Source organism: Molossus molossus, unplaced genomic scaffold (genome assembly GCF_014108415.1).
Source record: "Molossus molossus isolate mMolMol1 unplaced genomic scaffold, mMolMol1.p scaffold_m16_p_20, whole genome shotgun sequence".
In the NCBI taxonomy this organism is placed as follows: Eukaryota; Metazoa; Chordata; class Mammalia; order Chiroptera; family Molossidae; genus Molossus; species Molossus molossus.
In genome coordinates, this window is record NW_023425356.1 from 20,915,729 (window position 1) to 21,050,637 (window position 134,909).

Consider the following 134,909-nt stretch of genomic DNA (forward strand, 5'->3'; position numbering starts at 1 on the left):
AGAAAATGGAATCCTATAGAAAGTATGTAAACACTTCATAGACTTGCTTTTCCTTGACTCTACCCTATAAAAATGCTTGAACAAGTGGCCAGATATGTGTGCAAGAATGATGAGTACAGCATAACTGTAACCCCACAATGACAGAAGCAATTTAACTTGAAAAGTATATGGAACCCTAGCTGGCGTGTCTCAGTGATTAGAACATCTGCCTGCAAGGGCATGTACCTGGGTTGCAGGATCAGTCCCATTCTGGAGGGGGCGCGAGTGGGAGGCAACCAATACACCTCTCTAAAAATCAGTGGAAAAAACATCCTCGGGTGAGGATTAACAATAAAAGGTATATAGAAAGTGTTCCAAAATTACTAGAACAAAGAGTGATTTCTGAATTTCTCTTGACCTGTTTCCCACCCTTAATCTTAAAACCTTGGCCAAGATCCTCCTGTTATTCAGGAGAAACGGAAGACGGGGGTAGTCTCTGCAGTAAACATTGAGAGAGAATGTGCAAAAGCCCCAAACGTTTGGCTTTCCAAGAATAACGAGGGCCGTCCCTGGGTGGGCTCGAACCACCAACCTTTCGGTTAACAGCCGAACGCGCTAACCGATTGCGCCACAGAGACCCGTGGTGACACCTTCCCTCAGTGCAGTAGAGAGCATTCTTAGTCACCACTAGGTAGAGCCACCTTCCAGTTGTCCGATAGACTGTCGAGCGGCTCCCAAACCCAGAGAAACGGAGAGCTGGAGTCCACACCAGTGTAGGTTGTGTCTGAAAGCCGTGCATCGGGCGATTCTGAAGGCAAAGGGGCAGTTTGCTCCACTCCCGCCTCAGACACCAGCTCCCCAGAGACGCCGGGGGCCGCGACCCCTGGGCCTGAGCCACGTGGAAGGACCCAGGGGAAGCCGAATGGCCCGTGGGCTCTCGTGGTGGCTCTTCCGTTTGCTCCGACACCCGACCATGGGTGCCGCTGGCGCTTCCCCGGCTCCACTTAGCAGAGGTGGGTGGCACGGGAGCCGGGAGCCGGAAAGAGCCGGCTGGAGGCAAAAGAGGCAAATAAGAAAAGGTGGGAAAGTTATTCCTGTTATTAGACATTTTAAATGTGTCTGATCACTCACTGATTAAAAGGTCGGGTGTGGGGGCGGGGGACTGTAGACTGTGTTTCGTTTTGCATATTTTCCAATGTTTATGGCTTTTATGTTCTGTAATCTTTTTCCTGCAATGTCTAATCTCCTATTAATTCCTTCCAGTGAATATATGATCATATGACCTTAGACGTTATTGCTTCCATCTCTAAACCTTGACTCTGGACATTCGAATATACGTTCCAAGTTTCTAATCTACTCTTTGGACATATGTAACAGTCATAATAGCTATTAAAATCCTCTCTGCTAATTTTAACACTGTGTCAGTTATGTTTGGGTTTCAAAGCACTAATTATTCTCTTCACTGTGGGTCATGTTGTCCTGCCTCTGCATGCCTGGCATTCTTGGATTGGGTGCCAGACATTGTCATAGTTAACCCTGGGAACTGGCTGTTTTGGTAGTCCTATAAATCTTAGGGAGTTTTGTTCTGGGATCCAATTAGGAGACTTGTCAACACTTGGATCCCTTTGGAGCTTGCTTTTATGAGTTTTTAAGTGGGTCAATCTCAGGCTGTTTCTTCCCACACCTAAGGCTAGACCTTCCTGAGTGTTCTTCACAGTGGCCCATGAATTATGAGTAGTCCTGTCTGGCTGGTGGGAGTATGATTTCCTACCCTGTGTGAGCACCAGGCACTGAGCCTTCTGATCTTTACAGAGGTTTCTCCCCTTGGCTTCAGGCAGTTTCTTCACAAGTATGTCCTGATCAGTACTCTGCTGGATACTTTTTATATGCCTGAATTCTCTCTCTGTCCATTACTCTCATCACTCGGAGGCAGGATAGTAAGAAATTAGGAAAATTCCTTGGCATGTGGAATTGGGAAACTGAGACAGATAACTGATGCAAACTGGCCTCATCCAGCTCCCTGGCTCACCTGCCTCCTTCTCCCTTGCAGAACAGTAAGCCCTCAGGACAATGAGGTTCTGATCAGTATCAGATAATCCTAGGAACAAAGCCTCCAATCTATTGACCACAGAGATAGAATTTTGGTCAAACTAGAGATAACATCTAGGCCTCAGCTGTATTTCAGCTCCAGGCCCAGAAAAGCAGCAAAACCAGACAAAAGTGACACCATGACTGGCCACAGGACCAGATGCAATGACCAATGACCCCCAACCCTAGCACCAACCAATCAGTAGAGACCACAACCCTGATCCTATATACTCATTTTGATTAATCAGCATATTAAAGGCACACCTGGAAAGCTGAGCCTTTAAGAGAAAGGACCCAGCGAGTATGTGTGTGCTCTCTCTTCTCTCTCTAGAGCAGGGGTGAGGAACATCTGGCTGGCAGGCCACATAAGGCCCTCAAAATCACTTGGTCTTGCCCTGCCAAGGCAACCACAGACAGGACTTGAAATTCAATAAATCTAGGAGCTTTTATCATAGGAACATAAATTTATATTAAGTGAATCACAATAATAATGTAAATTTTGAGGGACAAGGAAGGAACATCCATTACGGGATAGTCAGGACACTTATAAGAGTACATGATGGGACGGACACGGATGCTTTTCATCTGTTGTCCTCAGTCCATCTGCCTGTATTGCGGTGACTCAGAGGACAGTCAGTGCCAGGCAGGCTGGGAGTGTACACGATGCAAAAGTGTTAACACACTGGCAAAACTACAGTGATCTAATAATGATGAGATGACCTCCTGACATTAATGATCTTGCCTCCGATGATTGATGACAATTTTGTTGACTTCTTTGTTGACACAGACAATAACTCCGATCCAACCTTTATCCACATATCCACAATCAACATTTCTCCCCAAAACTGAATCTCAGATAAAGATTAAGGAAATTACAGTACACAGAAAAGACCTCAAGAGTCGATGATACAAATGTTGGATATGTTCCAAATCCAAGATGCAGGATTAGAACAGTGATCAAAGCAAAATAATCATGTTGCTGGTGACACACATACTGGATAGTTATTAAAACTTGAGTGGTGTGCCCTGGCCGGTTTTGCTCAGCGGTTAGAGCGTCGGCCTGCGGTCCAGAAAGACCGGGGTTCAGTTTTTGCTAAGGGCACGTACCTCGGTTGCAGTTTGTCCCTGGTTGGGTCGTGTGGGTGGCAGCCACTCGATGTGTCCCTTTTGCATCGATGTTTCTCTCTCTTTCTCTCTTCCTCTCTCTCCCGCCCACTCTATCTGAATAAAAAATGGAAAAAATGTCCTCAGGTGAGGATAAAAAAAAACAGCTTGAGTGGTGTGACATCCTACAAATGGCGACTACAAAGAAAAGAAAGATTGATACAGAGTGTCAATCTTTCCAAGAGAAATGGACAAATGATTATTTTTTGTTGAAGTCAAAGGCAAATCTGAGTGCATAGTTTGTGGCGATGCATTAGCACTAATAAAAAAAAGCCAATCCAGCCGGTGTGGCTCAGTGGTTGAGTGATGATCCATGCACCAAGTGATCACCAGTTTGATTCCCAGTCAGGGCACATGCCCAAGTTGTGCGCCCGACCCCAGTGGGGGACATGCAGGAAGCAGCCAATCAATGTTCTCTCTCACTGATGTCTCTATCTCTCTCCCTCTCTCTTCCTCTCTCTCTAAAATCAATAAAGAAAAAAGATTTTTATCCTCACCCGAGGACATTTTTTCTATTTTTTGTTCAGATAGAGTGTGGGAGGGAGAGAGAAACATCGACGTGAAAGGGACACGTCGAGCGGTTGCCACCCACACGACCCAACCAGGGCTGGGGACAAACTGCAACCAAGGTACAAACTGCAACCAAACTGCAACCAAACTGCAACCAAGGTACGTGCCCTTAGCGGGAACCGAACCCCGGTCTCTCAGGACCGCAGGCCGACGCTCTAACCGCTGAGCCAAACCGGCCAGGGCAGAAAAAAGATTTTTAAAAAGCCAATCTGGAGCGTCATTACATGCTAAACTCAATGAATTGGGAGGCCAAATACATCTGGATAAAATTAATGCTCTTCAGTAGAGTTTGGAATCACAACAAACCGCTTTCACTAGGCCTCGTTGTGACAGAGACGTTATTCAGAAGAGTTATATAGTGAGCAAGCTAATTGCAAAGAAACGGAGGCCTCATGTAGAGGAAAAGTTTGTGAAACACGGTGGCTGCAACGGAGTTGTTAGCACCAAAGTAAAGTTGTTTCAAAGTGTTAGTTTGTTTCAGAACTTTCTCAGACTAGATTACTGATTTAGCACAAGATATTTAAAAAACACTGAAGGATTCTGCAGGAGATTTTGTTTCTCTCTCTCGCTTGTGACAACAGATATAACAAATACTGTCCAACTTGCCATTTTCATTTGTGGAGTAACTGCAGAGTTTGACACGTGAGAGGAACTGCTGTCACTGGAAGCCATGTATGGCACTACAAGAGGTGAGGACTTGGAGAGACTTGTTTTATCAATGAAAAAACTTGAGCTAACATTTGAAAAGCTAAGGGTTAATTGCATTTGTCAACAAAGAACTGAATCGTCTCAGTCTTGATCCAAATGATTTAATTATATGCCACTGCATCATACACCAAGAAGGTCTCTGTGCACAGTCGTCGTAACTCAACAATGTGATGTCAACAGTAGTGTCATGCATACATTTTGTCAAATCAGAGGGTTTAACAACCACCAGTTTAAGGAGTTACTGAGTGATCTTGACTCTGAGTACAGTGATCTTATTTATCACTGTAAGTGCAGTGGCTGAGTCATGGGAACAAGATCAAGAGCTTTTATCAACTGCGGGATGAAGTCAAGCAGTTCATGGAGATGAAGGAAAAACCTGTCAGGGAACTCAGTGACAGCAAGTGGCTGTGTGATTTACCATTCATGGTGGGCATTACCAAGTGCCTCTCAGAGCTGAACATCAAGCTGCAGAACCCCAACCAGCTTTAACTCCCTGAAGCTAAATTAAGGTTGTGGAAAGTGTGACTGGAAAGGAATGACAGTGCATTTCCCCACTCTAGAAGGACAAAAGCCTTCTAGACACTTGAATGTGCTCTGAATGTGTAAAACTAATTGACACATTTAATGAAAGATTCGAGGATGTGAAAAGTAAACAAATGGAATTGAACATCTTTGCTACATCCTTTCAATGTAGAACCAGCTGATGTGTCTGATAACCTACAACATGAAATCATTCAGCTGCAAAGCGATGATGATCTGAAAGGTAGGTGCAACAACCTCCCACTGCTTGAGTTCTATAAATGTTACATAAGCAACGATGAAATTCTCACTTTGTGAAGATGTGCATTGAAATATGCATCTGTGTTTGGAACAACTTACTACTGTGAGCAGTTCTTTTCAAAACTTACCATGGCAAAGAGTTGACTGCTCCAGACTGACCAATGCAAACCTGCAAAAGCAGTTGTGAGTAGCATCATCAATACCAGCTAACATCACTCGTCTCACCAAAGACAAGCAGTTCCTGCCATCACATTAAGGGTGAATTAGTGAAATGTTTGACCAAATATAGCAGGCTAATTTTTAAGTTGATGACTTTGTAAGGCCCCAAAGTGATTGTTATAAATATCAAAACAGCACTTGGCACAAAAAAAAAAGGTTCCCCACCCCTGCTCTAAGGTCTACTTTGTCTAAATGTTGTTGAACAATTGAATTTTCTGCAGCAGAGTAAGTAGTTCATAAAACAGGTAAGTTTGAACATATAGACTAGATGAGCATTATGTTAAAGTTTTATTAGGCTCTGTGGTTGTGGTTCAGTGGGTTGAGCATTAAATTAGTCGCCCGGAATGAGAGATCCCAGTTGGATTATGAGGTCAGGGCTCATGCCCCTGTTGTGAGCTTGATCCCCAGTAGGGGATGTGCAGGAGGCAGGGCAGTTGATGTTTCTCTCTCTCTCTCTCTCTAAAAAAAATAATAAAAACATTTTTTAAAATGTTTTATAAGACAGTGTTTTTCTTCTGTAAAGGGTGTTGGTGTTTAACATGTATAGGTTCATTTTATGGAGCTAACATGGAAGTGACAGGATTTGAATTAGTTTTGAAAAATAATCTCAGAAAAAGGAAACAAGGCTGCTGGCAAGGCACAAAGATATGGATGCAAAAACAAAACAAAACAAACCTTAGAACCTGCCACAGCTATTCTGGCCACCACTTTTTTGAAGTAAAAAGGGGGGGGGGGGGGGGATTGCTGGAAGCACCGGCGATCCCTCAGACAAGGAGACTGCAGCCCCAGAGACGCCCTGGCTTGCGGTTCCGCGTCTGTCCCCGAAGAGAGGACCCTGGGGACCCCTGGGCTTCGGAATCCCGCACCAAACGCGGGTGTCTGTTCCTGAACTCAGCGCCGGGTGCAGGAGTCGCTCCCGCTTACGGCTCGGCTCGGGGCAGCTGCAGGAGCCGGCGCTTAGGTGCGTCTGAGCCCGGTGCCTCCGCCGTCCAGCCGCGTGGACGCCGCCCCTCCCCGGCTGCGGACCCGCGTCGCGGGGCCCTTTTAGCGGCGATGGCAGCCGGTGCTCTGGGATCCTAACGACCGGTGCCTCGAATGGACCCAGGAACCGTAGGAACCGCCCTCCCTTCTGCTCGGACGCGCCGGACCTGCGAGCTCTTTCCACGCGGGCCCTTCGGTCTCCGCGCTTCTCCGGTGTCTTTCCGCCGAAAGGGGTCTCCCCGCTGCTGCTGCGGTCGCTCATTCTGTTCGGTTCCATTTAAGTTCAACACTTCGATCACACTTTCACGTTTTATCAGGTACCTTAGCAAAGGCTCACGTCTTCAGGCATTTGTCTCTTTGAAAATTTGGAACATTCAGCACAGGCCCAAACCATGCTTTCTGAATTGAATTACTGAGTTCATCTGAAGATCAGGCCGCCAGGCCCAACATAAACCACAAGGATTTCAGGACCACCACCTGCTGGAGGACCTGCTGGCAGCCCACGCAGATTTCATGATGGGGGATTCCTCCCTCATGGTATTGAGATTCTGTTTTTAGGGCAGTTTTATTTCACCTGTTACAATACCAGAAATTTCTTTATTTGCCTTTATGATTTTTCTGCTCAACATATTTCTTCAAGTGGGAATTTTAATAAGTAGGTAAGAATGGTCTTCAGAGAAAGGTAGTGTCAGAAAAGTTTTCCTGTTTGCCTCAGCAGAAGACCAACAAGCAGAAAGAGTCTTCTCTCACTGACACACCGACTAGAAATAGGAGTGGATTATGTCACCCTCACCATGGACTGGAGGACCAAGTTCCAGGTGAGGCTGACTTCCTGGTAGCTTTTCAGATCAGGAAATTTCATAACATTTTTAAAAATCCTTACCAGCCCTTGTCGGTTTGGTTCAGTGGTAGGAGCATCGGCCTGTGGACCAGAGAGTCCTGGATTCGGTTCCCACTAGGGGCACGTACCAAAGGAAAAAAGAAAATCCTCACCAGAGGACATGTTTATTGATTTTGAGAGAGAGAGAAACAACTATGTGAGAGAGAAACATCAATCAGTTGGTTGCCTGGCCTATACCCCCCCACTGGGAATCAAATCTTTTGTTGTACTGGAAGATGCTCCAACCAACTGAGCCACCTGGCCAGGGCCCTTCACCTTTTTCACCTAGTCCCCTAATCCCCCTCTTCTCTGGCAACCATCAGTCTGTTCTCTGTATCTAAGAGTTGTTTTGTTTGTTTGTTCATTTATTTTGTTCTTTAGATTCCACAAATAAGTGAAACCATGTAGTATTTGTTTTTCTCTGACTTACTTATTTAACTTAGCATAATACCTTCTAGGTCTATCCATGATGTCACAAATGGTAAGATTTCATTCTTTTTTTTTAATCCTCATCCAAGGACATTTTTTGCATTTATCTTCAGACAGAGGGAGAAGGAGAGTGGGGGGAAGAGAGATAGAAAAACATCAATGTGAGAGAGACACACTGAGTGGTTGCCACCCACACCACCCCAACCTGGGCCGGGAACAAACTGCAACCAAGATATGTGCCCCTAGCAGGAACCGAATCCAGGACTCTCCGGTCCACAGGCCGACACTCTAGCGGCTGAGCCAAACTGGCCAGGGCAAGATTTCATTCTTTTTAATGGCTGAGTAATATTCCATTGTATATATGTACCAATGCTTTTTTATTCACTGGTATAATGATGGGCACTTGGGTTGCTTCCATATCTTGGCTATTCTAAATAACACTGCAATGGCCCTGGCCGGTTTGGCTCAGCGGTTAGAGCGTCGGCCTGCGGTACAGAGAGACCCGGGTTCGGTTCCTGCTAAATAACACTGCAATGAACATAGGGATGCCTATATTCTATCAAATTAGTGTCTTGGGTTCCTTCAGATATATACCCAGAAGTAAAATTCACTCGGTTATAAGGCAGTTCCAATTTTAATTTTTTAGGACCCTCCATACTGTTTTCCACAATGGCTACACCAATCTGCATTCCCACCAACAATCCTTGCCAGCACTTGTTGTTTGTTGATTTGTTGATTATAGCCATTCTGGCAGGAGTGAGGTGATATCTCAATGTGGTCTTACTTTGCATTTTTCTGATGATTAGTGATGTTGAGCATCTTTTCATATGTTTATTGGCCATCTGTATGCTCTCTTAGGAGAAGTGTCTATTTAGGTCTTTTGCCCATTTTAATAATTGGATTTTTGTTTTCTTTTGTTGTGTGTGTGTATTTGGTTGGTTATGTTTTTGTGTTTTTCTGTTTTGGTGTTGGATTGTATGAGTTCTCTATAAATTTTGGGTATTAACCCCTTATTACTTGTATGATTGGTGAATATGTTCGTTCTTTCATTCAGTGGGTTGTCTTTTCTTTTGAGGATGGTTTCCTTTGCTGTGCAAAAACTTTTTACTTTTGCCCTGGTTGGGTAGTTCAGTTGGTCAGAGTATCTCCCAATACACCAAGTTTATGGGTTCCATCTCCCATCAGGGCACATACAAGAATCAACCAATGAATGCATAAATAGGTGGAACAACAAATCTCTCTCTCTCTCTCTCTCTCTCTCTCTCTCTCTCAATTCACCTAGTCATGAAAATCTTTTCAGAGGAAAAGACTTCTGAACTGAGACCTGAAGGATGAGAATGAATTTGAGAACAAGAGGGACTTGTGAGAGACCATCCCCTGTGGAAAGAAGCAAGTGCCTGAAAGTGAGGTTGTTCCTGACATGTCAAGTACTAACTGTTGCTGGACTTGAGAACTGGCCAAAGATATTCAGATGATGGGGAGAAAGCAGGGGAGGAAGCAGAGTACATTTCATAAATATATATATAAATAAATGTATTAAGACATTTTAATGCAGTAATATGGGAACACTGGGTGATTGTAGGCTACAGGTATGTCCAGATTTAGGCTGTGGAAGGGTCATTCAGGTGCATTGTGGCAAATGGATTAGGGTAGACTAGATTGGCTGTAGGGAGGCTGGCTTTTTTTTTTTTTTTTTTCTCACCCGAGGACATTTTTTTCCATTTTTTGTTTAGATAGAGTGGGAGGAAGAAAGAGAGAGAGAGAGAGAGAAACATCGACGTGAAAGGGACACATCGAGTGGCTGCCACCCGCACAACCAACCAGGGCCAGGGACAAACTGCAACCGAGGTACATGCCCTTAGTGGGAACCAAATCCAGGTCTCTCTGGACTGCAGGCCGATGCTCTAACCGCTGAACCAAACCGGCCAGGGCGAGGCTGGCTTTTTATCTGGTTGTATTAATGGAGGTAAGTGATGGATGGAAGAGTGTGGTCATAAAGTGGCAGTAAGCCAGTGGTGCACCCTATAAAGTTAAGTGCTATCTACTGATTATAGTGGACATAAATTTCTGTGCGGGGAGAATGAGAGGGCATATCCAAAGATAAGTTTTGGGCAGGAGGATGGCTGATGGTGAGACTAACATACTAGGCAGGGGTAGGAATAGATTTGGGTGTTGTTTGGTGACTGGTTGAAACACTGGACACAGTGCACTACTCTTCATGGGATGCTGTGTCTGGGTCTGATCATAGAGTGTCACAGTACAGGAGTGTGTGATGCTGACAGGGAACTCACTGTGCATTGAGTTTTAGCATTTGTGACTCTGAGAATCATATGAGGCTTCAACTTGTGAATCAGGAATTGTGGGTTAGAAGTACAGTTTTGTAGTTTAGAAAAAGCTGTGGAGATAATTATAGATCTGGTTGATGTAGGTGGTAATTGAAAGTGTGTTGGCCGTAGCTGATGTGTCTCTTAGGTACTGGGCAGAGGGTAGATCGAGCCAAAGCTCTTCAAGGTCAAGGTAATGGTCTTTTCTTTACTGAGCTGAAGTTTATGGCTCAGACTCAACCTACCTTGGCTTCTCAGCAAGAAAAGCATGATCGCAGGTCTGCAGTTCCTGTTTTCCAAAAAGTCATATTGATTCCTAATCTCATCATGTGGGAAAACTTCCAGGTTCCTTTCTTCAGTTTAATTTCCAGAAAATTTGAAGAAAGAAATCTCTCTATATTTCGATATCATCGAAGAACCAACATGTTAACATTTCAGTCATCAATATTTTTCTAAAATTAGTCTAATCCTTATGTCATAGATATTTGAAGCCACTTTAAAATGGTGCCAGAGCTGCCATGCCAAGGGAAATACCTTGGACGTCCAATGCCTTACACCTTTGGAATGTTAAAATGGCAAAACAACCTTTGGACAGAGCCTAAAGCAACCTAGTGTCCCAAAGAACTGTTTGTAAGGATAACAAGAAAGCAGATATGACTACAAGACTGATGACTAACTACCAGGTTAAAAGTTAAAAACATCATTATGTTATGTTATCTGCAGCAATAGAAATAAATGCCTTTCTTCTATTTTTTAAAATATGTTTTTATTTATCTTTTTTAGAGAGAGAGGAAGGGAAAGAGAGAGAGAAAGGCATTTATTTCTATTGGGGCACGAGCCCAAAACAGGCATGAGCCCTGACCAGGAATCAAACCAGGACCTCTCAGTCCATGGGACTGATGCTCAGTTCACTGAGCCACACCTGCCAGGCAATGCCTTTCTTCTGTTGATGTAACTGTTCTCCTCTCCTCTCTCATAAATACCCCTTACCTTTGTCTTCTAATCAGAACATTATTTTGGCTTCTGCCTGAATCAACAGTTCCCTAATAGCTTTTCCTTTCTTTGATCTTAAATAAGTACTGTTGCCTCTAACTTTGAAAGGCTTATTGTTTTTAGGTTAACACTTACATAACCAATACACCAAAAGCTATGCCTCATATGCACCTCAGAGTCACAAAGGCTAAAACTCACCACAACAGGGAGTCCAGTTTAGGAGAGTAGATTCTTCCAAACAATCAAACATTGATTGCAAAGATAATATGAATGAATCTTTTAATATTTATGATATAACACGCATCCATTCAAATGCTGTGAGCGCCTTAAAAATAGACATGTACAATTGTTATAATGATTATAAGCCTCATTATTCCCATATTTTAAAAAATGGTTACAAAGAACTCCATTTACCAAAATGTACTTCTTTATTTCTATTTTGATTCTGGCCCTTTTCTTCTACTTGCAATCTAGTTCTGCTTTTGCTTCTTATTTCTTCCTTGGATTAGAATTTTACTTACCTAATTTAGCAGGTTAGATTACTTTCTCACACTCTCTAAGGTAAATAAGTTTGAGGTTAACAGTTGAAGATTCAGGGTCATAAACAAGGGATCTGGATGAATTTCCGATGTTTTTCTGCAGAGGTCTGTTATTCAGTAGGAAAGGGCCTTTATCCGAGCTGTGGTGTGAGCTGACAAAACAGATATTTTGGTATTTGAATTTGAATGTCCCTAATTTGTGCTGTTTTCTGATGTCTCAGTCGCAAGTCTTTGACCAGAATGTCTGTCCATTTGTGATCTCCATCTTCCAAAGACAACTGAGTAATCTTATTTGGAGAGTTTTTCTCGGTTGCTATAGAGATGTTTCCTAAAGAGTCACTATGATGCAATAACACACAAAGAAGCATTGGTGGTTCAGTGGCAGAATTCTCGCTTCCCATGTGAGAGACCTGGGTTCGATTCCCAGCCAGTGCATCCTATGTGGCTTAGTTTTGCTACCTGATAAATGGCTTAGGTCCGCATAGACCTGGTGAAAGCCCCTGGGTCTTTACACCAGACACCCTGAGCCAAATGTTAATCTCCTCAGCCACTGTGGCCTCCCCGTCTGGTGGGTCTGTCTGGGTTCCAGAAAGAATCCTGTGTACCTGGCCATGTGTGCCAACAGGTGTTGGTCTGAAATTTATATTTTTAAAACGGTGAAAACCAGCTACAAATTCTGGGAAACGTTAGTGGTTTTGTTTCATTCCTCTTGGATACTCCTTCGCAGATCCCCATCTGAGAACGCCAACAGTGTGAGTGCGTTCCAGAGACTGCAAGTGATTGATTCATTGACATCCAAAACTCCTTGGAGAAGTCCCCTAACCAACAGTAGTTGTATTACAAGATAGTGACATTTGGGAGTTTTTTCCCCTTCCTGTTTTAAAGATTACCTTGATTGATTTAATTTCAAGAGTTATTTTGAGTCTGAGATTGTCTCTCTGCAGTTTCAGTATAAAACAATGGAGATACTGTTGTTAATATCGAAGTTGTTTCATTCATGTATTTATTTTTTAATTCTCTTGGAAATATAAAATTTAATAAATTCTGAACTGTGGTACAATTTCTTGTTTTTGTCTCTGTGGACAGGAATCAGGATTTAGATGGTGGGGGTTGGGGAGAGCAAGAATTCTGATTTATGTAAAGGAATGAGATGAATTTCTTACAAGGTCAAGTTTTTAAAGACTGCAATGTCCCCAGATTTCCCCTTAATGTTTGCTGAAAAAAAATTCTGTTTTTGAGCCCCTTCCTTAGGGAATGTGGTAGCCTGTGAGAGGCTTCCTCCATATCCAGGTCTCCTCTTCCTCCTTTTCTTCCTTCTCTTCTTCCTCCTCCTTCTCCTTCTCTTGTCCCTTCTCAGCTTTTTTCTCCTTTAATGCAGAAGCTAGAGGAACATGGGAGGAGAGGACCCACAAGGCAAGGCCTGCAGGAGAACTTTGTTGCAGAGCTTGAAAGAGAGGAAGGACAGAGAGGCTGTGGGCTGTGAAATAAGCAATGGGAAGCAAAGCAGAGCTGTGAATACTTACAGCCCACAGCCTTTTCAGAGTATCCAACTGATACAAATAAAGGAATTTAGCTTTTATTTTCAATTACAGGCTGGTTCCTAGAGAGCTTTTTTTTTTTTGGTGCCCCTAGCGGGAACCTAACCAAGACTCTCTGGTCTGCGGGCCAATGCTCAATCGCTGAGCCAAACTGGCCAGAGCCTAGAGAGTATTCTTTAAGCTCACATCATGCTAAAAGCTCAGTTTCATGGGCCTTGTCTCCATAAAGTTGACTTTGGTTGTAGTAAAGAGTACTGTCCACACCTTTCTCTTGAAACAAAATCTTGGAATCTCAACAACATTCTCTCTGCCATGAAATTCATTGTAGGGTAGAAGGAGAGTTTGAAAAAAATGTTTAATATACATGAAGTAAAATGCATCGAACCTATATGTACAATATACCAGATGATTATAATGCACACCCCTGTGTAACCTACACACAGATGAAGAAGTAAAATAGTATTAATCCTTCAATCAATTTCTCCTATAGTTTACTAGGTCATAATCTTCTACCTTATCCCCCATTCCCACTTAATTCACCCCCCATCTACAATTCTCTCACTGGGGTTTCAGTTTTAATATCCCTTATTGTTAATGGATTTGAGCACTGTTATATGTTGTTAGCCATTTGGATTTTTTCTTAAAAGATTTTTGTCCCCAAGACTATGATTCTTTTCCTATAGATCTGTTTGTCTTTTTCTTCTTGTTTTGTAATAATTCACTGAATATCTTCAGTACCAGTTGGTTATACCAACTGCTAGCAGCCTCTTGACACCACACTGCTCACAAGCCATAAGATTGAGTAAACACACACACACACGGAAAGTAACAGAATTTGACAATGCAAGGAAGAAAGATCCACAAACTCTGCATGTGAGCTAAAAGACACCTGGGTAAGGCATTCTGGGATTCCTTGTATATCAGACAGACCTATGGGGGAGGAAGAATGTGGGCTCCATGTGGGACTATCCTCTTGGCTCTACATAATCCTTGCCCAAAGAAAGAAGGCACGGCCAGAAGAGGGCCAGAGTGGGGCACGTGGCAGATCTGTCTTTCCCTGGCTACAAGCACAGTGAATATTGGATAGGCCAGCATGTGAACAATGGATATTCCCAAGCAATGGTGATGTACTTACATTGTTGTTACCAACCATTCTATTGGGAAGTTATGACCTAAGAACAGAAGAAAACAGAAGAGAGCAGAGAAAATACCTCAGTTCCAGGCAATCCAGGATATTGTGCCAACTGCCAGAATCCTTGAACTGAGATGGTTACAAGCTAGGGAATGTTGCCCTCAAGGGTTTGATTGCTGGCAACATTTCGTTAAGGTATTTAACATTGGTAGGTTGGCTCCAGGGTGCATAAAAGAACAGGCTCTAGCCTACAGAATTGCCAAGAGTATATGTATGAGAATATTCTCTGTAGCACTGTTTTTACAGGAAAATAAAATAGCAGTACCAATTCATTATTCGACAATGATTTGACTTCCTTTCAAGCTTGGCATTTGGGTGGTAGGTCTCCATGAAGGTTCAACATTCATGTGGAGAATTGTTATTTCTGTTCCATACCTGGGCCACTGCATGATGTTTCTCCTAAACAATTGCAAGGTGTTCAGATTCGGTAAATCCAAGAGTCATAAAAACTTTTAAAAGGGCAATCATCACAAGGTCAGGTGGACTAAAGCATTCAGTAAACCAGCTAGTAAAGAGTTTACACTGGCGTAGTTGGTTGGGCATCATCTGTGCATTGAAAGCTTATTGGTTTGCCCTGGCTGGTTTGGCTCAGTGGCTGGAACATTGGCCTGCTGTCTGGAGAGACCTGGGTTTGGTTCCCGCTAAGGGCACGTACCTCAGTTGCAGTTTGTCCCCGGCCCTGGTTGGGTCGTGTGGGTGGCAACCACTCAATGTGTCTCTTTTATGTCAATGTTTCTCTCTCTCTCTCTCTCCCTCCCACTCTAGCTGAACAAAATATATCAAAAAATGTACTCGAGAGAGGATTAAAAAAAAAAATTTTTTTTTTTTAAAAGAAAGCTTACTGGTTCGATTCACAGTCAGGGTACATGCTTGGGTTGTGGGCCCTTAGTGGAAGGTGTTTGGAAAGCAACCAATGTTCTGCTGTCACATCAATGTTTCTCTCTCCCTCTCCCTTCCTCTCTCTCTAAAAATCAATAAAAATATTCTTTTTAAAAATAGCTTACAGTGGCTAATTCATTTGAATTTTTAAAAGGCAGAAATGAATATGTCAAATACCAGTGAGATCTGTGGAATAAAACTACTGGTGCAATGAAGATAGTCTAAGAGATCAAACAGAAATACCAAGCTAAATTTATAATGAGCAGGTTGAAGAAAAATAAAGCACTACAGAAAGTTCAAGATGTCAGGGAAGTCAGACAAAACATTGATCTCATCTGGGCCCCTTTTGCATGCAAAGGAAGCAGCTGGAAGACAAAATGGTACAGAAATCACAGCAGGATGTGAACATGGAAGTTGTTCCTGACCATCTTACTGTCTGGAATATCTCCTTTAGAGACTCAGAACATCTAAATTATTAACCTAGTTTTTACACAAGGTGACTCAAATGAAAAGGTGATTTAAAATACATTTCTTTTACATTGCTATCTGTAAAACATTAGATATTGTGGATGCTGGTTTGCATCTCAATGTTAAACCCTCACAGATAAATGTACTTACATAAATTATGACGACTCTGTAAATACAGAAGTGAATAGTGAACATAAAATGGTCACACCACTTGGCAGCATTTATGTAATAACTAATGACAAAAAATGTATGGTTAATGACATATAAAATAAAATTTTCTAAAACGTTTTTTTCCTTCATTGATTTTTTTTAGAGAGAGAGGAAGTGAGAGGGAGAGAGAGAGAAATATGGATGGGAGAGAACATCGATTGGCCGCCTCCTGCATGCCCTCCACTGGGGATGGGCACACAACCTGGGCATGTGCCCTGACGGGGAATCCAACCCGGGACCTCTTAGTGCATGGGTCCACGCTCAACCCTGAGCCACACCTGCCGGACAAAATAAAATTTTCTTTGCAGTAAAAATGCTATAATTTAAATGTATATCAATATATTCACACAATGAAAATGCAATTGTTAAAAAAAGAGTTAGACAATCCTGATAATTCATTACCGATAAAAAATACTAAGAGCACAATTATTGAGCATTTGTGGCACTCTTACATACATTTCCTTATTTGAAGCTCAGAACAACCCAAGGAACTGTGTAATCTGTGGTGGACGGTGAGAGGTTCCTTGACACAAAAGGAAGATGGACTCAAGGAACCTCAGGACAGAAAACGAGGAAGGGGTGGGGGGTGGGGAGCGGAAGGAGGGAGAGGGAGAGGAGGAGGAGAAGACAACTGCAGCCAGGTAAGACGCAGGAAGGAGGTAGGGCGCTCTTGCTCCTCAAATCTCTGCGACCACCGGCGTCCCTCTTTCCCTCTGTCTCAGACGGGTAGGTCTAGATGAGCGCATCATCCTAGATCACTTCTCTCTCGAAGGACCCTCGAGGGGAGAATGGGCCAACGGCAGTGTCGCCCCTCAGCGGTCCAGCGCGCAGAGTCCGGGCTTGTGGGGGAGCGTGTGCCCGATGTCTCTCTGGGTAAGAGCGGACTCCAGGATAGGCCTGCTGTTCCCCGAGCTACAGGACAGACGGCAACTCGGCCAGCTCCGTGAGCCGCGCGCGACCCCGGCCCCTGAAGGAGGAGCGACGATTCGGGCGCGGCCCCTCGGTGGGCTGAGCTAAGAGAGGCAGCAGGGGAACGGGCTGCCCTCCTGCTGCCGAAGGCTCTCTCCTCCCGCCCTTACAAAAGTTTGATCCAACTCCCTTCTCGAGCAACGGAGAGGCGGCCGGGCCGTATCCGATGGCGGGGGGGTGGGGGGGGGTTCTGTCCCCAAGAGCACGGCTGCGCTGGAAGAGGAGGAGGGACGGGGCAGCCGGTGGAGAGAAGTGGCTGGCTGTCCCGGGCAGGGAAAGGACGCGCTGGAAAGGGAGCCCGGCGCCGGGAGTCTCCAGGGGAGGCAGGGCTCGAGCCTCGTGGCCCTGGAAGGGGCGCCTCCTTCGGCCCTGGCCGGAGGTCTGCGGAGCACTAGGCCATGGGGCGACGTCTGCCACGCGTTCCAGCGCCACGCACCGCGCGGCCTTTGTGGTGCTGGCGGAGTCCCCGCGGGGCCCCGCGTTCTGGGAGAGGCGAGCTTGGCACCTTCTGGACAGAAAGGAGGCGTGGCGCGAGGTGGCGCGAACCCGCACGGCGTGGGGCGGGAGGGGCGCAGGGCGGTACCACGGAACAGACATGGTGCTCACGAACCCGGGGGTTCAGGGGAGAGCGCGAAGGGCTCCCCACCCACACACACACTGGCAGAGACTGCGTGGTCCAGTTTCCCACACGGGGAAATCGCGGGGGTCAGCACTGTGCAGCCTTCGGCTCCCTTCTCCGTGCACTCGGAGTCACCATCCCCATCCCGCAAACGCACACGGGAGACCGCCCCTCAGACACCCCATCCGAAGGCCGAGTGAACATTCTCTGTGCAGACCGACCCAGGGAGGCCCCGCCGCCCGGCGCGTTTCCGGGGCGCGCACCCACCCGCACACCTCCTCTCGGTGACGAGGGGCTCGCGTGCAGCCCACCGGGATGTGACGTCGCGCGGCCGTGCAGACCTGAGCGCGACGCCGAGGAGCCCTCAGCAGCCGCTTGTGCGGGAGGGCGGCCGCCGTGGAGAAAAGCAAGACTGCTGCGCCCGGACAGGCGCCCGCGCGTGTCCCTTCTGCGGGACTGAAGACTCACTCGGGGCCGGGAGCACACGACACCACACTTGTGGTGGACAGACGTCAGCTGTCGCAAAAGCACGTTTCCCTGACCGGGAATCGAACCCGGGCCGCGGCGGTGAAAGCGCCGAATCCTAGCCACTAGACCACCAGGGACTCTATTGCTTCAGGTCTCCCTCTGTGACCCAGAAGAGAGTGACGCTTCTCCCGTGTTCTGAGGGGCTTCGCGGAGGGCGGGAGGTGGAGAGGGGCACGTCCCCTGTCCCCCCAGGAATGCTTTCGTAAGGCCGAGTTCTCGCCCCGCCGTCTCCACCGAAGGAGCCCGCAGACAGCCGCCGAGCGCCCGCGCAGCCGCCACGACCACACGTCCCGGAGGGAGTTGTGCCCCCGCCGCCCTCCGAACGGCCGCAGAGATGCGCCTTTGCCAGGCGGCCCCGAGTGGAGAGGTCGCCGCCCCGGCTGTTGACCAAGGGAACCGGAGGAAGAGAGGGGAGACACCCAGGGTGAGACCCCGGGATCCCCAACCTCAGAAGGGACTCTACGGGGTGCGGGATCCGAGACAAGCCCTGCCCCGCAACCTGCCGCACCCGCATTTCCCCCGCCGTAGTGGATGGAAATGCCATCCTTTCGGACGCTCTGGCCAAAAAACACTTGTTCTCTCCTCGCCGGAGTTTTCCCACGTCCGATGAGGCAAGAATTCGTGTTCTCTCGTCCGTCAGGTGTGCGGACCTGGGTCTGCACGGGGGATGCTCCTGCTCGGCGGAGTGCTTGCTTGGGATCTGATCAGTTCTGTGGGGAGGGCCCCGCCCGTGGGTTGCAGGGTGTGGAGTTACACCCCTGGCCTCTGCGGACTAGATGCCCCGGCGGGGTGGGGGGGGGCTCTCCGGCCTCCCTCCGGCCTCCCGCCCCCCAGTCGCGACCATCAGAAATATCTACAGACAAGGCCTGGAGTCACAGCGAGGGCCGGGTGTGGGCGTGGGGAGGTGACCAAATCGCCCCCGATTGAGAACCGGCCGGGTGCACAGTCCCTGTTGTTTCTGGTCTCGCAACTTGCGCAGACGACTTTCCTGATCAGGGCGCGGGGGACGATTCAGCTCTCGGCACCCGGATCAGTTGGGCGTGGGATTTGAGACTTTCATCTCCAGATCAACCTCTTTTGAGCCTGTCCACGAGGGCCGGCCCGGCAGAGGGCTGGGTCCACTCGTTGAGGTTCCTCTCGCTCCTTCTAGGACTTCACACGTGTTTGCGTCGAGCCTGCTAAGACGTCTTAGGGGCCACTTTCTTCGGCTTCCCCAGGCATCCCAGAGGAGCGGGTGCGCAGTGCACCGGGCAGAATGGGGTTTGATAGTGATGTCCTAATCCCGGCACCCGACCTCCGCCCCCTCCCTCGCGCTGCCTTCCCAGCTGCCCCCACCCTCCCGGTCCCACCCGCCCGGATTGTTACGCCCTGGCTCAGCTTGAGCTCTGGAGCCCCCCAGGCCGGCAGTGACACCTAAAGGAAACCAGCTGCCCACTTCAGTCCTGTCCTCGAGGGACCCCGAAGCGTCCTGACAGGAGAAAAAGGCGCTGAATCTTCTTATTAGGTAGGCAGAAGAGAAGAGAACATCTTGTGAGGTTTCAAGACCACGAAATCGACCTCCTGTGGACCCGCATCCGACAGTGGCTGGTGACGGTGAGTGGAGTCCGGATCTCCAGTTTGCCCAAACAGACAAAGCAGAAAATGATGACCTGGCTACCAGTGAATAGGCGATCCCTAGTCTTCCCAGTGGATAGTACTTGAACTTCCCTGGCCAAGATCCTCGTGGATTCCAAGGATGCCACTGAATACTTTTTATTTTCCCAACTGCTCTTATAGGAAGAAAGATCAATCTGGTGTGAAGCATTTACAAAAACCACTACATTTTTTAAAAAAAGGAATTATTGTCGAGACTGGCACATTATACAAACATGTTTCTACCGAAGTTTCTTTTCCCTGGAAACGCTCATCAGTGTTTCCTCTTTCTCCAGTCGCTGACATCCAGTGCCAGACCCCTGAAATCCGTTCTGGTTACAGCCTGTTCTTCCTCTTATCTGCCCTCTTCCTCATCTTTCAGAGGCAGGAAAAATATCCTCTCCCTCAACCTCCCATTTGCAAGATTGCACTCAGTGATCAGTTCAGCAAACTGGAAGCCTAGCATGGGACTCTGTCTCGTTAGAAAAAGAGGAAATTGTAAATAGCACAAAGCTTTGTACATGTCACAGTCAGAAATAATTAAAGAAAACTTTTTCTGAGATCAAAGACCAGAAGAGTGAGCTAACTCTACCCATCACCAGATCCATTGGAAAATCTAGACTTTGTATCATTTTGAATATTCAGCTGTCCAGCAGACAGCCAGAGATTTATTCTCCCCAGAAGCTACAATGGAAGATCTTTGGCCACAGTGAGGCAAACATGTAGGAAATGGTTAAAAAGCAGGCATATCATGAGCTATATGACGGTGACATGAGTTATTATATGCTTCAAAACATATTGTGCTGAGTGAAAGAGAAGAGAACCATGGGACTTGCACTTTCTGACTTTAACAGGTACCATGAGCCCTTACGGACCAGGCAGTGTGCAAATGACATCATGATACACAAATTGATAAGGGGACTGAGTTGAAAAACTTGAAGCTGACCCACAGCTCAAATGGTGAATTAGTTTTCAATGAAAGCAGTTCAGTGGGGAGAGAAAATATGTTCACTATTAGAATACGGGGGGGGGGGGGGAGCTTTATTTCTACTTCACACTGGACACAAAAGTTCATTTGAAGTATATCATAGACCAAAACATAAAAGGTAAAGGTATAAAGCATTTTGAAGATGCTCTGTGACTTGGTATTAGGCAAAGATTTTTAAACAAGGCCCAGGAAAAATATGTACAAAAGACAGACATGATAAGTTAGACTTCATCAACATTAACCATACCACCTCATCCAGAGACACCACTAAAAAAGTTAAAAAGCAAGCCACAGAGATAAAATATTTACAAAACATATCTGACTACAGACCCTTTAATTATAATGTATAATGAGCTCCTCTAACCTGATAAAAAAAATATCGAACAACCCAAGGTTTTTAGATGGGTACAAAGACATGAAAAGATACTTCAAAAAAGAAGATACTGTACACATAGCCAAAAAATATATATAGTAGAATGTTCAGTATTTTTAGCTGTCAGAGAAATGAGTATCAAAACCACATTGAGCCCTGGCCTGTTTGGCTCAGCAGTTGGAGCGTAGGCCTGTGGACCAGAGTGTCCCGAGTTCGGTTCCCGCTAGGGGAACGTACCAGAAAAAAGCACATGGAGCCCTGGTCGGGTTGCTCAGTGTTAAAACATTGGCCTGAGCACCAGGGGGTCTTGAGTTCAATTCCTGGTCAAGAGCATGTACCTGGGTTGCACATTCCACCCCCAGCCCCTGTTGGGACTCGTTGGGGAGGCAACCAGTCAATGTCTCTCTCATTGTTGTTTCTCCCTCCCCCACCCTCACTTTCACTCTCTGTAAAAATCAATAGAAAAAATATCCTCAGTGAGGATTAACAAACAAACAAACAAATAAACCCACATGGAGATACCACTACTCCCAATAGCACAGCTAAAATTTAAGGAGAGGAAACACCGAATCATGGCAAAGATGTTGAACAACCACAACTCTCACACATTGTTGGTGTGAATATAAAATGGTACAATTACTTTGGAAAAATCTTAGTGATTTTTATGAACTTATGCATATAACACTCTTGGGTACCAGACATTCTTCACCTAGGTTTTCTCCAAGAGAAAAAAAAACATATGTCCACAAAATCACTTGTGAAAAAAAAGTTTAGTCCAGCTGGTGTGGCTCAGTGGTTGAGCATTGACCCATGCACCAGGAGGTCATGGGTTCCATTCCTAGTCAGGACACTTGCCCCAGTTGTGGGCCAATCCCCAGTGGGGGGGTGTGCCAGAGGCAGCTGATCAATGTACTCTCTCATCGATTTCTCTCTCTCTCTCTCTCTCTCTCTCTCTCTCTCTCTCAAATCAATAAAGAAAAACAATTTTTTAAAAGTTCAGTATTTGGTATATTATTCAGAATAATCAAAACTGGAAACAGCCTAAATGCTCATTATCAGATGAATGGTAAACAAACCATGTTATATTCCAGCTATGGAATACTACTCAGCAATGAAAGAGCAATGGCATATGCTTTACTCAACAATGAATAAAATCAGAGATGTAATGCAGAGAAAGAAGTATGCAGAAGAGTGTATTTGCACTGTGATTCTAACTGCATGAATTTCTAGAAAAGGCAAATATGAAAGGAGTCAGGACAGTGATTGCTAACAAACAAAGCAGAGGACAATGATGATGATTTGGGTGAGTCTACATTATTAACAGAGTAGTCACTACACCCAGGCACACATGACAACAAAGTATGAAGTGGAGTTCTCCTGCTGGCCTGATCTAGCAGATGTACATGTTGAGGCACCATCAAAAGTTCCAAAAGAGAAGAAGTAAAACTACTGGATCACTGAAATAGTAATCAATAAGGGTGTACTGTGCACCACAAGACAGTTCGGGAAATCAGAAACACTCAAACTGAATACGGAATGAGGCTCAGAGGTAAATTGTTATAAACCAGCTTATGTAGTGAGGGGGCAGTGACTGTTTATTCATTACAGTGATTAGTTATAACAGAGTTTTCCTAGTGAAAGAGAATTGTTTAAACATGGTTTTTTTTTGTTTATGATTTTCTGAGGCACTAACCAGAAGTGCCCAAGTTAAGTTTCACTTGTTTTGCAAAATAAATTAAATTAACTTTTGCTTGTCTGATTAAACTGCTTTGTCTGCTCAGGGAATTTTCAAATCTGATCTCCATTTGTGTTTGGTTTAAAATATTTTTAATTTGCCCTGGCCGGTTTGGCTCAGCGGTTAGAGCGTCGGCCTGCGGTCCCGAGAGACCCGGGTTCGATTCCCGCTAAGGGCACGTACCTCGGTTGCAGTTTGTCCCCGGCCCTGGTCGGTTGTGCGGGTGGCAGCCACTCGATGTGTTCCTTTCACATCGATGTTTCTCTCTCTCTCTCTCTTCCTCTCTCTCCCTCCCACTCTACCTGAACAAAAAATGGAAAAAATGTCCTCTGGTGAGGATAAAATATTTTTAATTTATTTTTATTTTTTAAATTTATTTTTCAATTACAGTTGACACAATATTATATTAGTTTCAGGTGTACAACACAGTGATTAGACATTTGTATAACTTGTACAGTGATCACCCCAATAAGTCTAGTACCCATCTGACACCATACATAGTTATTGCAGTGTTATTGACTGTATTTCCTATGCTGTACTTTACGTCCTTGTGACTATTTTTATAACTGGCAATTTGTACTTCTTAACCCTTTTCACACACACACACACCAACCCCTCTTATCTGTCCATTTGTGTGTGATTTTAACAATTTACCCCTGTTGGTGATGCTCTCAGCAGTATCACAAACCAGTATAGCATTACTCTCCTTACTCTCCATTACCACCATTGACGTAGTCAGGCCAAAGAATCACATATTTGCTGTTTCCACTAGTTGAGTCATCAGGACACAGGGTCATGTGGTCACTATCATCATCATTTAAGTGTCTACTGTTGTTGAATTCTTCCAGTTGTCTGATCCTAACGTATACCATTTGGCATGTGAGTGGCTGCTCACAGGCATTTAAAAATCTTGAGAGCAGACTTCCGGTCAAGATGGTGGCGTAGGTAAACGCGGTATCGCGTCCTCCCACAACCACATCAAAGTTACATCTAAACTACAGAACAACCATCATTCAAAACCGCCTGAAATCAAGCTGAATGGAAGTCCCACAACTACGGAATTAAAGCAGCAGCCACATCCAGACTGGTAGGATGGGCGGAGGGGCGGCGCCGCAAAGGGCTGGTCCCACACTTAGGATACCTCGGCTGGGAAGGTCCTTCCTGAGGACTGAGGGTCCCCGTCCCACACCAGGTGCCCCGCTCAGGGTTCCAGTGCCAGGAAGAGAAGTCCCCATCACTTCTGGCTGGAAAAACCAGCGGGAACTGAGGCTCAGGGAGGCTGAGGTGGCTGGAGCCCCAGGCAGCTCCTTAAAGGGCCCGCGCACGGACTTATCGGACTCTCTCCCTCTAAGCTTGGAGGGGAGGCAGCTCGAGGGGCACCAGAGACATACAGGGAAGAACTGAGCTGTTTGGCACTGGAGCGAGGGCTGGAGAGGGGGCTTTCTCCGGGACAAACGTGCTGTCAGAGGCCTTTGTTCCTTTGGTGAGTCCTTCCCTGGGGTGGCAGACACCCGCCATATCTGGGACTCCAGCAACCTGGCTCACACTGGTAGCCCCACTCTAGTGACTCCCTGAGGCCCCGCCCTGCCCCACCCAGCTTTCAGGCCCACCCAGCTTTCAGGCCCACCCAGCTTTCAGGCCCACCCAGCTTTCAGGCCCACCCAAGCTGTTGCCACTTGCTTAACCATAGGATTGGCCTGTCTTGGATCCTGCTTCAGGTTTTTCCTAAATTCTTTCAAACGAGAAGCATCTGGTCTCAGATAGCCCCATACCTCTCGTTAAGTAATACACGGAAACAAACACAGGGAGGCAGCCAAAATGAGGAGACAAAGAAACAGGTCCCAAATGAAAGAACAGAACAAAACCCCAAGAAAAGAACTAAGCGAAATGGAGATAAGCAACCTAACAGATGCTGAGTTCAAAATACTGCTTATAAGGATGCTCAATGAACTTAGTGAGAACCTCAGTGAACTTAGTGAGGGCCTCAAGAGCATAAAAAAGGACCAGTCAGAAATCATGGATGCACAGTTAGAATCGAAGGAGGCATTAACTGAAATAAAGAATAATTTACACAGCTTCAATAATAGAGTACGTAAATCCAAGGAGCAAACCATCGAATTGGAATATAAGGAAGCAAAAAATGCCCAATCAGAATAGCAAAAAGAAAAAAGAATCCAAAAAAATGAGGATAGTGTAAGGAGCCTCTGGGACAACTTCAGGCATGCCAACATTCGCATCTTGGGGGTGCCAGAAGGAGAAGAGAGAGAACAAGAAATCGAAAACCTGTTTGAAACAATAATGGCAGAAAACTTTCCTAACTTGGTGAAGGAAACAGACATACAAGTCCAGGAAGCACAGAGAGTCCCAAACAAGATGAACCCCAAGAGGCCCCACCAAGACACATCATCATCAAAATGCAAAAGGTTCAAGACAAAGAGAATCTTAAAAGCAGCAAGAGAAAGCCAGCTAGTTACCTACAAGGGAGTTCCCATAAGGCTGTCAGCTGATTTCTCAAAAGAAACTTTGCAGGCCAGAAGGAAGTGGCAAGAAATATTCAGAGTGGTGAAAAGCAAAACCTACAACCAAGATTACTTTATCCTGCAAAGCTGTCATTTAGAATCGATGGACAGATAAAGAGTTTCCCAGACAAGAAAAAGTTAAAAAAGTTCATCACCACCAAACCGTTATTATATGAAATGATGAAGGGTCTTTTTGAAGAAAAAGATAAAATATATGAACAAACAAAATGGCAATGAATACATATCTATCAACAATGGAATCTACAAACAAAATGAACAGGTAGAACAGAACATTTTCATAGATACAGAGAACATTTTGTTGGTTGCCAGTTGGGAGGGGTGTTGGGGGAATGGGTGAAAAAGGTGAAGGGATTAAGAAGTACAAATTCATTGCTAGACTGACAAACCTCAAAGGGAAAGGCTTTGGGGGGGGTGGGAAGAAATAAACCAAAGAACTTATATGCATAACCAATGGACACAGACAATAGTCTGGGAAAAAGCGGGAGGGGGGCGGGAGTGGGGAAGAGGGGGTCAATGGGGGAAAATGTGGAACATCTGTAATACATTTTACATTCAACAATAAAGATTTTTTAAAATAAATAAATAAAATAAAAATCTTGAGAGCATACTAGAGAGGTGGATACGGTGAATATAAGGAGACCAATGGCCAAGGACTGCCAAAGTCCCAAGAGCAGAGTTTCCCAAGAGCCAAGGTTTAAGCAGCTAAACAGGTTTACCCAGGAGGTGTCACTTATCTGATGCAAAATTTTTTTTCTTAATCTGGTCTTTAAGCTCCTTTAGAATTTGAATAAGACAGAAGCAACATTTTCCAGCAATGACAGCACATGAGAGTCCTTGCTGGGCAGTTGGGTATGAAGGACTCTGGTATTTGGGGCTGCACTGAAGAGAACGCATTTCCTTGGGTTTGTGCTGAGAGTCTGAGCACAGAGGGTGGCCGGGTTAGTGCAGTATAGGGTTTCCTTCCCTTTCCCTGAAATGGTGGCGGCAGAGGAAAGCGCTGGTCTGTGCCCCCACATAAGAAAGGGCCGCGGCCTGCGCGGGTTTGAACACATGTGCAAGTTAAGCTCTAACACCAGGGATCTTGCCGTGACTCGGATTCGAACCGAGGTTGCTGCGGCCACAACGCAGAGTACTAACCACTATACAATCACGGTGCACCAACACCCAGGTGCCAGCCTCCCTTCTTGCCCTGGGCTTTGGCATAAACCATTCCATTTACTGCGCTTTGTTCTTGAACAACTTCTCGTTCCTGCTCGCTCCGTTTTTCCTTCCCTTTCTCCCAATTCTGATGATAAAACAGAAACCCCCAGCAATTATCAACTCCCCAAATATGGCGGAGCCTCTGCCCTCCTGGTAAGGACCCTTGTCCTGGTCCACGTCTTTCTCGAACTTTCCCGCCTCTTTACATTGGCCCCTTTTGACCCCACCCCACCCCACCCACTCTTCCCGGTTCCCGGCGCCCCGACCGCTGCGGAGTGGAGCCCCGGGAGCACCAGCGGCGCAGACGGTCGGGTGCGGACGGAGCAAACGGGAAGTGTCATCACTGGAGCTCAGGGCCGTTCAGCTTCCCCTGGGCCCGGGGAGTCACGGTCCCGGGCGTCTCCGGGGCGCTGGCATCTGCGGCGGGAGCTCGGCAAGGCCAGGGAGACCGTGCGGCTGCCCCACTGCCTTCAGAAGCGCCCAATGCACGGGTTTCAAACGCGACCAACACGCGTGAATTCCATCACTCCGGTTTTCCGAGGTTTTTAAGTCAGCATTGCCCTCTGTGCAGCAGCTGAGGAATGGCTCTACCTAGAGGTGACTAAGCACTTGCTCTTTGCTGCCTTGAAAGTGTGATCCCCGTCGGTTCCTGAGGTGCGATTGGTTAGTGCCCTCAGCTGTTCCTTGGGAGGTTGGTGGTCCGAGCCCACGCAGGAACACTCCCCTTATTCTTAAAGCCAAACCTTTGCGGCTCTTTCTTTGCACATTTTCTCTCAACCATTACTGGGAAGAGGCCTCCTCCACTACTACCCTCTTGTTTTCTACGTCTACACAGCAGGAGGACCTTGGCCAAGGTCTTAAGATCAAGGGTGGAAAACAGGTCAAGGGAAATCCAGAAGTCATTGTTTGTACCAGTATTTTTTTTTAACACTTTCCATATACTTTTCAAATTACATTGTTTGTCCCTGTGGGATTAATATTATGCATCATTCTTGTGTGTGTATATATATATATGGTCACTTGTTCAAGTATTTCTATTGGGTAGAGTCCTGGAAGAGCAATTGCGCTAACACGATGTTTACATGCTTTCTGTAGGATTCCATTTTCTCTCCTTTTGTTGATTTATTACATATCACCCTTTCCTTTGTTATTCGGCGACTGCTTTAGGCTCTATAGTACACATCTGGAACTTACCACAGTCTGCCTTTAAGTGGTAGTGTACCTCTTCCCATTTCCCCCCTGCCTGCCCTTATGCTGTGGTTGTCACGCATTGCACTAGACATATGCCATAAACCCCACAATCCACTGTTATTACTGTTATTTCATCTGTCCCACATTTGAAAAGATATGTAAATAATAAGAAAGATATCTTATATCATATACATCTTACATCTTATATATTTTCCTGTGCAGGGACCATTTCTGTCATCCTTCATCCAAGGGTGGGGAATATCTGGCCTGCGAGCTGTATAAAGCCTGTGAAATCAGTACCAGCTAACATCACACACCTCATCAAATTAGCCTGAACAAATATAGCAGGCTAATTTATAAGTTGATAATTTTTTATGGCCCACAAATGATGTTATAAATATCCAAATGACCCTTGGCAGAAAAAGGTTCCCCACCCCCGGAACACCCAGATTTCCGTCTGGTATCAGTGTCTTTCATGGAGGACTCCTTTCACATTGCTTGTAGTGTGTGTCTGCTGGTGATGAAGTCTTTCAGCATTTACACATCTATAAATGTCATCATTAATATTTATTTATTTGTTGTTAATCCTCACCCCAGGATATTTTTCCATTGGTTTTTAGATAGAGTGAAAGGGAGGGAGGAAAGGAGAGAGAGAGAAACATCGATGTCTGAGAGAGACACATCAATTGGCTGCCTCCTGCGCTTGATCAGACTGTTGGGTTCAGCAATCCCAGGCATGACTCTGGGGATCAAACCTGCAACCCAGGCACCTGCTATTGACAAGGAATCTAACCTTAGGCCCTTTGGTCTGCAGACTACACTCTAACCCCCGAGGCAAACCGACCAGGGTTCACCTTCATTTATGAAAGACTTCTGGGAGGGGGCATTGAATTCCACTTTTACTTCCCCACCATCAAAACTATAAAGCTGCTGTTCCATCATCTTAATTGCACTGTTTCTGATGAAAAATCTTACATAATCTTTTTGTATTCTGTAGTACCATGAAGAGGAGAATGGGAAAAATGCAGAGGTGACCCAGTGGGGAAAGAGGATGAAGAGAAAGAGAACAAGGAAGGTGGAGAGGAGGTGGGAGAGAAGGGGTGGGGAGCAATAGAAGGAATGGGAGGAAGAGGGAGAGGGGAGAGGTGGAGGAGGAGTTACATTCCCTGGGTAGTTCTGTTCACCTGCCCCATCCCCACAGCTCCCACCACTGCGGCATCCCCACCTCTCACCTTGGGCTCCCAGACCCAACAGGCTGCTCCAGGAGGGACAGTCTCCCCACACATCGCAGTTCTCACCTCATGGGCTTCTCTCCTCAACCCTGTCAGGGCCGGTTCTCCAGGTGTCCTGGCCATTCTGTGATCCCTCAATGCCCTTTCGACAGTTCTCTTCTTTAATGGGCCGGAGTCCATTTCTGTTCTGGAAGCCACAGACCTCGACTGACCTGGAGGTTCTCCGGGAGGGGTGCTTTCTGTTGTTTGTTAGCGCTCTTGGTTTTCCAGGAGGAAGTTTCGTCTCCTCAGACTTTGAGAACATCTTCCTCTCCATAACAGAGAGGCCTCTGTGCCTCCTTCCTCCTTGACTCACCTCCATCCAGCCTGGAGGAGCAAAATACCTCTTCCAGCAACGTGGGAGCCGTTCAGGCTGTTTTTCACCAGCAGCTTTTCTCTATCAATGCTTATCTTTCTGTTCTGTGTATTGGGTAAGGAAAGAAATGGCTTTGGGATGAAATAAAGAAGTAAAGGGGCAATGAAAAGCAGATTATGATTTTGAGGTATATGGATTTATATCTATTACACATGTAAATATTTAGTGTGGTAGGATTTTGTGTATATAAGTATTATATATGCAATAAGAAAACTTGGGTACACATACCCTCTGGCCCAGCAATGAGTGCTCTTGAGTACCTGATTATATGTTCATTTTTTTTAAACCATGCAATCTCCAGGTTATGATGTAGTGAGAACCTGGAATGGAATTGTCTTGGCCAAGCTCTGGGAAAACAGTCTGTGATGGTAAACATGTCAGAGCCCTGCCTTGTGACCTCCATGTTATGAGGTTGATTTTCAGTCACGGCAGGTGAGTGTTTTATGTACACGTGAAAATGGTTGATTAAATTGTGTTGCAAGTCATACAAATGTACATTTGTTGTAAGAAAAACTTACTACAACAACAACAAAAAACCCAGAAGTGTGTGACAAGGAGAAAGGAAGTCTCCTGCCCCCAGTCCCACTCCACTGCTGACACACCTTTACACTTGCATGTGGGAGGGTGTGGTGGCTTTGGAGTCTAATGGGTGCGGTGTGGCCAAGGGACCCAGGAAGTGCCAAGGCCTGTCCTGACAACCACCTGCCCTCTCTGGGCAAGGGCGAGCGTGTGAAGGCAATGAAAAGGAAAACAGACTATTTGCAGAAATTTCGCCTCAGGGCAGGAAACTCTGGTAAACTGAGGCAGAACAGGTGGTTTATGACGGAGGCTTGAGGGGCTCTTCTGGCCCTAAGGCGAGCGTGAATTCCACCTCATTTCCTGAGGTGCAGGGGGGATGATAGAGGATCAAGGGCGAGAGGCAGGGAGGAACGAGCCGCTGGCCGCCCACGCAGGCCGACGGGCCCTCAGTCCTGCCGAGCAGGGCGGGACGCCCGGGCCCCGCGGGCCTGCGGACGCTCGGGCGCCGCGCTCGCCTCTGGGGCGCGAAGGGCGGCTCCGCGTGAGCACACAGGACGCAATCCAGCCGCCGGGTCCAGATCTCCGTGGGGCCCCCTGTTACTTAGAATAGGGGCCGTTTTTCTCTTCACAAAGGGGTGCTTCCCCCCTCTTGACCCCTCGGGACCCGTTTGAATCCGGGGAAGGACGCCCCTTGGGCGGCGCTCCTGCTGCCGCCCTGCTCCCTTGTTCCCGTGTCCTGCTCTGTCGCTTCCTGCTCTGGAGTCGGGTCGGACACTGGTCCGCTGAGTGGCGCGGTCCACACCACAGGGCAGCGAGAGCAGGTGACCGAGGCTGGGGCCCTTCGGTGCCGCTGGGTGTCGGAGGCCCCAGGCAGGCCACCAAGGGGCCAGCAACCAGGCCGTGCCACCCTGGGGCTCGGGGGTAAAAGGCAGGGGCAGCGTCCACCGAGTCCTGGCCCACGGGGTCTGCACACGACGTGGCGTCACTACCCGATCGCCCCTTTATGAGTAAATGGGAGGCGTGGGACACTGGGACGTGACAGCGCTGTCGCTGGTGATTGGGTCTTAGTTTGTCCGTTGGGGGTTGAAGACCTAAGTTGGCAGTGCTGTGTTTTATTTCTTTCTTTATTTGTTTTATCTTTTTGGTTATCATCACCAGAGGATATTTTTCATTGATTTTTTTGATATGGTGGAAGGGAGGGAGAGAAGAGATCTACGTGAGAGAGAGAAACATCCAGCTGAGACACACTGGTCGGTTGCCTCCCACAAGACCCCGAGAAGGGCAGGGGATCACACGGAATCCGAGGTGAGTGCCCTTACCAGGAATTGAAAGTACTACTCTTCCGTTCTCTGGGCAACGCTCTGACCACTGAGCCGAACTGGAGAGGGCTAGTTCTTTTTTTTTAATGCTCACCTGAGGATATTTTTCCATTTATCTTCAGATAGAGTGGGAAGGGGGAGGAGGAGAGAGGAAAGGGGAGAGGGGGGAGAGGGGGGAGAGGGGGTGGGGGGAGAGGGGGAGAGGGGGAGAGGGGGAGAGGGGAGAGGGGAGAGGGGAGAGGAGAGAGGAGAGAGGATCACTGATGTTAGAAAGACACATCAACTAGTTGCCTCCCACAGGACCCTGACCAGGGCCTGGACCAATTGCAACCACCTTACATGCCCTTGACTGGAATTGAACCAGCTACTCTTCAGTCCTCAGGCCCACGCTCTAACCACTGAGCCAAACCAGCCAGGGCAGTTTTTCTTTCTTTTTAATTTTAACATTTTTATTGTGGTAAATAATGTAACTAGACCACCAACTTACACCATACACAAGAATAAACTCAAAATGGGTAAAAGATTTAAATGTAAGTTGTGAAACCATAAAAATCCTAGAAGAAAGTGTAGGCAGCAAAACCTCAGACATCACACATAGCAGAATTTTCACTGATACATCATCTACAGCAAGAGAAACAAAGGAAAAAAATAATAAATGGGACTGTATCAAACTAAAAAGCTTCTACATGACAAAAGAAACCAGCATTAAAATGAAAAGGGAACCCACTCTTTGAGAGGGCATATTTGTCAATGATGCATCATATAAGAGGCTAATATGCAAAATATATAAAATACTCATACAGCTCAACAAAAGGAAAATAAACAATCCAGTTTAAAAATGTGCAGAGGGCCCTGGCTGGTTTGGCTCAGCAGTTAGAGCGTCGGCCCACGGACCAGAGAGTCCCGGGTTCATTTCCCACTAAGAGCATGTACCTCGGTTGCGGTTTGTCCCTGGCCCCCAGGTCATGTGGGTGGCAACCACTCGATGTGTCTCTCTCACATTGATGTTTCTTTCTCTCTCCTCCTCCCTCTCTCCCTACTGGTCTATCTGAAGATAAATACAAAAAGAATAACAACAACAAAACATTACTAACCCTTTCAATATACTCTCACATCACAAAGAAAAGGCTGGGGTTGGAGCTGATGTGGGTCAGAAGGAAAGATTTTTATTATTGCTGTTACTGTGTTTGTTTTTGTTTTCTGGTTTTATTTTTCATGAGATATGCTGGCATATCCATTGATCTTTATGCATATTACCCAGTAAGTGTTGGGAGCAAAAAGAGTGAGAGCATTTGAGACAACTCGCCCTCCTCACACCGCTCCAGATCTTTACTTAGTGCTTTTAAATGGTTTACACAGACCACAGTTTGCCTTCATTCACCTCTCCAGCCTGCATCCTCTCTAGGTACCATTCTATTACTATCTCCTTGCTGCACACACCTGAGGACAGCCATTCCCTGTCACTCCTATCTTCTTTAAGTGTTTCTATTTTAGGCACAGGTAACTCAACATATAAATTCAGTCTATCGCCTTAGAGATTTGGGACTTAGTTCACTTTTATTTCCTCTTTGAGTTAATGGAGAAAAATCTACATAAAGTTTTGATAAAAGTCTCTGAGGTTATTACTTGTCAAGGGGGATTCAAAGAACTGAGGGTACTAAATATGAATTCCCATCCCCCCTTCTTTGACTCAGGAAATTCCATAAGGAGAGTATGCTTCAATGCACATTTTGGAAGGGGTAAGTTGAGTCCTTGCTTTTCAAATACCTTGTTGCAATTGATAATTGGTTATTGATAGAATCTTCATTCATATAGCAAGTAATTATGTTGGTTAAATTCGAATGGTGTACTTGGCTCTAACTCTGAATAATATAATTCAGGGGATGTCTGATTTTTGTTTTCTATGGACAGAACTTTTAGTCAACAAATATGCATTTTTGCCCAGCAATGTTCATCTCAGTTTGATATGATAGGTTGTAACCATCCAATTCCTTCAATAAAAGTAGCATGAATGTATCAAGTTAAAATGACCACAGTTTAGACCTGGCTTCTTTATTTCCCTCAGCTTCCCTAAACTTTAGACAGGGTTTTTCCTTAAAGTAGGCCCTGACCTCTCTTCAGTTACAGTATTTACTTCAGAACACTTGTAAATTTGTGATGTCAAACTTTTCAAGCTCCCTGCCAGTTTTACAACAGAGGACTGTCTTTTTCAAGGACCTGGGGCATCTCTTTGAAATGTAATCATCAAGGAAAAGAGGCCCCAATCTCCCGGTATCTGTGAGAGGACGCAGACCTGATTTCATTGGGCATGTTGCCTCAATTCTAAAAACCTCCCTTCAGGAAGGAAAGAGAATGTTTACTTTCCTTTAAGTAAAGCCAATGAAGAAGCACAGATGACTGTGATTCCCTCACTTCCCCTCTTAAAAACTCTCCTTACCCTTTGTTTCATAGAATTGGGTATCCTGACCTGATCTGTGTTTTCTCCCCTATTGCTGGAGATAGTATCAGAATAAAATCCACTCCTGTTTGTTCATCTTGAGTAAATTTTTCTTTAAGAGCTCTAATATGTACTAGCTCTCTGATACTAAGTACAGTGATACCTCGGTTCTCGAACATAATTCGTTCCAGGAGGACGGTCAAGAACCGAATTGTTTGAGAACCGAAGCAATGAAACCAATAGGAAAGCGTGACTCCACAAAGCGTGACTCTCTCTCTGCACTCACACTGATGACGCAAGCAAGGCGCGCTGGGCCGAATGAACGCCATTCGGCTCAACTCGGCTCATCTCGGAAGTTCGAGTTCCAAATATTTGTTCGGATTCCGAGACAAAAGTTTCTCGAATCTCCATTTGGTCGAAAACCGAGGCGTTCGAGAACTGAGGTATCATTGTAATTTGTTAACCTTTTCAATGTCTTAATTCCCTTATTTACAAAATAAAAGGAATCTATCTGACAGAACTGTTGAGAAAAATAAATGAAATAATGCATGTCAAACCTTGTGACACTAACATATATTATATGTTGAACAAATATTTCCTTAGTGCTTTTTTCTTTACCAAGAGAATACACTCCAAGAGCCCACTTACTGATTTTTCTGGCATAGATCTCGGGTGTCAACACATATGAGCCTATCAAATGTATGGAGGAATGTGTATCTCTGCTTCCCTAATCATTAATCTGAGAATATCCTGTTGTTGTCTCTCTCTACCAAGATAATAATATGAATGTTGAACTCAAATCTCTAGAGTTCACTAAGCAAAAGAAGTGTCCGAGAGAGACAGGACATCAGCCTTCATAAGTTTTCATATAATGGTGGTTGATGCCAAGTATGGAAACAAATAAAAATCATATAATGCAGAATTACATGAGAACCCAAATAGAAGTATAAATACAAAATGATAAACTGAAAATTGTCCCCTTACTACCTTTGAAAGGCAAAAAAAAAAAAAAAAAACCTTTGAGAAAGATTTCTGATTCATTATTTTAACTTAAAAATAACTATGAACTAAATTATACCCCGGCCAGTTTGGCTCAGCAGTTAGAGCATTGGGCCGCAGACCAAAGACTCGTGGGTTCGATTCTGGTCCAGGGCACCTACCTTAATTATGGTTCGTCCCTGACCCTGGTCAGGGTTATGCGGGAGGCAACCAATTGATCTCTCTCTCTCTCTCTCTCTCTCTCTCTCTCTCTCTTCCCCCCCCTCCCTCCCTCCCTCCCTCCTCCTCCATCTAAAGATAAATGGAAAAAATCCTCCGGTGAGGATTAAAATATAATAATAATAATGAGCTAAATCAAAACAATTCTCAGGCTCTAGTGTCTGAGTTTCTCACAGTAGGAAAGTCTATCCTAGAATCAAGGACAACTGGTCCCTGAATGTTTCATCTCAGATGTTGCTTGACTCTCTTCTGTCCTCTAGTGGTAACCTGGAGAATTACTATACTTGTCCCAAATCCTGCATTTTGGGATTAAGAATATGAGAAACATTCTGTAGGCAAAAGAATTACAAAGAAAATAATTTCATGTTCTTTGAAAATATCATAAAAGTGAATTTTATTAAACATTGGTTTCTAAATTTATCCTAGGTTCAGTTACAGTATTTACTTCAGAACACTTGTAAATTTGTGATGTCAAACTTTTCAAGCTCCCTGCCAGTTTTACAACAGAGGACTGTCTTTTTCAAGGACCTGGGGCATCTCTTTGAAATGTAATCATCAAGGAAAAGAGGCCCCAATCTCCCGGTATCTGTGAGAGGACGCAGACCTGATTTCATTGGGCATGTTGCCTCAATTCTAAAAACCTCCCTTCAGGAAGGAAAGAGAATGTTTGACCAGCTGGTTGCCTTGCTAAATAGGAGGGATAAAATGATAATGAGTAAAAAGGGATTAAAAAAAAAAGCAAACAGACCTGGCTGGTGTGGCTAAGTGGTTAGAGTGTCAGCCCATGGACTAAAGGGTCACCATTTCGACTCCTGGTTGGGGCACGTATGGGAAGCAAGCAATCAATGTGTCTCTCTCACATCAATATTTCTCTCCCTCCTTCCCTCCCTTCCATTCTATCTAAAAATCAAGGCTCTGGAACTTCCATTTGACCCAGTGATCCCACTTCTAGGAATATACCCTAAGAAGCCTGAAACACCAATCAGAAAGAATATATGTACACCCATGTTTGTAGCAGCACTATTTACAATAGCTAAGATCTGGAAACAGCCTAATGTCCATCAGTAGACGAATGGATAAAAAAGCTGTGGTACATATACACAATGGAGTACTATGCAGCTGTAAGAAAGAAAGATCTCATATCCTTTGAGACAACATGGAAGGACCTGGAAAGTATTATCCTAAGCGAAACAAGCCAAATAGAGAAAGACAAGTATCACATGATCTCACTTATTTGTGGAATATAATGAACATAACAGTCTGAGGAATGGGGTAGTCCCAGAGACGTGGAAGTGGGGTACAGAATGACAATCTGTATGAGAGATAAACCACAGAACTTATATGCATGTGAATTTTATATGCATGTGTGCATGAACAATGGACATAGACAACAAAGCTGGGGACAGGGTGGGGGGATGGGGCGGGGGGAATCAGTGTGTGGGGGGAGATACATCTGTAACAAAAATAAATATATTAATTAAAATAAATAAAAATCAGGGCTCTGATGAGGATTAACAAAAAGAAAATAAAAATAAAAAATAAACAAGGCCAAACAATTTGGGCAGCTTGCAACAAGTTTGTGAATTGCAAGAACTTATCTTTCCCAACCAAGGACACTTGAGAGCAAATGGTGTATACCCGACTCCCTAACCAGAAAATGCATAGCTTAAATAATCCTGGCCTGGGAAAATAGAGAACAAAGACTCAATTAATGCCATTTATGACAGCTAAACTCAAGGACAGATGAAGTTGGGAAACAGATAACAAAAAACAACAACTAAAGCCAGACAGACCTAAGATAAAAGTAAAACAGATCAAAGAATAACCCAAAACTCTTCCATACGCTCATTTTGCAGCATCAGCACATTAAAAATGCACCTGGAAAGCTGATGAATATTCTGCTGAAACCCCCCCCCCCCCTCCAAGATTCAGTGTCATCCCTGGGATTTCTGACAAAATATCCCATGCTAAAATGGCTTTTTCTGGGGTGGGAGGAGTCAGGATATTAGGACTTGTGAGATGTTCAGGGCAGCACCATTGAAATGGCAACAGAAGGGGATCATATCCAGGTCCCACAGCAGTGAAGGGCTGGACTGCTGTGGTCATCGGTCCCCCCAGGGTATGTAGTGCAGCCCTGGGAGAGCCCAGCTCCTAACCTGGAGAGGCCACAGAGGTGTATTCCTCCCAGGCAGAAAATGGCAGAGCAACAGACATAGTACCATGAGCCCCATGTCTTTTTGGGGGAAAGCACTCCTACTAATCATGACGATATATAAGACTGGCAAAAGGCATGCAAGGATTGTCAAGCCAACGTAAACACTGGGGGATGGGTGTTAAAACAAAAAAATCTGTAGAAAAATGTAAAAATACTCTTGACTAAATATGAGGTGAAATGATACAAAAGCCTCCTTTCTGATATTCCTACAAATCTGTGGACAGTGACATTGCATCTGGCCAGGAAGGAGCTGGACAGTGGGGTAGGTTGGGAAAGAAGATGGAAACCCAGAATCCCTTGGGAACAGGACTCCAGGAAGGAGCCCAAGGGAGTAGCAGGGTGGCTTCTGGAACTGGGACCCCTCTGACTGCATGGGGTCCTAGAGGTTGGGTCACATGAGCACCTGCACCTTGAGCCTGAGCTGCTCTCTTTTGGCCTTATGGGTACCTGTCCTTCCTGCAGGGGGTTAGAGGTGAGAACCCCATCAGTCAGCTCCTGTCTGACCTCCTCTGTGGAGCTCTGTAAAGACAGTGCCCAGCTGCCAGGCAGAGCCCTGGCTGCTGCTTCTCGGACCCAGTGATTCTTTCTGGATTCTTTCCACTCCAGACACACACATGCACCACAGTTTACTCAGACCTCCATCAAGGAGGGAAAAGACATGACAGCCTCAGGGCCTAGGATTCTTACTGGCACAGATGAAAGGCCTCTCAGAAAGCCCCTCTCTACCCTGCCAGCCCTGTTCTGGGCTGTGACCATGACAGGATCACTAAGATATCCCCTGCCCAGCAACCTGTTTCTGCCCACAGGTTCCTCCCTTCAGATCCCTCTTCCCCCCACCTGAAGAGCAGAGTATGGGAGCTGCCCAGGAATGGCTTACAGAGGTGGTCTGGCCTGAATTGGCCTGACCGAGGTTATCTTTGTTACCTAGGGGGTCTCCTGGAGATGGCCACAGATGTCGGGGATGAGGGTTGAACCAATGTCTGCAGAGTTTGGAAAAATGCTCACTGTGGGGACACAGCAAGAGAACACCTTAAACTGTCCAGTGTGTGTTGCCAAGTGAGCTGGTTATGAGGCTGGACTAGAATGTGGCTGCCGAGTTATGGGGATTCCAAATTCTGTAACAAAGTGACTTCACTTCCTGTGATCCCCTTCCCTGAGTCACCTTGTCAAATAACAGATATCCAAACAGTCCTCAGGGTTGCTGACTGCTCACGCCCCTACTCCACGGAATGTCATACCTTTACCCACTGACACCAACACACCTTTCTCTACTGCCCCCTAGAAGCTCTGGGTGAAGCCAGGATCCCAGATTTGAGGAGAGAGACCTAGGTTCATACCCAACTCCTCATTTTTTCCTCTTTGTGATCCTGGACAAGCCACTGTGTCTGTCAGGGCCTGAATCTCTCCTGCCCGCACAGTGGGACTGTTCTAGTGTAAGGTTCTTAGAAATAATGTTCGGGCACATGTGGGATGATACCTATAAAGTTGGAGGAGTGCTGTCATAGTAGGCAATGCCTCCAACCTTCTTCCTCTTGTCATCTCCTCTGGTCTGCTCCTCTTAGTATCCCTCCCATAGTCATTACATCGAGAGAGAGAGAGAGAGAGAGAGAGAGAGAGAGAGAGAGAGAGAGAGTCCGTGTGTGCACCCGCATGCGTACCAGTGCTCACTTACTGGATCCCAGAAGAAAACAGCCCCCACCTAAGCAGGAATAGGCAAGAACTTCCCAATATGTTAGGATTTCTAATTTCCAAACCAACCCTATGGGATAGGTTAAAACCCTTGCCTAGAAGGTCAGAACATTCTCCTGCCCTCTGGACTCTACGAGTCATGTACCCTGGCCAGTCCCTGCCTCTCTATGGGCCTCAGTTTCTCAAGTATCCAGTGAGGGTGAGATTCAGAACTGCATAAGCGTGAGCTCAGCATAAAAGGAGCTGAGGGTCCTCCACCCTGGGTGGGCTGTGGACAGGGATTCACGCCAGTGTTCCCTGAGCTGGGCTTCTCCTCAGACAAGAAGTGGCCAAATGCTCATCTAGGCTGCCAAGTGCTCACCCTCTCCCCTGTGCCATCTCTCTGTCTGTACATGGTTACACCAACACAGCCTTTTTCAGAGCTCCTGAGAAGGCCTGGGTACAGCAGGACCCCAACATCGAGGACACAGAGCTGGGTCATCCCTGGCTCTGCATTCTGACCAGTCTGTGATTCTGGGCAAAACATGGACCTTTCAGAACCTTCCACTTCTCCACTCAGTGGCTCCCCATGATCCTCACCTCCTGATGGACACATCCTCATGTAGTGTGGGTGTGTGACCTTCCCTTAAGTGTGGATTCCATTAGTCACTCCACAGAAGACGGCAAAGTGATCCAAGGTCACTTCCAAGATTTGGTTATAAAAAGTCAGTGCCACCCTGGCCAGTTTAGCTCAGCAGTTAGAGCATTGGCCCACGGACCAAAAAGTTCCGGGTTTGATTCCAGCCAAGGGCACCTACCTCGGTTATGGTGGCCTCCCAGGGTTATCCAGGAGGCGACCAGCCAATGTGTCTCTCTCACATCGATGTCTCTCTCTCTCTCTCCCTCCCTCCACTTCACTCTTTCTAAAGATAAATGGGAAAAGAATATCCTCGGGTGAGGATTAAAAAAGAAAAATATCAGTGCCTAACCACTTGCTCACTCTGACCTGTGTTCTCTGTCTTTGTCTCTGTCTCAGGTCCCTCACTCTGGGGACTCAGCCTCTGTGTTATGAGTTGCTGTCTGGAGAAATCCACATAGACTAGCACAGAGGAAGTCAGGCCTTCAGTCCAAGCTGAATCTTGCAGAGACACCCCCCCACCCCCAGTGACCTCAGATACTAAGTGAAGCAGACCCTGCCTCAGCTGAGACCACAGCCCCAATCCTGAGACTCACTGTGGAAGTACTCAGCTGAGCTCTGCTGAATTTCTGGTCCAAGAAACTGACATAATAAATGCTTGCTGGTTGGCCCTGGCCAGTTTGGCTCAGCGGTTAGAGCGTCGGCCTGCGGTCTGGAGAGACCCGGGTTCGGTTCCCGCTAAGGGCACGTACTTCGGTTGCAGTTTGTCCCCGGCCCTGGTTGGTCGTGCGGGTGGCAGCTACTCGATGTGTCCCTTCACGTCGATGTTTCTCTCTCTCTCTCTCCCTTCCTCTCTCTCCCTCCCACTCTATCTGTACAAAAAAAATGGAAAAATATCCTCAGGTGAGGATAATAAATAAATAAATAAATAAATAAATGCTTGCTGGTTGTCACTAAGTGTGTGGTAATGCTGTCACACAGCAATAGATCACTAACACAGTTGTCCCTGCACCAGGTCCAGGCCCTACCCTACTCCCTCCCTCCCATCTCCTTCAGACTCCCTCCAGCCACACCAACCTCCTTTCTAACCTCCTCTCTGTCCAGACTCTTTCTGCCTTCAAGTGTGTGCACAGTTGTGCCTTCTGCCAGGTTAAATACACCTGAATTTAAGCAGTCTGGCTCCTTTTGGTCCTGCTGCTGGGACTATAAGTGTCACCTCAGCACAGCCTTTTAAAAGGCCCTCATCCAGTGGCCTCCAGACATCCTCATAGCTCCTGCTCTATTTCCACATAGCAATTGTTCTTTTGTTGTTGTTGTTGTTAATCCTCTCCTGAGGATATGTTTCCATTGATTTTTTACAGAAATTGGGATGGAGGAAGGAGGGAGGAAGAGAGAGTAAGGCACATTGATTGGCTGCCTCCTGCACCCAGACCAGGGCCAGGGCAAACCTGCAACCCAGGTATGTGCTCTTGACTGGGAATCAAACGTGCAACCTGTTGGTCTACAAGCCAACGCTCTAACTGCTGAGCCAAACCGGCCAGGGCAATTGCTCTTTATTTTCATATGATTTTGTTTTTGTTGTTGTATCTACCTTCCTCTCCAGACTGTGAACTCCTAGAGGGCAGGGAACTTGTTAGTATTTTTTAGCACAATTTGAGTACACAGGACACAGTTGTTAAGTGAACAGATAAGACCAGCTCAGTTGTAGAGTTAATTGACTTGTCATTTATTTTATTTTTTCTTTTTGGTACATGCCCCTAGCGGGAACCAAACTCAGAACTCTCTGGTCCACAGGCCAATGTTCCAACCACTGAGCCAAACCGGCCAGGGTCAACTTTAGTAATTTAAAATGGACTAGATTGATAAACTTAAGTTAATCTTATGATTTAAACCTTTCATGGTTATTAAATTATGCTGAATTGCCGGATAATCCCCCAATAGCATGTCACTATATATTTTCCCACATAAGAGTGCTGGGCGGTGTACAGATTGGAGAAACGCATCCTTCACGTGGTGATTTGGGAACCCAGAGATCTTCCGTCATGTGCCTTCTCTGTCCCAGATGTCACTCTCTGCTTCCATCAGCCTGAGGGGACAGAACTTAGAGAAATGCATGTTGGAGGATTGCATCAGCCAGGTCTGCAATGGCACACATCAGGTCCTGTCCTCTTCCACTGGCAATGCAGTCACATTGCCGCAAGGGTGGCTGGGAAATACTGTCCGGCTGTGTGCTTCAAGTCAGGAGAGCGGACTTGATGGACAATTAAAGTTCTCTGACACAATGAGGAACTCATTTAGAATTATTGTGCTTTTCAAGCCTTTACTGAGTTTTACCCTATGCCAAGCACTGTGTTAAGAGCTAAATGGAGATCTGATTGGTCTGGGAGAAGCTCCCCATCTGAAGAAGGAGCTAACACAGGGCATGAAGTGCCTGGAATCCTAAGGAAAAAGAATAGAATGAATGTCTATGGAAGCCCACTGAATAATTCTAGATCTGGAAGCAACCTGTAGCTCATAGCAATTGAACTTCACTTTCAGAGATAGACAAGATATGGTTAGCAGAGGAAGACTTCAGCAGGAACTCTGGAAACAGGTCAGTTATATACAACATATATTAACAAATACTATGCAGGCATGAAAATTACAGATTAAAAAATATTAAAGGGATAAATATCCATGTTAAGTTAAAAGTAACTGGGACGATAAGGTGACCCCATTTTGGAATAACTATATTTAAATGTAGATGAAAACATATAAATATGCTGAGGGATAGTTTTCTTATTTTCTAAAATGTTTTATGTTTAATCAGAAGGCTTCCATCAGTATGCTCTGGTTTCATGTACTATTATCTTCAACCTGACATAAGGCATTGTAGTGTAGATGAGTTATCACCACACTTCCCTGCCCCATCCCTGAGGGTCAATGGGCTTGGGATGAGGCCTGTGTTTTCCTAGTGTGAAATGACAGAACAATGACTTCTACTAGAATGCACCCCAAAAACATTGAGTCTTACAGGATTTATTCTGGTCTAACGGCCAGCCTAGGAAGTAGTCTCAGTTTGGTGTGGGCTTTTATTGCTGACAGAACCATGAACCCCATAACACACATGCCATGTCTCACCTGGCCAACAGAGGGCAGTGGCATGGCTGCTCATGCCTACAATATTGAACCCCTTTTATTTATTATTTATTTATTTTTTAATCCTCACCTGAAGATATTTTTCTATTTCAGAGAGAGTAGGAAGGAGAACCTTGGCAGGTTTGGCTCAGCGGTTAGAGTGTCGGCCTGCGGTACAGAGAGTGGGAAGGAGAAAGAGAGAGAGAAACATCGATGCAAGAGAAACACATTGACTGGCTGCCTCCCGCACAACCCTGACCAAGACCAGGGACAAACCGCAACTGAGGTACATGCCCTTGACCAGAATCAAACTCGCGACCCACTGGTCCACAAGCTGACACTCTAACCACTGAGCAAAACCGGCCAGGGCTATTATTTATTTTTTATATCCTTACCTGAGAATATTTTTCCATTTATCTTCAGATAGAGTGGGAAGAAGAGAGAGAGGGAGAAATATCGATGTGAGAGACATCAATATGAGAGACACATTGTGCCCTTGACTGGGAATCAAACCCACGACCCTTTGGTCTACAGGCCGACGCTCTAACTGCTGAGCCAAACTGGCCAGGGTTTGACCCTCTTTTTTTTCTTTTTAATATTTTTTAATTGATTTTTATAGAAAGAGTGAGGAAGGGAGAGATAGAAACATCGATGAGAGAGAAAGTCGATTGGCCGCCTCCTGCATGCCCCCCACTGGGGATCAGGCCCACAACTTGGGCATGTGCCCTGACCAAGTATCAAACCAGTGACCTTTTGTTGCATGGGTTGACACTCAACCAGTGAGCCACACCAGCCGAGCTTGACCCTCTTTTAAATTTAACAGGTTCGCCTTCTTCAAAACAAGACCCATATATATGCTGTCTACAAGAGACCCACTTCAGATAGACAGGCACACACAGACTCAAGGTTAAGAGATGGGAAAAGAGCTGGGCCAGTGTGGTTCAGTTAGGTGAGCATTGTCCCATGCACTAAGAAGTCACCGGATTGATGCCTAGGTCTCTCTCTCTCCCTCTCCCTTTCTCTCTCTCTAAAATAAGTAAATAAATAAATAAAATAAAAACATTTTTTTTTTAAAGATGGAAAAAGATATGTAATCCAAATAGAAACCAAAAAAAAAGTTTGGGTTGCAATATTTGTCAAAATAACCTTTAAAACAGTCTATGTTGTCCAGCTGGTGTTGCTCAGTGGTTGTGTCAACCCACGCACCAAGAGGTCACCGGTTCGATTGCCGGTCAGGACACATGCCCAGGTTGTGGGTCAATCCCCAGTGGGGGCCATGCAGGAGGAGGCTAAACGATGTTCTCTCTCATCAATGTTTCTCTCTCTCTCTCCCTCTCACTTCCTCTCTCTCTAAAATCAATAAAGGAAAACAACAAAGGCTATGTTAAGAGACAAAGAAGGATGTTACATAATAATAAAGTGATCAATCCTGTACTGGCAGGTTTGGCTCAGCAGTTGGTGCGTTGGCCCTTGGAACAAAGGGTCACAGGTTTGATTCCTGGTCAAGGGCACATAACTGGGTTGCAGGTTTGATCCCCGACCCTGGTTGGAATTGTGGAAGGCAACCAATAGATGTTTCTCTCTCACAATGATGTTTCTTTCTCTTCCTCCCTCCTATTTACTCTAAAAATCAATGGGAAAATATTCTCAGGATATAATTCCTGTGAACATTTATGTACCCACCACAGGAGCACCTAAATATATAAAGCATATCAATGGATAGATCTTCCAAACAGAAAATTAAAAAGGAAACAGCAGCCTTAAATGGCACATTAGACCAGATGGATTTAATTGATATTTTCAGAGCATTTCACCCCAAAGCAGCAGAATATATATTCTTTTCAAGTGCACATAAAACATTTTCCAGGACAAACCATATGGCTAGGCCACAAAACAAGTCTCAATAAATTTAAGAAGATTGAAAGCATATCAAGAATCTTTTCTTTTTTTCTTCTTTTATTAATTTATTTTTGTTACAGATGTTTCTCCTTTCTTCCCCATTGACAGCCTCCTCCCCATCCCCCCACCCGTCCCCAGTTTTGTTGTCCATGTCCATCGGTTATGTAGACATGCATATAAGTTCTGTGGTTTATCTCTTTCCTCCCTCCCACCCCTTCTTCTGAGGGTTGTCAGTCTGTGCCCTACTTCCACGTCTCTGAGTCTACCCTGTTCCTCAGACTATTATGTTTATTATATTCCACAAATAAGTGAGATCATGTGATAGTTGTCTTTCTCTGCTTGCCTTGTTTCCCTTAGGATAATACTCTCCAGGTCCCTCCATGTCGTCTCAAAAGATAAGAGATCTTTCTTTCTTACAGCTGCATAGTACTCCATTGTGTATATGTACCACTGCTTTTTTACCCATTCGTCTACTGATGGACACTGGAGCTGTTTCCAGATCTTAGCTATTGCAAATAGTGCTGTATGAACATGGGGGTACATATATTCTTTCTGATTGGTGTTTCAGGCTTCTTAGGGTATATTCCTAGAAGTGGGATCACTGGGTCAAATGGCAATTCAATTTTTAATTTTTTGAGGTAACACCATAGTGTTTTCCATAGTGGCTGCACCAGTCTGCATCCCCACCAGCAGTGTACTAGAGTCCCCTTTTCTCCACACCCTCGCCAACACTTGTTTGATGATTTATTTGTGGCGACCATTCTGACAGGTATGAGGTGATACCTCACTGTTGTTTTAATTTGCATCTCTCTGATGATTAGTGATGTTGAGCATTTCTTCATATGTCTCTTGACCATTTGTATGTCCTGTTTGGAGAGGTGTCTATTTAGTTCCTCTGCCCATTTTTTAATTGGGTTCTTTGTCTTCCTTTTGTGGAGTTGTATGAGCACTCTACATATTTTGGAAATTAACTCCTTATCCCATACAGTGGGTTCCCTTTCCATTTTGATAGTTGTTTCTTTTGCTGTGCAGAAGCTTTTTAGTTTGATGTAGTCCCATGTGTGCATTTTTTCCTTTGTTTCTGTTGCCTTAGGTGGTGTATCTGTGAAAATTCTGCTGCATATGACATCTGAAATTTCAAGAATCTTTTCTGATCACAATAGAAACCAATTGCAAGGGGTAAAAAATAGAAAAACACAAATACATGGAGGCTAAATAATTGGGAAAAAAATTTTTTTAATGGAAGTCTTTTCTAGAAAAAAGGTGGATCAAGGACAGCATTAGAAAAGAAAAGTGGAAGTTCATTGAAGGAAAGTAAGAGTTCTGGTGACAATGGTTTCTCATTGGCTGAGCTGCCCTTTTTCCATTGGCTGGGCTTGTTGCTGGGCTGGAAGAAAATCTTGTCTTTCTGTTGGAGATGCAAGGTCGTCTCTTCTAAAGACAGTCTGGACTCTAATTGTAGTTGAAATTTCCTTTATTAGTTTTCACAGTTCATTGCTTTCAACTGATTCATGACCTAAAAAAGCTTTAACTGTGAGGGTTAAGAATCCTTGACCTATTCTCTGAGAGGAAAAAGTTCATGTGAGCATCTAGCACTGACCCTGGGGGTGTCAGCCAAAATTCTAGTGTTCACCAGTGCAGAACTATGGGACTGCAAATACATTAGCAACTCTTTGTAAGGAAAGAACGTACACACGGGGAACCAAGGAACTCTAAGAGCATTTTAGCTTACAGTTCAGCTTATTTCGTATAGCAGCTGAGGTTTCCATGTCTCCCATCAACGAGGACCTTGAGCCTGCTGGCAGGTTTGTTGTGAGTACCTGTATACATATGAGGGTTGGGGGCAGAAATGGTTCACCTTGTTTTTCATCAAAAGGTATTATGTGAGCTTCCAGTGAATTTCCATCACTTCTAGCCATAATTTTCCAGCTATTTTCATCATCCATTGGTTCTTTTCGTCCAGCCGCTCTGACGAACGAAGGCAAAACCGAAACACGGAAGGAGAGAGCAAAAGCAAAGGAAGCTACAAAGGGGACCTAGCGCCCGGTCTTTTGTTCTGCGGTCCCTTTAAGAGAAGAACCTCTTGGGACCGGCAGTCCCAACCGACCCCAGTTTTAACCGAAACCTAACCAGGACTTCCCCCTCTTGACTCAAATAAGACCAACTTTGGATTTTCCCTCCCCTGTTGACCAATCAGATTCTGTTACCAGGCAGACTTGAGCTGCAGCCGGTGCGGACCTGGCGCCTTCTGTCTCCGGGTGGCAGCAACGACCAATGAGAGAGCAGGCCGTCCGAGTATCTAGGCAGATCGGGGCTGTTCCAGCCATTCAGAAAAAAGAAAATAAAGCAACGCACGAGCCCGCCGGGCCAGGACCGTGGGGCTGGGCTGGAGTGAAGGTGGCTACGAGGTAGTTTCTCTTTCTCCCTTACCTTTATTGTTGCTTGTGTGGGAAAGCGGCTGTTCAAAGGTGGGAGGGGGCAATATCAGTTGGGAGGAGAGGAGAAAAAGATTTTAGCTGTATTTTCAACAGCTTCTTCACCCATGTGCACGTGCTCCGAATCTGGGACCTCATTTTCCCAACCGGGTTTCCTACGCCCAGCCCAGGAGTTCCGCAACCCTAAACCCCCTACTTTGCAGCAACCCGGGATTGAATGGAGGGGGAAGGGCAGTGGGTGGGGGCGCGCTTCGGGATGGGATGTTGAGGGAGATGACGTAGGGGCCTGCGACCTGGAGGGGAGCGGCAGTCGAAGCGGAGGCAAGATTAAGTAATGAGAACTTGGGCCCAGTTTTTTCCAAACCTAGAAGGGCAGAATATGACCGTATCCTTTCTGACCTCCCAGAGAAATTCAACGGTGAGGCGTACATTCGAGAATTAGATAACTTTGTTTTGTGGTGGTGGTTGTTTTTGAAGGAGAAGAGGGCAGTATGAGGTCAGAGTCAGAAATGAACATTTATTTCTTATGTGGATTCCCAATCCCCTTAGCTCTTCCTTTTTAGTTTTCTACATATAGGAGACTGCAGGAAGGTGGGGCAAATAGAATGGAGATGGCAAAGATCTTTTGAGGTATATAATTGGGCCTGGAGAAGTAATGGAATATTTTCTAATTTTTGGAGAAGGCAAGTGGTGAGAAAAAGACCACTAGAGAAATTCGGAGGCTTGCTTTCTGTTTCTCTTTCTGGGTAGAGAGATGAGGAGTGCCTTGGGATCTCCCAGGAAGGGCAGTAAAATCTTCATGTCCTGTCTCCTGTCAGCTCAAGCCTTCATGCCAGGATGGCAGAAGATGAACCTGATGCTAAGAGCCCAAAGACTGCAGGAAGGGCCCCGTCAGGTAGTGCTGAGGCAGGGGAACCTACCACCCTTCTTCAGAGGCTCCGGGGTACCATTTCGTAAGTACTCATCCCCTCCTCCAAACCTTGTTCCAGACCCAGGTATAATAATCCCTATAGCACCTCACTTCCTCTGTAGATGAACTGCCTCTCCCCAAGCAAGTGCATCTGACCAGGGGGAGATTGTTCACATGGTAGCAGTTGTTGAGCACCTGCCAGACATTTAAGTCCTCTTCCTCTCCCTAGCAATCAGACACAGAATGGGGAAAAATCTTGTGTCTGACCTCCAGCTTTCTCCTCTTCTCCACAGTAAGGCCGTGCAGAACAAAGTAGAGGGAATCTTGGTAAGTGTTTTGGGGAGAGGGCAATAGAGAAATTGAATTAGTGGGGGATGAGGATGGTGAGGACATGAGTAAGTGAAAAGTTTTTGTGGGAGAGGCAGTGATACCTATCCTGTGAGAAGATAATTGACTTTGCAACTTACTGCCAGTTTGACCTTGAGCATCTTACTTCATCTCTGTATGACCAAAGCCAATACAATAGAAATAAAATCAGAGCTGATCCTCTCTGCTTCCTCTGTCACCATGGTGGTTCATAAGGGCTCCTCCGAGCACAGTAAGCACCCAGCCTCACATCATTCTAAGGTCTTTTTTCAGTCTGACGGTCTCTAAGTCAGCTAGACTTTTTGGTAAGGATCAGAGGGTTCTACCTTCTACCATGGGTCATTCTTAGCCTCATTGTTTCTCTTGACTCTGTTCTTCCTTACTTCAGCAAGATGTACAGAAATTTTCAGACAATGACAAGCTGTATCTCTACCTTCAGCTCCCCTCAGGGCCCAGTACTGGAGACAAAAGGTATGTTTGATGCTAGACTTTTAGATGTCAGAGGTTCTGATTCTTAAAGGTTCCCTGGGAAAGGGTGGGATGGATAGGAGTACTCATGAGGGCTGTCCTTGATCAAGAAGAAAAGTCCCTGCCTGGCCAATGTGGCTCAGTGGTTGAGCATCAGCCCATGCACCAAGAGGTTGCCGGTTCGATTCCTAGTCAGGGCACATGCCCAGGTTGTGAGCCAAATCCCTAGTAGGGGGCATGCAGGAGGCAGCCAGTCGTTCTCTCTCATCGATGTTTCTATCTCTCTCTCCCTTCCTCTCTCTCTAAAAGCAATAAAGAAAAAAAAATTTTTTTTTTTTTTTAAAGAAGAAGAAAAGTCCCTGTCCTGCATTGGTTTACCAGAGAAAGGTAGATTCTGAGTGAAGTGATTTGGTCCAGCACTACTGAAGTGGTAGTCTGGATAGAACCAGGACAACTGTTGAGAATTTACTAGTGGTTTTCTTTTTTACTCTTTTGCAGCTCAGAGCCAAGTACACTCAGCAATGAGGAGTACATGTATGCCTATAGGTGGATCCGCAACCACCTAGAAGAACATACTGACACCTGTCTGCCAAAGCAAAGCGTTTATGATGCCTATCGGTGGGTAGATGTGGGGAGTGGAAGGGTAGGTTGCCTCTGGAGAATTCCCTGCCTTGACAGAGTCTGACTTCTTAAAAAGCTTTCCCAAACTTGATCCCCGGGGACTCTCTGAACCCACCCATGACCTCCTTCTCTGAGTATCTTCCAACTCTGCCCCCCCTCCCCCCACTCAGGAAGTACTGTGAGAGCCTCGCTTGTTGCCGCCCACTCAGCACAGCCAACTTTGGCAAAATCATCAGAGAGATCTTCCCTGACATCAAGGCCCGAAGGCTTGGTGGCCGGGGTCAGTCCAAGTATCCTTGAGTGGAGAGGTTGGGGCTGGAGGACCTGGGGAGGAAAATTTATGGATGTGGAGAGCCAGGAATAGAAACAGCCCAACCTTCCTCAGGGTTTGGAGAGCCCCATGTGTTGGTTTCTCCTTAACTTACATCAGATATTGCTACAGTGGCATACGAAGAAAGACTTTGGTATCTATGCCACCCTTGCCTGGCCTTGACCTAAAGGGCTCTGAGAGTGTAAGTAGCAAACAACGCTCTGATTGCACTCTTCTCTCCAAGGTGGAAGTCTTTGGGACATGGTTTGAGGACTGACACAGCCTAGGTGATTCTGCACATAGCTTCTGGGTATATAGGATATGCCCTTCTGCCCACCCTATGGCTGAGGCAGAGGATGAAGAGCATATGTGGGTTTCTGGGAAGGGATGGTACAGGCTACTCCCATTTCCTGTTTGGTCTTACTATGGTCAACGTGGATGCTCAAGAGGGGTTAAGGGTCCTTTAGTTTGAAGTATTATGAGGCATGTCCTTCCTCACTGCAGCCAGATATGGGCCCAGAAGTAACCCCAGCACCTCGGGATGAACTGGTTGAGGCAGCCTGTGCCCTGACCTGTGACTGGGCAGAGCGAATCTTGAAACGGTCCTTCAGCTCCATCGTTGAGGTCGCCCGCTTCCTGCTACAGCATCATCTCATCTCTGCCCGCTCTGCACATGCCCATGTGCTTAAGGCCATGGGGCTTGCTGGTGGGTGGACTCTGTTTTGTGTTCTGAGAAACCCTCAGCCACTCTCATCTTCAAAATTCCTCCCACATACTAGGATAGAGATACCTTGAATTTGCCTTCTATTCCTAGAGACCCTTCTATGACATACCTTAGACTACCTTCTTTCCACTGTCTCCACCAGTTAGTCAGAATTGCCACACTCCTCCATTCTGTTTCCTCCTCACCTTATTACCTTTTCTGGCACTTCTGCAGAAGAGGATGAACATGCCCCTCGGGAAAGGACATCTAAATCTAAGAATGGTGTAGAGAACCCAGAGGATGGAGCCCATAAGAAACCAGAGAGACCGACCCAGGTAGGAAGTTGATGCCGTTAACCTTGCTGCCCTGGCCTTTGGGCTTAATATACCCTTCCCCCATGGGTCCCATACTTTTTCACCTCCTGTGCCCATGTTTCCTCCGGTGTCCAGTCTTTCCATTTACTGTATTCCTCTCTTTACTTCTTAGCCTCCTCAGGAACTGGAACCCCGAGCTGGGGCTGGTCCCCCAGTACGCGGAGAGCGGAAGAAGAGTGTAGTAGAGAGTCCAGTCCCAGCAGCCAATAACCCACAGGTTAATGCCCTGGTGGCCCGGCTGCCTCTGCTCCTCCCCCGGGCCCCTCATTCGCTTATTCAGCAAATCTCCGTCTCTCCATCCATCGTGGCCCCCAAGCTTTCTTCAGGCACTCTGAAATTGACTGCACTACCTGTGTCCAATAGGGTTAGGGGATCCCAGGCAGCTGTGCCCATCATTAATATGATCTTACCAACTGTTCCCGCTTTGCCTGGACCTGGACCTGGACCTGGACCTGGGCATGCTCCACCTGGGGGGCTTACTCAGCCACTGGGCACAGAGAATAGGGAGGTATACATAGGTGGTGACCCAAGACCTCATGACAAGGGTATCAAGAGGACAGCTGAAGTAACTGTGAGTGAGGCCAATGGACAGGACCCACCAGCAAAAGCAGCAAAGCAGGATATAGAGGATACAGGGAGTGATGCCAAAAGAAAACGGGGGCGCCCTCGAAAAAAATCAGGTGGAAGTAGGGAAAGGAATTCTGCCCCTGAGAAGTCATCAGCTGCCATGGACTCTGCCCATTCATCAAGGTTATCACAGGAGACGTGGGCCCCTGGAAGCAACTCAGCTGGAGGGTCAGAGAAGCCAGGGCCAGTGGGAGAGGCTGAGAAGGGGTTGGTGCTTGCCCAAAGTCAGGAAGATGGTGCTATATCTAAAGGAGGAAGGGGCCCCAGTTCCCGCCATGCCAAAGGAGAAGATAAAATTCCTCTTGTCACCCCGAAAGTGAGTGTCATCAAGGGCAGTAGAAGCCAAAAGGAGGCTCTTTATTTGGAAAAGGGAGAGGTAGGCACTGTAGCACAGGGTAATAAAGATTTAAAGGGGCATATACTTCAAAGTTCCTCATCCCATGAGCAGAAAGACCCCAAAGCAACACCCCCCTGATAGGTATGCAGAGAAGAGTGTTTATATCCAGATGTGAACTCTTACCTGTCTGCCTCGTAGAGCCCTTCTCACTTGCTTCTCCTCTGGCTCTTTTTTTTCTAAAGGGAATTCATGCTCTTCTGTGTAGACAGCTCAATACCCTTGGCTTTAGAGTCACTAACAAATCTGTAGTGACCTTACCTGGATCCTGTGGGAAGTTAGGATTGGACTGATAGGATGAACATATAGGTTAGGAATCTTTTTGGTTTCAAGTCATAGAAAACCTAACTCATACTGGCTTAAAAATAAAGATTATTGGTTCATGTAACTGTAAAGCCCAGAGGTAGTGCTGGCTCCAGGTAAAGCTGATCCAGTGGCTCAGTAAGTCTAAATACCTGATTGACTCCCCTTCCCCTCCCCAACCTCTCTGTTCTACCTTCTGTAGGATCATAGGAACCCCGGGCCGCCAGCACTCCTAGAATTACAATGTTTCCTCATTTATATCCAACCAGAAACAGGGCATCTTTGTGCCAGGAATACTAGCAAGAACCTTGATCCTTCTGATTAGGCCAGCTTGTGTCACATGTCCACCCCTAACCAATCCCTGTGGCCAGAGGGATGGTATATGCTAATTTGCTTATCTACATCAGGGACTGCATCTATGGAATAAGGGTGGGATTAGCCTTCTTAGAAAGTGGGAGGGGGAAGTTCCTGGGGAGGCAGTTGACACCTGGCCACTACTATTAAGTACACGTTTTAGCTTGCTAGGTTGAGATCCGCTGTACCTGCTTTTTCCCTCATAATCTTGCATTTTTCTTACTGCAGCTGTAACCTCTTCTTATTCTGGTCTCAGAAGGAATGAGAGGGAAGTCACTTTCTTTTAGGGACTATTTTTTAGTCTCGTTTAGATGACAATCCCTATTTGTTTTTTTCACCTACAGCTCAGAAATGGAGTTCCTTCCTTTTCCTGTTTGTAAACTTTAGTTTCTCGTTTCTGCTTCCCTGTCTCCCACCCTACTGCCACTATCACTAGAGAGTGATATTCACTTCTGGTCATTTTATTAAATTCACTCTGTATCCACCAGGTGTCAGCCTCTTATCATACATGTGTCAGGACTAGTCAGGATTGTGGGGTTTAGCCTAGCTGTATGAAAGGAGGTAGCTCTGTGTATCAGGGAGCACCAATAGGAAGGGAATCCAGACCCTGCAGGTTGGTCGTTGGGAAATGCTGTAAACTCACCAATATTTATCAAGGACCTAACTTTGTCTTCTGCATAGGGTAGCTTCTGTCAGGGAATCTTGGCTCTTCCCAAGAAATACAGATGTTCTTTCAGGGAGATTTCATTTGTTCATTTATTTCCACTGCAGCAGATTTTTAGAAATTATAATATGTAATATTTGATATCTATAAAAATATATTTAACATGAATAAATTATGAAGCATAATAATTAAATTACTACCTATGACCCATCACCCAACTTATACATTAAAACATTGGAAATATCATTGTCTTTCTTGTGCTTCTCCCCAGTACTATCCCCTGCCTCTCCCTAGAGATAACTACTGTCCTTAATTTTGTGTTTATTAATTACCTACTATTATATATACATATATATGTATATGTCCTTTTATAATGTGTTGTTCAGTCTTGCTTTCAGCTTTATGAAAATTTTATACTTTAATAGTACCCTTTAGTTTGCTTTTTTCACTTAACATTATTACTAAGGTTCATCCATATTGTAGATATCTGTGACTCATTCATCTGCATAAGTACATAAACAACAAGTCATTTATCCATTCACCTATCAATGGACTTTGGGTTATTTCCAATTACAAACAATGCTGCTATGAACATTCTTGTACATGTTAGTGCCTTTGTTTTTAGCAAGATTTCTAAAAAACTTTCTAAAATGGTTCTTTTGGTCTATATACCCTGAGTTGGGGACTGTTTCTTTCTGTCTTATTCTCTGGAAGAGTTTATATCAGATTGAAACGAACTGTCCCCTGAAAGTTTGGTAAAGCTCATTTGTTAAGCCATTTGAACTTGGCGTTTCTTTGTGAGAAAATTTTTAACTATTGATTCAATCTCTTTAATAATTATAGGCTGTTTGGACTTCCTATTTCTTCTTGAGTAAATTTAGGTAAAGTGTTTCTCTGAAATTTTGTGAATTTTAGGTCTTTTTTTTTAATGAAATTTCCTGTCTTTTATTTCTACTACTGTGCTTTCTTTTCTTTTGATCAATTGCACCAGAAATTTTGTTATTTTCTGTCTTCAGTTACTACTTTGGGCTTTGCTGATCCTCTCCCTTTTGTATTTGTTTTCCATTTCACTGATTATGGATCTTATCTATAGTATTTCCTTTCTTCGGGTTTCTTTAGATTTAATTTTATGTTCTTTTATAATATCTTAATTTTGACACTTATCTAATTGATTTTCAAGCGTTTTTTTTCTAGTATAAGTTTTTAAGGACGTGTTTCTCTACCTTCCTCAAGTTTTTCTGTTGTAAAGATTTTTTTTCTGTTGTAAAGTATTGTAATTATTATTTAGTTCTAAGAATATTTAAATTACCTTTATGACTTTTTTGAGTCATGAATTATTTCAAAAAGTTGTATAATTCCCATGTCTAGGTATTTTTAAATTTATCTTTTTGAGAATTTCAGCTTAATATATGCTGAGAATGTGGTCACTGTGATACCAGTTCTTTGAAATTTGTTGGGATTGTTATTTTATATTCTGTAACTTATCTTGGATGTCTAAATCTGTTGTTGTTTTACCTGTGGTAGCTTGTTTCCTTATATATTTTATATTTTGGGGTTTCGAGCTCATATTTTGTTAATCTGTAGGAATCCAGAGGGCCTAAACTGTGAGTACCTTCCTCCAGAGAGGATTTGTGTTTGCTTCTGCCAGAAGCCAAAGAGTGCTTTTGACCTGGGACTCTGTTAGCCCCTTAAAGAGTCCCAGTTAGATTCAGGAGTGCCGGGTTTTTTCCTGTTCCGTGGCTAGGTCCAAGGTTTAGCTTCTGTTCACAATACTGGTTTTGGCATTTGTCCTGCGGCAAACATGCTTTTCCTACTGCAGGTTGATCATCCCTCATACAGATTTCAGCTTAATGTTATTTTTTCTGCTTTTTGAGATTTGCCTTTCTAACAAGCTCAGCAATGTACTAAATATCATGCTTGCTGTCATTTGTCCAGGATCTAGTTGTATTTTAATGGGAAAGCCCTTTCTCTTATCCATGTTGCCAGAAGTAGGAGTCAATTACTGTGTGTTTTAGATTTTTCTTCTTTTTTTTTAAGTGCTTGGTATTTGCATTTGTTAGAAGCTAGTTGACTTAGGCTTAGTCTTCAAGTCAGTAATGATCACAGCACAGTGTGAGTTACACAGCCCTAGCCAGTTATTCTGTGGTTAGAGCTTCAGTCTGGGGACCCAAGGGTTCGATTCCAGTCAAGAGCATGTACCTGGGTTGCAGGTTGGTCAGGGTCATGAGGGAGGCAGTCATTCAATGTGTCTCTCTCACATGGATGTTTCTCTCTCTTCCTCCTTCCTTTCCACTCTTATCCAAAAATCAATGGAAAAATCTCCTTGGGTGAGGATAAAAAAAAGAAAGAGTAAGCAGAGAACTGTGGGAGCCCAAAAGAATAGCACACAGCTCAGACAGGGATCAGGAATGACTTCCCAGTAGAGGTGAGTAGGAATTTAGCTAGACAAGTCTAACTCATAAGGCAAGAACAGAACAAATAAGACAAGGTAAAAAGAGCTAAATCATGACACCCACTTTACTACATAAGAGTTGAATATAAATTTAGATCACTTAGGGCTGAGTAATTTGGGAAAGCTACATGGAAAAGGTAGGTTTGAATTAAGCCTTTAAGGTAAGTAGACCTTAGATAAGTGAAAAAGAAGAGGGCATTCTAGGAAAAGTAGGGGTTTGGGGGTATGGGCATGGCAGTATAACTCAGTAAAGAGACCTGTCAGGCAAAATGGATGTGTATGAACAACAGTGAGAAATAAACTGGAAGAAGAATACACAACCATTATAGTTACCTGTTGACTGAATGAATGTATAGGAAGCATAAAGTTTGCATTCGAAGATGGGGGAACTGGAGTCAAAAGGAACTAGCCAGGCATCTGTTGCCTTTATCAATGTGGGAGAAGATGAGTGACTGGACAAGGTTGCTGACACATTAGAGGTAATAGACATATGGAAAAATAAACCACTGATGATAGGATAGATAGAAGCATCCAGGAAATATTCTTACCATGATTGGTTTAGGGGATGTATCCATTTACTTTGGGAGACCCAGCCACTGGATGATTTTGAGATTTACATGAATGTTATAAGGTTTTTAAGTAGTCTATTTTTAAAACTTACTCTATTTTTAAAATCTAACATGAAACGTTATTCTGTAGTTAATCTTTAGTTCATTATATGAAGGGCTAAACTAAGATTTTGGGGAATGTCTACTGCTCCCTCTCTACCATTCCTTATTCTCTCCCCAATACCCTGTTCCCATTCCCATTACCTTACATACACATACCCGTGTCATCTTCTTTCATTTTAGCCCTACCATAAATGAAGTTAAAGATAACTTATAATTTACTAAAATTTGAAATAATATTTTGCTATTAAACCAACACAAACTCACTCTATATATTCTGTGGCCCAAAATAAATGAATTTATTGCCCATTTTTGTGGGTAACAACTTTCATTAGAAATCAAAGCAAATGCCACATTCACTGACATACCAAACCGAGGAATTAATATCATTATGTATTTGTCTAGGTGTTTTGTTCCATGTTATGTTTCCTTTTTTTTTTTTTTGATATGTGCCCCTAGCGGGAACCGAACCCAAGACTCTCTGGTCTGCAGGCCGACGCTCCAACCCCTGAGCCAAACCAGCCAGGGCTCATGTTATGTTTCCTTCATAGGTCTACTTCTTTGTCTAGGATCATCCTGTTGGCTCCATCCTGTAAGATAAAACTAAGCATAACATAACTAATAAAGCAATATCTATGAAATGTTCATGAGGAAACTTCTTTTTACTGGAAAGAACGTGAATTCAGTTCAAATCTTAGCTTTACCTATTTCCATATGATTTTGAACATTTATTTAGTCCAGTTTTTTCAAACTGTAGATTATATCCTATTAGTGGGTTGTGAAGCTGATTTAGTAATTACTGATGCAAAACTTTTTAAAAAGTGAAATAAAATAGAAAATATCAGAATGTATTACATAGAGTAAGAGTTAAGTATTGTTTCATGAAACATCTCAGTGAAGACATGTCTATGTGTTCTTCATTGGTCATGATATAAAATGCATTTCTTACTGTGGGTTGAAGTAAAACAATTTTGAAAAACAATAACAACCATTTCAAGCTCAGTTTCCATAAAATAGGATAAAATATTTTTCATAGGGCTTTAATGAGGAATAAATGAGGTAATGTTTGTATTCTTACACAGTAGAGGCTTGAGTAATAACTGTTAGCTTCTTTTCTTTAAAAATAAAAAGCCCAAAATACCATGGTTTGGGGGGATCACTATAATTTCTTTAACTACAGAAGTGTTTATAATATAACTAGAGCTGCCCAGCTGGTGTGGCTCAGTGGTTGAGTGTTGACCTGTGCACCAAGAGGTCGCCAGTTTGATTCTTGGTCAGGGCACATGCCCAGGTTGTGGGCCTAATCCCCAGTGGGGGGCATGCAGGAGGCTGCCAATTGATGTTCTCTCATCAATGTTTCTCACTCTCTCCCTCTCCCTTCTTTTCTCTCTAAGATCAATAAAGGAAAAAAATAAATAAAATATAACTAGAGCTATATTATGACCTGAGTCCCAGTTTTACCAATTCTTGATAAGTAAGCCAACTTCTTTCTCTAATTTGATGAAATTTAAGTAATATAAATGATATTACCTGACCCTGTTGCTACTTTCCTGGTGCAATGCCAACAAAATTAACTTTTTTAAAATATGTATTTTATTGATTTTTTTTAGAGAGAGAGGAAGGGAGGGGGAGAGAGAAACATCGATCTGCTGCCTCTTGCACAGCTCCTACTGGGGACCAAGCTTGCAACCCAGGCATGTGCCCTGTCAGAAAATCAAAGCGGGACCTCTCAATGGGACGTTGCTCAATCCACTGAACCATACCAGCCAGACCAAAATTAACATTTTTTCCTGTGGCAGAAACTAAGGATATAGCTGGAAATACAAAAATGAATCCTTTTCTGCCTTGCGGAGACTAAGGGATTTGGAAACTCATAGAAATAGAGGGTAAACAAAATAAACAAACAAAAACCCTTTAGAAGTGAGAAAGACAAAGTCATAAAAAGATGCAAAGAAGTATACATATATGAGAGCCCTCAGAATTATAAACACAGAAAACTTGAAACAAACTTCTACTTAATACTTTGGGGGGGGGGGGCCGGTCTCCATTAATGATTTATTACTACCTGTAGCTATAAAAGTTCCTAAAATTTGAACAGAGATGTTCCCGAAATGTTTTTTGTTATGAGAAAATAAAAAAGCTTACAACTATAAAAAACAGAGCTGTCACATCTCTCTTTATAATATTTCACAGAGGTGATCTTATGGCCCTTTGGAACCCTACCCCTGGAGGGAATGAATGTGTGACACTTTAAACTAGGCAAAAGCAGGGCCATCACGTTTTGATATTTGCCTGACAGCTAACTGGGAGCTAGCCAAGAGCTGCTAGGCCTGACAGGTGCTCTAGTGATTCCCCACTCCAGACCAGTGTCGATAAATTTAAACTATCTTTGGTACTCTCAGTCTCTTTCTCAGCTCATCTTGTTACTGTACTCCTGCTTTAATGTAGTTTATCAGCTTGCCCTCTCATAATTTGAGCAAATTCCCGTTTCTATTCTTCAGCATACAATTTTTTTGGCCTTCAGAATGCTTTTTTTTTTTTTTTTTTTTTAAGATTTTTTTTCCTTTATTGATTTTTAGAGAGGAAGGGAGAGGGAGAGAGAGATAGAAACATCCATGAGAGAGAAAATAGATTGGCCTCCTCCTGCATGCCCCCCACTGGGGATCAGGCCGACAACTGGGGCATGTGCTCTGACCTGGAGTCGAACTGGCGACCTCTTGGTGAATGGGTCATGCTCAACCTCTGAGCCACACCGGCAGGGCAATGTTCCTCTCTTTTTTGTTCTGCTGAATCATATCCAATAAATCTTATAAGACATAGCTTAACAATATTTTGAAGCCATCCATTAATTCACCGTATACCGAGTAGTTAGGCCTTCCCTGTTAGCCATACTCCCCTATGTTCCTTCAGCAATTAGGTACCCTATTTCTTCAACTTTTGTACATATTGCATGTTTCACATAGGTATTTTCAAGCTATTACCTTTATTCTGCCTTCCAATTAAACACCAAAGCAGTGACCCTCTTTTCTTTCATCATCTACCCTATGTTATGGTCACAATAATAGTAATATATACATAGTAGCAATCTGTATTCTTTTAATCCTCACAAAACCCCATAAAGTGTTAGTATTCCTGGATCCACTTTGCAGATATAGAAACCTGGGTTCAAAGAGATTAAAACAGTCATCCCAAATCAAACAGCCTATAATTGGCAGGAAAGGTGGTATCCAAGATCTGGGCTCAAATAACTAGCCTCAATATCAAAATAAATAAGGCCCTATGAGGATTGGGGCAGGCTCTGATCGAGAGAGCTCCCAATCAATAAAAATGCTGTCAGATACACAAAACCAACAGAGGTCCATTTGTAGGGTGGGTTTTTGTTTATTCGTTTAGTTTTACATGATTTTGTTCTGTTTTGAAGGAAGGGTTGTGCCCTCCAAGCCTGTGTCATTTCACTCACCTCTCCCAAACTGACCCTGTCCAGCCCCTCCCTAGAGAGGTCGACGTGCAGAGGCTGGAGGCCAAAGGCTACCCAGGCAAGTGGTGACTTCCGAGGCAGAACCGCGGCCTCGAGATGCGACGCTATCGGCAAAAGATTGACGCGGTAGTATAGATTCCCGAAGCGAAAAGGGGCGTAATCTGGGCATCGTCCTTTAAAATGAATAGGAAAAGGGTACTGAGGGTGACGATCTTACCCCCCTACCCTCTCTCTTTCTCCTCTCCTCACTGGGCCCTAGCGTCCATTGCACGGCCTGATTTACTAAGGGAGACGTGTGGAATAGGGGAGGGGGTAAGGTCACTGACTGCAACTACGAGAACTCTCTTAACTCAAGCGGACTTATTTACATATAATTTGCATGTACTTATGGAAGTACGCAATATGTCTGTGCGTCTCCTCTTACAGGGTACCCACGCCCGCCTGCCACTCTCTGCTGTGGGCCGGGAGCCCCTGCCCTTTTTTCAGGAAAATTTTCTTCCCTTTCGGCTTCCTTAGTCTCTCAAACTCGACCTCTTAGGTCCGCCTCTCAAAGATTGGCCCCTCCTTCCACCCGTAGGCTCCTCCCCTCGACCTCTCCTCCCTCCCCAGCTTCCAAACATCTGTTCCCCGCCCCCTTTTTTATTTCTGAACAGGCATGTTCCAGGCAGCTCACTCGACTCCTTAGGTTACTGTGGGATCCTAGGGTCCTGAGCGTCGGACAAGCAGGAAAGCATATGCTAAGAAAAAGGGCTTGGATTTAAGAAAATCAAGCCCTGCTGGGGATATTTTGGGGGAGGATCTTGGTTGTGCAGAGGGAGGAAGAGGAGGTTGTGTGGCCCGGTCGAACTTCAGGCAGCGCAAAGGCCCCCTCAGGCGGCGCCAAGGGCAGCCCCGCAGCCGGGGCCTGGTGCAGCCGCCGCGGCCGCTGTCAGGGAAGCGCAGGCGGCCAATGGAACTCAGGAGCGGCCGCTGCTGCTGAGGCGGCGGTGTCGGCAGCCCGACTCCGACCGCCCCCACCCCCTCCGCGGGGGTCCCCCGGAGGTAAGCGACTCCTACCCCGCTAGCCCCTCTTGTCCTGTGTTGTGGAGGTCCCCCTCCCACGCTGTCCCACACAGCCTCCCCCCGTCCCCACACCTAGGTTCGACTACAAAACTGCCCTCCCGGTGGCATCTGCACCCGGGTTCCTTCTCCACCCTTTCGATCCAAGCCTGGGGTACTTCTCTGCTTTTTGGCTTCCTCTTCTGTTTAGCTCCTCCCTCTGCCCCGGGGATTCCCCCCTCCCTCCCTCTTATCCCTGCAGCCTTCTTCCCGAATTATTTTGTCTCGTAAGTCGTGAACTCTTTCACATCAGGACGCCTCTTATAAAGCCCCTCCTTGTTTGTATTTCCTCCCGGTATGTTCATCTGCCCCAAATCTTTTTTCCATGGCCTCCGCCTTTATCCTTTTTCGTATGTCACCCCTTTTCACAGATGTCTCTGTGCAACCCTAGCACTGGGTTCCCATTTCCCTGAGCTAAAGATTGTGGCCCTCTTTTTCTCTACTTCTTCAGATTCCATTACCTCACCGCCCACCACGCAGCTCCTGGCTTCCAAGAATTGCCTATTCCCCTGTCCTTAAGGGATCTCATCGTCATTCCTAAAGTATCATTTGCATTATGCTTGAACCTTACTCCTTACCCTTCTCTGGAGTGTTTTATGATCCCTGTAACTTCCTTTAGCTTCCTTTGCCCCTTCCGTAATACTCCAACGTTTGGAGGTTTTTTCCTGTTGAAAAGAGATCTGACAGTACCTCTTCCCATTCAGGATTTCCAATTTCAACACCTTCTTCCTCGAATTTCAAAGACTTTGCTGATCCTTGTGACACTTGGTTCTGTTTTCCCTGTGGTCTTTATGTTTTCTCTGTCCTACTCTTTATCTTCACATACCAACTTATTTCAGGATTAGCCAAACCTTGAACTAAGAAGAAAATGTGTTGGGAGGAGGGGGAGCCTCAGCTGTCTCACTCAGGCTTTTCTGGACACAAGAGTCTTTCTGAAGGATGGAGCAAGTTTTGAAGAAGTCCCTATCAGATTACACTTTGTTGACTACTCAGGATCAGCCACTAGGAGGGATGAAGGACTGCATGGAAACTGAATGAAGTTGTGAGACATTTTTTTTTAATTATATAATTTTAGGCTTGTCTTAAAGGGATCACAGAGCAGAATATCCTCCCACCCCTGCTCAGATCTCAAAGGAATCAGTTTACTGTCTGTGGCTTACTAGAATAGTTTTGGTTGCTTCCAGAACTTAGGGCTGGGGTGAGGTTAGGGGGTAACTGAGAAAAGGAGCACAGGACAATGGAAAGAACTTATGTATTCAAAATCAGAACTTCTGATTTTAACTTGTGACTTCCTCACTTGACCTTTAGAGTGACCTTTTTGGGAAAATGGCCCACTCTATAGGCATCAGTGCAGTAATAGGCTAATAGCAGAATGTGGGTTGGGGGAAAAATTAGACTAGATTTATTTGTTTACAAAACATTCTGGGTTTCTCAGAGAAAAGGTATTTATTAGCAGTGGTTTAATTGTCTGGAGAATTTTCTCTTGGTCTAGTCTACAACCATGGGAGTAAATCAGTTTAAAAAAACAAGCTCCAGGCTTGCTTCTTTCATCTGCCTTGTTTTTCCCCCCCACTGCATTAAGTTGCTATGCTGTTCCTCTTGTACCTTTGATCCATAACTCTAGATTCCATAGATGGAAAGTATATTTGTGGGCAAGACCTTTGAGGAAGCTAGCTGGAAAAGAGAATTGGAGTGAGATGGGACTTAGGAAACTAGTTGCTCCTTTGTATGCCATGTTTCTCTCTTGGCCTGTGATAGCAAAGAGGGCACGTGAAGTTCCATTCATCTTCCCACTCTAGATCTGTTTGAAAATAATCACACTATCTCATCCCACTTTTCCCTTGTCTTTCCTCATTAACCAGAGTGCAGTCTACTCATAACCTCCCTTTTTAGGAGCAGCTTTACTCCTTGGAAGCACTCCCAAAGACAAATCCTATTTCCCTGGTTTCCCTGCTTCCTTCTCAGAGCTGAGTTCACACTGCAAGAGAACATGTTTGCTGAACACCGTCCAAAGTAGCAAATTGAGATTCTTTGATTTGGGGAAGAAGTTTGAGAGGAAGCTTTCAGTAATTGGCATGAGATAAGAGAGGACCTAGTCTAAGCCCACTTGGGGCTTGCAGCAGGATCAGTTCAGAGAGAGGTGAGTGTACAGGTTGCTTGCTTTCTTTGTCATCTGTCTGTTTCAGCAGAGGCTCCCAGAGCCGGCTTGGGCTGTCTTGCTGGATCTGCTTATACTAGCTCCGTGGCACTGCACGGAGAGTTCTCAGCCTGATTCAATATTGACTTAACTATCCTGAGACTACTGCCCTCCCTACCCTCCTGCTAGTAGCTTGAAAATGCCCTCTCTCCTGATGCCAACCCCCCTTGGGGTTTTGGGTAACCATTTACCTGAATTCTAGTAGGGCTTGAGCCTGCTTGACTGCTCAGCCCTGTGTTTCTACAAAGAAAAACTAGTACTCAGTCTCCATCTCTACCATTGAGGTCAAGGAGGAAGATGAACTGAGACCTCCTTATAGCAAGATTTGAGTTAGACCTTAAGACATGAGAAGGAACTTCTTAACAGCAGAACAGGTAGCCTAGAGTGATGTGGAATCTCTTTTGAGAGCAACTTTTAAAAATCATTATTAAAGGTATATGTGGCCCAGGCCGGTTTTGCTCAGTGGTTAGAGTGTCAGCCCACGGACCAGACAGTCCCGGGTTCGGTTCCTGCTAAGAGCCTGTACCTCGGTTGCAGTTTGTCCCCGGCCCCAGATGGGGTTGTGTGGGTGGCAACCACTCAATGTGTCTCTCTCACATCGATGTTTCTCTCTCTTCCTCTCTCTCTCTCTCCGGTTCTATATGATGATGATAAATGCAAAATGTCCTTGGGTGAGGGTAAAAAATTTTTTTAAAAAGGTATATGTGCCCTGGCCAGTTTGGCTCAGCGGTTAGAGCGTCGGCCTGCGGTCCGGAGAGACCCGGGTTCGGTTCCTGCTAAGGGCACGTACTTCGGTTGCAGTTTGTCCCCGGCCCTGGTTGGTCGTGCGGGTGGCAGCCACTCGATGTGTCCCTTCACGTCGATGTTTCTCTCTCTCTCTCCCTCCCACTCTATCTGTACAAAAAATGGAAAAATATCCTCGGGTGAGGATAAAAAAAAAAGGTATATGTGCACTTGGTAACAAATCCAATGATATATGAGAGTTTATGGTGAAATTCAACAGTCCCTTTCCATTCATCCCTACTCCTACTCCTTTAGAGTTAACCTCTTAATTAACTCAGTGTTTACTTCTGAAGGTTATCACCAGAGCTTTATTAGACAAAATGCCTATGCCTATTTCTTTTTTCTTTTTTTTCTTTTTATACAGATAGAGTGGGAGGGAGAGAGGAAGGAAGAGAGAGAGAGAAACATCAATGTGAGAGAGAGACATCGAGTGGTTGTCACCCACATGACCCCAACCAGGGCTGGGGACAAACTGAAACCCAGGTACGTGCCCTTAGTGGAAACCGAACCCTGGACTCTCTGGTCCACGGGCTGATGCTCTAACTGCTGAGCCAAACCAGCCAGGGCCTTATGTTTCTATTCCTTGATTTATTGTTACAAAGAGGATTTAGCTCTAGAGGATTTATACCTCTTGTCTATATGATTATGTCATTTTCATGTAAGGAAATGATTATGTCATTTTTATTTTATTATTAAGGAAACTTTAAATAACATATTTGAACCTCCCTTTTATAATAACTTTTTCTATTTATTAATAACTTTTTATTTTGATATAGTTGCAAGACTATTACAGGAAACATTCATATATTCCTTTTTTTTTTTTTTGCTTTTTAATTAAGGTTAGATTTTCTTTTCTTTTTAAATTTATTTAATTAATTTATTTTTGTTATTAATCGTCACCTGAGGATATTTTTCCATTGATTTTTTTTTAATCAGACATAAAATTCCATGTTTATTTATTAATTTTAGAGAGAGAGGAAGGAAGAGGGAGAAAGAGAGAGAAACATTGATGAGAGAGAACATCAATTGGCCCCATCCTGCATGCCCCCCACTGGGAATCGGGCCCACAGCCTGGGCATTTGTCCTAACTGGGAATCAAACTGGCGACCTCTTGGTGCATGAGTCAGTGCTCAACCACTGAGCTACACCGGCTGGACTTTCCATTGATTTTTAGATAGAGTAGAAGGGAGAGAGGGAGGGAGAGAGAAACATCGATGTGGGAGACCCATTGATTGGTTGCCTTTTGCACTACCCCAACTAGGGCCAGGGATCAAATCTGAAACCCAGGTACATGAGTTTGACTGAGAATCGAACCCATGACCCTTTGGTCTGCTGGCAGACACTCTAACCGCTGAGCCAAACCAGGTAGGGCTTTTTTTTTTTTTCATTTATCTTCGAATAGAGCGGGAGGGAGAGAGGGAGGAAGAGAGAGAGAGAAACATGGACGTGAGAGAGACACATCGACTGGTTGCCACCCACACAACCTCAACCGGGGCTGGGGACAAATTGCAACCGAGGTACGTGCCCTTAGTGGGAACTGAACTTGGGCCTCTCTAGTCTGTGGGCTGACACTCTTAACTGCTGAGCCAAACCGGCCAGGGCTATTTTTTTTTATTTTTTTAATTTATCTTTATTGTTGAAAGTATTACAGATGTCCCCCTTTGTTTCCCCAGTAACCCTCTCCACTCCACTCCCACCCCCCATAAGTTCTTTGGTTCTCTTCCCATTCCCTCTCCCCTCACATTCATCAGTCTGTTCCATGCTTCCGCGTCTCTGGATCTATTTTGTTCATCAGTTTATTTTGTTCATTAGATTCCACCTATAAGTGAGATCATGTGATACTGATTTCTCTGATTGGCTTATTTTGCTTAGCATAATACTCTGCAGGTCCCTCCATGTTACCTTAAAGGGTAAGAGATCTTTCTTACAGATGCATAGTATTCCATTGTGTAAATGTACCATGGCTTTTTTATCCACTCATATACTGATGGACACTTGGGCTGTTTCCAGATCTTAGCTTTTGTAAATAGTGCTGCTATGGACATAGGAGTGCATATATTCTTTCTGATTAGTGTTTCAGGCTTCTTAGAATATATTCCTAGATCTTTTCCATTAACTTTTAACAGTCTCTCTTTACTTCCCATCTTGTGGAATGAAGATATTAACTCCGTTTCCCTTTTTCCAACTCATATGATCCATCTCAAAGGGATCTTTTAAAAGGAGGAGGAAAATTGATTCCACCTCTGGAGGCAGAGCACTAAATCAGATGATCTCTTAAAGGCCATTCTATGAAAATACAGGAACATATAAAAACATGCAGATTGGTCTGAACCAATTCGTATTTATTGAGTCCATGGAAAGAGATTTGAAGAAGGGAATGGTGATGAACTGGGTGAGGGCATTGATTTGGGGCTCTTTACTGTCCTGCCCTAGCAGAGACCAGTTCAGTAAGTCCTTTAGTGAAGGCCAATGGAGGGTTTGCCTAGATTCTTTTGAGGTGAAGAGAAGCAGAAAGCCAGGTTAAGTGATAGCATCCCCTCCCCACAGAGTACTCTGGAGACTTTCACTTAAATGCTCAATCACACAGAACACATGCCGATAAACCCCTCTGTCCTCTACAGCTGCTGCTCTGCTCTGAACAAACCCCCTGATGCTCAGCTGAGGATTCCTGACATTGCCTAAACATAGCTGTGGAACCCAGTCAGTTGTCAGCATTTTCACTCATCTTTCCTAGAAGCCAGCTGCTAAGCTGAGTCAGGGGAGGCCTCTTCAGTTCCCTTCCAGTCTCATTGGAAGGCTAGATTAGGCTCCTAGTATAAAATGTAGAGCTTCAGTTGTCTGAATGTCATTGAGAGCCATGGGGGTCATTTGATATTAAAGGTTTGGATTTTCTTCTCTCACTTTTTTCTTATTCTCTGACTTATAAGAGTAAGGGTGCTGAATGCAGTACCTGTTTCTTTCTTTTTCCTTTCACTTTCTTTAGAATGGTTACTTATCAAAGCTGTCTTTTTTTTTGCATTTGAAAGTGAGTGAATTGACATTGAGGACCATATCTGGATTTAGGTTATAGAGAATCCCTTTCTTATTTTTTATTGTCTCAATTGCAAAAAACAACCTAAATTCCCTTCAGAACCTCCTTCTCTTTATGTCTTGCTTCACATGCAGGCAGTCCCTGAGGCTCAAAGAGGCCAGGGGGGAGGCCCGGCTCTAGTTGGGCAGTTTCTAATGGCAGAGCTGCCTCTATAGGAGAGAAGTCTGGTTTTCCTCTACCTCTTGACATCATCTGGTTCCCTGAAGAGTAAAGGCTGCCAAATGGGGTTTCTGTTCAGTGGGAAAGTCCCCTGAATACTGTGATATGGGATTCCTAGCTGAGCCCTAGGATGAAAGAAATGATGTTATCCTTACCACTTTTCCTGGTGCCAGTAATAATCCCCACTATAATCAATTGGGGCAGACTACCACATTTCGTAGTGAGATCTGAGACACTGTATGTGGGAGAATGTCTTAACTTCATCTTCTTTGGAAGTTTTGAAAGATGAACTTTATAAAGTTTTGGTGAATTGAAAGTCTTTGGAGTCGAGAAAAAGGGAAAGATGTGCCAAGTATAGAGAGATTGAGAAGTTGTTTGCATAAAACGATTGAGGCTATCGTGTGAGTTTCTAAGTAGACCTAAAATTTAGGGGTTCCAGTTGAATTAGAATGACCTTCTGGTGCAGAGTGCCGAACAGAGGTGTGGCAGGGGATGACTAAAGCTTTCTTATTATTATTCCTGTGCAACCCATAGTTGCGAGTAGAAACAGATCCACACAGGCAGCCGTGCTGGTTCTGCTGCTTAGAAGGCACTGCGTAATTTGGGAAGAGAGTATAGTGAAAGAGTTGCCACCTTTTTTACCGATGTCAAACTCAAACTGCATCAGGGATGTTAAATTTGGGGATGAACTTCTTGCTTGACAGAGTTGGGAGAAAGATAAACTGAAGTAGCCTTTTTTGGTGATCTCTGAGAACAGAAGAGTTCCCAGTCTGCCTTCCTGCAAGACTTTAATGGTGACTGCTGGGAGACAGGGAGCTAGACTACATAATATCAGGCAGATCAAAGCAATCTTGACTCTCAACATTTCAGAGGTATAAGAAGAGGCACAGGAAGGGTGGCAGTGGAAAGTGGTGCTTTCCAGAGTGATTAGTGAATCTGTATCTGGAGCTTTCTTTTACCTACCCAAAGTATATGCACCCAGGTTCACTAGGGTCAAAGGTGATGTCACTATTAGTTGGAAATTACCTGCGTTCCAGCTCTACAGTAGCCTCTGCCTTCCTGTTGCCCACACTCTTGAACATGTCCTAGATTCACTCTATCTGCATTTGTGAGGAGGCTTCTGAGCTCATTGCTGATAAAAGCCAGACTCTGGAGCTGGGTTGATCTGATATTAACAGTATGCCTCTCCCAGTCCTTACTTTGAAATTTCTTCCTGTTCTGCACTGATTCTTCTGATCTGGATTTGGTGAGGCTCTGGAGAATCATTCTAGGAAGGCAGTGCCTTTTGTCAACAGGGTTCTGTCACTGAATTTCCTTCCAAGAGTCCCTCCAGAGAGGGATTCTTAGTTATGTAATTCCTGTTTTCCCCTGTTCTTTAGATGTTCTAGACCTATGAATTCTAGCCTGATTTCTTCTTTTTTCCACAGCCTGCCTCTCCATTTCTTGAACTATGTGTATGATAATGGGGAAAATAGTGTTGGGATAGCAGGGGGCTATCATAAATGTTTTGGAAGATTTTCAAACAACAAGGTAACTGTAATTCACTTCCCTTTTAATATACAGTATATGCGTGTGTATGCACACGTGTACACACACACTGTCTGCTAACCTGTTCAGTAATTAGAATTCAACTAGCATTTATTGAGTGCTACTTTGTGCCAGGGACAATGCTAGATCTTTTTACATGCATGAAATTATTTATTCTACATGGCAACAGTGAGAAATAAATATGTTCTTCCCTTTTTTTTTTCTGGTAGATTTTTAGTAGAATCTTTAGGGCTCTCTATATACACTATCATGTTATCTGCAAATACTGACAGTTTTACTTCTTTCTTTCCAGTTTAAATGCCTTTTATTTTATCTTCTTGTCTGATTGCTATGGCTAGGACTTCTAGTACTATGTTGAATAAGACTGGTGAAAGCAGACGTACCTGTCTTGTTACTCATCTGAAAGAGAATGCTTGTAGTATTTGCCCATTGAGTATGATGTTCGCTGTGGGTTGTTCTTCCCATTTTTGTAGTCGAGGAAACTGAAACTCAGAAGATATATGGCTTGCATAAGTTTATACATCTCATAATGGCAGAATTTTTGTTGTTAATCCTCGCCCAAGGATATGTTTCCGTTGATCCTTAGAGAGAGTGATTGGAGGGGTGGGAGAGAGAGAGAAACATCAATGTAAAAGAGACACATTGATGGGTTGCCTCCCGCACAAGTCCTGACCAGGGCTGACAATCGAACCTGCAACCAAGGTACATGCCCTTGACCGAATTTGAACCCTCAACCATCAGGTGCACCAGCCGACACTCTAACCATTGAGCCCTACTAACCAGGGCTTTAATGGCAGAATTTTTTTTTCATTGATTTTTTTTTTTTAGAGAGAGTGGAAAGGAGAAAGAGAAACATCAGTGTAAGAGAGAAACATTAATCGGCTGCCTCCTGAACGCCCTGCAGTGGGGATTGAGCCTGCAACCCTGGCATGTGCCTTGACCAGGAATTGAACAGAGACCTCTCAGTCCATGGGAGGACGCTTAATCCACTGAGCCATGCTGGCCGGGCTAATGGCAGAATTTTTAACCCTAGTCTCTTTGACTCTAAGTTCAGGACTCTTTCCACTATACTTTAGCTACCACAGCACTGGAGAAAGGAAATGACATCATGAAGTCAGACAAATGGCATAACTTCAACAGGGTTGATGATAGTTGTTTTAGAGGTGTTTACTTCTTTTTTTTTTTTATCCTCACCCGAGAACATTTTTCCATTTTCTGTTCAGATAGAGTGGGAGGGAGAGAGAGGAACAGAGAGAGAGAGAGAAACATCGATGTGAAAGGGACACATTGAGTGGCTGCCACCCGCACGACCAACCAGGGCCGGGGAAAAACTGCAACCGAGGTACACGCCCTTAGCAGGAACCAAACCCGGGTCTCTCTGGACCACAGGCCAACGCTCTAACCGCTGAGCCAAACCAGCCAGGGCAGTGTTTATTTCTTTTAAAAAAATTTTTTTTTAATATTTATCTTCAGACAGAATGGGAGGGAGAGAGAAAGAAACATCAGTGTGAGTGAGACATCGATTGGCTGCCACCCACACCACCCCAACTGGGGCCGGGGACTAACCATAACCAAGGTACGTGCCCTTGGCTGGAATCGAACCCAGGACTCTTTGGTCCACAGGCCGATGCTCTAACCGCTGAGCCAAACTGGCCAGGACTAGAAGTGTTTATTTCTAAATGAAGCCTGGCCTGGTATTTGCTTGCCCTTATTCCTTGGGAACTTTTATTCTAAAATGAAAGGTAAAAATGTATCTGTAACTATGCCTGGCTGGTGTGGCTCAGTGGATCGAGCATCGTCCCATGGACTGAGAAGTCCCAGTTCAATTCCTGGTCAGGGCACATGCCCAGGTTTCGGGCTCGATCCCCCGTAGGGTGTGTGCAGGAGGCAACCGATCTATACTTCTCTCTCACATCGTTGTTACTATCTCTCTCTCCCTTCCTCTCTCTGTAAAAAATCAATGAAAACATATATTTTTTAAAAGTATCTGTAACTAGAAAAATACATCAAGACTTTAACACTGAATAAAGGTGAGATGTGTATGGAGTGTTATATGTGTAAGGAAATACAGTTTAAAGAGAAAAAGAAAAAGGTTATTGGCAGGCATTTAAATGGAGGCATGGGAAGAGCACAAAGATAGAATACGGACAAGGGAATAACACGAGATTTGCTTCTCAGTCTAGCTGATGAATTTGTAAACATACAAACATAACATATAAAGAACATTTTGCAAATACAATTTAGGAACAGAGCCTAATCTGAGTAACTAAATGCAGAAGGAATGAAGAAGAAAGCAGTGATCAGAAGTGGAGGTAGTCAGGGAAAGCTTCTTTGCGGGAGATGACTTTTCATCTGTTTTTGAAGGAGTCCAGGAAGACAGAAAGAGAGGAGGTGCCTGGGAAGGTTTCATGGCAAAGGGAAGACCTGAGGATGGCACCACTAACCAGTATGTGTATGTGTCTCCCTTTCTATTTCTTTCTCCCTCCTCCCTCCTGTAGCTTGGAAGCTCGAAGTCTGGCTGTGGCCATGGGAGACACGGTAGTGGAGCCTGCCCCCCTGAAGCCAACTTCTGAGCCCACTCCTGGTCCACCAGGGAATAATGGGGGCTCCTTGCTAAGCGTCATCACGGAGGGGGTCGGGGAACTATCAGTGATTGACCCTGAGGTGGCCCAAAAGGCCTGCCAGGAGGTGCTGGAGAAGGTCAAGCTTTTGCATGGAGGTGTGGCCGTCTCTAGCAGAGGCACTCCACTGGAGTTGGTCAATGGGGATGGTATGGACAGTGAGATCCGCTGCCTGGACGATCCTCCTGCCCAGATAAGAGAGGAGGAAGATGAGATGGAGGCCACTGTGGCCTCGGGCACGGCCAAGGGAGCAAGAAGGCGGCGGCAGAACAACTCAGCCAAACAATCTTGGCTACTGAGGCTGTTTGAGTCCAAACTATTTGACATCTCCATGGCCATTTCATACCTGTATAACTCCAAGGAGCCTGGAGTGCAAGCATACATTGGCAACCGGCTCTTCTGCTTTCGCAATGAGGACGTGGACTTCTATCTGCCTCAGTTGCTTAACATGTACATCCACATGGACGAGGACGTAGGTGATGCCATCAAGCCCTACATAGTCCACCGTTGCCGCCAGAGCATTAACTTTTCCCTCCAGTGTGCCCTGTTGCTCGGGGCCTACTCTTCAGACATGCACATTTCCACTCAGCGACACTCCCGTGGGACCAAGCTACGGAAACTGATCCTCTCAGATGAGCTGAAGCCAGCTCACCGAAAGAGGGAGCTGCCCTCCTTGAGCCCAGCCCCTGACACAGGGCTGTCTCCCTCTAAAAGGACTCACCAGCGCTCTAAGTCAGATGCCACCACCAGTATAAGTCTCAGCAGCAATCTGAAACGAACAGCCAGCAACCCCAAAGTGGAGAATGAGGATGAGGTAAAATCCTTGGGAGGGACAGAGGGGCAAGGTGGCATGGAGACAGGATGTCTGACATAGGGTCACTGTCCTTTTCTCTCCTTCCCTCTGTTTCATTTCACTGATAAAAGCATGGAATGTTAGAATGGAAAAAACCCTTAGAATTCATGTATTCCAGCTGCCTCGTTTTACAAAGGAAGAACTCCGAGAGATAGAGTGACTTGTCTCAGGTTATATAGCCAATAGCAAGGCTGATACACCTGACTCTGCCAACGCTGTTTTTACTAAACTGCACTGCCATTCCATTAACTCCTTACTTACTGAGAATTGTGGCAGAGACACTCCCCACCCTGACTTGAGACCTGGGATATCTACCAGAACCTCTCACAGCAGCAGCCACAGGGAGGAGAAGGGACGATGTGTATGAATTTTGTGTGTGCTGGGGGAGGGGAGATGTTAAATAGAACCTCAGCTTCATTCTCCTGACCACTCCTCATAATTCCTCCCACTCCCCGAAGATCCTACTTTTTGTTTTCATAAGGGTAAGATTCATTCCCTATCACTGAGGCATCTGCAGAATGCCTGCTACCTGCATTTGGAAGGGATGTTGATCTTTCCCAAATCATTTAGGAGAAGCACAAAGGAAAGAAGGAAGCAATCTTGGTATAGAATAAATCTCGAACATACCCAGTGTCTAGAAAGAAGAGAGAGCTACAGTAGCCGTTGTGGATATCCATTTAGGATACAAAGGAGATAAGCACATCAGTAGGGACAGATAGCAGGGGAAGTTGCCCAGTGGACAACCAAGTGTCAGTGACCTGGTGTCCCAGCTAGACAATGGTGCCCCAGTTCCCCCCCTGACTCACCACCAGCCTGGCTCCCATCCTGGCTACCAGCCCAGCCTAAGAAAGAAGGGAGAAAAGAATGAGGAATTTGCACTTGTTGGAAAATGCATATAGCCATGGTGCTGACATCTTCCTCTGTGGGGTACATAACCCACCCACGTTTTTGATACAGTGGGACTTCTTTTAGCTAGAAGGAGGTCAGAGTGACTAGGGAAGGGAAAATGCAGGAGGGAAGGAGACTACAGAGCCTGCTTTCTCTGGAAACTCATTATTTTCTTATGATAATTTAATAGGCTAAAGAGCTAACATTTATTGAGTACTTATTATGTGCACATCATGTCAAGTATATATTTTTTTAAATCCTCTCCCAAGCATATTTTTCCATTTTATCTTCAGATAGAGTGGGAGGAAGAGAGAGAGAGCAAGATCGATGTGAGAGAGACACATCGACTGGTTGCTTCCTGCATGACCCCGACCAAGGCTGGGGACCAAACTGCAACCAAGGTACGTGCCCTTGACCAGAATCGAACCCACAACTCTTTGGGCCAATGTTCTAACCACTGACCCATACTGGCCAGGACACAAGTACTTTACACCAACCGTGACAGACAGGTTTATTTTACCACTCTGTAAACAGGCTTTGAGAAGTTAGAGGATTTGTCCAAGGTCTCTCAACTAGTGCATGCCAGACTAGGCCTCACATCACAGCTGGTGCTCCTAATCATTCAGCAGATCAATCTTGGTTGTTTCTCAACATCTGCTTTCCCTGGTTCTCAGCTGTCAGAGTCTGTCTGGAAAAGAACAGCCAACGCTTTATCCATCTTGGTTTCCATATCCATGCATAGGCAGAACTCAGCTGTTCTCAAAACCAAAAGGGACCATTTTCATTTCTGGTTGTGCTTGACAGGGAAGCCCAAGGTCATGAGGGTAGTTGTTGCAGAGCAAGAAGAATCATCCAGATCTGGAGGGACTAAGGTCATGAATGGATTGAGAGCTCTTCCTCTTGGGGTCAAGTCTAGCAGTATGAATGTGAGCACTGGGAATTGAATCCCTGGTCCCTCTTGTCAAGTTTGCCTTTTCTCTGTATATATTTTGTATTCTCATCTTAGCACCAGAAAGGGTGAAGCCTTAGGGCTTTTCTTACTCTGTGCTGATCCTCAGTTCCTCTTCCTTGGATCTTAACTCCTGCCCAGGTGGGATGATGGGTGACACACTGAGATGCAGGTATTTTGTGAGTGCCTAAATCCTCTAAGGAGGCCTCTCCAGCTGCCATTCTTTCCAACGTGGCTTCATTATGGTGGGACACTAGATCTAGGAAAGGCCTCCTAGGTTATCTGATGTTGGCCGAATGAGACACCTGAATCCACTGTGGCTCCTCAGGAAACATGAGAGTGAAAGTGAGAGAGAATAAATAGGAATATCACTAGGAGTCTAAACATTGGAATCTTCAGCACAGAGGTCTCTCCACACGCCTTTGGCATTTTGAGGATACATCTATCAAGGCCTTTGTCCCCCAAATACCAGTACATCTTCTCCCCTGTCATGCAATATATATTTGCTCAACAAATAGTTATTGAGCTTGTGCAATGTGTAAAGCCCTGTGCTAGGGGCAGTGGAGGATGGAAGATAAAGTGCTGTCCTCTCCAGGAACTTACAAGGTAATATGGAGACCCCATTATCTAGGGCACCGTTTAGTATGTGACTCTTGATTTTGTATCATGAAACTTTACTGAACTTATTCTAAGTTTTTTGGTGGAGTTTCTGACTTGTGAAAAGGTTTTCTTACATATAAGGAAGACATATACAGCTTACTAACACCAGGTGCATAATTATCTAAGGTCTGAGCAAAGACTCTGGAAGGAAAGGCTAGAAGGAGACCTGACACTCTGCTCCCATCCCTTGTTATCCCCCATGGATTCTGAAATTAATCTAATGCTCCTGCCACCAGTAGAGGTGCTCGGAGGGTGAGACCCAGAGAAGACCTGCAGTCTCCCTGCAGAGCTCTTCTCTGCTCAGACCTCACAGAGGCTCCTATTTTCTTTTAACGGGGTATCTTTTACCCTCTTCCCTACAATCAGAGCTCTAGCACTTTTTCTCCCCTCTCACATCCCCCAAATCCACACCTTCAAAGCAGTGTTTGTTTTTTTTAAAGAAAATCTTTTTTTTTTCTTTTTTTTTTTTAGAGCAAGGGGAAGGGAGAGAGAGAGATAAAAACATTGATGAGAGAGAACACCGATTGGCCATCTCTGCATGCTCCCCACTAGGGATCAGGCCCACAACCTAGGCATGTGCTCTGACCAGGAATCAAACCTGCGACCTCTTGATGCATGGGTGGATGCTCAACCACTGTCACACCGGCTGGGCTCAAAGCAGTTTTTATCTGCCTAGTCATGGAACTGTGCTCAGGTTTCCCTTCCCATTAGTAACCAAATGGTAAATCATTTGGCATAGGGTGGGGGCACAGTATGCCCCACCCCACACCCTGCCCCACAAAATGGCACTTGAGTGGATCAGCTTTGTCTTTTCAGGACTGTAACCTTTGTACAGAGAAATCTGCTGCATGTCACACTGGAAGCCCCAGTGGGCCTTCCAGCCCAATATGGTGTGATATCAGCTTCTTGGCCTCCGCTTTTTTCCTTGGAGCTGACTCAGTATGAGTGACTCAAATCTACAGAGTAGGAGAGAGGAGCCATCATGCTATACCTCCCCTCCCCCAAGGCTGTTAATGAGTCAGACAGGACCTGTGTATGGGAGAATCAGCTGGATCATTGCTCAGAGAGCCAGGATCCTGCCTGTTATTCCTTCCCCGACCAGTTCATGGGTAGAAATTGAACAACTAAGTCGTAATAGATTTTGGTATCCTCACTGCTTCAGTTCTCCCTCCCACTTCCACCCAAAGCAGAAGAGTTGTTGCCTTGGGAGTGTTTGGCTTGGCTTCTTCCCTCAGAGTGCCTCTCTCCCCAGATTCTTCAGGGAAAGGCCTGACTATAGAACCTCCAGCCAAAATAGGACTTATACCATGGAACTGAATTAAGTAGATGCTTGAAATGCTAATTGCAGAGTAGGGGCTCTGACCACTGCCCTCCTGCCCTGGGAACTTCCAGGACTTTGTCCCTTAAGTTCAGGCCCCTCCCCTCCTGCAGGTTTGTGCACAGGCACTGCCCCTTCTCCCTGCTCTGGGAGAGCTTGTTGCACAGAACCCAGGATGGGCCTGTGCACGAGCTGCAGCAGAGCTAGAGCCACTAAAGGAGAGTTTGACCACTGGCCCTTTCCTCCGTTTTGCTCACAGATCCCAGTAAGACACAGGAATGGGCAAGGTTTAGATAACCCCCCTGGGCTGGGACTAGGGAAGCTGCTACTTAGCAGCTCACCTTTCACAGATTTAGTAAGCAAGGACCTAGCTCCCAACTTACGGCAAAAAAAATTGTAATTATTGTTATGTAAAATGGCCTGATAGGATGCCTGTGGAGGTTTGATAGATAGGAAGGGTATCCATCCTTTACTCCAGCAGCATCTAGCCCAGAGATTTCATACTCACAGGTTTGTGGTACCCCTTGTCACATGGTTTAAGGTTGGGATGAGGCTTCCCAGGATGATGACGCTAACTTGAGGAGATATACCTGGCACTGAGTTTAACTCTTCTGCTTCCTCTTTGATGTTTCTAAGAAGCTGGAGGAACACAGTATGAGGCCATGCAGCTTGTTAAATTCAGTCCCTCTGTGGTGGCCTCCAGGGAGAAGGGTTTATTTGAAAGCAGGATTACCTCCCTAAGGGTCCCGGCTTTAGGGTTTTGTCCCAGGAGGAAGATTTCTTGCAGGCAAGAATAGAAGGGTGAAAGTGTAAACAGAGGCAGTTGTCTCTTCAACTCTTCTGACCTCAAGGTCTGAGCTTGCCTTCCAGCCTTTCCCACAGTGTCAAGAATCTGGGCAAGTGGCATTTCTAGGTCGACTTTCTTTCATTAAAGCAGAAAGGTAGAGCTACACAAGAGAAGCAGGTATGATCCAAGTTGGACCTAAATTCTTTGCCTTTGTCTCTCTCCCCTCCCTCCCTGCCCCCTTCTTCTCCCCTTGCCCTCTGGCCCTTTCCCAGGAGCTCTCTTCCAGCACCGAGAGTATTGATAATTCATTCAGTTCCGTAAGTGGGGCCAGGCTGGGACTGGGTGGCAGGCCCCCCCCATGGCCGCATTTCCTCTCCGTCCCCAGGTCTTCTGAGTCCCCAAACCAAGGTTGGAGTTAAAAGGTGCCTTTTCTTCCTAGGAGATCAGCCCCTCCCTCCCAGGTCTCCCAGACCTGGAGGAGTCCCCTGCCTATCACCAGTGCCCTGAGCCCAGGCTCAGTGGGGCTCAGTTGATCCTTTTCCCAAAGACAGCTGGGATGCAGTGTGATTTAGCCTCCTCCAGCTCCTGGGTCTCTAGATCAAACAGCTGGGAGAGAGGTCAAATTTACCCCTGGACTGATGCCAACAACCGCTTGGCAGAAACCCCCAGGATCCTGTTTCTTCCACCCGGGACCCTTTCCCCATGGCTTCTGCCGTCAGACCATCAAATATTTATTCAGTGTTTTCTAAATGCTAGGCCCTGTGCTGGGTGAGCTGATTCCAAAAGCATACAAGATTTGGCCTGAAGGGAAGTTTTACCTCCCCACAGCCCATTTTCTTTTTAACTTCAACCACATTTCTTCCAGGTCTGAGTTCCCTTTCCCAGCTCCCTGCCCAGGATGTTCCTTAATCATCATTCTCTTTTCTTGTTGCCTCTGGACTAACCCCTGACCCTCTGGTCCCACAGGGTCTTGGACCTTGTTGCTGGGCAGAGACGTGAGAGGAAATGCTGGACCGACCCTGTGGGAGTTTGGATGATTTTTTTTACATTTTATTTTTGATTTGTCTACCCAATCCGTTTTCTCTATTCTGTGCTGATCCCCTTTTAATCATGATTCCTATCTCCTCCCATGTGGCAGAGCCTGTCTCTGGAGGCCTGCGGTCACATTTTCAACATGTTCATGTAACTTAGGGGCCCCCGACCCAAATGCTGATTTGAAGATGGGAAGGAATTCTGCCTTTTGAAATCTGAGATGACTGAATTGGTTGGGGTGGAGGATCCTTGGGACAGTGACAATTTGCCACCTGAGTGGATGGATTAGGGGATCAGGATGAATGAAGAAGTGAGTCCTCTTCCTTTCTTTCTCTTTCTCTGTTAGGCCCCTGAGGTATTTCAGGGACCACAGAAGCCTAGTTCTACTGTCTTCCTGTATCTCTTTTCAAGCCTGCTTCCCAAAGCATTTGTGACTGATTTAGATACCCTATTTATTATTGTGGGGCCCCAGAGCTAGCCGCCTGTCGGGTCGAGGCTGAGAGATGAGCTGTTCCTTTGAACTGGCTCTAAACACATGCAGAGGTGGGCCTGGTACTGCCCAGCTTTCAAAAGAAGCTCTTTTTTGCAGTTTGAGGGAGTGAGGGTAGAAATCTTCAATCAGGAAACTAAGCGAGACACACAGAGAGGGAGAAAAATGTCTGGTGAGTGAAATGCTGTTTCTATGAATGGAGGAGATAATTGTTCTTATCTAGCTGAGGGGAGATGGGATGGGGACCTGGGTGGCTATCTTGATAAAGTGCCTCTTAAGGTAGAAGGAATTAGGGAAAAGAGCCCCTCTTCATGTCTAGCTGAGTCCATCTTTTCCCTCACCTCACTCCCCAGACTCACTTTGCCCTTTCTGGGAATGAATGAAATGCCAGGCATGAGGAGCCAAGCTTACAACAGGGAGCCAATATGGGACCCTAGTCCTGAGAGGTAGGGGAAGAGGACCCAAGAATGAATCATGGGAAAAGGACAGGCCTTCAGGGCCATCATTGAGGAGTGAAAGGAGTTACTGCTTTCCCCACCCACCTGCCCACACCAGCCTTCTTCCATCTGCTTTTTCTTTTCCCATTGATCATTCCCTAATTAATCCCAAATCTGCTCATCCTCGTCTCATCCCCTGCATGCGCACTGAGCTCTTGTAAGAGATCGTGGGGTGGACGGGGATACTATGTAAAGCAACAAAAGTCATTTGAATGGAGTGAGGCCTTCCTCCTTTGAAAGGGAACTATTGACTTGGAGCTCCCCTCCCGAGCCATGGGCCCTGGCAGAGCCCCAGCCCAAGGATCCAGGTGGGGAGAAGAACACCCCATTCTCAAGACGGGTGAAGCAGCTGTTCTCTCCGGGGCCCTGTAACCTCTCTGGATATTGTCCCTTGGACCCATCTTGAAGCCTTGGAAGAGTTTCTGAGGGACTCGAGCCCAGGAGAAGAGGGGTGCATCCCAGTAACCTGGATTCACATTTCCTTTACCCTCAGTAAACAGCCTATGGAAAAGGAATGTGCTGGCTCTTTCACCTGTTCCCAGTTCAAGTTGCCGGGGAAGGTGGGGGGGTCTCCTACTAGGGTTGGAAAGTAGCTCCTTCCCTGGAGTTCTCCAGACACTGGGATCCCTGGCCTGCGTGGCCAGGAGTGACTGAGTGGGTGGGCCGCTCTTTGCTATGGTTTCCTTACCGTCTTTTACTGCACCCCTACCTCCTATAGCCTGTCAGACTGGCTCCTGAGCGAGAATTCATCAAGTCCCTGATGGCAATAGGCAAGCGGTTGGCCACACTCCCCACCAAGGAGCAGAAAACACAGCGGCTGATCTCAGAGCTCTCCCTGCTCAACCATAAGCTCCCTGCCCGAGTCTGGCTGCCCACTGCCGGCTTTGACCACCACGTGGTCCGCGTACCCCATACCCAGGCTGTTGTCCTCAACTCCAAGGACAAGGTAGGTGGGCTCTACTCCATGGTTGTGTAGGATTTGTGCCTGTGCCGATATGCCCCACCAGCATCCCAGACTCCTTCATGGTTCATGGGCACGTGTCCACCTTGACTTGACCTCATGCTGTTGTGATTCTGAGGGCCCTCTTGTTCCCCTTCTTGGGCTTTGTTTTTCTGGATCACAGAGGCATGATCTTTCCAGCTCACCTCTTGCTATGTCTCAGGAGAGAGTCACTCTCCACCCCTCCTTACCAGTCCTTTTGGTAGCTCTTTAGCAGCCCTCTATAACTTGTAGACTCTCTGGGTATAGCAACATGAGAATAGAGAAATCTTTTGTTTCTAAAACTTTTTCTGAATAGAGTGGGCAAGGAGGAGAGAATTAGCCTTATTCACATTGGAGAGAATTAGCTAAATTTGTCTGCTGGTTGGATTTTTCTTTTAGAAGTATTGAAGATTAGAGCCCTGCTTGGGACAGTGCCCCACTTTTTCCTAGTATTTTTGTCTTTAGGACAAGTCCCCAGAGGCTTCCACTGATGGGTTAGAAATGATAGTTTGGAGTAGTTTTACCCAAGTGCATCATCTACACATTTTGAAGCTCAGCTGAACCATTTTGAAGACGTGGGTGCATAGGACAAGTTCCTACCCTATATATGGTGTTCATAGTGTAAGGGGACTAATGGTTGAGGGGTGAAGCTAGGAGTGGGCAGCAGGAAGAACTATGTTAACAGAGTTGAGATTTGGGGGACAGTGGTACAAGTGAATTGCAAATACTTTTCTCACTTTCCCCAGGCTCCCTACCTAATCTATGTGGAAGTCCTTGAATGTGAAAACTTTGACACCACCAATGTCCCCGCTCGGATCCCTGAGAACCGAATCCGGAGCACACGGTCTGTAGAGAACCTGCCCGAATATGGTATCACCCATGAGCAGCGGGCAGGCAGCTTCAGTACTGTGCCCAACTATGACAACGATGATGAGGCCTGGTCAGTGGACGACATAGGAGAGCTACAGGTGGAGGTGAGAGAGCTCAAGGAGGTAATACTAGAGCACAACACCTATTCTCCAGAAGCTTCCAATGAATTTGAGACAAGACAACACACCCTGAAGCAGGCTGAGGCAGGCGCCCAAATGTGAGGGGGAGGTAGTAAGGGATATGAAAGGGGGAAGCGCTGAGCAGCTTCAGTCTGGAGTAGATTTAGATATAGCTAATTTTCCTGCAGGAGGAATTTAGGTTAAATGTAAGGAGGGACTTCTAAGTTGAGAGTGAGAGAAATTGAATCAAAATATTTATTGAACACCTGCTATATAAATTTGTTTTAGGAAAGCAGAGAATGGTAAATTATCCATTCACTGAAGAACTATTTATGGAGGGCCGTCTTTGTGCCAGCCCTGAATGCCATGTGCTGGTGGACAAGACCTGGCCCCTGCCTGCAAGGAGTTCTGACCTAATAGGAGAGAGTAGAAGACCAGTCAGCAAATAGTTGTGGTATGGTGTGATCCAGGTTATGCTGGAGGATGGGGAATTATGAGAGCACCTGATCGGGGAGGGGGGCGGGTAGCATTTACTTCAGACTTGGAGTTGGACACACCCCAAAAGATTTCCTGAAGGAAGTAATATCTCAGCTGAGGCCTAAAGATGGGTATGAATTGCCTGGGCAGTGTTCAGGCAGAAGGATAGCATGTGCAATGACTGGAAGACAGGAAAGCTTGGCTCATCTTAGGAACTGAAAGAAATTTTGTGTGATGTGTGAAGTGGTGACAAATGAGGCTGGAGAGGCCGGCACAGGCCAGATGGAGGCAGGATCCTGTAACCCGCGGAAAGAAACGTGGAATGTATTCTGGGGTTGTATGGAGCCAGAGAAGGGTTTTATGTAGGGCTGTGACACAAACAGATCTCACTTTGGGAAAAGACAGACTCTGTCCTTGAGCTTACAGTCCACTTGGGGAGACTGGACACAGACATTTAAGAAAATAACGTAAGAGCCCTGGCCGGTTTGGCTCAGCGGTTAGAGCGTCGGCCTGCGGTCTAGTGAGACCTGGGTTCAGTTCCCACTAAGGGCACGTACCTCGGTTGCAGTTTGTCCCTGGCCCTGGTTGCCTGGTTGGTCGTGTGGGTGGCAGCCACTTGATGTGTCCCTTTCACGTTGATGTTTCTCTCTCTCTCTCTCTGTTCCTCTCTCTCCTTCCCACTCTATCTGAACTAGAGAGGAAGAGGAAATTAGATTGAAGAATCTAGTCTGGAGAGTCTGTTCTGGACTCTAAGGGAGGATGCATACCTAGCCTTGGGGAGCTCTCAGTATAAGACTGAAAGTTTGCTTTTTGGTGGTCACAGTAGTGGTCCCAGCTGGAGTGGCTTGGTTGGAGCAGCGTCTTTGATACCAAAAGGTTGCAGGTTTGATTCCCAGTCAGGGCACATTACCTGGGTTGTGAGTTCCATCCCTGGTGAGAGTAGGTACAGAATTGATGTTTCTCACATCTCTCTCTCTGTCTCTCCCTCTCTTATTCCCTCCCTTCCTCTCCCCCTCCCCCTTCCTCTCTCAAAGCAGGTCCTTGAGGGAGGATTTGTGTGTGTGTATGTGTGTGGTATGTGCCCCTAGTGGGAACCAAATCTGGGACTCTCTGGTCCACAGGCTGACGCTCAACCACTGAGCCAAAATGGCCAGGGCTGAGGGAAGATTTTTTTAAAAAATTTTAGACTTCCAGCCCTGGCCGGTTTTGCTCAGTAGTTAGAGCGTCGGCCTGCGGTCCAGAGAGTCTCGGGTTAGGTTCCCTCTAAGGGCGCGTACCTCAGTTGCAGTTTGTCCCCAGCCCTGGTTGGTCGTGCGGGTGGCAGCCACTCGATGTGTCCCTTTCACATCGATGTTTCTCTCTCTCTCTGTTCCTCTCTCTCCTTCCCACTCTATCTGAACAAAAAGTGGAAAAATGTCCTCGGGTGAGGATAAAAAAAAAATTTTTTTTAATAAAAAAATATAAAAAAAAAATTTTATACTTCCAGATCCATTTCTAATAATTCTACTCCAGATTGATGGTGCCATATGGAAATCTGGTTTTACCAGCATTCCAGGTGTTTCTAATATAGGTAGATCCCACTTTGAGAAACACCACTGTAGGGCCTGTGTGATTGGTTAGGCAGTTTGGAGTCCAGGTAATCAGGATGGTGTGTAACCAGGGAGACTGTATGGAGCAGGTAGGAAAAGAGGGAAGAAGCACCAGCTTTTGTTTAATCTATATCCAGTTTAGACCTAAACATGATCATGACATGCAGATAGAAATCACTCAGGGTGCATTGCAGAGGAGGTGAAAGAGCCGAGACCTGTGCCTAGTGTTTTCTGACCTACCGTCCCCTGCTCTTTCCAGCTTCCTGAAGTGCACACCAACAGCTGTGACAACATCTCCCAGTTCTCTGTGGACAGCATCACCAGCCAGGAGAGCAAGGAGCCTGTGTTCATTGCAGCAGGGGACATCCGGTATGGCCTGACCACACTGCCTCTCTCTTCTTCCTTTCTGTCAGCCTGTGTCTTTCCCTTTTCTCTCTCTTTACTGTTCTTGTCCTGAGGCCACCAAACTTGAAGCAATGAAGGTGCAGGTGGAGAAATTACTGGGCTACTACAGAAGGAAATTAAATGTTAAAAGGACTCCAAAGGGAGGAATTAGAGCAGCATTTCTCAGAGTGGGTCTGAGGACTACACATCAGAACCAGGGAAGAGAGACCTTGTTGAAAACGCAGATACTGGAGCCATAGCTGTTCCGAACCAGAATCTTGGTAGAGGAATGGGGAGGACCTGGTGATCTGCGTTTTGTATCATGATTCCAAACCACCATGTTAGCAAAAAGGTATCAGTATCTGTCTGTGCCTAGAATCAAGGAAACAGTGCAGGAAAAGCTGCCATAGACAGAGACCTGAAGCTCAGGGGTAACTCTTCCAAGCAAATGGTATCGTTTCTTCCTACTAGACGGCGCCTTTCGGAGCAGCTGGCGCACACGCCCACAGCCTTCAAACGAGACCCAGAAGACCCTTCTGCAGTTGCTCTCAAAGAACCCTGGCAGGAGAAAGTACGGTGAGTTGGGTGGGGGGCAGGGTGTCTCTAGCCCTCTCAAAGCTTGGAGGCAACTGCATGTACTCACTGCACCATCCCACTGTCCCTCAGGCTCCCCCCCAAATCCATCAGGCTCCCAGGTGGTCTGAGTAGTTCTAGGGAGTTTGATTTGGAGTTTTGGTAGTTGTGTCTCTGTCCTCACCTTGGCACCTTTTGCTTCTCTACACAGGCGGATCAGAGAGGGCTCCCCCTATGGCCATCTCCCCAATTGGCGGCTCCTGTCAGTCATTGTCAAGTGTGGGGATGATCTTCGGCAGGAGCTGCTGGCCTTCCAGGTGTTGAAGCAACTGCAGGTAAGAAAAGGGAGGGATCCCAGCTGGTGTAGCTCAGTGGATTGAGCATCCTCCCATGGACTCAGAGGTCCCAGTTCAATTCCCAGTCAGGGCACATGCCCGGGTTTCAGGCTCAATCTCCAGTAGGGGGCATGCAGGAGGTAGCCAATCAATGTTTCTCACATGGATGTTTCTATTCTCTCTCCCCTCCTCTCTAAAAAAGCAATAAAGTCCGGCCGGTGTGGCTCACTGGTTGAGCATCGACCCATGCACCAAGAGGTTGCCGGTTCGATTCCCAGTCAGGGCACATGCCCAGGTTGTGGGCCCGATCCCCAATGTGGGGCATGCAGGAGGCAACCAATCGATGTTCTCTCTCATCAATGTTTCTCTCTCTCTTCCTCTCTCTCCCTCCCACTCTATCTGAATAAAAAATGGAAAAATCTCCTTGGGTGAGGAGAAAAAAAAAAAAGAAAAGAGCCCTGGTCGGCCTGCGGACCAGACAGTCCTGAGTTCAGTGCCTGCTAGGGGCACGGACCAAAAAAAAAAAAGGAGGGAGAGAGAAGAGGAACTCAGTCCAACTGAAGCCCACCTGAGGTGACCACACAGGTTGTTCTGCAGCAAACTTGACTGAGGACCAGCTTCCTGCCTAGGTCTAAACTGGATATAGATTAAACAAAAGCTGGTGCTTCTTCCCCATTATTTCCCCAAGTACAGCCACAAAAACAGCTGCACAGCGACCTCTTGTGGTCCTTTTGTGATTTGTACCCACTCTGATCGATGAACTTCAGGGTGCTGCTGGCTTTGTCAAAACTCCCATCTGACAAAGACAACAGTATGATGATTATCAGAGGAAAGTGGGGGGAGGAGGTAGAAGAGGTTAAAGGGGGGATAAATGGTGACAGGAGGAGACTTGACTTTGGGTGGTGAACACACAATACAATATACAGGTGATGTATAATTTTATTAACCAATGTCACCCCAATAAATGCAATACAAATTAAATGAATAATCCCATCTGGTCTTGATAAATGGGTTGCAGTGTGCTGAGATGTCAGTCCCCTGAGCCTCTGGGTTGGTCGCCTGCCAGCAGCTTCACCTGTTTAATCCAGTTCTTTATATAAATATTTTCATTTTCTAAGTAAGTTTTCTGTGGACCTAAATCCTTTTTCACCTTTTCCTTATTCTTTGAATTTGGATTAATAGCTTCCTCTCGCTGCTTGTGTTGTTTCCTGTTCTCCCTGCCTTTTGGGGACTGTCTACCTATGAGATGCCTTTTCCACATACCTCACTGTGTCTTGTCAGGCCCTGGATTTTTCTTTAAAAGTGGGTTTTACTCCCCTGAACACCTAGGATCCAAGGACACCAAAGTGGGAATTGTACAAGGTTGGGGATACAGGAGGATTTTAGCCTCCTCCTTCCATTTGAATGAAAGATGATGGTCCCAGTGCTTCTGTGTCTTCTTGCAGTCCATTTGGGAACAGGAGCGAGTGCCCCTGTGGATCAAGCCATACAAGATTCTTGTGATTTCGGCTGACAGTGGCATGATTGAACCAGTGGTCAACGCTGTGTCCATCCACCAGGTGAAGAAACAGTCACAGCTCTCCTTGCTCGATTACTTCCTGCAGGAGCATGGCAGTTATACCACTGAAGCATTCCTTAGTGCCCAGCGCAATTTTGTGCAAAGCTGTGCTGGCTACTGCTTGGTTTGCTACCTGCTACAAGTCAAGGACAGGTAGGTAAATTCCTGCCCCCTCATCCTAACCTTTATTCCAGGATTATCTCTGTCCCTTCATGTGTAGTTCTCATATACTTCATCACCACTTTCCACTACCAAGATGTAAAAGTTGAAACAACATGCTTTAAGCAGAACCAGACATGTTTACATGCTATTAAGCCAAGCAGACAGACTGACAAGTCCTAGGGTAAAGGAGCAAACACGTGAAGGATTTATGGGAGAAGCAGGGATTTAAGCGAGCAGACTCTTGAAGGATAAAGGAGAATGAGGGCAGAGAAGGCTGTGGGGGAAGGATGCTCCAGGCAGAGGAACAAGTCGGTGTGATTAAAGCTTGGGCTGGTTCTGGCCAGGTAGCTCAGTTGGTTAGAGTGTTGTCCCAGTATGCCAAGATTGTGGGTTTGATCCCCAGTCAGAGAACATACAAGAATCAACCAATGGTGCAGTTTGTCCCCGGCCCTGGTTGGTCATGCGGGTGGCAGCCACTCGATGTGTCCCTTCACATCGATGTTTCTCTTTCTCTCTCTTCCTCTCTCTCCCTCCCGCTCTATCTGAACAAAAAAATGGAAAAATGTCCTCGGGTGAGGATAAAAAAAAAAAAGAATCAACCAATGGCCTAGCTGGTGTGGCTCAGCAGTTGAGTGTTGACCCAGGCACCAAGAGGTTGCTGGTTCGATTCCTGGTTAGGGCATATGCCCAGGTTGTGGGCCTAATGTCCAGTTGGGGGCATGCAGGAGGCAGCCAATCGATGTTCTCTCCTCCCTTCCTCTCTCTCTAAAAATCAATAAAGAAAAAAAAATTTAGCCCTGGCCGGTTTGGCTCAGTGGTTGGAGCTTCGCCCACAGACCAATGCGTCGCAGGTTCAATTCTGGTCAAGGGCACGTACCTCAATTGCAGTTCGTCCCCAGCCCTGGTTGGGGTTGTGCGGGAGGCAGCCACTCAATGTGTCCCTTTCACATTGTTTCTCTCTGTCTCTCTCTCCCTCCCACTCTGAACAAAAGTGGAGAAATGTCCTCGGGTGAGGATTTAAAAAAAAAATTTAAGAGGATTCTTTTTTAAAAAATCAAATAATGAATGCATAAGCAAGTGGAACAACAAACCAATGTTTCTCTGTCTCTCTCTCTCAATAAATAATAAAGAAAATTTAGGAAAAGCTTGGGCTCTGCTGCCTGGCAGGAGACTAGTAGGCAGTGATGTCAAACAGGTAAGTAGAGGGCAGATTAGAAGGGCCTTCACAATGAGGCTGAGGAGTTTTATTTTGCAGGTGGAGGAATGACATGCCCCAGTCTCTGTTTAGTAAGTGCACCTTGTGGTGCTGAGTGAGGTTGGGTATAGTTAGGCCTTTAGCAACAAAGCAGAAGGTAATGAGTCCTGACCTGAGGGAGGTGGTAGTGACAGAGCAGAAAGGAGAAGGTGGATATGAGAGGCATTGTGGAGATAAAGTTGAAACTCCCAGCCCTGAAATCTCCTTTTATTCCAACATATGATCTTGAAAACTTTTAATTATTTATTGCTTTGCCCAGAGCTGTCATTTCCAATATCACATAACCTTAATGAAGCCCAGTTTCGCCTATAGGTGAACAACATATCATACAAAAATAATTCCACCCTGACAGTGACTCAGGGTCAGTATCCCGAACGCTCCTTTGAGTTACACCTTTCACAAGGCAGAGGGAGCTGCCTGGGAAGGCAGAAATACAGTGGCCCGAGCTTCCAGAGCTCCCAGTGACATGGCGGCACTTTTAAGATCTGGCTAACAAAGCAGCTTACCAGAAGTCTAGCAATTATTAAGTGCCTGCCATGGCCTGACATCTTTATAGCGAAACCAGCTGAAAACCCTGTCAGACAGGTGTTTCCTATGCGGGAAATGAGGGTCAGGGAGCTTTCAGAACCTGTGCTTATTCCACCTGGTCAGCCCTACAAATGAACCATGTGGAGGCTCTGTATTTAAGGGCTAAAAGGAAATGCAATTATTTATTTAGGAATTTGGTTACAAGCTGTATACTGTCCCTAAAGAGTCAGGGTTTTGAATCCAAGGCCCAGAGGGCCTAAAATCGAGCAGCAGGATTAAGTAATGGGTGGCAGGGAAGCAGGTGCTGGTCAGGCCTCTGGGCTTTCCCTTAGGAAACAAAGCTATATGGAAGATTAGAGTCTATTATTTAAAAAGGTGAGGGAAAGGATAGACAGCTGAGCAACCTTTCGTAATAACTCAAAAAAGAACAGATGTAGTCAAGCCATGAATGGAATCAGCCAGTGGAAAGAACTGGCAATAATGCACAGGGCTCCAAACTGGAAGCAGGTCTAAGATCTCTGTAACTGCTTCAGAATGAGACCTCAACTATCTCCAGCAGTTAAGAAGAGGGCGAAACTGCTCTCACTGGCCTTAGGACCCTGAGCAGCTAAGTACTTCTCTCGGGGCCTGTTCCTTCACCTGTAAAATGAGAGGCTGAGCTAAGACATCTAGAACCTTTCTGGCTCTGAAGGTTGTGCATTTGTGGCTATATGTGTAGAGCTTCCCCAGAGTAGAAAGGACTCAGGTGTGACTGGGTTATCCTTCTGTCCCTCCTTTTTTGGCCAGTCAGACCAACCCCAGAGGAGATGGCCCTTAGACCTTGAGCTGTAGCCTAACAAAGGCTCTATTGATACTGAGGAGGTTGGTTATCCTGAATGGGCCAGGCCTTGCATGCTTAGCATGTTAATTGTTCCTCCTTCCACTGGCCATTCATTTGGGAATCACAAAGACCTGGACTCATCTTCCTTTAACTGTCTTCTTCCTGCAGCAGACCTGTGGTCATTGCAGCCTGAGATTTCTTACTGTAGTGACGTTACCAGATAGTTCAAACTTACCCTTGAAGACCCCACACTATTTTACATTTAAACTCCTTCCAGCCTGCCACTCCCTTCTGGTGGGGCTCTGATCTGCTTGGGCTGATGGGAATTCCAGATAAAATACAGGTAACTAGGTGCTGGCTGGAGCCTGAAGCTTTCTTCCCTTGCTTCTAGGTTTTCTACTAGATTGGGATCTGTTTGTGTGATAGAATTACAATTTTTGGAAAATTGGGATAATCTTAAACTATTTATTGTCAATAAAAGCAATTTCAGACCCCACAGCCTTTGTTAGCAGTTTACTTTTCTGATTTACTGTTTCTGCTGCTAGCTTTAGGTCGTAGGAGGTTGGACTCAGCTATAGGCAGCAGGAAGCATGGCAAGGGACTCCCTCCCCTGCATGGTATCATGTGGCCAATGTGTTGCAGCTTGAGGCTGCCACCTCAGTCAGACTTACTACTGCCTCTTCTTTTCCTTTGCCCCTCCTCAGACACAATGGGAACATCCTTTTGGACGCAGAGGGCCACATCATCCACATCGACTTTGGCTTCATCCTGTCTAGCTCACCCCGAAACCTGGGCTTTGAGACGTCAGCCTTTAAGCTGACCACAGAGTTTGTGGACGTGAGTCAGGAAGGAGAGGTGCCTCACTGTGTTCTTTCTGTCATGGGAGGGGGAGCTGGTGGGCTCCCCCAAAATTACGGACAAACAGAACAGAAATGGCAGTAAGTCAGGGTGAGGCTGGATATCCTGGGAGGCTTCCTACCTGCTGAGAGAGTTGGGAAGTAATGGGGTTTAGCCTGTTTGCCCTGATGGAGGAAGGAGTTCTGGCTGGCTGGGGGGTACAGTGAGCCTTTATACCCACAGCTTTCTCCTCTCTCAGGTCATGGGGGGCCTGGATGGCGACATGTTCAACTACTACAAGATGTTGATGCTGCAGGGGCTGATTGCTGCTCGGAAACACATGGACAAGGTGGTGCAGATCGTGGAGATCATGCAGCAAGGTGGGACTGGGCAGAAGTCAAATTTTGGGATAGGGCGGTACCCAGCATGGAATTTTTAGGAAGTTCATTTCACCTTGAAACTCCAGGCGGGCAGAGGTTCCCAGGGCGTTTCCAGCTCTGATCCAGTGCCGTTTTTCCTTCGGGACATGCCTCCTGACAGAGCTAGGTCCTGGGGGTAGACGGGCGGAGGCCCCAGAAACTATGTCCTAGGCACACTCAGGGAGAGGACAGTCCCTTCTCCAGCCTTTTGGCCCCTTCCCATGTCCCCATGCCTGTCCAACTCTAGTTTCTGTCTCCTATCACTCAGCTCTGGACCAGCTCAGGTGTTTCTAGTCATCACTTTCTTGCCCACTGGGCTTTGACCTTCAGTTGCTCTATCCTCTGGCATTTTCCCTATCCTGATACCTCTCCTCCTCCATCGTCTCTATTCTGTGTTTGGCCCTCACTGCCTTGTCATCTGGTCTTTCTCCAGGTCCCTTCTCTCCCAGCCTTCTGGGCCCTTGTCCCCACCCCCTTCCTGAAGGCTGCAGTGTACATCCAGTCTGAGCTGCCAGTCTCCTCCTCCTCCCCATCCCTGCCCCCACCCCACAGGTTGTCGCCGTTGCTCAGGAGCATCCCTGTCTGGCCCCATGACGACGGTGGCCCAGGTCATCTGTGAGTGTCAGACGTAGCATAGGCAGAGCCCTGCAAATCAGATAAGTGCCCAGCTCAGGGCCCATTCCCTAGAACCTCTTCCAGCCTTTCCCCTGGGTCCTAAGATTCTGCTCCCTCAGCCGTTACTGGGGAGATGTGGTGGTGGCCCTCTGCCCTCCTCTACCCTCATGCCCTCACCTAGAAGGGTTCAGGAGTGTGGCACGAAGATGGTCAAGACAGGGCCTCCTGCCAGTTCTCCCATCTCTGCCCAAGCAGAACTGCATCCACATGCTCAGGGGTCTCAGGTTTTTGCTGTGGTTGTTACCACTGCACCTCCCTCCTTTCCTCCCATGACCCTCTGCCCTCACTGCCTCCACCAGGTTCTCAGCTTCCTTGCTTCCATGGCTCCAGCACCATCCGCAACCTCAAAGAGAGGTTCCACATGAGCATGACTGAGGAGCAGCTCCAGTTGCTGGTGGAGCAGATGGTGGACGGCAGCATGCGGTCTATCACCACCAAACTCTATGACGGCTTCCAGTACCTCACCAACGGCATCATGTGACACCCTCTTTCTCAGGCCCCAGAGTGGTGGGGCATTCAGGGGACCCTCCCTGGGAGAAACTCCACCCACCCATCCACCCACCCATGGGAAATGGAAGGCAAGAAATACAAAGGATCATGTGGTGACTGCAGAGCTTGCCAGGGGGAGCCAGCTGTGGGGTCCAGACTTGTTGGGACTTCCCTGCTCCCAGTGGTGTCGGTATTATCACCTGACAGACTCCAGGACCCACTGCCCTCCCTCACCCCCCCCCCCCCGAGAGGTGACAAATGTGGTTACTGGGCCTTTGTTCTCACCAGGGTCCGAGAGGTTCTTTCCACAGGCCATCTTAATCTGTTCTGGGTCCCAGGAAGGGAGAAGAGTGGGTTCTTGGTACTTAGGACTTGGTCCTGTGGTTTGCCTTTGGCCATGCTGCTGCCTGATTCTGTTCCCTCCCAGGGACTGACTCGTAGCCCGAGATCCCCTTGGAAGGTGGGCCCTGGCACAGGGTCCCGCGCTTGCTGAGGTTCCCCATCACAGGGGCCAGGAAGGGTTATCACAACCCCTCCAATATGTGAGGGTATTGGCCTAGCCACAGGGAATTCCTTGCCCTGATCCCTTCCCCACACCCAGGGAAATAGCTCTCAATTTTTAAATTTTTGTTTGAAATAAAGTCCTTAGTTAGCCATCTGTGTCATTTCTGAGTTGTATTTTTTGGAGGGTGGGGGTGAGTGATGAGGAATGAACAGATGCTTCAGTGTCCAAGACACAGAACGGGCCACATAGAACAAGGGGGAGGAAGACTGCTTTTTCCTTGCTCCCTTGCTCAGTGCTACCTCTTCCCAGAGAAAGGCCTCCCCAATTTGACTCTCACCCACTCCCAAGTCCACGTTGTCCAAGTCACATAAAAGGAGCCTGAATGGGGATTAAACCACGAGCAGTTTTAATGGTCTGGTTTTCTCCTTCCCATTTCCCCCACTGTTAGTATTATTACTACAAGAATAAAGGATTCCTGAGAGCCTGTCCCCTCCTCTCCCTGGACCTCCCTTGACAGGACTCGTCCCTACACACCCCCCGGAATTTCTGGGGGGAAAAAAAAAAGACAAGTGAAAGGCACTGTAGGGGTGGGGGGCTTGAGTGCCAGGGAGTCTAAGAGGGGGTACTAGGGCAGGGCCAGACCTGAAGTCTACCTGTAGGGGCTGTGGAGTGTGACTGACTGCCCCAGCACTGATCTTTACTTGGACCTGTCTAGCAGGCCTAAGAAAGTCCCGTCCTCCCACCCCCAGTCCCACACAGGATCTGCAGCAGGAGCGTAATTAGTGTTGGGCTAAGAAAGGAGGAATGGGGGGCCCACTCTACTAGGACCCAAGGGCCAAAACCAAAGTGGGGACTGCAAATAACTATAATGCTCAAGTCTGTTGTCTCTGGGGATTGGGGGAGAGGAGTTGAACAAAATGTGAATCATAGTGAAACTCCCCAGCCTGGGGACCAGGCAGCAGCAGTGACCCAGACTCCCGGGGAAGAGGGAGGGGGCCAGTCAGTCCAGGTCTGGGGCTTAGTTGTCCCCACTGCCCCCTTGCCGAGCCCTGATGAATGCCATGCCGTGTGTGCGGAAATGGGTCTTGAGGTTGAGAGGGCTGTCACAGCTCTTGCCACAGACTTTACAGGTCAGTGGGCCTCCAAAAGCAGACAAGGGTGAATCTCCACCCTCTGGGTCAGATCTCAATGGAGGAGGTGCTTCTTCCTCCCCATCCCCCATGCCCAGGGCACTGGCACTACCCACGCCCCGTTTTTTCTTGTGGCTGATGAAGCGATGCCGGCTCAGGGAGCCAGGGGAGGCAAAGCATAAGCCACAGTCGAGGCACTGCTGGGTCCCGCCATCCACCCTCAATCCCACCATGAGGCTCTGCTCCACTGAGCCCCCGCTCCGATAGCGCAGGGGGCCTCCCGACCCAGGTCCACCCCTGGGGGACTTGGCCGGAGGTGTTGTGCTGTCAGGCTCCTCACTGCAAGAGTCAGAGGACTGGCGACGTTTCCGTCCTGGCCCCTGGAGAGGACAGTGAAGAAACTGGGCCTTCCCATCACCCCAGTGACCCTGGCACATCCACCTAGCTTCCAGAGGCCAGTCTATAACTTTGCAGGTTCCCACTCCCATGACCCTAACCCAACAGGGTAGGCCTCCACCTACCTGGGCTCTGGCACTGGGCCCCCGAACCACAATACTCCCCCGGCCAGGAGACTGGTCCCCGAGCGGCAAGCCGTGCCGGACCTGGACATGTTTCTCTAGGATCAGGCGGCTGCTGAAGGTGCGTTTTCCTTCTGTGCAATACCTAGAGGGGAAGAGTGGGCAGGGTGAGCACCAAGGGCACAGCCCAAAGACCAAGGCCAATGGTTTGAGAGGACAGGGACTACCAGAGCAAAGGGAGACCTCAAACCAGATCACTTGGACAAGAGGCAGATGGGAAAATATTTTGGGGGTTCGGGGGTAGGGAATGGGAGGAGGTCACCTGATGGGCGGTAAGAGGGAAAAGGTTACCTGCATGGGTAAACTCTCTTGATACCCTCATGATTGACCCTGACGTGGCGCCTCAGGCTGGGGGCGGAACAGAAGGATCGCTCACACAGGCGACAGGGAAACTTTTTCACTGACTAGGAAAGCAGGGGGTGGGGAATCTCAGAGCCAGGCTCCCAGGACCCCAGCCCCATGGCCACACAGGACAACCCCAAGGCTGCCCCTCCAGTCCACCTTGCTCACCTTGCCATGCTCCTTCTTCATGTGTGCCACATACTCATCACGTTCCGGGAACCAGGAGTGACAAAGGCCACAGGTCCAGCCTCCAGGGCCCCCTCCCCCACCCTTGGTTCCTTTGCTCCCTAGGTCCCGCCGGGTCCGTTTGGTTGGACGAGGGGGCTCCGGGGAGCTGGGGAGGTCCTCCTCTTCTGAGGATGAAGAGGATTCCTCCGTAGGGGGAGCTGCTCCTCCCCGAGACACAGCCAGCTCCTCCGGCTCAGCTTTGGGGGTCAGAAGGGCATCCCCAGCCCCTTTCCCAGCCGTCTCCTCTCCCAAGCGACCAGACTGATGGGTGTTCTGTGAGAGGGAGACAAAAGAGATGGCTGTTGTGGGGGAGGGCCTGGCTTTGCCAGAAATCCTTGTTTCTACCCCTGCCCCAACCCAGCACCAGATCCAGTACCAGATCAACACAGCTGAGCACCCCTGCTCCAGACCTTGAGATGATCCAACATGGTCCTTTTTTGGGCAAAAAGCAGAGGACAAGACGGGCACTTAAAGACACTGACGCGCTGGGGCAGCAAGTGCTGGTCGAAGTGTGAGGAGAGGAGGGGCTTGTGAGTGAAGACCGTGTCACACATGGCGCACTTGTAGATCATCCTGTGCAGGTGGAGAGAACAGTGCAGACACCCTGCCCCGTCAGGGCCCAACCCCCTCCAGCCCACCACTCCTCATCCCTGTCCCAGGTCTCACTTGGCCTGCTGCGTGTGGAAGCTGGGATGCTGGGTGTAGAGATGGGCGTGGGCGCTGGGTGCAGACTTGAAGGCCATGGGGCAGATGGGGCACTTGTGGAAAACCTCGCAGTGTGACGTCTGGATGTGCGACTTGATAGAGTTCACACCCCCAAACACCACTGCACAGCTGGGGCACCTTTGGGGAGAACATGGGAGGCATTGTGGTAAAGCAGGCCATTTCCACACCCTCCCCCACCCCATGCTCATCCTCAAGGACTGGGTGGACTCTGAGAAGTTAATCATTAGTGGAGCCTGAGCAAGGTGAAGACAGGAGGGAGCGACAGAGACACATCCCAGGGGAGGTCTGTTGTGGAGAGTTGAAGCTCCAGAGGGGACCCTGATCTCTGTTTTTGCCAGTACACAAGGGCAGAAGAGTTGAGCAGGAAAGATGGGGCTCTCGAAATGCCATCTAGAAAGACTGGTGCTAGGAACCATGAGACCAGCAAGTGCAGAGGGGCGTGTGGAGACACTGCGGAAAGGAGGGGTGGTGAGGTACCTGTATCCTACACGGCGAGAGAAGTGCAGACAGGCTTCCCGGAGATGGGTCTGAAAATTTGCTTGCAGGAAGTTGCCCCCACACTCAGGGCAGACGTGGGGAGGTCGATTCTTATGCATGCGCTGATGGGCACTGAAGCTGCAGCGATTAGGGAGCATCATGGGGCAGGTGGGGCATACCTGTCAAGGGGGTTAAAACAAGTTAAGTCCGGGAAGAATGGCCTATCCCCCATAACTTCTCCTAACCAAGCCTCTCGCACCTTCCTAGGTCCTGTCCCCTGGCTGTCCCCTTCCAAGGAAGGGTGGTGAATGGCAACTCACATTGCTGGTGGCCCCAGGAGCAGGGGGCCCGAGCTGCTGGAAGTGGGCAGCCATGCCAGCCTTGTCCCGGCACTGCTCCTTGCACTCCAGGCAGCGAAAGCATGTGTAAGCAGAGGTGGCAGGGGCAGCAGGTGGCTCAGCTGAGAGCGGCAGCACAGGGGCCTCAGCAGCAACTGTAGAAATGGCGGAGGTGGTGATGGCCCCATCACCCTTGCCCAAGGCAGGCAAGGCTGGAGGTCCGAGGGCAGGTGGGACAGCCAGCAGGGGCGTGATGTCTGGCTGCCCCACCATCTGGTCAAGGGCTACAGGCCTCATGACCAGGTGTGAGCACTGCATGACAAGCCCCTTATCCTTGTGCTCTCGGGCATGCAGTAGCAGACTGCACTTGTTGAAGAAGACCAGGCGGCGGGCACAGTGGTTGCAGGTGACCTCAATACGCATGCTCCGGCGGTCATAGTGCCGTGCCAGGCTCTTCTCCAATGAGAAGGCATCCCCACACTCGAGGCAGCGGTAGCCTGTTGGAGGCAGGGCCAGCCCAGCCTCAGCAGGTGGACTCAGGTTTGGCCGGTAGGCAGGCAGCAGGTTCTTGCTGTTGAGGATCTTGTTGAAGGCCTCCACCAGGCTGGACTGGGTCCGTGAGATCACTGTGCCGCCCCCTGCACCTGGCACGGTGGTTGGCTTGGAAGGCTGCACCATCACCACCGAGGCACCGTTCACCTTCTGTCCCCCTATCCCCAGCCCTACCCGCCCCTCAGACTTGGGCAGGGCTTGGGGCACCAGACCTAGCACATTCTTAGCCATTGTCTTAGGGCTGGTGGCAGTGCCCCCAGGCAGAACCACAGCTTTGCGGGCCACACTGGCCGCCATCAGCATGGCAGTACTTGCGTTCTGGATGGTGGCCACAGGCAGCACAGTGCCCTTTAGCCTTGTGCCATCACCCAACTGGACATTCACCACCTTTGGACTCTCAGGAGTTGGAGCTGCAGGGGACAGCTTTAGGAGGTTAGCCTCAGCCAGGAAGGTCCCCTCAGCCAAGGGGGCAGGGGGACCAGGGTCTGAAGGGACCCGGGTTACAGTCCTTGTGATATTCCCACAGGATGTTTTAATGGTCTTGATCCGCACCTTGAGGGGCCTAGAAGAGCTGGAGGAGGCAGGAGAGTCATTGCTGTCCTCGTCGGCAGCCTCAGCTCCACTAGAAGGACTCTGGGGACTTCCTGGGGGAGTCTTGTCCACCGGCCCCTGATCCTCTTCTTCCTTTAGGGGCTGACAGCTGGGCACTTTTGGGGAGGCAAGAGGGCTCTGATGCCCTGGAGACTGCTTGAAGAAGGGCACCCCAGCAACTTGAGGAGGTGAGGCACTGGCAGGGATGCCTGCAGCCTCGGGGCTAGAGCCTGAGCCTAGCCGGGCTATGCCCTGGGAATGAAGGGGGCTGCAGCTGCCCTGCTTCAAGGTGCCCAGCGATGGGGGAGAACCAGGTGGTAGCAGGGCTGGGCCATTCTCTCGTGCCAGCTCAAAGGGAGAGGAGAAAGGATGTGGGGACATGGCCCCTTCCTGAGGTGGAGAGGGTGCAGAGGAAGGCAGGGGATCAGGGTGCTCCCCTGGCTCAGGCCCAAAATGAGCAAACAAGTCCAAAGGAGCTTTGCCTTCCATGGCTTTTTCTTTCCAGGTACCCCCACTGGGAGAAGCTGGAGAGTGGGTTCCTGGAAGGGATGGCTCAGGGCCTCCAAAACCATTTTGCATCAGACGAGGCCCCAGAGGCCCTTCCTTAGTCACACCCCCTGTCCGGGCCCCTTCCCCTCCTGAACTTCCAACCAGGGACTCAGACTGCTCAGGACACACAGTGTTCTTGACAATGACGCTGACTGCTGAGATGTCCCCCGACGGCAGGCCAAGGTCAGAGGCCTGGGCTGAAACTCCAGGGCCATCCCCTGCAGCTGCTGCCGTTATTTCTCCAGATTCACCCCCTACACTGGGTTCTGGCTTCCCTGAACCTCCTGGCCCCTCATTTTCTTCTGGCCCAGAGTGGATGGCTTCATTTGCATCAATATCAGGGATGTCAAAAGCAGCAAGGAGGTCGTCAAAATCAGGGGTCTTCATGTCTCCCATGGCGGCAGGTCCCAGACCTGAGGAAAACAGGAAGAGGGAGAAACTGAAATCTCTGGAAGCCGAAACCCTGGACCTCCTCCCTCGGGGTCTCTATATTTATCCCCTCTCAGAACTCATGCACACTCTGGCTTGGGCACACCTCCATCATAGTGCAAATCCTAGAGCTGGTAGAGGCGCTTGGTTTGCCAAACCCTAAAAAGGAAGAAAGGTGGTGTGCACATTCCATGGAAGACACCAAGATCCAGAGAAAGCAGAAGAAAAGAGACTTCTCAGACATACACACACAAGGTAACAGTAAGAGACAGGGGGAGTTCAGGGCTTATCTTGGTTGAAACCACCTAAGCTCCTCCTGTGCCCAGCACAGAACCAATCAATTAATCAATACTACTACTAAGGAGGAGGATAGACATGATGCTCTAGGTTTAAGATCCATTCATATTCTTCATGGATCTTCTGAAGGTCCACAGAGATCTGAAAAACCATGTATACAAAGAGTCCATAACTTAAGCCAAGACACAAGAAATAATTCTAGTTCCAGTTTTATCAATGGCCTGCTGGACAAGCAAGTTACTCCACTGCCTTACTTTTGTCGTTTGAATGAAAGAGGGGATAAGTAATCCATGCATGTATCATAGGGTTATCCTGAGCACGATATGAAATTATAAACGTGACAGAACCCAGAATACAATTAATTATGACAGAACAAACAAGACCATGTCAGGTTGCGGCAGGACTAAGAAGGAATAAGCGCTGGAAATCTAGGGCTGGGGTCAGTGACAAAAGTCAGGGGTCACTGTAAGGTCAAGTCTACGGTACTTGGGGTCATCATTGGCACCTGGAGATCTAGCTTGATTAAGAGAGAAGTGGACTCGGAGAAATCGTCCAAGAAACCAAGACACAATAAGACAAGAACAGAACGAGACAAAGAGAAGAAACAGAAGGGAAAACTAAGAGGAACCTAATCACAAGGGCCTCCCTCATAAACACCTGGTGCTCCCTCACCTACCTTCCCCAGAGTGCCTGGGCCCTCCCACTGGCTCTCCCCTGGCCCTCCCTGGCTTTCCCCTCCTACCTCCACATCTTGCTCTCTCAGGGCTAAAACTCTAGGGTACAGGCTTATCTAGCACAGCTGCCACAATGGAGAAAAGCCAAGCCCCCTCACCCCAGTTTTTTCCCTAACTCACACTTGTCACCCTTTTAATTTTCCTTTGGCAACAGTAGCCCAGGAAGCCCAACCCAACCTTGCCCAGTACAAAAAGAAAAAAATCCTACAAGACTTCTGTGTCAATAGAACAACAAGGAGGCCAGCCTACGGGGTACCCAGGTCTGTTCCCTTACCAGCTTTTCCCACAAGTTTATCTATATCTGGGAAAAAGCTACTGAAGAAGTCTCCACCTTTACACATTCCCTGCCCAGGTTGCAAGCCATTTCCCAGGGCCAATTCTCTCACCTCTTTCCAGTCTTAAGACTGTAACTGGAGATAGTCCTGGCAGGTGGCAGGTGGTGGCATTGCTGGGACCAAGGTGGGGGTAGAGGGAGAGGGTACCAACTAGAGGAAGAAAGGGGAATCCTCCCCTCACCCCCCCACTCCCAATTCTGCAGGCTCTGGGTTTAAACAAAGCCTTCCACCTCTTGCCTCTGCCCCCGTTGGATCCCGAGGCCCTCTTCTGCCTGGCTCTCTCCTGACCTGGAGAGGCCTGTGCTACATTTCACTCAGGGTTGGTGGAACACAGATCAATGGGGACGGTGAGAAAACATCTGCAAACTCACCTCCCCCAAGCAACTCCCCCTCTGGTGTCCAAATGACTTAGAGGTCATCCTTAGCCAGGAGCAGACAGTATACCAAGCAGAGGAACTCAAGGCCGAAGAGGCTTCCCCCACCTCCCTGCCCAGGCCTTTCTGCGGCTGCTGCGCCCTGTCTCGTAGGCTCTGCCCCCACCCTTCCCTCTGTTCTTCCCCAAAAGCCAAAGGAAGGGGCTAAACAGGAAGAGGATGAACTAGTCCGGGTTGGCTGGGGGCTCCACTGCCCCTTCCCTGGCCCGAGGCCTGCTGCGAAGAGGGTGAGGGGCTGGCGGCCGGGGGCGATTAGACTGCCGCCAAGCTGGGCACCGGGCGGAGTTAAGTCCCTGCCATCTGCCAAGGGCCGGTGCCGGGAGCATGTCTGTCGTTGGGGGAAGAGGCTAGGTGTACACAGGAGAAGCCAGAGGGGAAACTGAGGCGTGCGGCGCTTCTCTCGCTGACACCGGCGAGCGAAGAGGTCGGGCCTCAGCCAGGCCAGGCCAAGCCCTCAGGGAGCTGCCGCGCAGAACCTCCGGGCCCAGAACCACTCGGGAGTGGGTTTTGCGCGTGGAAATGGAGTAGTGAGGACAGCACGGTCTTTGCGAGACTCGCAGCTCTCCATCGGGTATCCGTCCCAACTCCGACCTCCTCCCCTCGCCTCCCAGCGCACAGCAGCCTCCTCCTCCCACGGACTCCGGAGACTCCCTCGAGACTGGGGAGTGAGCAGGAGGCGCGCGGCGGCCGGGACGTGAGCCTGAGTCCTGCCCGGGCCCGGACGCTGACCCGCTCCCTGTTGGGGTGCAGACTCTGCTCCGGCCTGCCCAGGTCCCCCGCCCCCACCTTCGGACTCGGACACCATTTTAGGTCGCGACATCCTGCAGCCTCCAGCCCCCGGGCCGCGCTTCGGACGCCTCTTGGGCTAGAAGCGCCAGGACTTGGAGACCCCGACCCTCCCTCCACGTTTACCCGGCGGGGCTGTGTTTTCAACAGGATGGGAGTTTCGCCCAACCGCCCCAAGGAGTGGTGGCAGGGTCCGGGCCTTCCTAGAAGACGCCCCAGGGGGGCGGCGCGGAGAAGGGGGTAGTTGACCGAGTGGGGGAGGGGCGGGGTATTTACCCGCCCCCCCGGGGGCGGGGCCAAGGGCGGGTATTTACCCCAGGCATGCTTACTTGTTTGGCTTCTAGTGCGGGCCAAGCCCCGGCGGCGGTCCCTCCTTTGCTCCAGCCGCCGCCGCCGCCGCCACCGCTGCCGCCGCCGCCGCCGCAGCCGCCGCCCTCCCCGCTGCCGCCGCTACTTCCTGCTTCTCTCCCGTTCGGCCTCCCCCTTCCTCAGCTCCCTCCGCGTTCCCGGTCTGGGCTGCTCGCTTTCGTACTCGCCATTGGCCAATCCGCTCGTCGTTCAGTACTGTGCCCCTCCCAGCCCCGCACTGGGTTGGCCTTAAGTACTGCCGCTCGAAACAAGCCCCGCACAGTCTTCCCAGCTTCATTGGGCAAGGAGCCTAGTCTTCTGAAGATGCCTTTCGCCATTGGTTGTGCCGCGGCCCACCTGCCCCATCTGTGCATCTAAAAAGCAATTGGTCTCGCTTACTGTCGTTTAGGAAGAAGCCGATCTGATTCCCTGCTTTCCTACTGGAGGCGGTGACTATCCCAGGTGCGTCTACGCTCCCTCACTCCCTATTGGCCGCAACCCTTAAAACCTGCAGTTCACTTATACAAATGTAAGGAACTCCCAGCTTCTATAATGGTGAATACTTTGAGGGGGAACCTCTTCTACTCTGAATGGACCCGGATGTGTAGATCCGTTTGCGCTTTCTCAAGCTAAACTCCAATGTCGGTCATGCCGTTCAGAAGTCACAGAATGGGACGTCACCCAAAACATTACGTCATCTGATTGACTATTTTCTTGAGGTTTTCCTACTGTCTAAATCGCCATAAAATTTAGATGGATAGGGTCCTCGTGCGGGCCAGTTCCAGGGCCAATGGCGACACCTATAGCTCCTCCCTCTGCAGTAGTGCTTGGGGCAGAGCAGGATTTGGACTGGGGAAGGAATCGGCACCCGAAGCCTGGGACTGGCTTGCAGACCGGAAGTGGGGGAGAGGTGACGTTAGAGTACTGGAGTGGCCTGGGCCATTTTCAAAGGGATCTTAAAGTGGCACGTTGGTAGGCTTCTAAAATTCGGGGAGGGGGCAGAGCGCGCGCGCGCGCGCGCGCGCACACACACACACACACACACACACACACGCGCACACACACACACACACACACACACACATTTCCCATTTAAGAGCCCTCCTTTACCCCGCCCCCAGCACGGGGTGGGGGGGTGCAGTCTAGACTGGTTTTCCCGCGCTTTGTTGCCCCGCCCCCTAGAGGCGGGAGAAAGGGAGGGGCCTCGGAAAGAGTTGCCTTGGTATTGTAATCAGCACATACTTGCAGAATTCATCTGCAAGCCCAGTGTGCCACCTTGCGCGCACTCTAGCCGGCTGGAGAGCCTCCGCAGACTGCCGCGCACGCAGCCGCTCACAACCCAGGCGTGTTTATTAAAAGTGGTTTGTTACCTTGCCAGGGATCTCTGGACCCCTTGACCCAGACTCCCTGTGCACGGAAAGTCTTCGTAGGTAATAGCGACTGTATTGAGGTATGAATTAGAGCTTCTGGGTGGGAATCATGGGGCCCTCACTTACCATGTGATTCCATTGGGCAAGTGGTTCGACTTTCCTGAAGTAATTTTCTCATGGGTTAAGTGAGGATCGTAATATCCCCCTGACATGATTTTTTTTTTTTTTTTTTTAATCCTCACCTGAGGACACTTTTCCATTTTTTGTTCAGATAGAGCAGGAGGGAGAGAGAGGAAGAGAGAGAGAGAAACATCGACGTGAAGGGACACATCGAGTGGTTGCCACCCACACGACCAACCAGGGCCGGGGACAAACTGCAACCGAGGTACATGCCCTTAGCGGGAACCGAACCCTGGTCTCTCTGTACCGCAGGCGGACACTCTAACCGCTGAGCCAAACCGGCCAGGGCGATTTTTTTTTTTTTTTTTTTTTTTTTTTTTTATCCTCACTGGAGGACATTTTTCCATTTTTTGTTCAGGTAGAGTGGGAGGGAGAGAGAGGAACAGAGAGAGAGAGAGAGAAACATCGAGGTGAAAGGGACACATCGAGTGGCTGCCACCCGCACGACCAGCCATGGCTGGAGACAAACTGCAACCGAGGTACGTGCCCTTAGCGGGAACCGAACCCGGGTCTCTCCGGACCCCAGGTCGACGCTCTAACCGCTGAGCCAAACCGGCCAGGGCCATTTTTCCACTTTTTGTTCAGATAGAGTGGGAGGGGTAGAGAGGAAGAGAGAGAGAGAGAGAAACATCGATGCGAAAGGGACACATCCAGTGGCTGCCACCCGCACGACCCAACCAGGGCCAAGGAAGGACAAACTGCAACCAAGGTATTTCCCTTAGCGGGAACTGAACCCAGGTGTCTCAGGACTGCAGGCCGACACTCTAACCGCAGAGCCAAACCGGCCAGGGCGACATGATCATTTTTCTTTTTGGTGAGGTTTAAAAGCATTTAGTATGGCCCAGCCAATGTGGCTCCATAGTTGAGCCTAGACCCATGCACCAAGAGGTGGCTGATTCAATTCCAGTCAGGGCACATGCCCAGGTTGTGGGCCCGATCCCCAGTCGGGGCATGCAGGAGGTGGCCAATCGATGTTCTCTAATCGATGTTTCTATCTCTGGCTCCCTCTCCCTTCCTCTCTCTCTAAAATCGATAAAGTAAAAAAAAAAAATTTTTTTTTAATTAAGAAAAAAAGCATTTAGTATGTAGAAGTGCTGTGTAGAGTGATGGGCAAATTGGATTACTAGCCCCCACTCCACCTCCTTTCTCCAGGTCTTCTGCAGTCTCCAGCTCACTGCTCTTCCATCTCTGAGCAACCAAACAGCATTCCATTCCCACCTCCTTCTCTGAACCTTCCTGTATGGAATAATAATTACTGCTCAAGTACATGTATGGGACCTATTGTAAGAACTTTTGTGTATATTAACTCTTTTTTTTTAATTCTCACCCAAGGACATTCTTGCATTTATCTTTAGATAGAGCAGGAGGGAGAGAGGGAGGAAAAGAGAGAGAGAAAGAAACATCGATGTGAGAGGGACACATCAAATGGCCGCCACCCACATGACCCCAGCCAGGGCCAGGGACAAACCGCAACCGAGGTACATGCCCTTAGCGGGAACCAAACCTGGGACTCTCCGGTCTACAGGCTGATGCTCTAACCGCCGAGCCAAACAGGCCAGGGCTATTAACTCATTTAATCCTTACCACTGTGAGGTACTATTTTTATCTCTATTTTACTGAGGGAACTGCTACACAGACAGGTTAGTTAAGTTGACTTACTGAAGGTCAAAGGCAGTGGAGTTGAAACTCTAAGGATACAGAAAACTAAACACTGTACATCAAAGATTCTCTTGACAGGAGGGTTCTGGGTAGAAGTTTGTTCTTCAGTTAGATGTGCTATTCATTCATTTAAGAAATAACTTGCCCTGGCCGGTTTGACTCAGTGGTTAGAGCGTCGGCCTGCGGTCCTGAGAGACCTAGGTTCGGTTCCCGCTAAGGGCATGTACCTCGGTTGCAGTTTGTCCCTGGCTCTGTTCAGTCGTGCGGGTGGCAGACACTCGATGTGTTTCTTTCACATCGATGTTTCTCTCTCTCTCTCTCTGTTCTTCTCTCTCCCTCCCACTCTACCTGAGCAAACAACGGAAAAATGTCCTCGGGTGAGGATAAAAAAAAAAAGAGAAATAACTTGCCCTGGCCGGTTTGGCTCAGCGGTTAGAGCGTCGGCCTGCGGTCCAGAGAGACCCGGGTTCGGTTCCCGCTAAGGGAACGTACCTAGGTTGCAGTTTGTCCCTGGCCCTGGTTGGGTCGTGCAGGTGGCAACCACTCTATGTGTCCCTTTCACATTGATGTTTCTCTCTCTCTCTCTCTCCTTCCCACTCTATTCTCTCCCTCCCACTCTATCTGAACAAAAAATAGAAAAATGTCCTCGGGTGAAGATAAAAAAGAAAGAAAGAGAGAGAGAGAGAGAGAGAGAGAAAGAAAGAAAGAAAGAAAGAAAGAAAGAAAGAAAGAAAGAAAGAAAGAAAGAAAGAACTTAATTCTCCCTGGCCGGTTTGGGTCAGTGGTTAGAGCGTCACCCACAGACCAGAGAATCCCGGGTTTGGTCCCACTAAGGGCACGTACCTTGGTTGCAGTGTGTCCCCTGCCCTGGTTGGGGTTGTGTGGGTGGCAGCCAGTCAATGTGTCTCTCTCATACTGATGTTTCTATCTCTTGTCCCCTCTGTCTACCTCCAGCTCTATCTGAAGATAAATGCAAAAATGTTCTCGGGTAAGGATTAAGAAAAGAAATAACTTAATTCAACCAATATGTATTTCTTGAGCACCATCTATCAGTAAAACACTCTTGTAGGCACTGGGGATACAGCAGTGAACAAAGCAGACAAGAGTCCCTGTTCTCATGAAACACATTCCTGTGGAGAAGACAAACAATAAACATGGTACATAAGTAAAATATATAGAAACTGGTAGAAATGATCATTGCCGGGGGAAAAATAAAACAGGACTATCAAGCCTCGAAAAGACATGGAGGAACTTTAAATGCACACATTGCCAAGTGAAAGAAGCCAATCTGAAAGGACTATATACTGTATGAGTCCAAGTATATGACATTCTAGAAAAGGCAAAACTGTGGAAACAGTAAAAAGATCAGTGGTTGCCAAGTGGGGTGAAAAACAGGGGAATTATTTGAAAAGCTGTTTGAGGAGGGTTGTACCTCAGGTCCCCTGCTCCACTCCGTGCGGCTCTTTGACTGCCCCTTCTCCACCAATGCAGGAAACCAGGTTTATGCTCCAGAGAAGGGCAGGAATATTATCCTAAAAGCAGGAAGAATAAAAGAACATTTACATCCTACATTCCAGCCCTTTCTCCCAATTCAGTCTGAAGAACACTAACAACCAGGTGGGTACAGGATAGTTAACAGTAACAATTAATGTGATAACAATAACAATACCTGCCATAAACTGCTTTTAGTAAAAAAGTTTTTCATTTCAGACTATCCTTTGTAGTTACTTCAGATTGGTCTCTGAGTTTGCAAGGCCGCAGTGCAGGCCTTCCCTGAACTTGTCAGGTTAGCACCAGGCCCCTTTTCACCCACAAGAACTATACTCTTAAAGGAGGAGACTGGAATGTTTGCTTTGGAGAATCTGATCTAAAGATACTGATATCAGGCCAGCCGGTGTGGCTCAGTGGATTGAGGATCATCCCATGGACTTAGAGGTCCCAGTTCGAAACCATCAAGGCACATGCCCAGGTTTCGGGCTCGATCCCCAGTAAGGGGCATGCAGGAGGTAGCCGATGGATGTTTCTCTCATGGATGTTTCATTCTCTCTCTCCTTTCCTCTCTCTCTAAAAAAATCAGCGAAAACATATTTTTTTTTAAAAAAAGATACTGACATCAAAGTTACCCAGGAAAAGATCTGGCCAGATCATCCTAGACAGAAAGATACAGTTAACAGCTCCCCATCAAGGTTCAAAAATATTGTCTCCCACATACCCTGAGAAAATAAAACTTAGCTCTGAGAAAGTAAAATTCTGCCCTGCCATTCATCAAGCTGGGATCACAAACACAGAAAGCCAGCCACATTAACAAGAAACACTATTTCTCCCAAGGTATGTCCAGTTAAATTCGTAAGGACCCCCTTCTGTGACTATAGCTTTCTTACACACTGGGAAACGTAGTTCTAATGTAAAGGACAAACACATGCTATGTGAACGTACAGTAAAAAATTTCTCCATTAGGTAGACCTCACCACCTAGACTTTAAGAGAATAGCAAGAACTAGCAGCCAGAGTTAATAGATAACCATTATATTGTATAGATAACCATTGCATTGTGCAAACTGAAACTGCTTGCTCCCTCAGGCATAACGGCTAACTGCAGATATCTGCTTCTGTAAGTGCTTGCTTGCTAGCAAACCTTTAGCCCAAATTCCTTAACAGGGGCTAAGACAACTATATAAGCAACCCACCCCGAGCTCGGGGCTGCTCTCTCCTCTGCGCAGGATGGGACAGCTGCCGCACAGCTAATAAAGCTCTCTTAATTTGAACCCAGTTCAGAGTCTGAGTCTGGTCTGTCTTGTTGGTCTACAACACTCTAAAATCATAGACTATAAGCAGCATTGCTGTTTGAAAGCATATCCGTAAGAATAGAATGAATCATTCTCCTTTTGCCTGAAGGATCCAAGTCACATTGAGACAAATAAGCAGCCTTGATTTACAACCCAGGTGCAGAGCCTCAGATAAGAGGTTTCCTGGCACAATGTTCCGCATCAATGTTTACTTCACAGTCTATGAACCTCTTTACATAGATCCCTATTTACTTTGAGCCTCTGAGAACACTGTTTTGTTTAAATTTCACCTAAACTTCACCCTTGCCCCAAATCCTGAAGCACACATATCTCTTCTTTTGTTTGGTGAGATGCCTTGCAGTTCCTTTGGTATGTGATCTCCCTCACTGCCACAGGCCAATAAGCCAGTGTTGGTCTTTGGCTGGTTGAGCTGAGACAACTCTCAAAGAAAATGGGAGGGTTTGGTCTGCCAAAGCAAGAGAGCAAAGCCAAGAATGAAGTCCAGCAGAATAAGAGAAATAGAATGCAAGAAGCAAGGAACCTCCCCAGAATCAGAGGAAAGGGGGATCAGAAGGGAAAGAGCAGGAGGCTCCAGGAAGGACCTCCTTGGGAAGGTGAGACTGACTGAATGCTTTCAGAGATCAGGCAGTTGGAGAAGAGTTGGGGTCAGATAGTAATAGGTAGAAGACAAAAAGCATTTCAAGGGAGGAAAGTATCATAGTGACTCATTATGAATAGCATTTACATAGTCAAAATAACTGTAAATTCTAAATAATCCTTTAACCAAACTTGTTATATAATTATGTGGGAAAAATGGAGGAGGGAGGGTGAGGATGTGGACCAGCTGAGTCATCATTTTCCATTTTGGAAATTAATGTATAATATTATAAAGTAATAAATCAAGTAGTCACAATGTAAGATGTTATTTAGAGATATGGAAAGAGATAACTGATAAAATACCAAGTACAAGATTAAAAAGTAGTTGTTTCTAGGTAGGGGAAAATGAGGAGAGTGGACTTGAGATATGTTGTTTATAACAAGTATTGTAATTGTTTAACTCCAAATTATATACATATATAACTAAAATAAGCTAAAAGAACAAAAAACTAAAATCTTGAGCATAACTGCATATTAGTTGCAAGGAGTTGATTAAAGTTATTGTAAGGCTTTTGTATTGTTTGATTATTTTTTATTGTTAAATTTTCACGTCAAAATTTTTAATTTAAATATTAATAGAATAGGAGCAGAGTGTATAACTTTCAAACAAGTAGAAAGAAAAAAGGAGTGAGTGGGTAGAACTCAAATAGTCCAAGAGAAGACAAAAAAAAGGGAAAAATAAGAGACTTAGCCCTGGCTGGTATGGCTCAGTGATTAGAGCATCACTGGAGGGTACTTGGGTTGCAGGTTCGATCCCTGGCCCTGGTCAGGTACATGCAGGAGGCAACCAATTGGTGTGTCTCTCTCACACAGAAGTTTCTCTCTCTCTCTCCCCCCCCCTTCCCCCTCCCTTCCTCTCTCTCTAAAAAATAAAGGGAAAAAATATCCTCTGGTGAGGATTAACAAAAAATAAATAAAAATAAAAATTAAGCCCTGGCCAGTTTGGCTCAGCGGTTAAGCCGGTTAAGCCCATAGACTAATGACTTGTGGGTTTGATTATGGTCAAGGGCATGGTACCTCTGTTGTGGTTCACACCCAGCCCTGGTTGGGGTCGTGCGGGAGACAGCCACTGGATGTCTCCCTTTTATGTCAATGTTTCTCTCTCTCTCCCTCCCACTCTGTCTGAACAAAGGTCCATGAAAAATGTCCTCGGGTGAGGGTAAAAAGAAAAAAGAGAGAAAGATTAGACATGCCCTGGTGGGATTTTCTCAGCAGTTAGAGCATCGGCCCACGAGCCAATGAGTCCCAGGTTCGATTCTGGTCAAGGGCACATACCTAGGTTGCAATTTGTCCCCAGCCCTGGTGTGAGTCATGCTGAAGGCAACCAGTCTATGTGTCTCTCTCACACCAATGTTTCTCTCTCTCTCTCTCCCCCTCCCTCCCTCTCCCTCTTCCTCTCCCCCACTCTATCCGAAGATAAATGGAAAAATACCCTTGAGTGAGGATTAAAAATATTTTTTTGGAAAGAAAAAAAAGATTAGTCCGACTGGTGTGGCTCCGTGGTTGAGTGTTGACCCATGCACCAGGAGGTCCCCAGTTTGATTCCCATCAGGACACATGCCCAGGTTGTGAGCCTGATTCCTAGTGGGGGACATGCAGGAGGAGGCCAATCAATGTTCTCTCTCATCGATGTTTCTCTCTCTCTCTCTCCCTCTCCCTCCGTCTCTCTCTCTCTAAAATCAATAAAGGGGGAAAAATTTTTAAAGAAAAGATAAGACATAATGAACTTATGTAAAACCCTGCAGCCAATAATTAGAGGATACATAATCTTTTATCGTACAACATTTTAACAGATTTATTAAGGTATAACTGACATACAATAAGCTTCACATGCCTTGGCCGGTTTGGCTAAGAGGTTAGAGCATTGGTCTGCGGACCAGAGAGTCTCAGGTTCGGTTCCTGCTAAGGGCACATACCTCGGTTGTAGTTTGTCCCGGGCCCCGGTTGGGGTCGTGTGAGTGGCAACTAGTCAATGTGTATCTTACATGTCGATGTTTCTCTCTCTCTCTCTTCCCTTCTCTCTCCCTCCTGCTCTATCTGAAAAATAAATAAATAAACTTCACATATTTAAAATGTACAATTTGATGAGTTTTGACTTAGTATACATCTGCAAAACCATCACTACCATCATGATAATGAACAGGCTCTGGCCAGGTGCACCAGTTGGTTAGAATGTCGTCTCGATATGCCAAGGTTGTGGGTCCAATCTCTGGTCAGGGCACATACAACAATCAACCAATGGATGTAAAAATAACTGGAACAACAAACTGATGTTACTCTCTCTCTCTCTCCTAAAATCAATCAATAAAGATAATGAACATATTCATCAACCCCAAAAGTTTACTCATGTTCCCATTATCTTGGGTGGCAGCATAACCTACTTAAAAACTACATTTTTCACCTCTTGCTGCTAATTGACCATGTGACTACATTCTATGAATACAAACATGTGAGTGGTGTTTGATGAATGGATCTTCCAGAAAAACTTCTTGAAGAAGAATCAGGCAGCTGGCATACATGCCCTTTAATTCTTTCCATTGTTTTCCACTTTCTGTTTCCTGCCAAGAGCACAGACATGATGATTGAAGAATCCTGTGATTTGGAGGCACATAGAAGAATAGAACCACAGGCTAAGGATGGTAGAGAATTACAAGGAGCCTAGGAACCTGGTGATTCGCTGGGAACACTATATCAGCCCCAGGCTGTCTACAACCAGACTTTATTAATTTGAGAGAAAAATGAACTCCACCTTGTTTAAGTCTGTGCTATTTTCAGTCTCTTACAAATATAAATGCAGTTTCAAATGGATACAAAATTGATAGTGGTATCTAAAAAATAGCATTGGCTTAGAGGAAGTGTGTGGGACAGTTGTTTAGGGAGGATCCTCTTCACTGCAGGCTGGAAAGGTAGCCCTTAATGCGGACTTGCAAACCACTCAGTCAAATAGTCGCTCATTGCAGAAAGCCTTTAAGAAAGGTTTTTGGGCTCTGGCTGGTTTGGCTCAGCATGTAGAGCGCTGGTGTACCTGGGTGGCAGGTTTGATCCCCAGACCCTGACTGGGGCCATGCAGGAGGCAACCGATAGGTGTGTCTCTTTCACATCGATGTTTCTCTCTCTCTCCCTCCCTCCACTCTATCTAAAAATCAATGAAAATATATCCTCAGGTGAGGTAAAAGATAAAAGGTTTTTGACCCTGGCCTGTGAGGTTCAATTGCTTCAGCTAGTCCCATGCACCAAGAGGTTACTGGTTCAATTCCCATTCAGAGCATACTGGGTTTCAGGCTCCATCCCCAGGAGGGGGTGTGCAGGAGGCAGCTGATCAATAGTTCTCTCTCTCTCTCTCTCTCTCTCTCTCTCTCTCTCTCTCTCTCAAATCAATAAAAACATATGTTTTAAAAAAGTTTTTTGCTCTGGCCAGTATGGCTTAGTGGCAAGGGTAAGGAACATCCGGCCCACAGACCTTATAAGACCCACAAAATCAGTATCAGCTAACATCACAAGCCTCACCAAATTAGCCTGACCAAATATAGCAGGCTATTTTTTTTTTCCTTTATTGATTTTAAAGAGAGCCCTGGCCAGTTTGGCTCAGTGATTAGAGCGTCCGCCTGTGGTCCAGAGAGACCCAGGTTCAGTTCCCACTGAGGGCACGTACCTCGGTTGCAGTTTGTCCCTGGCCCTGGTTGCGTCGTGCTGGTGGCAACCACTCGATGTGTCCCTTTCATATCGATGTTTCTCTCTCTCTCTCTCTCCCTCCCACACTATATGAACAAAAAATGGAAAAATTTCCTCAGGTGAGGATAAAAAAAAAGAGAGAGAGATGAAGTGAGAGGGAGAGATAGAAACATCAATGAGAAAGAACATCGATTGGCCGCCTTCTGTATGCCCCTCACTGAGAATTTGGCCCACAGCCTGGGCATGTGCCCTGACCGGCAATCAAACCGGTGACCTCTTGGTGCATGGGTTGATGCTCAACCAGTGAGTCACACCAGCTGGGCCAGACTAATTTTTAAGTTGATATTTTTGTATAGCTCTCAAATGATGTTATAAATATCCAAATGGCAAAAAAAGGTTCCCCACCCCTGGAGCATCAACCTGTGGACCAAAGGGTTGAGGATTTGATTCCTGGTCAAGGGCACGTACCTGGGTTGCAGGTTCAATCCCTAGCCCGTGTCAGAGTCATGCAGGGGGCAATCAATTGATATGTCTCTCTCACATAGATGTTTCTCTCTCTGTCTCTCTCTCTCTCTCTGTCTCTGTCTCTCTCTCTCCCTCCCACCTTTCCTTCCACTTTATCTAAAAATCAATGAAAAAATATCCTCAGGTGAGGATTAACCCCCTCAAAAAAAAAAACAGATTTTGTGTACTGGCTCCTTCCTGCTGACTTTAGCAAAGTTCTACATGAAACAATCAGGCTTGAACCAGTCGGTAAGTATTTTATTTAAAGAAATTTTTTTTTCCTTTATTGATTTTTTTTAGAGAGAAAGGAAGTGAGAAGAAGAGAGAGATAGAAACATCAATGAGAGAGAACACCGATTGGTCGCTTCCTGCATGCCCTGCACTGGGGATCGGGCCCACAATCTGGGCATTTGTCCTGACCAGGAATCAAACCCTCAACCTTTTTTTATCCTCATTTTTGCGTTTATCTTCAGATAGAGCAGGAGGGAGAGAGGAAAGAAGAAAGAGAGAGAAACATCGACATGAGAGAGACACATCAAGTGCTTGGCACCTACATGGCCCCAGTTGGGGCCGGGGACAAACAGCAACTGAGATATATGCCCTTAGCAGGAACCGAACCCGGGACTCTGGTCTGCGGGCCATCACTCTAATCGCTGAGCCAAACCGGCCAAGGCAAACCCTCGACCTCTTGGTGCATGGGTTGATGCTCAACCACCGAGCCCCACCAGCTGGACAGTCTGTAAGTATTTTTAAAATGGAAATAACACTCTGCTAAGAAAAGCACTTTCTACTTAGACCCCAGCACCACCACTCCTCCTCCCACACACACACAAAATAAGGAATATAAAGGCTGACCACGAGTCTCAGTATATGGAAGCTGCTGGATTGAAAAATCCAACTGCTTCTCTACCCTCCCCACAAATGGAAGTAGTTCAAACAGAATGGTAGCTGCTGAAGAGTCAGCCCTACCAGGAAATAACACTGTGGCCCCAAACATTTTTCGAGCATCTTCTATTAAGAGTTCTGTGTCTGCCTGGCCAGTGTGTCTCAGTGGTTGAGTGTCGACCCATGCACCAAGAAGTCCCTGGTTTGATTCCAGGTCAGGGTACGTGCCCAGGTTGTGAGCCAAATCCCCAGTGGGGGGCATGCAGGAAGTGGCCAATTGATGTTCTCTCTCATTGATGTTTCTATTTCTCTCTCCTCTCCCTTCCTCTCTCTCTGGACCGCAGGCCGATGCTCTAACCGCTGAACCAAACCGGTCAGGGCTCCTCTCTCTCTCTCTAAAACAATTAATAAAAAAAAAAAAAAAAGTTCTGTGCCTAACAAAGGTACAAGACTCCCAGAAAAAGTCAAATTAATAATATCTTCTCCTTCAAGTCTTGAAGAGTTGGGGGGGACGGTCAGAGCACAGAAACCAATAGGCAAAATATAAGAGTTTTTAGATTCAATATGTAAGATCTCCTGCATCTGGTCTGAAACAGCCTTTGGCTATAGACTAAAACATCCAGGATCTTTACACAGAAGTGGCTCCCTCTAGAGGTAAAAGAGCCAATGCTGTGTAGCCCTTAAGGAGAGTGTCAACCACAAGAAGCCTTCTCAAACGGGCCATGAGGGATGGTGGACAAGGAACAACCTCCCTGAAGGCAGAGCAAGGGGCCATGGAGAACAGTGGAGATTTTCCCAGGAAGCAGAACCGAAAGAAGCCAGATAAACCAACCAAGGAACTTACTCCTGTGTCATGACAGGTGGTTCTCGCCCCCTAGATTTGATACATGCACTTGTTCTGTTTATCTATTGCCTTGTAACACGTCACCCAAAAAATTAGTGGCTTAAAATAAAAATGTAGTATCCCCAGAGCTTCTGTGGTTTCAAAAGGCTTGGTTGGGCACTGTGGCTCAGGGTGGCTCATGTGGTTGCAGTCACACAGCTGGGGCTGGAGCAGCTAGGGGCTGACTGGGCATCTCACTCTCTTCATACATTCTTTTTTTTTTTCTTTCTTTAATTCAGATAGTGTGGGAGGGAAAGAGGGAGGAAGAAAGAGAGAAAAATGGATGTGAGAGAGACACATCGAGTGGCTGCCACCCACACAATCCCAACCGGGGCCGGGGACAAACTGCAACTGAGGTACATGCCCTTAGGGGGAACTGAACCCGGGACTCTCTGGTCCGCAGGCCGATGCTCTAACCACTGAACCAAACCGGCCAGGGCTCTCTTCATGTGTTCTAAGGGCTTCTCAGTGGCTCTCTGTGTGGGATAATTTGGGCTTCCTCATGAGACGGTGGCCTCAGGGCCGTTGGAGTGCTAACCTAGAGGGTCCCAGCAAACAAGACAGAAGCTGCATTGCCTTTCAGGACCTAACCTCAGAGGTTATAGAGCCCTAGCCACTGGCACATCCAGGTTCAAGGGACAAGGACATAGACAAACCACTCAATGGCTTTAGAACTGTGACTGCTGGTGTTTCCTATGCTCTCCTTTCCCAAATAAGAATTTTGGTTGTGGTTCACTTTCCTATTCCAGCACTGTATATCAGGTACGTTGTGGGGGCCCAATAACTGGGCTTTGGTTTATAGGTTCTTAGACCATAAACAGCCATATGAAGACCTCATAGAGAGAGACTGGGGAGCTGAAGGGATGGACTGCTGCAGTCTGGTAGTTACCCATCTAAAATCTGTTTTCTTCTCCTTACTTAGTAAAATCACTTTTATATTTCCCAAGTTCCCTTGCAGCCAAGAGTGACAAAATTCTGGCCAATGAGATGTAAGCCAAAGTTTTTGGGTTAGATGTCCAAACAAGCTTTATAAGAGAGGGCAAAAAGCTGATAAATGATCCTTTTCTGCCTTTTCTCCTTTCCTCCTGATTTATGGCTGAAATGCAGATATGATTGCTGGAGCTCCATCAGTCACCTTGGCCCATAAGTAAACCTTGAGAATGAAAACCACAGGCTAAGGATGTTGATACAGAAAGAAGTTGGGCCTGATGATGATGGAACTGCTGTGAACCACCTACCTATGGACTTTTTTTTACATGAGAGAAAATAACATTTCAATCTAATTTAAGTCACTGTTATTTCTGGTCTCCAGTATTAGCAGCCAAATGCAGTTCCTACCGTAGCATGTCTTCTTCGCTTGATCATCCATGGGAGCAGGGCTCATCATTTTTACCCCCTGAAACTCACATAGAATCTGGCACTTCATAAATACTTGTTGGCCCGGCCGGTGTGGCTCACTGGTTGAGCATCGACTCATGCACTAAGAGGTCTCCAGTTTGATTCCCAGTCAGGGTAGCTCAGTTGGTTGGAACATCATCCCAATACCCCAAGGTTGCAGGTTTGATCCTGGGTCAGGGCACATACAAGAATCAACCAATGTGCCCTGGCCGATTTGGCTCAGCAGTTAGAGCGTCAGCGTGAGGTCCAGAGACCCGGGTTCGGTTCCTGCTAAGGGCACATACCTCGGTTGCAGTTTGTCCCCGGCCCTAGTTGGGTTATGCAGGAGGCAGCCACTCGATGTGTCCCTTCATGTCAATGTTTCTCTCTCTCTCCCCCACTGTATCTGAACAAAAAATGGAAAAATGTCCTTGGGTGAGGATTAAAAAAAATAAAAGAATCAACGAATGAGTGCATAAATAAGTGGAACAACAAATTGATGTTTCCCTCTCCCTCTCAAATCAATAAAAATTTGAAAAAAATGTTTTTATGAACGGATTCTAAGATAAAGTTGAGGAAATTTCTTGGAGTGTTGGTGGGGAAATAGTTATTATTTTTTATAAATATGTTTTATTGATTTTTTAGAGAGAGAGGAAAGAGAGACAGAAACGTCAATGTGAGAAACATCAATTGGCTGCCTCCTGCATGCCCCCTACTAGGGATTGAGCCTGCAACCCAAGCATGTACCCTGACCAGGAATCAAACTGGGACCTCTCAGTCCATGGAATGATGCTCAATCCACTGAGCCACACTGGCCAGAAGGTGGGGAAATTCTTTAGTTAGTTAGTTAGTTAGTTAGTTAGTTAGTTAAAAATATTTATTTCCTTTATTGATTTTAGAGAGAGATGAAGGGAGAGGGAGAGAGAGATAGAAACAATGTGAGAGTGATGAGAGAGAACATCGATTGGCCACCTCCTGCATGCCCCCTACAGGGGATTTGGCCAATAACCTGGGCATGTGCCCTAAATAGGAATAAACCAGCGACCTCTTGGTACATGGGTTGATTCTCAATCACTGAACCACACCAGCCAGGCTGGGGAAATTATTAAAGTAATAATTCAATAACATTTTCCTGAACTGAAGGACACAAGTTTTCAGATTGAAAGGGCCCATTAAATGCCCAGAACAGTACATTTAAAAAACAAAGAAACAGTCCGAGCCGGTTTGGCTCAGCAGTAGAGTGTTGGGCCCATGGCCCCAAAGAGTCCCGGGCTCGATTCCGGTCAAGGGCATGTACCTCGGTTGTGGTTCATCCTGGCCCTGGTCGGGGCCGTGTGGGAGGCAGCCAGTCGATGTGTCCCGCTCACGTTGGTGTTTCTTTCTCTCTCCCTCTCTCTGAAGATAAATAGAAAAATATCCTCGGGTGAGGATTAAAAATTTTTTTAAAAACACACAAAGAAACAAACAAAAATATTTTTAAAAAGTAAACACTCAAGGGTATATCATAAAATTTCAGAGTAAATATTAAGAGGAACTTTTTATTTTAATTTTTTTTTAGATAAGGAGGGAGGGAGGGGAAGAGAGAGAGAAAAAAAATGGATGTGAGAGAGACACACCGATTGGTTGCCTCCCACAGGACCCCAACCAGGGCTGGGGATCAAACCCAAGACTGGTTTGCAGGCTGACACTCTAACTGCTGACCAAACAGGCAGAGCAAGAGGAACTTACTTCTAAAGGCTGTGAGAGAGAAAACCAGTAGCATACAATGGCTGCTACTCAGTTACATACTCACAATGGCATTAGATTTCTTAATACCCTTGAAATCTAGGGGAAAAAAGGTATAATGCCTTCAAAATTCTAAAAATCATTATTTTAAATCTATACGACTTTTTAGGTGTGCAATAAATAACAGGAAATTTCCTTTCTGTGCTCTCTTCCTCAGGAAGCTACTGGATGATGAATTCTACTGAAAGAGAGCATGAAACCAAGGAAAATCAAAACATGGTATCTAGGAAACGGTGGATGCACACAGAGGAGAAACAAAGGGATTCCCTGTATGAAGGTGCTGTGAGGAGCCAGGACAGTTTTGCTGCAGGCCAAGTGCAACCAGTACAGATCGGAACAGAAGGCCATCACCTGAGGTCAGCAGGCTACCTGCTGTGTTCAAACAATGTGAGAGGAGGTTTGCAGCTCAGACAGAGGGAACGGAAACAAAACAAAACAAAACAAAAAAACCCCCAAGCAATGATAAATTCCGGGAAAAAATGTGCATTAGAGGCAATGTAGTCATAATACTCGTGCAGCTTCGTTGCAAGCAGAATTTATATAGTCATAATTAGAAACACAATAAATACTAATTTCTCCAAAAAGTATAGTCTACTCTTGGAAGAACGGATGAGTGTTGCATGTGCAGTATTTAGAGAGCCAAATCCTAATCTTATATTGTAAAAAGTGTATATAGTGGCTAAAATGTTAAAATTAAGAAATAGCCATATAAGTTTATTATTTAGCAACAAAAGTAAATACAGGAAGAACTAGCTAAAGGAATTGAAGTTGATTGCTTCTAGAAGTAGAAGCAAGAGTGCCGAAAATCTTTCACTTTTAAAATAATATAAATTACTTTGTAAACCATTTTAAAAATTAAATTAAAGCAGGCTAGATGAAAGTAGTATGTATGGTACACTACCACTTGTGTTCATAAAAGAATGAATGTGCTTCTCAGTGCAAAGAATATTTTAAGAAGGGTAAATGAGAAACTCTCAAAGTGATTAATTTTTTAAGGAGGGGAACAAGGTGATTGGTGAAAATGGGAGGGAGACATACTTTCACTATCTACCAATTTTTTTTTTTTTTTAAAGAGAGAGAGGAAGAAAAAGGGAGAGAGAGAGAAAAACATCAATGTGAGAGTGAAACATCAATTGGCCGCCTCCTGCATGCCCACACTGGGGACTGGGCCCACAACCTGGGTATGTGCCCTGACCAGGAATTGAACCAGTGACCTCTTGGTGCATGAGTTGATGCTCAGCCACTGACCCACACTGGCTGGGCTCTACCCACTTTTGGTGAACAGAAATTTTTTTATTTTAATAAAGTACAATTTATCAATTTTTTCCTTTTATGGTTAGTGCTTTCTATATTCTAAGAAATTATGTTCCAATCTGTGATCCATCTTTAATTAATCTTTGTATATGACATGAGGTACTGGTTGAGGTTAATTTTTCCAGAATTTTTCTTTTTTATCCTCACCCGAGGATATTTTTCCATTTTTTTTGTTCAGATAGAGTGGGAGGGAGAGAGAGGAAGAGAGAGAGAGAGAGAGAAACATCGATGTGAAAGGAACACATCGAGTGGCTGCCACCAGCACAATCCAACCAGGGCCGAGGACAAACTGCAACCTAGGTACGTGCCCTTAGCGGAACTGAACCCGGGTCTCTCTGGACTGCAGGCCGAGATTCTAACTGCTGAGCCAAACCGGCCAGGGCCATTTTTCCAGATGTTTATCCAGGTGTTCCAGCATCATTTGTTGACAATTTATTTTCTTTTCTCATTGAATTGCCCTAACATCTTTTCAAAAGTCAATTGACAGAATATTTGTGGGTATATTTCTGTACTCTATCCTGTTCCATTCATCTATTTTGTCTATCATTATGCCAATACTACACTGTCTTGATTATTGTAGCTTTATAATGTCTTAAAACCAAAAGACAATGAATTGACATCTGTAACTGCCAATAGAGAATTCTACACCCAGTGAAAATATCCTTCAAATAAAGACAAAAATGATGACATTTTCAGACAAATAAAAGTGCTTCAGTCTGGAGGAAAATGATCCCAGATGGAAGCATAGAACTATGGGAAGAAATAAAGATCATAGGAAAAGTGTCACTCATGTAACTCAAATTACATTTCATGATCCTCAGAGAATCCTCTGGATATACCATGCACCAAGTCATGGTGCATCATGGCACTTTCTGTTGAAACCTTGCATTTTTTAGTAGAATAATTTCTATGAAACTTTGACATTTATATATGATACAAGTGATACTCTATTTCAACTTTTTCCTCAAAAGAGAGAACCCTGTCAAATACCCGAACTATATATATATATATATATATATATATATATATATATATATATATTTTAATATTTCTTATATCAACTTCTCACTACCCATATTTAGGACTGTCCACTGAACTTCTGGTGTGAGAGAAATGCTTCCTTGGAAATGTTTCCTTGCATTTGAGATGCTCAGGTCTGTTCTATATCACACTTGCACATCTGTGAGATCAGCATGGGCCTCCATAAAATGTTTATGAAACAATTAGAACTATGAACCATAAGAGAAATAAGAATCTGAGGTCATATTCATGGCAGGTAGTGTTTCTTCACAAATGACACATAAATGAATGGATGGATGAGTGAATAAGGTCTTACTGGATTTAAATCTTGACATTCTCTGATATTGTTCTCATAACCTCATTTAAAGTTTTTATTTTTATTTTTTATTTTATTTTATTTATTATTATTATTTTTTTAATCCTCACCTGAGGATATTTTTCTATTTATCTTCAATTTTTTTTTTTTTTTTAATCCTCATCCGAGGACATTTTTCCAGTTTTTGTACAGACAGTGTGGGAGGGAGAGAGAGGAAGAGAGAGAGAGGGAAACATCGATGTGAAAGGGACACATGGAGTGGCTGCCACCCGCACGACCAACCAGGGCCGGGGACAAACTGCAACCAAGGTACATGCCCTTAGCGGGAACCGAACCCGGATCTCTCCGGACCGCAGGCGGACGCTCTAACCGCTGAGCCAAACCGGCCAGGGCTCATTTAAAGTTTTTAAATATGTTATTTATTTATTTTAGAGAGAGAGAGGAAGGGGAGAGAAAGAGAGAGAAACATCCATGTGAGAGAGAGAAACATGGACCAGTTTCCTCCTGTACACACCCAACCAGGGAACCAAAACCTGGGCATGTGACCTGACCAGGAATTTGAACCCATAACCTTTCAGGTGCATGGGACGCCAATCAATCAACTGAGCCACCCCAGCCAGGGCATAACCTCATTGAAACACGTGAATTAAGAATTTTATTGGTTTATTACCAAAATTTGTAATAAAACTTCAAAGTAACATTTCCTAAAAGCAATAGGTGAAAGAGGTTTATTTTGTTTCTGATGAGCTATGGGTTGTTTTTAATCCAAAAAAGAGAGAGAGAGAGAGAGAAATTTTCTACTTATTAATTATTATTATTTATTATTATCTATTATAGCATTTCATAGAGGTCTCTATATGCAATAAAAATAACACAGGTGTATAAATTGTCCACTTTTCTCTCATATAATATAAAGTATGATCATTGAAATATTTTGTCAGTTTTACCTGAAATGATGATTTAAAATGCAAATCAATTTTCTCGACCAAGATATACTGAACTGCCCTGGCCAGTTTGGCTCAGCAGTTAGAGCGTAGGCCTGTGGTCCGGAGAGACCCGGGTTCGGTTCCTGCTAGGGACATATACCTCGGTTGCAGTTTGTCCCCGGCCCTGGTTGATCACGCGGGTGGCAGCCACTTGATGTGTCCCTTTCACGTCGATGTTTCTCTCTCTCTCTCTCTCCCTCCCACTCTATCCGAACAAAATATCAAAAAAATGTCCTCGGGTGAGGATAAAAAAAAAGATATACTGAACTGAGTGTCCTCAGTGTTCCCAGACCTGTCTCTTGCTTCAACAGTGTTTGGATAGAAGAGACCCAGGGACGCCACTTCTTCCAGCCTCTGACCACCCTCCAACCTCTCCTCCAGTCACCACCTTTGGAACCACCTCAGCCGTCCTCAGCCTCCGACATCAGCCAACACAGTTTTGTTTTTTTTACCTTAACTCCTATTGCCAAACAACCACGAGCTCCCAGATTGGACAGAATTATTCCAGCAAGGTGGAGGCTGCCGTCAACTGCCTGGCCAATCTGCATCTGTGTGCCGCCTACACCTCCCTCTCTCTGGGCTGCCATTTCCAAGGCAACGAACGATGTGGCTCTGGAGGGCGTGGGCCACTTCTTCCACGAGTTGGTGGAGAAGAAGCTCCAGGGCACTGAGCATCTCTTAAAGATGTCAAACAAGCCCAGCCGTGTGGCTCAGTGGTTGAGTGTCGACCCATGCCCCAAAAGGTCGCCAGTTGGATTTCCGGTCAGGGCACATGCCCAGGTTATGGGCCGGATCCCCAGGAGGGGACATGCAGGAGGCGGCCAATCGATGTTTCCTCTCATTGATGTTTCTATCTCTCTCTCTCCCTTCCTGCCTCTCTAAAATCAATAAAGAAAAAAAAAAGAAAGTTAAACTAGAAAGTTTAAAAGAAAAAAAAAAAAAGATGTCAAACCAGTGCAGTGGCCGCATTCTCTTCCAGGACGTGCTGAAGCCTTCCCAACACAAGTGGGACAAAACTCAGGACACATGGAAGCTGCCATGGCCTTGGAGAGGAGCCTGAACCAGGCCCTTTTGGCTCTGCGCGCCCTCGGTTCTACCCACGCAGACCCTCAGCTCTGTGACTTCCCGGAGAGGCACTTCCTGGAGGAGCAGGTGAAACTCATCAAGAAGATGGGCAAGCACCTGACTCACCTCTGCAGGCTGGTCGCCCCCAGGCTGAGCTGGGCCAGTATTTCTTAGAAAGGCTCACCCTCAAGCAAGACTCAGAGGCTTTGGAGCCCAGAGGCCTCTGAGGGGCCTCTCTGCATTCCCCTGGTGTCTAGCTTTTGCCTGAGCTTCTCCCTGAAACCCTAGACATTCTTTTAACCAACCTGGAGCCCCCTCCCATGCATTGGACCAAATGGAAATAATAAAGCTTTTTGCAAGAAAAAAAAAAAAAGATATACTCTGAACCAGTATGTCTCTTAGAATCAGAAGTGACATTTGACTGAATCCCCTGACTGATTTTCAGGTGTCTTAATGGGATCTATTAGAAAAACACATCTTAGACTGTGTTTTCTTTTCTTTTTTTTTTTTTAATTTTTTTTTTCTTTATTGATTTTATTTTTTATCCTCGCCCGAGGACATTTTTTGATATTTTGTTCAGATAGAGTGGGAGGGAGAGAGAGAGAGAGAAACATCGACGTGAAAGGGACACATCAAGTGGCTGCCACCCACACAACCCAACCAGGGCCGGGGACAAACTGCAACCAAGGTACATGCCCTTAGTGGGAACTGAACCCCGGTCTCTCGGGACCGCAGGCTGATGCTCTAACCGCTGAGCCAAACCGGCCAGGGATAGACTGTGTTTTCATCTAATGTGTTTTCAATTACAATAATTTATTTTGCATTAAATTTGTTCTCTCAGAATAGGAAGTTACCTTTCTCTCATAGCTCTGAGGTACATAAAGTGTTAATTTCATCACTACTTCAAACAATACCTCATTCTGTTGTTTTATCATGATAGTCTCAATTCATTAGTCATGTTGTTCTGGTTTTTCTATCCTTACTCTTCAGATAACGGCCTTGCATTTTACTCAAATTTAACTCCATTCAGTCCGCAGTAAGATCCGTTGAATATCTCACAAGCACTGGTCAAAATATGACATGGAATATAAAGTCAAATCTAGGCGAACCAGTGGAGATGCGGGCAGGATGGTGCACCAGAAAAGGGTACTTGCCCTACGCATTGAGTCCATCTGGCTGTTCTGTCCTTTTACAATAAATCATAAGTCTAGGTCAGAAATAAAACATCAAAGCTGTCAGCGCTGCTCCATGAACAGGGGTGTGGCTAGACTGATTGCAAACAGGAGCAGAAGCTGACTGGGCTTGCTCAGCAGCCTTTCCTACAGGTCACTCCAGCCACGTGACCCACCGGTGGGATGGGCTGCAGTGGGGGGTACCCTACAACCACCCAGGCACAGATCTGCCCAAGCTCTTCTTTCTTCTGACTGACTGGGAGGGCCATGCCCAGGGTGACCCTGGAATTCAATTGTTGGAACCACCATCAGCCTAAGACCTTAAATGACTTCATGGAGCCTAAAGCCAAGTCTTTCTTCCCCTCCCCTGAAACCTGTAACTCTTCTGTGAGCAAACATAAAACAAATTCTTTAAAAAAAATCTGAAGAAAAAAATATTTTAAAAACCAATGTGGAGCCCTGGCCAGTTTGACTCAGCAGTTAGAGCCTCAATCCGTGGACCAATGAGTCACGGGTTCAATTCCAATCTAGGGCATGAACCTCGGTTGCAGTTCGTCCCCAGCCCTGGTCGGGGTCATGCAGGAGGCAACCTGTCGATGTGTCCCTCTCACGTCAATGTTTTTCTCTCTCTCTCTCTACCCTTCTCTCTCTCAAATCAATAAAGAAAAATATATATATATAAAAAAAAACGATGTGCAAATTGACCAAAAAAAGGAAACAATAAAGAATAAAAAGTGAAGAACTAATTATCCAATTTAAGAAGTAAAAAAAAAAATAATAATAAACCCAAGAAAATGGAAGCATATAATAGAATTCCAGGCTGACATTTATTTTTCCTCAAGATCTTAGATACAATTCCAACATATTTTTTTATTTATTGTTGCTGATAACAAGTCTTCTATCAGTCCGATTTTTTTTCTTTCTTTTTTTTGGCAGATAATCTATCTTTTCTTCCACTCTAATATGTTTAGGTGGGATAATAGGAGAAGATGAATTTGGGGTATTTTAAGGATGAAAGGGGCAGGACTGCAACACTGATTAACAGTGAGGATGGAAAAAAGACACAAGAACAAAAATAATTCATCCCATTAGGAAAAAATAAAATAGGAAGGACAGGTATGGGGGGATAAGAAGATGAGATGGGTTCAGTGCTGCGGGACATCCAAGCTAAGATTTCTGTGTCTGGGTGGCTCTATGGGTTTAAAATTCTGAAGAGGTTTTGATCTGTAGGTTGAAGCTATAGATACAGGAGTCAGCACCATGAAATGTGACAGATGTTGGAGACCTGGAGAATGAGGTGTTGGGGATGTTGCCAGCAAGAGGATATAGAGTAAGAAAGCCCAGGACAGCCCTGGCCTGTTTGGTTCAGCGGTTAGAGCATCAACCTGTGGTCCAGAGAGACCCGGGTTCGGTTCCCGCTAAGGGCACGTACCTCGGTTGCAGTTTGTCCCCAGCCCTGGTTGGGTCATGCGGGTGGCAACTGCTCAGTGTGTCCCTTTCATGTTGATGTCTCTCTCTCTCTCTCTCTCTCTCTCTCTCTCTCTCTCTCTCTCTCTCTCCCCTCTCCCTCACACTCTAATCTCTCCCTCCCACTCTATCTGAACAAAAAAATGGAAAAATGTCCTCGGGTGAGGATAAAAAAAAGAAAGCCCAGGACAGAACCCCTGGGCTCCTAATGCTTAGGGAAAGAGCAGAGAAAGGGAAACCTGAAAGGAAAGGTAGAGAGGGGCCAAGGGACGAGGTGGAGTGAGTCGAGAGAGGGCCATCACAGAAGCCAGAAGACCATGTTTCTAGAAGAAAATGCTCGACAGTGTTAAATGCTGTGGCGAGGACAAGACAAGGGTTCGATTTAGAGGGAAGGCTGTTACGGCGACCTTGGCCAGAGAGGTTTCTTTCTTCAGGGGTGCAGGGGTGCAGAAGAGTGACTGTCACGGGTTGAGGGGTGAGTAGGAGGCGCGGCGGTGGAGCGGGGAGAGCGGGCTGCTCTGGGAATAGCTGAGGTGTGAAAAAGAAAGGGAAAGGGTGGTGGCTAAAGAAAAGGAGGTTGGATTTTATTTAATTTTAAAAGTATTTTTATTACAAAAATAGTTACATTCTTTCCATAAAACTTGAAAGCACAAAAAAGTGCAAAGAACAGGCGATTCTTTTATAAACCTAGCTGACAGAGGTGACAACCCACACACGTTTGAATAAAAACGGGCTCCTTTGAAAGATGCTGATTCCATTCTATACATCATAAACACTTTCCATTTCAATAATCTGCAATATTTGTTGTTATTGTAAAAGAAATAGATGTTCATTGTAAAATAAAATGTCAAACAGAAAAATGTAAAGTCTCCAGTTAGGTTGCTTGCAGCGTGGGTGTGATGCGTGTACCCTGAGTGGGAAGCGCTGGCAGAGCAGGTGTGAAGACTGAGGAGACTCAGTGCAACTGGTGCAGAGGGGCTGGGGGAGGGGCGGGCTCTGTAGAGAGGGGCGGCTTCTGCCCAGAGGGGTGGGGTAGTGGCTGCAGGGAATGGTGAGCAGGCTGACCTGGATCTCTGCGGGGGCTGAGAATGGGAAACAGCTGCTACGTGTGGCTCACCTTCCAGTGAGACAGACCTGGGTTTTGGTCCTGGTTCTGCCCCCCAATTAGCTAAATGTCATTGGACAAATTACCAGACCTCTCTGAACCTTAAAAGTCTAGATGAGCCCTGGCCGGTTTGGCTCAGCGGTTAGAGCATCGGCCTGCGGTCTGGAGAGACCCGGGTTCGGTTCCCGCTAAGGGCACATACTTCGGTTGCAGTTTGTCCCCGGCCCTGGTTGGTCGTGCGGTGGCAGCCACTCGATGTGTCCCTTTCACATCGATGTTTCTCTCTCTCTCTCTTCCTCTCTCTCCCTCCCACTCTAAAAAATGGAAAAATGTCCTCGGGTGAGGATAAAAAAACAAAACAAAAAAACTACATTAAAAGTCTAGATGAAAAAGTTGAAAAGGTAAATGGTTGAGAATCAATTCATGCCTGGTGAGTGTGGAGTAAAAAGGAGCTTGGCCCCCAGCTGGTTTGGCTCAGCGGTTAGAGCGTCACCCGTGGTGGCCAAGGCAGGTACCTTGGTTGCAGTTTGTCCCCGACCTCGTGTGGGTGGCAACCAATCAATGTTTCTCTCCCTCTCGCTTCCTCCCTCTTTCCCTCCTGCTCTATCTGAAGATAAATGTAAAAATATCCTCAGGTGAGGATAAAAGTTTTAAAAAAGGGGCTTGGGAGATGAAGTTATTGGCAAGATGGTGATTTAAATGATAAATGATAAGGTCTTTTCTCATTGGAGATGGAAGCAAAGCAAGGAAGAAGTTAATTAAAAAATGAAAGAAACTAAGGGGTGAATTGAAAGAAGTGATGTTATTTTTATGGTTTCCTATACTTCAAAAGTAGTATATTTTAGTTTGAAACATTCATAAAAACAAAACCCCAAATATCTGCATTTCTATGCCCCAGAAATAAATACTATGAAAGTTTTATGTGTCTTGCCAGCCCTTGTATTAAGCTGGAAAACCAAAGGTATAATTAAACATTTTGGAGCATGGACTCGAGAGCTAGACTTTGCGTGTACACTCCTTCGCTGCCGAGCTGTGGAACAGTAGTCCTCAAAGATTTTGATCTCAGGATATCTCTCTTTTTTTTTTTATCCTCACCCGAGGACATTCTTCCATTTTTTGTTCAGATAGAGCGGGAGGTAGAGAGAGAGAGAAACATCGACATGAAAGGGACACATTGAGTGGTTGCCACCCGCACGACCCAACCGGGGCCAGCGACAAACTGCAACTGAGGTACATGCCCTCAGCAGGAACCAAACCCAGGTCTCTCTGGACTGCAGGCTGACTCTCTAACTGCTGAGCCAAACAGGCCAGGGCCAGGGCTTTTTAAATATATTTTTTAAATTGATTTTTTTAGAGAGAGAGAGAGAAACATCACCGTTAGAGAGAAACATCGATCGGCTGCCTCCTGTACGCCCCCTACTGGGGATGGAGCCCGCAACCCGGGCATGTGCCTGGACCAGAAATCAAACTGGGACCTCTCAGTCCATGGGATGATGCTCAATCCACTGAGCCACACCGGCCAGGGTGCAGTATGTTGTTTTGATTAAAGTATATAAAGCAAATCTGGTCCCACAATCGGAAAATTCAGATAATTGTGGATATTCTTTTTTGACACTACACCAAAACTTGACACACGGTAGTTTCTTAAAAGGTAGTTGCAGTGTAGAATCTGAAGCCATAGCAATTAACTTTGTGTCATCTGTTCCATTTGAATCCATCGCCTTTTCTTGCATTTGGAGAATATTGGTCCACTGCATAATGGAGATATTCCAAATGTTGACACACTACAATAGAAATAAATTTATTAATATCACCACCATCTCAAAAGTTTTGAGAATGTCAAGAGGCACATACAAGTTTTCCAAAATTCAAAATTTTACTTGAGAGCTCAAATTTTATTAACAACAAAACTGACAGTTGTTTTCCTTGAAGTGAGGCTCGCTTTGTTTATTTGTTTATTTATTTTTAATCCTCACCCAAGAATATTTTTTCCACTGGTTTTTAGATAGAGTGGAAGGGAGGGAGGGAGAGAGAGAGAGAGAGGGAAACACTGATGCAAGAGAGATACATCAGTTGGTTGCCTCCTGCATGACCCTTACTGGGGCGAGGATCAAACCTGCAACCCAGGTACATGCCCTTGACCAGCAATTGAACCCAAGACCCTTTGGTCCACGGGATAACTCTCTAATTACTGAGACAAACTGGCCAGACCTCATTTCTTTTTTATTTATTTATTTTAATCCTCACCAGAGGATATGTTCTTTTTATTGCTTTTTGAGAGAAAGGAAGGGGGAAAAAGAAAGAGGATATGTGTCTTTTGTTTTGTTTTAATTTTCATCTGAGGATATGTTTTCATTGATTCCAGGAAGAAAGGAAGGGAGGGAGAGAGAAAAAAACATCGATCGGGTACCTCCCATACTCACCCCAACAGGGGATCGAACCCACAACCCCGACTAGGAATTGAACCCATGACCTTTCATTGTAGGGGACAACGGCTCCAACCAACTGAGTCACACTGGCCAGGGCGAGGATATGTTCTTTAATTGATTTGAGAGAGAGAGAGACAAAGAGAAACATCAATGTGAAAGAGAAACATTGATCAGTTGCAACCTAGGTATGTGCCCCGATCATGAATCAAACCCAAAACCTTTTGGTGTACAGGATGATGCTCCAACCAACTGAGCCACCCAGATCACTTTATTTTTTTAAATTTTGCCAAATACCCAAGTCTGATAGTGGGTAGTTCTTCACAGCTCAAACAATAGCACAGGTGCTTTCCTCAAGACAGTCCTTGGACTCCAGTACGCAGCAAACGTGTTCTGTGTGTATTTGTCACTTTAACTCAGAAAATAGTAAAGATGTGTACTATGGTTTGAGATTTAATGAAATTAATGTTTTGCCCTGGCCAGTTTGGCTCAGCAGTTAGAGCGTCAGCCAGCGGACCAGAGAGTCCTGGTTTCGGTTCCCGCTAAGGGCACGTACTTTGGTTGCAGTTTGTCCCTGGCCCCGGTTGGGGTCGTGCAGGTGGCAACCACTCGATGTGTCTCTCTCACATCGATGTTTCTTTCTCTCTCTCTTCCTCCCTCTCTCCCTCCCGCTCTGTCTGAAGATAAATGCAAAAATGTCCTTGGATGAGAATTTTTTAAAAAAATTTGTTTTACTGCTTCATAAAGACCAGTGTTTTATTTGTTTTTCTCATAAATGAGCAAGTGGGGATCAAGAATACAATGACTATCAATACATTTGGTGTCATTGTCTTGGATTTGTACAAAAGCACCACATCTACCCCCGTGGCTTGTGTGTCACTGCCAAGTGCCAACCCAGTGCGAGAGGCAAAGAACATCAGTGTCACTATAAAAACAGGTTTGTCCTCACAACGCCCCAAAATGGCCTTGGAACCCTTCGAGGTTCATGGACCCACCTTCAGAACCATCATCATAGAGTAAGTTACCTAGAATAATCTCTGGGTTTCTGTTTCCTTATTTATAAAACAGGATTAATAATGCTACGGCTACCTCATAGGGTTGTTGTGAAAACTAAATGATTTAAAACATGTAACATTTAGAACAGTCCCTGGCACATTATGTTATGTAAGCTTTTGCTAATATCATCATATGTCCAATGTCATTAAATGTTCTTCCACATTAAATTTATTGAGTGTATTATTCCATATTGATGTAACATAACTGTTTGATATTAGGTTGTTTCTAATTTTTCAACACCCTTGTATATAAAGTCTTTGCCACTTTTCTGATTATTTATTATTAATCCTCACTCAAGGATACTTTTCCACTGATTTTTAGATAGAGTGGGAGAGAGAGAGGCATTGATGTGAGAGATACATTGATTGGCTGCCTCCTGCACAACTCTGACCCTGATGGGGGATCCAACCTGCAACCCAGGATGTGCTCTTGACAGGGAATTGAACCGGTGACCCTTTAGTCCGAGGTTCCAAATGCTCTACTGCTGAGCAAAACTGGCCAGGGCTGATTATTTGGAGTAAATTCCTATTGTGGAATCGCCCAAAGGGCAGTCATGTGCTGCTTAATGAAAGGCATGTATTCTGATAAATGAGTCATTAGGTGATTTTGTCATCATGGGAACATCACAGAGTGCACTTAAACACACCTAGATGGTACAGCCTCCTACACACTGAGACTGGATGGTGTCGACTATGCTCCTAGGCCACAAGCTTGTACAGCACGTTACTATATAAAACAATGAGAGATTAAATAAAGCACAAGAGAAAATGATACAGGTTGCCCAGCTGGTGTGGCTCCGTGGTTGAGCATCAACCCATGCACCAAGAGGTCGCTGGTTCAATTCCTGGTCAGGGCATATGCCTGAGTTTTGGGTTTAATCCCTAATAGGAGGTGTGGGGGAGCCAACTGATTGATGTGTCTCTCTCTCTAAAAATCAATAAAAGCATATTTTAAAAGAGAGACATGGTAACCATGAGATGTATGAGGCTGCTGCTGGTGTAACAGGCAGCAGTTCTACAGCAAACTTTTTTTAACAAGTAGAAAGAACGGCTTCTGAAATAACAATAAAAAGTATAATATAGTAGTCCGGCGGGTGTGGCTCAGTGATTGAGCATAGACCCATGCACCAAGAGGTCACCAGTTCAATTCCCAGTCAGGACACATGCCTAGGCTGTGGGCCCAATCCCAGTGGGGGGCATGTAGGAGGCGGCCAATCCATGTTCTCTCTCATCAATGTGTCTATCTCTCTCTCTCCCTCTTACTTCCTCTCTCTCTAAAATCAATAAAGGGGAAAAAAATTTTTTATAGTAAATACATAAACCAGTGTTATTTTCATTATCAAGTATTATGTAATTTACATAACTATATGTGCTATACTTTTATACGACCAGCAGTGCAGTAAGGTTTAGACCTGCACCACCACACACATAATTCGTTGCACATTACAATGACTACAACATCAGAGGCTACGATGTCGCTAGGCATGTGTAATTTCCCAGCTCCATTCTAATCCCATGGGACTGCTACTGTATATGTAGTCTGTCATTGACAGAAACATCATTACGCGGTACATGACTGCACACACATTTCTTCACAGCATGGTTGCAAAATGTACAGGGTGAGCTGAGAGGATAGGGGTATATGGACCAAGTGAATATTTGACTTCAGCAGGGAGCATTTCTTAAGATGGACATAATTCAGGGTGTAGCTGCAAGTGTAAAAGAATGATCTGCGCCCTGGCCAGTTTGGCTCAGCAGTTAGAGCATTGGCCTGCGGACTAAAGAGTCCCGGATTTGATCCAGCCAAGGGCACATACCTCAGTTGTGGTTCGTCCCTGGCCCTGGTTGGGGTCATGCGGGTGGCACCAATCGATGTGTCTTTCTCACATAGATGTTTCTCCCTCTCTTTCTCTCTCTCTTCCCCACTCCCACTCTGTTTGAAGATAAATGTAAAAAAAAAAAAAAGATTTGTGATGATGGTCTCTAAATTGGAGGCGGCCAAGGCAGTGGCTGAGTCATCCTCATGAACACCCAGCTGGCATGCAGAGGGCCAGTATACTTGGACATAGGTCCTGTCATTACTTGATGGGCAGGTTCTGCCAGAACATGATTTTGTTTGGGAAACCACACCCAGGCCCAGGAAAGCCAAAGTGACCACTACCTTTATAACCAACACCTAAGAAAGATTCCCAAGCCCTAGTTGGGCCACTTCTTTCAAGTAATATTTTATTAGTCTCCCCCAAAATTAAGACACAAGTACAGTATCGAAATGGAATGCATCCATATAATGTAAGTGCAAAGTAAGTTTTCTAGCTTCATTTTGTGGAAACTTGTTTACATTCAGGCTTTAAGGTCTGGCTTTGGGATACTGGAAATAAAATTCATGGACCCTTGGCCCAGGCAGAATAGTTCAGATCACAGGGGAAAGGAGGGATTTCTCAATAAACAGTCCTATAACAAATGGTTTTCCATATTAAAAAACTGAAATTAGATCTGTATTTCAGTGTATACAAAAATCAATTCTGGATGGAATAAGAAACTTCTCTGTGAGAGATAATAGAAAAAAATATATATATATATTGGTCTCTGCCCCTGCTTCCTGGCACAGACCTCCTAAAACCCTTGTAATTTACTAAGTGATAAGAGCAGTAGGATATCCCGGTGGTAGTGCAGCTCAGGTGGTTAGTATCATTTTGATACTCTAAGGTTGTGGGTTCAATCCCTGGTCAGGGCACATATAAGAATCAACCATGAATGCATAAATAAGAGGAACAACAAATAGATGTTTCTCTAAAATCATAATTTTTTTTAAAAGAGCACTAAGCGCCTGGTCAGTGTGGCTCACTGGTTGAGCGTGGACCCATGCACCAAGAGGTTGCTGGTTCGATTCCCGGTCAGGGTACATGCCCAGGTTGTGGGCCTGATCCCCAGTGGAGGCCATGCAGGAGGCAGTCAGTTGATGTTCTCTCTCATCAATGTCTCTTTTTCTCTCCCTTTCCCTTCCTCTCTCTAAAATCAATAAAGAGGCTGGTCTGAGTGCAGTGGTGCCTACAATTAAAATCAATAAAGAAAACAAATTGTATGGAGCACTAGGAGCATCTTTTTTTTTTTTTTTTTATCCTCACCCGAGGACATTTTTCCATTTTTTGTTCAGATAGAGCGGGAGGGAGAGAGAGGGAGAGAGAGAGAAACATCGACGTGAAAGGGACACATCGAGTGGCTGCCACCCCGCACGACCAACCAGGGCCGAGGACAAACTGCAACCGAGGTACGTGCCCTTAGTGGGAACTGAACCCGGGTTTCTCTGGACCACAGGCCGATGCTCTAACCGCTGAGCCAAACCGGTCAGGGCTACCACGTCCTTTAATAAACTGGTAAACATAAGTATTTCCCTGAGTTGTGATTACCAGCAAAGTAATCAAACCCAAGGGGGAGGAGGTCATGGGAACCTCCCATCTACAGCCAGTGGGTCATAAGTATTAGGTGACAACCTGGGTTACAACTGGCACCTGAAGGGGGAAGGGCAGTCTTATAGGACTGAGCCCTCAACCTGTGGAATCTAATGCTATCTCCAGGTAGTGTCAGAACTGAGTTGAATTCTTGGACTCCCAGCTGGTATCCTGGACACAGAATCACTAACCTTGAAAGAAATTAAGAAATTTGACATCGCCCGGCCGGTGTGGCTCAGTGGTTGAGCGTCGACCCATGCCCCAAGGTGTCCTAGAATTGCTTGTTGGTGTGGGGAAAACCACACAATTAGTGAACAGAAGTGGCAGAAGGGAAGTGCTTTATGTGAGTAGTGAAGGAGACTCACATTAGGAAAACTCTGAGTTTTTCCATTACAGAAAGGCAAAACCATAAAACTTAAAAAGGTCGCTGGTTTGATTCCTGGTCAGGGCACATGCCCAGGTTGTGGGCCTGATCCCCAGTGGAGGGCATACAGGAGGCGGCCAATCTGTTTTCTCTCATCAATGTTTCTCTCTCTCGCTCGCTCTTCCTTCCTCTCTAATATCAAAAAAGAAAAAAAAATTTTTGTAAATTTGACATTAAGCCCTGGCCAGTCTGACGCAGCGATTAGAGTATTGGCCCGCGGACGAATGAGTCACAGGTTCTATTTCGGTCAAGGGCACGTACCTTGGTTGTGGTTCATCCCCAGCTCTGGTCGGGTCGTGAGGGAGGCAAGCAGTTGATGTGTCTTTATCACATCGATGTTTCTGTCTCTCTCTCTCTCTCTCTCCCTCCCTCCCTCCCATTCTATCTAATGATAAATGGAAAAATATCCTCGGATGAGGAATAAAAAAAAAAAAAAAAATTTGACATTAAGAATTTTATTCAGCCTGGCTGGTGTGGCTCAGTGGTTGAGCATGGACCCACACACCAAGAGGTCGCCGGTTCGATACCCAGTCAGGACACATACCCAGGTGTGGGCCAAATCCCCAGTGCAGGACATGCAGGAGGCAGCCAACTGATGTTCTCTCTCATTGATGTTTCTCTCTCTCTCCTTCTCCCTTCCTTCCTCTCTAAAATCAATAAAGAAAAAAACTTAAAAAAACAAAAGAATTTTATTCAGCCCTGGCCAGTTTGGTTCAGTGTTAAAGCGCCAGCCTGGCCCTGGCCGGTTTGGCTCAGCGGTTAGAGCATAGGCCTGCGGTCCAGAGAGACCCGGGTTCGGTTCCTGCTTAGGGCACTTACCTCAGTTGTAGTTTGTCCCTGGCCCTGGTTGGGTCTTGCAGGTGGCAACCACTCGATGTGTCCCTTTCACGTCGACGTTTCTCTCTCTCTCTCCCTCCCACTCTATCTGAACAAAAAATGGAAAAATGTCCTCGGGTGAGGATATTAAAAAAATAAAAGGCCTCAGCCTGAGGACCAAGGGGTCATGGCTTTGATCCCCAGCCCCCGTCAGGGACATGTGGAAGGCAACCAATTGATGTGTCTCTCTCACATCAATGTTTCTCTCTCTCCCTTCCACTCTAAAATTCAATGGAAAAATATCCTTGGGTGAAGATTTAACAAAACAAAACAAAAAAAAGAATTTTGTTCACCAAAGGACACCTTTTAAGAGAAAAAATGCTCTGGCTTGTGTTGCTAAGTGGTTAGAGCATCAGCCTGCACAGTGAAGAGACATGGGTTTGATTCCCAGTCAAGGGCATGTACCTGGGGTGCAGGTTTGATGCCCAGCCCCAGTAGGGGAGCATTCAGAAAGCAACCAATCAATGTGTCTCACATCAATGTTTCTTCCTCTTTTTCCCTCCCTCCCTTCCACTCTCTCTTAAAATAAATGAATAAATAAACAAATGAGGAAAAATCCTCAATATCCTTGGATATTTACAAAAGAAATAAATAATGAAAGTGAAAGACACCTGGCCAGTGTGGCTCAGTGGTTGAGCATTGTGACCTATACCAAAAAGGTAGCAGGTTTGATTCTTGGGCAGGGCACATCCCCAGGTTTCGGGTTTGCTCCCTGGTCAGGGTGCCTGCAGGAAGCAGCCATTTGATGTTTCTCTCTCTCTCTTTCCCCCTTCCTCTCTCTAAAATATCAATTTAAAAAAAATGTTTGTTAAAAAAAAGTGAAACGACAAGTCATAAATAGGAAGAACATACTTACAACATATATAACCAGTAATGATTTAGTATCAAGAATAAAGCACTCCTACAGAACATCAATATAAAGACAACCCAATAGAAAAATGGTCAAAAAACATGAAAAGACATTTCACAAACATGGAAATACAAAGACTTATTTTGAAATATATGAAAAGATGATCAATCTCGATCTCATTAGTAATTAAGGAAAAACAGATTAAAACCATAACGAGTTATCATTTTATCCTCACTTGACTGGTAGAAATTAGAGTCTTAATGATATCAAGGTCTGAAAAGAATGTAGTCAATAGGGATCCTTATGCCGCAGGCACACACTCACACCATCCCATTGGGAGACAATTTGGCATTACCCTGAAAGTACCCTAAAGACACTTGTTCACAGGTGCATCAGGAGAGATGCACAGAAAACTCCACTGTGACCCTGTTGATAATAGAAAGATAACAGACAGCAATGCAAATGTCCATCAATAGGAAAATAAAAATTGTAGTCTTCAAGAACGTAATACTATACAACCATGAAAAATCAAGTTACATGCAACAACTATGATGAAACTCAAAAACAAAATATTTGTTTAAAAAGTAAGTTCCATAAGAGTCATGGTATAAAATTATTTTTTATAAAGCTCAAAAACAAGCAAAACTAAACATATTCTGGTCAAGAAGCTATGTGTATATGAGAATATTATGAAAGGAAAACATAAAATTTCAAGGTATTTTTCAGGAGGATATGGAGAGGTGGGTTCAAGAAGGCATAGAGCCCTGGCTGGTGTGGCTGTTTGTTGGAGCCTGTATACCAGAAGGTTGTGGGTTCAATCCTGGTCAAGGCACATATCAGAAGGCAACTGATCAATGTTTCTCTCACATCAATGTTTCTCTCTTTCTTCCCTTCTCTAAAATCAATAAGCATATCCTTCGGTGAGGATTTTTTTTAACCCTCACCTGAGGATATTTTTTCAATTATCTTCAGATATAGTGGGAGGGAGGAAGGGAGGGAGAGAGAGAGAGAGAGAGAGACATCTATGTGAGAGACACATTGACTGGCTGCCTCCTGCACGACCCTGACCAGGGCCGGGGACAAACTGCAACCAAAGTACATGCCCTTGATTAGAATCAAACCCGCGACACTTTGGTCCATGGGCCAACGCTCTAACCACTGAGCAAAACTGGCCAGGGCCTTGGGAGAGGATTTAAAAAAAAGGGGGGGGGGTAGGTATGTGGCAAGGAAATATTCTAGCTCTTAAATCTGAATGGCTTCAGGTATGTTTTTTCTGCTTCACAATTTATATATAATTTAGTGTGTCAAATATTATTTACCTGTTTAATATAATAAAGGTGGAGGGAATGATGCAAATTTTGCATTCTACCCCATACCCTACAAAAAAACGTTTCCTCTAAATTTGGTACGCCAAGGTTTCACAGTCCACCTTGTGAGTCTAGCCTGAAGGATCCCTGATCTTTGTTGACTGCTGCCTACTTTTCCATCTCTGTCTCCTGCCACTCACTCAGCCAGTCTCTGAGCTACCCAGCTCCTCCACACTATCAGCACATGCTGTTCTTATTGACTGGAAACATCCCCATCTCTTCCTTCTTAGCTGATGAGCAGTTTTTCACCATCACAGGGCTCAAATGTTACCTCCAGAAGCCTTCCCAGAGGCTGCAAGGGTCTGGCCCTTTTTCCTTG

At 46.1% G+C, this 134,909-nt stretch overlaps 3 protein-coding genes, 3 non-coding genes and 1 pseudogene across 13 annotated transcripts; 4 read left to right on the forward strand and 3 right to left on the reverse strand.

Moving 5' to 3' along the window:
- Positions 1-543: 543 nt before the first annotated feature.
- Positions 544-617, reverse strand: TRNAN-GUU. The gene has a single exon. It is a non-coding gene; the product is annotated as a tRNA-Asn (tRNA).
- Positions 618-12,018: 11,401 nt separating this feature from the next.
- TRNAG-CCC lies at positions 12,019-12,089 on the forward strand. Its single transcript has one exon. It is a non-coding gene; the product is annotated as a tRNA-Gly (tRNA).
- A 5,973-nt stretch (positions 12,090-18,062) lies between these two features.
- Positions 18,063-18,134, reverse strand: TRNAE-UUC. The gene has a single exon. It is a non-coding gene; the product is annotated as a tRNA-Glu (tRNA).
- Positions 18,135-46,725: 28,591 nt separating this feature from the next.
- RFX5 (regulatory factor X5) lies at positions 46,726-53,227 on the forward strand. 2 transcript variants are annotated; one of them, XM_036271930.1, is made up of 11 exons: positions 46,740-46,800; positions 47,646-47,780; positions 48,031-48,064; positions 48,492-48,574; positions 48,917-48,958; positions 49,070-49,189; positions 49,363-49,482; positions 49,623-49,704; positions 50,007-50,208; positions 50,440-50,540; positions 50,692-53,227. In XM_036271930.1, exons 2-11 carry the CDS (start codon positions 47,665-47,667, stop codon positions 51,679-51,681), a joined length of 1,890 nt encoding a protein of 629 aa, XP_036127823.1. In that variant the 5' UTR covers positions 46,740-46,800; positions 47,646-47,664; the 3' UTR covers positions 51,682-53,227. The 2 variants fall into 2 exon arrangements, with proteins under 2 accessions (XP_036127822.1, XP_036127823.1); XM_036271929.1 differs by lacking the exon at positions 48,917-48,958 and having other exon boundaries at positions 46,726-46,800; positions 50,692-53,188.
- On the forward strand, positions 50,776-91,555 carry PI4KB (phosphatidylinositol 4-kinase beta). Of its 5 annotated transcripts, XM_036271928.1 has the most exons (13): positions 60,438-60,560; positions 70,894-71,830; positions 76,744-76,788; positions 79,209-79,436; positions 80,219-80,446; positions 82,787-82,896; positions 83,383-83,487; positions 83,696-83,819; positions 85,265-85,530; positions 88,847-88,979; positions 89,239-89,359; positions 89,951-90,013; positions 90,373-90,781. In XM_036271928.1, the coding sequence occupies exons 2-13, from the start codon at positions 70,922-70,924 to the stop codon at positions 90,552-90,554; spliced, it is 2,514 nt and encodes an 837-aa protein (XP_036127821.1). In that variant the 5' UTR covers positions 60,438-60,560; positions 70,894-70,921; the 3' UTR covers positions 90,555-90,781. The 5 variants fall into 5 exon arrangements, 4 of the variants coding, with proteins under 4 accessions (XP_036127819.1, XP_036127818.1, XP_036127820.1 ...); XM_036271926.1 differs by lacking the exons at positions 60,438-60,560; positions 89,951-90,013 and adding an exon at positions 50,776-50,796 and having other exon boundaries at positions 90,373-91,548; XM_036271925.1 differs by lacking the exon at positions 89,951-90,013 and having other exon boundaries at positions 60,145-60,560; positions 90,373-91,555.
- ZNF687 (zinc finger protein 687) lies at positions 91,185-99,973 on the reverse strand. 3 transcript variants are annotated; one of them, XM_036271921.1, is made up of 9 exons: positions 99,923-99,973; positions 94,869-96,991; positions 94,549-94,727; positions 94,012-94,188; positions 93,756-93,918; positions 93,286-93,618; positions 93,067-93,179; positions 92,719-92,860; positions 91,185-92,577 (listed from the first exon to the last, which is right to left on the reverse strand). In XM_036271921.1, the coding sequence occupies exons 2-9, from the start codon at positions 96,972-96,974 to the stop codon at positions 92,086-92,088; spliced, it is 3,705 nt and encodes a 1,234-aa protein (XP_036127814.1). In that variant the 5' UTR covers positions 96,975-96,991; positions 99,923-99,973; the 3' UTR covers positions 91,185-92,085. The 3 variants fall into 3 exon arrangements, with proteins under 3 accessions (XP_036127814.1, XP_036127812.1, XP_036127813.1); XM_036271919.1 differs by having other exon boundaries at positions 91,194-92,577; positions 94,012-94,727; XM_036271920.1 differs by lacking the exon at positions 99,923-99,973 and adding an exon at positions 98,425-99,906 and having other exon boundaries at positions 91,194-92,577; positions 94,012-94,727.
- A 15,962-nt stretch (positions 99,974-115,935) lies between these two features.
- LOC118637690 lies at positions 115,936-120,626 on the forward strand (annotated as a pseudogene).
- Positions 120,627-134,909: the final 14,283 nt, after the last annotated feature.

Coding starts and splice junctions, on each gene's coding strand:
- PI4KB (XM_036271928.1), top strand. CDS start 70,922: ATGGGAGACACGGTAGTGGAGCCTGCCCCCCTGAAGCCAACTTCTGAG. Junction 83,488..83,695: donor CCCTGGCAGGAGAAAGTACG/GTGAGTTGGGTG, acceptor TTCTCTACACAG/GCGGATCAGAGAGGGCTCCC. Junction 89,360..89,950: donor CGTGGAGATCATGCAGCAAG/GTGGGACTGGGC, acceptor CCCACCCCACAG/GTTGTCGCCGTTGCTCAGGA.
- ZNF687 (XM_036271919.1), bottom strand. CDS start 96,974: ATGGGAGACATGAAGACCCCTGATTTTGACGACCTCCTTGCTGCTTTT. Junction 93,180..93,285: donor TGAAGAAGGAGCATGGCAAG/GTGAGCAAGGTG, acceptor CTGCTTTCCTAG/TCAGTGAAAAAGTTTCCCTG. Junction 92,578..92,718: donor GGCCCAGTGCCAGAGCCCAG/GTAGGTGGAGGC, acceptor TGTCCTCTCCAG/GGGCCAGGACGGAAACGTCG.
- RFX5 (XM_036271930.1), top strand. CDS start 47,665: ATGGCAGAAGATGAACCTGATGCTAAGAGCCCAAAGACTGCAGGAAGG. Junction 49,483..49,622: donor GGTGGCCGGGGTCAGTCCAA/GTATCCTTGAGT, acceptor AACTTACATCAG/ATATTGCTACAGTGGCATAC. Junction 49,705..50,006: donor ACCTAAAGGGCTCTGAGAGT/GTAAGTAGCAAA, acceptor TCCTCACTGCAG/CCAGATATGGGCCCAGAAGT.